General features: G+C 40.5%; 1 protein-coding gene across 3 annotated transcripts; it reads right to left on the bottom strand.

The window, feature by feature from the left end:
- Nucleotides 1-26,596: 26,596 nt before the first annotated feature.
- Nucleotides 26,597-112,008, bottom strand: SLC6A1 (solute carrier family 6 member 1). 3 transcript variants are annotated; one of them, XM_077924828.1, is made up of 16 exons: nt 111,547-112,008; nt 107,143-107,247; nt 50,048-50,475; nt 49,023-49,154; nt 48,067-48,167; nt 44,946-45,055; nt 44,699-44,831; nt 43,293-43,427; nt 42,847-42,950; nt 41,611-41,735; nt 40,832-40,944; nt 37,386-37,517; nt 36,119-36,221; nt 33,076-33,176; nt 30,260-30,427; nt 26,597-29,057 (listed from the first exon to the last, which is right to left on the bottom strand). In XM_077924828.1, the coding sequence occupies exons 3-16, from the start codon at nt 50,283-50,285 to the stop codon at nt 28,953-28,955; spliced, it is 1,800 nt and encodes a 599-aa protein (XP_077780954.1). In that variant the 5' UTR covers nt 50,286-50,475; nt 107,143-107,247; nt 111,547-112,008; the 3' UTR covers nt 26,597-28,952. The 3 variants fall into 3 exon arrangements, with proteins under 3 accessions (XP_077780954.1, XP_028574714.2, XP_077780955.1); XM_028718881.2 differs by lacking the exon at nt 107,143-107,247; XM_077924829.1 differs by lacking the exons at nt 107,143-107,247; nt 111,547-112,008 and adding an exon at nt 105,973-106,028.
- Nucleotides 112,009-144,179: the final 32,171 nt, after the last annotated feature.

The following is a 144,179-nucleotide window of genomic DNA, read 5'->3' as shown; positions in this document are numbered from 1 at the left end:
AGAGAAAGGGAAGTTGACCCAGTTTGTCTGACTATTCAGTGTAACGGCAATTTGGGGGTCTTGGTTTCTTCCACCAATGAGCAAAATCCTCCCTGTTACCTTCTTATGGGCTAAAGCCAAGCTTATAAGAGAGTTTTCTTAGTGGGGCATGCAGGGACTTAAAAAACCCAGCTGGATGTGCACATGGAAGCAAACGGAGGAGTTGATTCCTTGACAAAGGCCAACACAATGGGCCATCATCTTCAGCAGATCAATCTACCTGCTTGAAGCTGCAAAACTAGCGCTTAACATTTGAACAAATATGAATGACAGCTGGCGATCTGGCTGAAGAGTTCTGAAAGCTTTGAAAAGAAGTGGATGGCATCAGGGCTATTAGCCTGCTAAAGGCTGAACACAAGGGGATGGAAATTAGTCCAAAGATTAGAACAGCTATTCTTTTCACACAAAAGTCAGCGGAGTCCTACTGGAAATTATTATAGTAAATTCTTTTTCTGGAAACCTGCTTCCATTAGACATTTTTAACCTACACGAGTCTGTTCTCAGCATTTCCCACCAGCTTTGACTATGTATAATAACTGAGAACTGCTGTGCAAAATATCAGTGATTATTCTGTGAACGCTTTAAAGGCCTCAGCTCAAAAGAGGCTTAAGAACCTCAAGCTAGTCAATAAATATAATTGCCTTTGATCTGCAAATGCTCTCAGTTGTATCTGTGCCATTATTTAAGAAAAAGGTGGGAGAGCAATGAACATGCCACCCCAACCTTTTCTTCTTGGTGACAAAATGGAGGCAAAGGGCAAGAGTCACAAGTAGTCAGACATATTGCCAGTTCTTAGGGATTAAGCAGGAAGTTCCGCTGGCAGGGCTGACAACTACTTACCCTTTAGAGTTTTGCACTTATGCAGAAATATAAAAGCATGTTAACTGGGGTGGGGGGTGGGGGTGGCAGACGGAAGCTTTATAGTCCCAAAGTGAAATGCCTGCAGAATACTATCACACACACAAACAAGCAGATAGAAACAGGTAGAAAATTAACAAGAGGTGAACGATTAAAAAACAGGGTTTGGATGTGCAATGATGCTCACTCATTCCCCTTCAAAATCCGTGTATAAATGTACTGCAAGTTATTATCAACACACAGTTGCTTCATATTAATTTAATTATTAGTGTGGGAATTGCTTGCATTTTAAAACTATACCAGGCCACTTGTTGAAGTTGATTTCAGAATTTTGGCCACAAATGCCCAAGGCATGATCCACCCAAAATTAAGCATTTCACTTACAATTGATTTCAGTGGGAGAGATTGAGGGAGAATTTGAAAGTGCTTCAATTTGGTTAGATTCCGCCCCCAGAATTCAGTGCACATCAGGATGCTTAAATCTGCAAATGCACAGTCCAGATCTAACTTGCTGCAGTGGCCTAATTAAAGGCTAGAAGATGGGGGAATAATTTTTGCCCAATCCCATCATATATGGGAGGCTTGCTAACCACCCAACAACACTTCAGCCAGGTTTCCTCTTCCAAACTGACTTTCCCATTCATTTTTTCCTGGGAAACCCTTGATCTAAGTATATTCAGAAAATGTGAGATAGGTTTTTAAAATCCTGCTTCAATAAATTTAATATGTATATTAGTACATGGCAATTATATTGCATTACTTGCAGGACCTTATGAATCAAAATTCACAGTATATTTCAATTTTAAAAATACTGGAAATGAATCTGCTATTGGCAGTAGTACAACCCAGTTTTAGGCAGAGAGCTTGTGATGGCAATGGTGACTTCAAAGGCTCCAGTAAAACCTGGATACTAAAATCTGATACTAAATGGGAAGCGATAAGAAACAAGAAAAAAGTTGCCCCAGTAAAGTACAGTTGCAATTCCTACTGCATATGCCATCAGATTAAGGACCTAAGTACACATGGAACATAGACCAAATACCTGGTTATCCAACAGGGCCGGCCCTTCCATGAGGCAAAGAGAGGCAGAAGCCTGAGGTGGGAGAAGCTGTGAGGGATGGGTGGGAACTGCTGTGTGCACCACTTGGCGAACCCTGAACCCCCTAAGCTAGCTAGTGCAATGGAGGACATTATCCCATTCCCAGCACTGAGTAAAATTCAACTGCCAAGCTGGTCAACTTCTGTACCGGGGAGGGGGAACATTGTCTTTCTCCTCAGGCAGCAAAACATCTTGCACTGGGCCTGTTTTCCTAGGAAAAGCCACTTTAGAAGGAGTCAACTTGGAACAGAAAATCTTGATAAAAGTGCTTCGTCTTTTGTCTACCTGCTGCTTTTCTGCTTAAAATCACACATACCACATGGCAGGACTGTGCTGAGTGGAGGGCAGCCAGCTACACTTGCTCCAGGCTTTGGATGGCTAAGGTCTGGAGCAAGGGAGCGGCTGCTCTTTTGTTTGAGTTTATAACTTTATTCTAAGAAGACTCCTGCCCTGGGCCTGCTTCATGTTTTGAACCTTTCAGTGGAAAAAATGGAGAGCTGTGGGGGTTTAGTGAGAAGCAGCAGGTGGGAGAAAGTGAAAATCACATATGTCCCATGGAGTGCCTTGGCTGGAAATCTCCCCCTTTTGAAGCTTCCCCGATACTACTTACTACTACTATTAATGTGTAGCTTAAGGTAAAGGTAAAGGTACCCCTGCCCGTACGGGCCAGTCTTGACAGACTCTAGGGTTGTGCACTCATCTCACTCTAGAGGCTGGGAGCCAGCGCTGTCCGCAGACACTTCCGGGTCATGTGGCCAGCGTGACAAAGCTGCTCCGGCGAACAGGCACCAGAGCAGCACACAGAAACGCCGTTTACCTTCCCGCTATAAAGTGGTACCTATTTATCTACTTGCACTTAAGGGTGCTTTTGAACTGCTAGGTGGGCAGGAGCTGGGACCGAACGACAGGAGCTCACCCCGCCGCGGGGATTCGAACCGCTGACCATGCGATCGGCAAGTCCTAGGCGCTGAGGTTTTACCCACAGCGCCACCTGCATCCCTTATGTAGCTTAGTCCCTTCATTATTCAGATTCTTATCCCACCCGTGTCCCTTGTGTAGCTTAGCCCTTCATTATTCAGATTCTAACGCTGACTGAACCTTCTCTACCTCCATTTTATGATGATGGCAAAGAAGTAAGGAAAAGCAAATGAATGCATTGCTGCATTAATCTGTTTTGACGTTTCTTCAGCGGATTTTGTTGGATGCAGACACCTTTGACTGGGTCAGCATTCTGTCAGCTACAGCTAATCATTGCTGTAGTATTAGCATTTCTGCAGAGCTAACCTACCCTCTCTCAAGCTGCTCCAATTTTCATACAGAAAAATTACCGGCAAAATTAAGCAGGAGGGAGAAAATGGACTACTGGGCAGATTAGTTTTGAGTCAAAATGGAGTCTGTAGGCTGAACTGGAGAACAGGTGTGTTGGGAATTTGTAGTCCCTGCACTACATTATTCTGCTTTTGTTCTCCTTTATTATCCCCCATGGCCAAAACAGCTTCCCTCTCTCCATTTTCTCTTTCCTCAGATGTTCTTTTATACTTTGCCCTCTTACTTTCCTTTATGTCTCCTATTCTTTCTGTTTGGCTTCCTGCCCCTTTCCCCCATATTTCCTGCCTGTATGTTTTATTTATTTTTTTATTTAACAAAATTGTAATAAAACCTCAAAGAACAAGACCATGAAATTATCAGTTAAAAACAACTATTTAAAACACTCAGTATTAATTTCCTACCCACTTCCTCCAGTGATATTATCCATTGTTTGCATACCCTCCAGATGTTACTGGACTACAAATCCCATCATCCATGACCATTGGCCACACTGACTGGGACTGATGGGAATCCAACATCACCTGAATGTCCACATGTTTTTAATCCCTATCCTGTTCTCTCATTTCCTGCTTCCTTTGTGTTCATTTTCACCTGCTTCACAGTTATGGTGTCGAAGGTATTGTCGTTGTTTCAGGTTTCCTTGTAGATGATTGATAGAAAATGCCTAAGTAGAGAGTCCTTACCTCTGGAAAGTCAACTAGCAGAGCTTCTGCTTATGAGCTTTTGGGGTCTCATTATACTAAGAAGGTGGGTGGCACCGGGTAGTATTTAAATATAAGCATTTGGTTAGTTTTTCTCTTGCTTGAGGAACAGTGCTGCCAGGAAAACCGAGCATTAAAGCTAAAAGCTAATGCTGAAATTTAAAAACACAATTTTCAGTTCCTGTTCATGTAATGCTGTGAGAGAAGAAACAGCCTAACTAGCTGCTGAAAACTCATTTTGCATCTTGTTCAATTCCTTTAAACTCTGTGAGGTCAGTTACACAGGTTTGAGCTGAAGCAAAGTGATTTGCCCAAGACCACTGAGTAACTGACAAAGGTGAGTTTTGACCTCCAGAATCTCAATAGGAGGCAGCAGGGTAGGACAGTGGAGCTTATCCGACCTCCCAGTAGCAGAGTTGCTGCTGCTGCTGCTGCTTATGGGGAACAAGGTTGCAGGGAGCTTGTGCTGTGCAAATGCACTTGCAAAGCAAAGTGTTCCTGCTGGTGCACTTGCACAGCACCGACTCCCTGCTCCCTTGCCCCTTCCCCCGATTGCTGCCAGGAGGTCAGATAAGCTCCACCACCCCACCCTGTCATCCTTGACTGTGTTCAGGACACCTTTTTTGCTAATTGGAGAGGGGGAAATGTGATATTTCAACTTTGGTTCAGCTTTAGTGTGCAAAAATAACTGGATCTAGTATTTGATAACTCTGCATGTAAAACTCATTGCTGGTGCTTATCCTCTGAAGAGGGTGAGAGAGTTTGCTGCTTGAGTGCCTGTCTCCTCCCACTCTCCCTCACAGTGTCCTGGGTGTGGGGCATGAGCCCATTAGTACTACAGAGATGTGTACAGTCTGCTGCTCTTGTATGCTTGGCAGTGATCCATAGGAAGGATATGGATATGCAGAGAGTGTGTGGAGCATTTAATATCGGTGAGTGTGATTGCTCCTCTCTTGCAATTGCTATCTATTTAGTATCTGTTTCTCTGCATGACAGTTACAGTAACTGCATTCTAATATGCTTGGGTTTTCCGGACTCTGAAAAAAGATCTATTATAATTAATTAAAACACATATAAACTAAATATCCAGGTTATTCACACCCTCTATGTGTGACTCCTGATAAGTGCAAGACCATGGTTCCACTCCCTGCCTCCAAAATATGTGATTATTTACTTCAGATGGTTTTTTTTGTGTGTGGTGGGGTTGGAGAAGGATTAGAGAAAGATGAAGGGTGGGTTATTTTATTTCCAGCAATTAGAGTTGGCAGTATTTCATGTGGCAGTTCCTTCGTCACCTGCAAAACAAGTGGAAGACAGGGCAGAAACGTCAGAGAATATATTGTCCTTCCACAGAAAAGGTTAATTTTTGCAACTGTTATTCAGTAACGCTGGACTAATGCTGGTGCAACCATCTATGGGAGTTTTGCCGCTGACTCTGAGCACGCTTTAGGCAGTGAAGCAACCACTTTTCCAGCAAACACATCTCTGGTGTTTTGTTTTTCAATATGCAGCTGGTGCCTAAGCTCTCAAATTTGTTCCAGCTGCAGTGCTCATGTGACATGGCTATTAGCTTGATTGGTAGGCAAAGTGAGATGTTTTAAGGACAGTTTAATGCGATAAATTATTGTGTTACCGGCTGAGTTTAAAAATACTTTTGAGCGAAACAAATGTTTATGGAGCTCTGAAAAGGGCCACTATGATAAATAACCTCCTTTCCAGATTGGTTTCCAGAATGTACTTAGCCATGGTTCCTGTTAGTTTCTGGTTGCTGAGATGGTTACACTCAAGAATCTGTTTTTTTATTTATTCAAAAAGATGCGTAAAAGGAACTGGAAACTTCCATTGTCTCTGTAAGTGGGAAGAACTCAGCATATAGAAGGTGTAGCCTCATCTCCCCCATCTTGGTGCCCTCGAGATGTTGTTGAACTCCAGTGTCGCCAATTACCCGAGATGATGGATGTTGTAGTCCGACAACATATGGAGGGCATCAAGTCTGAAAAAGCTGGTGCAATCAAAAGCTGAAGCATTATTTCATGAGCAGGACATGAAGAACTAAATAGATTTGATGGGAGATGCATTGAAGATTGTCATAGACTAGACGAAAGCTTCAACAGCAATATCTCAGGTGCAAGATGACTTGGGAAACATGTTTCACCAGGACCACCCCCTCTAATATACCACCCTTCATCAAAATAGCACCCCAATGGAGGGAGAGATGAAGGTGATATCCTGCGTGTGTGTACGTCTATAAATTAGCACTCCTACAGGGCTAACTCAGATCAAGGACTGCAGGAGCAGGTGTTTAATCCATTTTCTCCTGTGGCCTTTCCTCAATGTAAATTCTCCTTCCCCTAAATGCAGATCGGAGGCTAGGCAATTGTGCTGTCCTTTGCATGTTCATCATACTCTCCATATATGAAAGTGATGACATAAACACAACTGGTGAGCATCTACTGAAAAAACTGAGCAGACAGATGGGAGAAGGAAGATGAGTGACATGACATGGAAGTTTGAATGGAGAACTCCTGCATCCTGCTGCTCAGTTGAGTGGTAGGATCCCTGCAGACTCTGATTCACCTTTTCAGAAACCCGTATTTCACTGATCCTGTTCAGACCCAGTCTGATGACTGATCTTGAGCTGCCAATGCATTTTAGGTATACAACCTGATAGCATAACTGGAAAGGAGTTTGTGTGTAGAAGATCTCAGGTCCAATCCTGATGTATCTTGGCAGCATATACTGGGCCAGTTGGGCACATAGACCTGGTTCAAACATGACACTAAGCAACCACGGTTTAATTTGATTCATCCAAACATAGCCAGCTTAAAGGTACCCCTGCCTTTTGACAGACTCTAGGGTTGTGCGCCCATCTCACTCAAGATGGGGCCAGCGCTGTCCGGAGACACTTCCGGGTCACGTGGCCAGCATGACATCGCTGCTCTGGCGAGCCAGAGCCGCACATGGAAACGCCGTTTACTTTCCCGCTAGTAAGCGGTCCCTATTTATCTACTTGCACCCAGAGGTGCTTTTGAACTGCTAGGTTGGCAGGCGCTGGGACCGAGCAACAGGAGCGCACCCCACCGCGGGGATTCGAACCGCCGACCTTTCGATCGGCAAGCCCTAGGCGCTGAGGCTTTTACCCACAGTGCCACCCACGTTCCTAAGCCAGCTTAGCAATGGTTTATTAAACACAAACCACAGTCATAAGCTATGGTTTGTTTTTATTTAAAAACCTTGGCTTAGTGTTATGTGTGACCAGGTATGCTATGCAGCTATAGTTTATTCTAAGGGTACCAGACGGTTGCCAAGTTACATTTACAATGGGACTTCTGTAATAGGCAGTTCAATCCTAAGATTTTCATTTAATTAAAAGGAAAAGCAGTTAACTGTTAGCACCCATTCTAGCAGCAAAGCAGGAAAATTGATGGCAAAGCAATGTCACAGGCCACTAGACATTATAATAAGTTCAACAATGAAAGAGGTTTGTTTGTAAGCGAAGTTGCTTTTAACTTCCCAACTTAATTTATGTGGATTAAAACATTATTTAATCCATTTCTTCAAGAAAAGCATGTACGGTTTAAGTCATTAACACATTAAAAGGAATGCCTGTCATCCAGTATAATTTATTCAAAACACATTTTTCCTAATTAACTGCTCTCAGTCATCAGATTTACAAGCAATATGTGTGTCACAAGGCCTTTGTTGTTCTCTCCTTCCTTTCTCAGACCAACCAGGTTTTGCATGGCCAATCACTTATTACCTGCCTTGATACCCAGCAGTCTCCCTGCCCAAACTGGCTGACCTGGTCTCGGTGATGGTGTTGAGGGCTCCCAGACTGCAAGTTCTTATTTTTTTTAAAAAATATCATTTTCATTTTCCAACTTGAAACAATAACAATACTTCATGCTCTGGCACAGGGGGATGAAGAGCAGGCGGGGGCGGGTCTGGCGCACATCCTGGGGGCATGGCACCCAGCGCGGGCAGGGGGCAGCCGCGATGGCACCCCACTGGAATCATGCTGCCAGGGGCGGTGCGCTCCCCCCGCACTCCTCTTCCTCCGCCAGTTTTTATTATTATGCTCTGTATGCTGTGAATTATGTTCTTATTATTACACTGCATAAATTATTATTCTTAATTTTGTACGTCACCCTGGGATCATTGACTAAAGGATGGTATATAAATTGAATAAATAAAATCAATAAAATAAATGATCCAAGAATGCAATCTGACTGAAAGGTCATACCTTTGTAACAGGACTTTTCATTTGAATCCCATACCCTGTCATTCATTTTGTTACAATGGCTATATTTTACACGACGCTTTCTAATATAGGCATGCAGCGAAACCCAAACAGGTCACCCAAACGGTGGCCATAGAATTAAAAGAGTGACATTTGTGGTGCTTCTATATGGAAAAACGGACACTATATGATATTTGCCTTCACTCCACTCATATGTTGACAAAGGGTTGATAATCATCCAGTGTGAGGTTAAGATAATTATCCATGATTTAATTATGCTTTCACAATGTTTCCCTTGCTGCTTCATATCTTGATAATGTCATGCATTGGCGGATGCTATTTGTACAGAAGAAGACTGAGATGTTCAACAATACACAGGTCTGTATTTTCTCATGGCCCTTTCTCCTAGGCTGCTTCTGCATTATTGACACACACCAGGTTTGAAACTCTTGAAGGCAGAGCAATATAGCATTTCCCCTGCCCATGATTTAAATTACATTTAATGAAAGCAATAAGCCTTCTATTTTCAGGCTCCTATCATAGTTGTGAAACACCAAAGGCCAAATTCAATTTGCTTCCAGGATATAGACCAATTATAATAAACATGTGAATCACACATTGCAAGATTATTATAGTTGCAAGCACTGCAAACACTGTGCAATTTGTAATGCATTCACAGCTATCTTTGAGATTTAACTTTATCTATAGCAGGTAAAAAAAAGGGATGAAAGGGGGAAGATACATATACATGATCTAGTAATTCTATCAATGCTTCACATTACAATACCATAAATGTAAAATCAACAAAGCAAGATCCATTTATCTAAATATCCTTACTTTTCGGCAATAAAAGACAGTTCTGTTAATGTATTCATCTTTTGATGACCTTTCCTGGTAATTTACAAAAAGGCTTCTTGAAGAAGAAAAATATTTACAGATTGGTTTAAGAGATGGCAATACAGTGGTACCTCAGGTTAAGAACTTAATTCGTTCTGGAGGTCTGTTCTTAACCTGAAACTGTTCTTAACCTGAAGCACCACTTTAGCTAATGGGGCCTCCTGCTGCCGCTGCACGATTTCTGTTCTCATCCTGAAGCAAAGTTCTTAACCTGAGGTAATATTTCTGGGTTAGCAGAGTCTGTAACCTGAAGCGTATGTAACCTGAGGTACCACTGTATATTTTAAAGCTAGAAGGAAGTGAGCCCAGAAGAGTAGTCTCTAATAATACATTCATTGGGGGAAGTTCCTCTGGATCTGATTTAAGGTAGTTAAGATGTTTTCTAAATATTTCAGTGTTTCTTAAGTGCCTTACAAAAATAAAATAGAAGAACAGCCTTGCTGGATCAGACCAAAGGCCCATCTAGTTCCATGTCCTGTTTTCATAGTGGCTATCCAGATGCCTCTGGGAAGCCTGCAAGCAAAACCTTGTGATTCATGGCAACTGGTATTCAGAGGATTACTGCCTCTGCCAGTGGAGATAGTACAAAGAGTAGAAAATGGACAAAGAATATAAACTCAACCAACAGACCAGAGCATAAAGCACCATGGCATTGCATCAGAGCAGAGGTTTCACTTTAACTTTTCAAGTTGTTCCTGAATAAAGTGAAAAGGATGTGAATGATAGCCCATGTCAGTCAGTTCCATAGATTTATCACCTGTTTCTTGCACAGTCAACATCTTCAGCTACAGTACGTTAGCTTACACATGGCTATAAGGTAGCAAAGCACACAGAAAGAGACAATGATGGTGATTTATTAGATTTCCATGTGCAGGTTCTACTCTAAACTTGACATCTTTCTGCAGGGCCTGCAAGACAGAGCTGTTCCACCAGGCCTTTGGCCAGGGCACAGCCTGACTCCCTCCCTCGGCAATCTTTGCGGAGCTCTGGCCCAATGGTTGCCAGTGGCTTGAATTAATTAATTTTATAATGAATGATTTTAGAGTGTTGTTTATGCTGTACTTTTGTACTGTTTTATTGTTGTTAGCCGCCCTGAGCCCGGCTTTGGCTGGAGAGGGTGGGATATATAAATAAAATTTATTATTATTATTATTATTATTATTATTATTATTATTAAAATGTATTGCTTCCTTTTTCTATTGATAATATTTTGTGGTTTGAGGGGGACTTCTCTGCTTTGCTAGGTATGGCAGTGCCTCGTGCACATTGTGGCAATATTGCTATTGACACAGGACTGAGTTTCCTCAAAGGAGATCAACTCACTAGTGAACTCTAATGTGGGGGAATGGCATCAGCAGTAATATTCGTCTTCAGAGCCATCTAATTTTCCTGGGATGTGCATGTAATATGTCAGACTGAATAATCATCATCCTGACCTTGACATTTACAATGCTGTCTTGTCATTGGCAAATATGCAAGAGCAGACTTGGCAAATTGAGGACCATAGCCTACTTTTTCATTGACCAAATATCCCAGAATGTCTACGTTTCTCCATACCCAAATAACATGGTTTGGGTTGCTGGCTTAAATGTCTAGATCCTGGAAATCCAAATAATTAAAAAAAAAATTTACTGCAAATATTTCCACTCTCATGAAAATGAGGAACAGATTTCAGCTGAAGTGGGTACCTTGAAGGGGTTTTGTGCTTGTCAGAGGTGAAACAGGATATTTATGTTTCAGAGCAGGGATCCCAAAGTGCCTTGGCAATCCAGAAATTTAAAAAAATGCTGCAAACAAATGTCCACTAAAAGTAATGTCTCTAAGTTTACCATATTATAAGGAATGACACCAGGGTGGAGTGATGGAGAGCAAACATTAGAGAAAGGAGAGGGTGAACTCCATTGTGATTGACAGGTCAAGCTTGTAATCAAAGGTGAGTATTTTACCTGGAAAGTGAATCTCTTTCAGCTTTCCCACGACACACAGACACACAAAAATCAAATGTAAAGGTGCTTAGGAGAAAACTCCCTGCTTGCAACTTTACAGGGTTCTTATCCAGTAGCACCTCTCTCATATGTGCAAGTTTCAGATCAGTTGCTCCCAAGCACTAGAGGAGATTATGCAAACTTTACCCATCTTTCTGGGTAAAACAACTGAATCTTTACTTTTGTAATCTGGTGGATTTCTTGGCTTCAGAAGGGGTGGCCTTGCCTGTAAATGTGATTCAATTCTGCCCCCAAACATATAGATGTTTCCTTCAAAAAGAAAACAAACTTTAAAGATACCCAGAACAAAAGTTTCTGGACCTATTTGCCTGTGATTTTGCAGGTTTAGCCATTCTGGAGAATTTACTTTGTCAAAAGGTTGGGGTTTTTTGTTTTTTTTAATTTCCCAATAGTTAAGGTCAGGGAGAATGAAGAAGACCCAGATGGACCCTGTGCCAAGTTTTTCAGCCTATGAAGCACCTTGTACTAAGACAGGATGTTTTATGAAGCTGGGTCCAAACTGAAGTTTGTGGCTGGTTCACACTTAATTTCTATGTTGCTTCCCTTCCATTTCCTTCACTTCTGACAAGCCCAAGCTTTTACTGCTGATTTTAACTTTTATTCCGCTGAGGTTATTCTGTTATTTGATTATTCTGCTTTTGCTATTAATATGTTTGTAGTTGGTCATTTATGGCTTTATTGATTTTGTTGTTAACTACTTTCAGTTACAGATAGTGTGGAATACAAAATTTAAAAATCAATAGTACCTATTCCCAAATACATCTGTATAGGATTTCACCATTAGTTTTAGATAGAAAACACCTGTTTGAAATAAGAAAGAACATTGCTAAATGTGTACTGCTCCCCTACTCTGTTGAAAACATTTTTTTTCTTTATAATTTCCCCTTTCCAGTTCACTGTCAGGTATCATTAAAGCACATCCAAACATATATTGTGTTTTAGACAGACAACAGATCCAGATTGTTTAAAGGTAAAATGATCGTTGTCAGAATAATTTACTTTTTTCAGTACAAAATCCCTGCTTAGAAGCTGTGATTACATAAAATCAAATAAGCTGCCTGAGGGGAAAGCAATTACATTGAACTGTTTTTAGAAAATCAAGTCCTGAAGAGCACCTTGGGGCGAACTATGCATTGCATGTAAATATATGTAACATGTGAGTACATGGAACAGAGTCCTGGTTGTGTTTTTCTTTTTTAAAATGAGAAGTTGTCTTCAGAAGCTGCAGTTTTGAGTGGTCTCACGGAGAGGCACTTGAGCATTTTCCTGCCCTCCACATTCCCAATGAAAATGGCTCCTTAATGTTTTTTTCTGGGTTCTGGTATGTGCTCCTGGGCTGTCCGAACCACTGAACAGTCAGAGCCTCTGTAGTTAGAGATAGGTACATCATATCTTAAATATTCACTTTACAATCTCAGTAGAGAAGGGGGGACAAAAAGACCTCTCTCTTCAAAGTCTGAATTCAAACAGTTTGGATTCAGTACTTGAAGACAGAGAAGGTCTTTAGATGTATTTGCAGAGGGAGAGATGTGCATCTAATTGTAGTGGCTGAGTATTTCATTTATGTCAGGGAAATTAACTCAGTATAGAACTTTGGAGTGGAGTTTAACCCAACTGTGTTTTATTTAGCAAAATGGGCCGAAGAACCAGCCCACGATAGAATACTTCATAATTTATTTTGCTGTTATAGAGTCATCTTGCTCTTTAGACTTGTTATTGACATAGCTCACTTCATTTGGCAGTGGAAGTGGAACACTTTATAAATCACCTTGCAATTACATAATTATCCTGCTTTGGGGCTCTTTTAGAGTGATTTCATATGGTGGTTATGTTAATTCCTTACCAGTTGCAACCAGTAAAATAAGTTCTTTTATATATAATTTGGTATATTTATCTCAATCCAGGCATGTCCAAAGTCTGTTTTGAGGCCCTAATTGGGCCCGCTGGTCGATTTAATCCAATCCCCATGGCAGTATATGTCCTGGGGTAAAATCCTAAAAAAAGCTCAGCAACTTTGGAGTAAAATTGTAAAAAAAAAAAAGCTCTCAACAACTTCAATCCTAAATTTGGGCACCCCTGATCTCAATCCTTTTAGAGGGATATTTTTTCCTTTTTCCTCTGTGCAGTCAGAATTGCACCAGCTTGGCCCATATGGTTTGTGCTCCTGTACTTTCTGGGGCCTTCCTTGTATTGCTTATTATTTTAAAGCATGCAGTGCCTGAAGAGTATTCCATTCATAGATGGAAAGGATTGAATAAATAATGATATTTGTAGATGATTTAAAAAGCAACAACACTTAGCCATGCAGTAGTGCTTCATGCAATGAGAATGCTGTTAAAAAATGTTAGTATCCAAAATTTCCATACCCAAATGTATGCATTATCTGGGATAAATGATTTTGTGAACACATTGGCTGGCACAGTGCCTTTTAGACATCCCCACCACTGTGGAGTGTCAACATGGACAAGTGGTTTTCTTTTGCCTCTGAGTGGAAGCTGTCATGTTTATATCTGCCCTAAGTTCAGCAGAATAGTATAGCTGTATTAAACATAATCAGATGTCTTTGAGGACTGTTATACTGGGGGAATTCTGTTACTTACCCCATGGCACGATGCAGCTGTAGCATCCACTTATGCGGTGAAAGTATGCCACATGTCACTTGAAAAAGCTTTTTGCTTTCCCAGAAGGCATTTTGTCATCGTGGGGGGCTAGCTCATCAGAACATAATATAAACATGTATAAGTGCCAAACATAATGAAAACACATTTACATTGTTTTAAAAAGAATTATTGTCCAGTCTTTGCCTATTAAAAAATATATCCTTGATTTGAGAAAGAAACATGCCAAGTATTTCACTTTGAGTTACATCATTTCCTCATTTTATAATATGATTGTCATACCAGTAATGGAAAGTTCCAATGCGTGGTGGTATGTCCTGTTCGCCTCTGTATACATTCTGGTAGATTGCAATGTTTAGCAATATTGTGATACTGTGAGCTTTAGCTTGTGATAACATTGCAATGTTTAGTTGGTGATGTTGTGAGCTTTAGTTGGTGATAACATTTAGTTGGTGAGCTACCACGATGTTGAAAAACCAGATATTGCCTAGCCCTTACACACATTGTGATTCACAATATATTGCCAGCTCAAATATTATGAAACAATTATCACGATGTGAACTTCAGACTGGTTTTGGACGATATATTGATATCTCTCCCAGCCCTAGTTGCAACCTGTTGCGCAGGTATGGAGAAAACTCATTTTGTGGCATTACTGGTGAAGAAGCCCTGTCCTTTGCATCTGGCATGGGGAACAACTCTTATCCCTGGCCATTGACCATGCTTGCTTGTGCTGATGGCAGTTGTTCTTCAGCAGCATCTGGAGGGACAAAGGCTACAGAACTAAAGGTTCCTTTTGCAGGCATTTTCAGGTGAGCAGGTGCACCATCATTTCTGAAACTCAATATAAAATATGTCTTTGAGGGGTTAGAAATTAGTGGTTTCATGTTCAGCATTCTTCACACGGGATTATTTAAACTCTTGGTCAGCCATTTCATCTTATTCTGAAATCATTTTCAGTAATGGGGCAGGAGTAGAAAGGTTAAGATGCCACTTTTAACGTGCTAAACTAAATTATGCCAATTTCCCCGATGAAGCCTGAGTTATGTGGTTGGCTTGGTACAAACAAGAGATGATGAAACAGCAGAAAATATCACAGGGTCATTTGGAGAAGCTAAAGGACTAAATAAAGGTTACATATGGCTAGAAGGCACATAATTTCATATTTGCATTTGTTTCTACTGTCTTATTTTGTTGAATCTCCTTTTGTGGAAAGAGCGTCTTATGACAAGTTATCCATTTGACATTTAGTGTAATACAGAATGAAGGAAACCAAAATATTTTAGCTGAACAATTCAGCTCACAGAGTGACTTCCTTGTCGATTCTAGAGGATTATAAACATATATTTATCAGGCAACACTGGGGGGACATCTTTTGTTGGATCTATTTCAATATCGTTTGAGAGAACATGGAAGATTTTTTAATTTAATGTACTGCACTCCCCTCAGTACAGTAAGAAACAAAGCGAAGCAAAAAGTGTATGTAGACACAACCAAACCTGCTTCCAAATGCAAGTGGAAGCCCCGCCCCCATTATAGCCCAATGAAGACCAACATGGAATGCAAACTGGCTGTTCTGAGGAGCAGGAGAAATGGAATATTGGGAGAGGGGGATGGAATGGATTGTTTAGGTGGAGGAGATGGCTAGCTGTCTGGAACATTGAACATGGACACCCCACCTGGCAACACTGCCCCACTTATTGAATTGCTTTCTGGTGGAACTGCTGTTCTGTTTAGAAGTTCACCAGCCCACAAACAGCGGACCGTTTTGCCAAGCTGTGTTGAAAAGCCTCTGAAAGTAAACAAGGCGTTAAAGCTAAACTGAGCATCGTCTAAGTCAAATCCAGTTCTCAAGACATACACCTTTTGTTTTTCTTAGAAATGTAGGCAAACTGAACATCCGCTGCATACATGGTTTATCTGAAGTCTCAACCATTTCTGGCATCTGCACAAAACACAGTATGGAGAGGGTGTTGTGACACGTCACAGAGTCTTAGTTCTTCAAACTCTTCTGGTTAATGTGCCATGGAGGGTGTTGCTGTTTCTCTCTCTGCCTCCTTTTGGTGATGACGCTGCTCTCTAAGACGTGCCCCTCCCCTCCTGGAGCAATCCTCTCCACAGGAACCATCGAGTGCTCTTGTTCCACATTCATTTAGCCCCTCCAAAGGAAGAAACCCCTTCACCACATATTCCCTGCTCAGAGATAAGCACATCCTTCTATTCAATTCACATATAATAAAGATTCTAATAAAAAAAATAGATAAAAGTACCAAGGAAAAAATGCAGATTAATTTGGGAATTTATATCCTTGATTTGAATGACTTACTTTCAGGGGTAACATGCTAAGAAAATAAGAGGATTCTGTTTGCTTTGTGTTAATTTGCATGTTTATGTTAATTCTGATGCTAATTGGGGGTGTCTTTGAATGTCTCTAATGTACTAATCTAACAAGGGACATTTTCAATTAAATGTATCCTAAGTGGGAGCTCTGAAACTAAGATCTAGGCACAAACGAGCAGTATAACTCCCCTCCACGCACACACCATGCTGCTGTGCTCCGGTTTGGCAATTGTGCTCAGGTATTTAAGTCAAATGTCATTAACGTTACAAAAGGAAGACTTTGTGGAGGGAGTGCTTTAAGAAGTCAAGAGCAAATCATGCACACTGGATTAAAATGATGCATAGTGACTAATCAAAGGAAGAGCATAGCAGAGGATCAGGACGTGTGTATGGGTTTCTCCCTAGAGTCAAATCTTGTGGCAAAAAAGCTAACAAAGTAAACCACACTAGAATGGCTGCCATGAATCTGGATTTTCCCAGACATTACTGGGATTTCAAAGGGGGGAATGACATCTGGGGCGGGAGGATTTCCGAAAGGTAGTGCTTTGTCCTGGATCTTAGACAAGTCAATCAAACGCTTGACAAGTCAGCTGTTTTGGGGTCCTCCTAAAAAAAACCCTCAACAACTTTTGGGGTGTCCTGGTTTTTACTTTTTGAAATGTGGCAACCCTACTGTAGGTCATGAGAATCTGCCCTCCCAGTTCTTGGATGATGGACAATATCCTACATGCATAAAAATGTAAAGTGTTTCTGCTCACCAAACCATCTTCTTTCCCCACAACTGACCAGATGGTCCTTCTTCAGAGATGTATCTAGGGTTAGCAAAATTGGCCCCCCACTGCTGCTGCAGATCAAACACGGGAGAAGCTTCCCATCCATCTCACAGGCATGTGAATGTTTTTGCCTGCCCTCCTTGCCCTCACTCTGGATGGGTGATATAAATGTAGTAATTTCAAATGTGGCTATTGCGGTAAAGTGGTCCCCCCCCCCCCGCTCAGCTCAGTGCTCTAGGGACGTCAGGAACAGCTCAAGAATTTATGCCAGCTTGTTATTTCCACACGGTTTTCTGTCAGTTTGAGTCCCATAAATGTTTCCAGGAAGTAAAATAAATGGGTCCATTGGAATAGTTTCCAGCTCCCCAGTAAAGTAGCCTTCATTTAAATGAATGCTACCAAACCTTCCTGACTGTCTTTAGTTCAGGAAAACTTATGAGCAAAGTAACCCTTAGTTCAGCAATGTCTATGAGGATTTGCATGAGTGTGTGGCGCTACATCAGGACTGGATTGCACTTTTGCTATTTCAAATTCCAGAGGACAAAAGTTTGAAGACCAGTCCATGTATTTTCAGGAGGGTTTAGGATTGCCTCAACTCATGCTACCATCTGGAATAGAGATTTAATCATCATGTGGGACATGGAAAAGCATTAGCCTGTGGTCTTTCCACTGCACAATAATTTTATGAACAGAGGTGGAAACATGCAGGAAATGCCAGGCATAATTCTAAATATATGCATCTGCATAGGAAGATTAAACTGCTCCCGCTTGTTAATATATGACTATTTGCCGAAACATTTCAGTCTGGAGCCTTCATATTAATTCCTTTGAATATAATAGGACTACTCTGTAGGTTAATGAATTATGGATTGTGTCCACTAAGAACTATGCTGAAGATTTCCAGAGCCAAAAATGGTATATTACCTCTCCTGTGAGCTGCTATTCTTTCTTGGTATTTTGACTAATTATATTGGTCATTAATTCATGCAAACATATTTGACAGAGTACAGGGAATGGTAATGTCCTAAAAATAATTCCCTAGCAGAACCTGACACTTCTGTTTAACTCCAGATAGATATTTATTATTTTACTTATAGCAGATTTTTATATCGAAACACCTGAGTCACCTTTGAGTATGATTACATACCGTGCCTGATAGATGCAGTAACATTCAATCACCTTTTCAACAAGAGCCTCCAGGGGCTGGGCATGAATTCTTGCTTACAAAAATCAATAACCCAGTGTTGCCTAGCAACAGAGAGTGGTATAAGCAAAGACGTAAAGCTTTTCAGGAATTGTCACAGACCAAACACACACTCTCCTTCCTAGTAATAGAAAACCAATTCTGGGCTCTGTTTTGCTTGCAAAAAATAATCATAGCCTCTTCAGTATTTCTTGGTTTCTAAAATTTTAATGGCATTCCTTCTAACTCTAAATAATATTATTTTACCCATCCTGAAACGGAACAAGTTTATGATTATTCACAGAATAATTTACTGATTTTAACTGTTTTCAATAGCTTGTTTGCCACTTTGTGCTAGATTCCTAAGGGCATGAGTGAAAATGTTGAAGTCTCTCTACCATCAGATCAGCTATAATCTCCTTTTGTTTCTCCTTCTTCTGCTACTGTATAAGGTCCCGGTACTAATCAAAGGTGCAGTGCTAAACCTGTGACTCAATGCAACAATATCAGACTGCAAAGGGAGATTGACTTGATGGAATGATGCACACAAAAGCATACATACATGTCAGGGAGAAGGCTGAGCTGGAGAAATGTCATTTCAGATGCCAGGTGAGGACTTGCATGACTGAATGATTCTCTATAGTTGTTGTAAATCCCTGAATATGCAAAACTAGATGTTTTGTCCCTGACATTTACAATTATTTTGTATTATTTTCCTTATCCAAGCCGGGCCCTTAGGCCGAAGTGATAATGCCCATACAAAGCTTTTCTCCTCACCTGTCTGTGAGAACTAGGTCTTCTGCTCATTTATCTCCTTCCATTCCTGTTCTTCTGGCAGAGTGACCATTGCGTATATTGGTTCATTTCAGTTTCTTCCTCAGATCCATTCTTGACCAACAGCACCATTCTTTACTGCTCCTCTATTCATTAAAGGTGTTTCCTTCCTCTTTTACCATAGAGGTTCTTGAGGCATTTCTTCCTCCATTTGATCAATATCTTATTGAGGAGGAAGTAGGGGCATTCCCCTCCATCACCATAGCCCTCTGTAAATTAGAGGTTGATTTTCTACAGTAGTGGGAAGCCTGCTCTTCCTGTGTGCTTTAGGGCCTGGGTTTTCAGGGAGTGGGTCTACCTGAGCAGAGCAGACTTTCTGCTGCAGACAATCATTTTCCAACTCACGGAGAGGAATGGAGTGGGCAGAGTAAGTACATTCATTCCTACTTCCTCCATATAATGTTACTATGATGCGGAGAAAGGAACCACAACATGAGTGGTACCGTAGCATGTGCGCTACCATTCCAGACACTTAATTCTAACCTGGAACAGGGCTTTTATTAACTCCCTTTCCCTTCCCAATCAGGATTCTAGGTCAAGGTTGCCATTCTTAGCATTAATTCTGAGATTTGAATGGACTACTGACTGGCTTCTGAGTACATTTCAGGTTGCTGATTTTCACTTTTAAATCCAGTCTACAGGAAGAAACATTTTCCCCTTTATGAGTCTTCCTGTCATTTGAAATAATCAGCAATCAAGATGTTGAGTGGATTGGGGGAAGTGCACAAATGCCTTAAATAAATTCATAAAAATAGATAAGAGGTTGTTCAGAATCCCATGTAAGAAACCTATCTTCTAAAAAGGATAGAAGCAGGCTTTTCAGATGGTGCTTTGACCTTATGGAATTCTCTCTCCACTGACAACCATGGATATTAAAAGCGCCACAATCCCACCCATAGCTACTTACTTGGGAGTAAACCCTAATGAGAATTGGGCTACAGAATTGGGAGTAAACCCTAATGAGAATTGGGCTCCATGATCACTGCAGATGGTGACAGCAGCCACGAAATTAAAAGACGCCTGCTTCTTGGGAGAAAAGCAATGACAAACCTAGACAGCATCTTAAAAAGTAGACACATCACCTTGCCAACAAAGGTCCGTATAGTAAAAGCTATGGTTTTCCCAGTAGTGATGTATGGAACTGGACCATAAAGAAGGCTGATCGCCGAAGAATTAATGCTTTTGAATTATGGTGCTGGAGGAGACTTTTGAGAGTCCCATGGACTGCAAGAAGAACAAACGTATCCATTCTTAAGGAAATCAGCCCTGAGTGCTCACTAGAAGGACAGATCGTGAAGCTGAGGCTCCAATACTTTGGCCACCTCATGAGAAGAGAAGACTCCCTGGAAAAGACCCTGATGTTGGAAAGATGGAGGGCACAAGGAGAAGGGGACGACAGAGGATGAGATGGTTGGATGGTGTTCTCGAAGCTACCAGCATGAATTTGACTAAACTGCAGGAGGCAGTAGAAGACAGAAATGCCTGGCGTGCTCTGATCCATGGGGTCACGAAGAGTCGGACACGACTAAACGACTAAACAACAACAAAACCCTAATGAACAGTGGTTGGACTTAATTCTGAGTAAACAGGCATCGGGTCAGGCCACTGAGATGTTAAGTAGAAAAGTAAAATGTTCAGAAAAGTAAAATATTCAGCTGCGTGTTATATATTTTTGTGGGGGGGGGGGAATATGTTTTCTGTAGATTCTCAGACTACAATGTGTGTGCCATGTTTATCAAAATCTGTTGGGTTAATCACAAATTCATGTTCTTATTATTGTGAGGTAATTTGGAAAGTTATTTGTGAGTCATAAGATGATGGTGGTGCTAAATGTGTCTAAAACAGCCTTAGAGGAAGAGGACGGAATAGAGGAGGTCCTGGCAGAGAAACTAGAAGTTAATCTGTTTTGTCAGTAGGGGTTGTTTGGTCATACTCCAAGATCTTAATCATTTGTCTTTAAAGATAATATATGCGTGAACATTTCTAGGCTTGGTAAGTGACTAAACACACAAAAATTTCCATTGCTCAAGATGTACGCAACAGGATTCAATTTTCCAGAATGGCCTTTGCCTTTGGGTCTCAAACTTTGCATGCCCCATTAGATAACACCTCAGAGAGTGTGATGTTATACTACACAGTGTGGCTGTAACAGTTGCAGTCACCAGTTTCAGGGCATGAATAAGAACTTTATACACACCACAAGCCATTGGGGAAGGAAAATACTGTATTAATGAAATACATTTTTGTAAATAAGTGCTTATTACTTTGTTGATTTTTAAATATTACCTTAAAAAGCCAAGCAAACAAGCAAACCTAAAGCAGTCAACAGTGCAGTTTTGAAGAATGGAAGGGCAAAGGAGGCTGGGAGTCTAGGGGTTTTCAGGATGTTAGAAATGTGGGCGGGGGGACATAATCTTTTTGCTTTTTTGCAAAAAAAAGTTGTAAGACACACCTGGAATTCTCATAATGGGAGATTTCACAAAGTGAGGGTAAACTTGGTAAAAGCTATAGCAAGTTGGCACACACTATTTTTCACTGCTATTTTTCTAGAAATAAAGGTGCTGGAACTCACCTTGAACACCTTCCTTGTTCTTTTAGAATGGCAACAGCACTCACCTGAGAGGTGTCAGAACCCACCTGAGATGTGCCGGAACTGAGTTCCTGTGAATTCCCTCTGAAAAAGCCCTATTTTCCAAATATGCAATGCAATCTGAAGCCTGTTTACTCAGAAGTGAGTCCCATTTTTAGCAGAAATTCTGCTATCTGGGAGTGATATCTGGGAGTGATATGTGTTTATAGAATTGCAGTCTAAGACAGCAACCCTGTATGCACTTACATGTGAATAAATCCTCTTGAGAACAGTGGGGTACATTTTAGTAATGGCTAACATGTGAAGGGAGCCTTACTGGTCACACAAATGAAGACCTTTCATGGACTACAACAGAGAGGAGCATGCTTAAATCTCTGCGGCCTAACTATGTGGTGGGTCATAGCCAAAACTTTAGTACTTTAATTTCTCCTAGTTATTTGATATCTCCCCTTTCTAAGGAACCGCAGAGAGATGAACAGGAGAAATATCTCATCATTCATTAGACTAATTTGATTTACTTTTCCTTGATTGTTAATTGCTCCTCCTTAGCTAAAAGAAGCAGCCTTCTTAATGTTTCTAGGAGGAAATAAGTTATCAAAATTACATGATCAAAAGAATATTAAGCATTGGACAGCTCCATGCATGAGGCAAATCTTGATAGATCCAAACTGAGCTTAATAACTGTGTTTCTTGACCTATAGTAATTAAGACAGTCACTACAAGCCCTCTGGAGAAATTTATGCTTAGAGGACACTTGGCTTCAAATCAAAATGCTAGTTTGTCATTTTGTCACTGACTCACAAGGACCCGTCTTGCTTGGGCAGAATGGTAATTTCTTCCTCTAGGAACAAGTGAACTGGACAGTACAAAATTAATTATGTGTTTAGTTACATCAGTGGCCACTATCTTCTCAAACATCATGATTTATGCAGTACTATAAACGTGTTTGATCATGAAGGAATGCATGCCAAACTCTCTTTTGTGAAATTCTTCCGGATGATTTCTGATTCAGCATAATCGCCCTTAATTGATTGACATTGTTAGGAACTTTGTGTGCACTCTCTGCTCAGATTCACAGACCTCTTCATTAGAGACCAAGGGAGCGTATCTGAATCATTCCATGACTAAAGACCTGTAGGCAAATATCCTTCCACCCAGCCCAAAATCATAGCTATAAAAAGATGCAAATAAAGAGGAAGAGGAGAGGGGACTTACAACATTCTATGAGAGAGCACGGGAAGGTTTGCCACAACAAAGTCAGCTTATAATGGCAGGCTGTTCCCACTAATTATAGGGAGAGTCTGACATTGCATGCAGCGTGGGTCAAATGAGAAATACCAAATTGACCTCAAGAATGTGTATAGAAAGCAGTATGTAGCACCTGAAGGCCAAATCTCACGGGCGAGTGTAGCCAATGGGTCTCAAACCCTCAGTGAATTTTGGACTTCCCCTGCATTTGAAAACAAACTCCAGTGGATTGAGAGGATGAGACCAAGAGTGAGTCCAATGGTCAAGAAGGTGGTTTCTGCACATGCTGTAGAGGGAGGTGAGGGGGAAATGGGGCTCATCAACCTGGAAGGTAGACCACCTAGGAGAAGGAATACTCTGATCCTAAACCTGTGGCGCCTTCCAGGATAGCTTTAAGAGAACAAAACCCTACATAAATCTGGAGTGGAGTCCCTAAGATGGTTGGGCGGCACCTTGTATGTCTTCTTTCAGCAACTCCTGCAGCTAAGTTGGTGCCAAACGTGTTGCTCTGCTTTCGCTTGGACCACATCAGTGAGGCCAAAAGGGGAGTCTTGTCTTGGCAGCCCAGGACCTCCATACATCCTTCCCAGGCTTGCACTCTGAAGAGATCACTGCTTCGGTGCTGCTGACACAGCAGTTTGGCTTCACCCCCGGAGGCACACTCTAGACAGACAGGTGTCAACAGCAACCAGTTGCATGGACATTGGTTGCAAAGTTCTACTTCAAATGTGGATCCAATGGGTTGGTTCACCATAGGATCTTTCCAAAAACCCGTACAGCACTGGGTGCCAAACTCAGAGAAAGTTGTTGAAGGCTGTAAAGTATTGGCTGTAGAGAGAAAGTACCCTGGGCACCAGAAGCACAATGCATAGAGGCTTTCTATAGTGGACACTAGGACACCACCAAGTGGGTATATTGTTATACTCCCATTCAACTGAAGGCAGAAATAATTTCATCACTCCTAGAGGTTTCTGTGTTGTCCCTCCTCTTGAGTCATTGAGTCATCATTATATTGGAATTAAGGCTCAAGTAGCTCCACTAACGTTCCACATAAGTGAGAACATACATTCCTTCAGGGATATCTCCCACTTCCACAGGGAAGAGGTGACCCTCTTTGTGTTTTCTCATCCATTTGCTATCGGGATATCTCCAAGACAGGGAGGACAGTTCTCCAGAAAAATATGAAATATCATAGTGTTAACTAGCTCTAATTCATCTACACTTTCTTTTCTTGGTCATGCTTCACTGAAGCATAATAGCATTCAACCATCATTAAATAATACTGGTAGGAGAATCCAAGGGACCACTGACTTCTCTAACCACTACTCCAGGCATAGGCAAACTCGGCCCTCCAGATGTTTTGGGACTACAACTCCCATCATCCCTAGCTAACAGGACCAGTGGTCAGGGATGATGAAAATTATAGTCTCAAAACACCTGAAGGGCCGAGTTTGCCTATGCCTGCACTATTTTATCTACTCACCAGCCAGGGAATGGATATGACAATGTGAAGACTGAATTTGCATTGGCCACCACCGTCCCGCTGTCTGCGCTGAAAAAAGCTTGCCACCAACTTATCTTGGCTTACTTTTGTTGCTGAGTTGCTGTTGCCAAACGGAAAGAAAATTAAATGTAGTGACATGGCCACCTACTGTTTTGCAGAGCGTGAGTACACAGACAGATGATGATCTCAGCAGAAAGACTGGAAGAGTAAGATTAAAGCAACCCATCTCTTGTCTGAGGCAGTGTGCTGAGTGGGCAAGAGTATTGTCTAAGGAAGCAGAAAATGTATACAAACCACAATCCTAACACAGTCATTCTCTCTCTTAGCTCCAACCTAGTCAATGTTGATGTGTTCCAGACACATAAAAACTGTTAGTAGGTAGGGTGGGTTTAGAAAGTTTTGAATGGGAAACTTTGGAAGCAGTAGGATAAATGAAGCAACACAAGGTGAGAGACCAGATCTGGCCTGGCTCACCCTGCTGATTTTGCTCCTTCCACAGACACCAAGCACAACATTGTTTTCAGCTTCTTTGATACATGTGGCATTTTCACATTTATTTACAAATGGTGTTGGCATTAGCCAGCCTTTCTCGACCTTGGGTCCCCAGATGTTGTTGGACTACAACTCCCATCATCCCTAGCTAGCAAGACAAGTGGTCAGGGGTTATGGGAGTTGTAGTCCAATAACGTCTGGGGACCCAAGGTTGAGAAAGGCTGATTAGGCAGTATCCAGCTCTGCTCCTGACATCAGGCAGTCATCTTTACTGTGCTCTTTTTGGTGGCTGCTACAAATATTTTTTGTTAGAGAAGCCTACCCAGACATGTAGAATGCTGATGGGTTTTTAGCTGCTTGTAGGTTTTAAATTTTGGAATGTTTTAATTGTTTTTAATTAACAATCCTGTGTTTAGCTTTGGACAGCCCCAACCATCAGCTGCTGGAAGGACAAGGAAGAGGGGAAGTAGAGTCTGAATACACTCCTGCTTCCCTGAAAGGTGACCGGTGCCAAGGATGATTGTGTCAACATTATTTTCTGACAGCATGCATGTATACTTAGATTCTGGATGCAGAGATCTAACATGCAGAACCCTTTTGCATCCAGGGAACATGATTTAGCAAGAGGATCTTTGTGCAGAAGGAAATCACATTCTAAAAAGAGAAAATTTCAAAATAAATGAACCTAACTTTGCTCTTCTCAGGAAGAAAAAAACTCTTAAAATGTCAAGCCAAGGTTAGATTCTGCTCACCACCGTCATTGAGATAAGGCTTGCTGGCAGAAATCATTATTCCTCCTTTAGTGGAATATCAACGTTCTATTTCACAATAATTTATGTAGGTTTTGAACTGATTAATACATATTATAAAATATATTACAAGCATGTATGAGATATATTTATAGTTGGCTGCAAGCACAATGTGAAAAAATTAACAAGCAGTTTTCAGATTACACTGAATTATATTTGCATCTGTAATGTAAAATCAGTGCTTCAAAGCATTAATGATTAATAGTTCTGAACTAGTGACAAATGATGTATCTATATAAAGTGGGAAAAGTAAGTGTGTGTGTGTGTGTGTGTGTGTGTGTGTGTGTGTATCTCTATATCTCCTGTGCTGATTAGAGTATGCATACTGGGCTGCATTTGTAAATTCATGCTTGCAGATAGAGATGCATTGATTGGCACTGAATCCAGAACTGAAGACTTGGGACTCTGTTTCTTCTCTCTTGAGAAAGAGCAGCAGCTTAGAGATAACTCACTAATTTAAGGTTGCAAGCCCCTGAAAGCAAAGATTTGGCTCAAATATGCTAATTCCCTTTTTTTAAAAAATAAAAATAAAAATGTATCAATGTCTAGAATATAGCCCAGTCCCATTCTAGTTCCTATAAATCACTTCCTTACTTCTTTCCTCCTGGCTGCCAATGAGTCTTGTTGCTGGTGTCCTATGTATTTACTAAGGAGGCAGTGCATGAGGCCAATTAGGGGCAGTGTGACCAAGGAGGTGACAATGCTGCTGATCATGGAGGGATAAGAATAGTGGGGTAAGGATTGTGAATGGCAGGGGTGGAGGTGGGATTTGACCCAGCCTTGGGTTTTAGATGCAATGGAGAAACTGTGATTTGACAAATCAGGAAGTTTCCTCTAAAGGAAACTTGATAAGAGAAGGGATAAGGGGTAGGGGATGTGCAACTGGTCATACATTTCCAAGTCCAAAAAACCATGGATTGTGGGAATGGGATTACGATGCCTAAACTGGGTGATAGAGATCTCTCAAATACTGAAAATTGTTTCGTAAGAGTCATTCAAAATCTTCTGCTTAAAGAATTAAATTAAAGCCACTTCATAGAATGTATAATATAACTTTTATTCTTTTTTCTAAGCTCTTGGAAAGTTACATAACAACCGTGCTTTAGTTAGGACACCATTTATAGACATTTAAAATGCATCTTTATAAATATTTTACATTTGGTCCATAGAACATTGCAGTTTTCTAAATTATACTGTACTCTCTCTTTTTAAAACAGGCTCTATATATATTTTAGAATATGTATATATTACATATATATTTTTATATAGAGATAAATTTGCTTGGTGTTTAGAGAATAATTAATTATTGCAAAAAGCATATATGATCATATATTCTTTCTTTTTTAAGGGCAAATACTACAAAAAGATACAGCTATTCACAGCTTACACACAGTAGTTCTACGACACTATTTTTGTGCTATATATGATACGTTTGTACAGGATTCTGCTAAAGAGCAAATCTGTCAAACATCTGTCATAATTGTTTTACAATCAAACATTGAATACTGCATTTTTCTTAGAACAACATGGGACTTGGTTACATAAACAATAAAGAGAAAGTCTGAATTTTGTATCTTAAGTCTAATGAAATTCACAGTTATAATGTATATGAAGCAAGTGAAGTATGACATGTTTTCTTTTCTTCCCCCCCCTAAACCCTGAAAATCTACAAGACATTTGGATTTATTTGTGAGTTCATCTATAGATATTCAGCATGTATCATAGATATCTGAATATTTTACAGTTGATCTACTGTATGAAACAGTTTAGAACCTACTAAACAATACTCTTTTTATGAGTTTTTTTATTTGTTAAGTTGAAATATATGTATATATATATTTTCTACAATAATGTGCTTGACATTCTGAGAATAATACCTTATTGCAAGAACATATGTTTGTCACCTTCAGACAAAAACAACAAAAAAACCAACATTCACAGTTAACATGTTGTTCACATAGTAGTTCTACATAAAGTGTGTGCTATCTAACATTGTACGTTGCACAAGGTTTCGCTGAAAAGCATGTTTCATTGCACAGTTCTGTCACAGTCATTTAGAATCAAACATCACATACCACTTTTCTTACGATTCTCACTTTCTGTCTCATAGCTGCCAAACAAGAGTTGCCTTTATGGACTCTTGAGTCTTGCCATTTTCCACCCAGGAAGAAATTCATTAGCTTTAGGTGCCTGTGTGGAAAATGCAAGCGATAGCCTAGAATGGAGCTGTTTATGGCAAGACCGTTCCCTCACTTCTCCATCTTTCCCATGAAAAATACATACCTAAATAAAACCATAAAAATAAAATTCTTTCTTCAAAGTGCTTTATAATATGCTTGCTAGTCAAAAACCTCTATTGTTGATAAGACCTTCAACAGACTGACTAGAGCAGTGCTAATTTTAAAGCCCTAAATTATATTCTGCGGGGAGCATCTCGATGTAGAAGCTATTTGTTTGGTTCTCTATTTGTGGGAAAGTGCTATACCTGCCAATGACACAACTTAAAAGTGAAGCACAACCTGGATTAAATGAAAGATAACGTGTACAGCTTTAAATATGGCAGCCTTTGGGAGGGACTCTTCACAGTTTGAAGTATGTAGTCATATTATCACTTGTGCGGCTGGCTTTTTGTTTTTTGTTTAAAAAACCACCCCAGTACTTTGAAAGATGCCGACATGGAAAATATTCTAAAAGATATATTGCTATAAAATAATACATTAAATGTTGGCATCTCAATAGGTTGGGTTAGGGAGTGGTGCAATTTAGTCTGTACTGTATATCCCAAAATAGCTTGTTAATGGCATTTGTATATGAATGATTCAGTATATTGTAGTATATCAGAAGATTTCCATGAAAATTAGAAAAACCAACTCCAGAATAAAGTTGGTCAACATTTTTAAGGGCAGTATTTTCACTGGTAAATTTTCTTGGTAAAAAATACTTTGCTGGTGAATACAAAACAGCTTTCTGTTTTAACTGTTCTCAGAAATAACAGTCTTGGGATTCAAACAGTATGAAATATATTAATAAAAATCAGCTGCACAAAACTTCAAATTGTTGTGTTAAAAGGTAGATTAAAAATGGCCTACATGTCTTTATAAATTCCCAAAGATATCCAGCTCTTACTGAAAGAGAATAAAAATGTTAACAGTCTATGGATTGCCAGGAAACACAAAACATTGTCAACAACTAAGCCCACAAAATGGTTTGATCATATCCACATTGCTTCCCTTATAGTGGTGATGGTCTTTTGTGCCACTAGAGGTAGGTAATTTTATTCTCAGACATAAATTTGTGGTCATATTCAACCATGTTTCATTTGTGTATGGTTTTTCTTTTCTTTCTTTTTTTGCCCCCCTAAAGGAAGCTTTGTATCATTTCAATGACCCAGACTATATATATGCTTCTTTGTTTGCAGAGTTGCTCTGCTGGGCTTGTTCAGGTCCGTTTTCAGGATGACTAATGTCTTCACTTGGCTGAATCATTACCTGGATTCTCTACAGTAGAGAGAGAGAGAGAGAGAGAGAGAGAAGAGAGAGAGAGAGAGGGAGAGAGAGAATCATTTCATTGTTCTTAATCTGAATGGCTTCCCTTACATTAAATTTATATTCCAGTTCTGTAGTTGTCATTCATGAAAGGTGCAATAGGAAGGAAGAAGGGAAGGAGGCCACAGTTCCTGAACGACTTTCCAATGTATGGTATCAATAATTTTTGGGACAATAACACCATTTTTAGATCAGTAAATAGTAAACTAGCAGTGAATCCTGCCTAATCAAAATGTTTGTCCTATTATCAGTCTATGCACTGTGTAACAACTGAGATAAAGCAGACAGCCTACTTTATTACTTCATTCTGGTCCATCACCCAAGCACTGCCCCCTTGGGCCAATGATTGGCCAATTTGAATTCCAGTGCATGGTGAGCTATCCCACCCTCCTTTGCGGCCAGCTGGGGAAATTCCCCAACAGGCCAGGCTATGATGGAGAGGCCCTTTTCTCCATGGAGCCGAGATCCTTCCACAATGGGCCACCACCACCACCCAGAGACTAAGTGGCCGTTCTCAGTTGATGCACTGTGTAACAGCTGAGATTCTCTACAAAGATTTGAGCTGAGATGTTGGTGAAGCCTGCTGGGCTGGGGTCTTCGCTGACATTAGTTCTAAGCAGCATAACCAGTGACCAGAGATTGTGGAAGTTGGGAGGAAACAGGACAAAGGGAAATGAAATTGGGGCAGAGGAAACTGAGAAGCCCACTTATACAGCTAGAACTCATCTTTACAGTCACAAAGTGGGAAAATCATTTAGCCATGTTTTTACTTGGAAAGGAGAAAAGAAGGTGAGAACCTGAGTAATCCTGTCACATTTTTTAATGGCAACTGGTGCAGAGAGGCCTTCCTATGCTGCAATATTCTGGAACCTTAGCTGCCTGTCTTTATTTCATTTAAATGTTTTATAGTCCACCCTTCAGCTAGGAAGTTCTCTAGGGGCTCACTATCATATTGATATATAATAGATATAGAGATATATGCCATTGCTACTGATTTACATTTGGACAAATCGTAAGAAAAGACTGACCCAGGGATAATTTACTGTAGCAAAGAGGTATACTTTGATATTGTAAATAAGAACGCAACAGCAGATTGTGCTTGCTGAAACTGGCATCTTGCCAAGTGTAGGCACAGTTCTAAAGACATAATTTACCTGTTTCAAGGAGCCTTTTAATGTAAGGAACATGTATGCCATGTAGCCTGGAATCAGCACCATGGATGATAGAGCCATAAACCAGCCAACACCTTGGCCCCATGCCGGGAATACGTAATCGCCCAAAGTGAGAGGAGTCATTTGCACAGCACTGAAGATAAACACACCCTGGGGAAGTAAAAGCATTAAAAAAGTCAGCTATGGTTTGTTGTAGTTGCTGCTGCTGCTTTTGCAGGTAGTTCTTTGCTTGGATAGGAAAATTAAAGTGAAAAGTTATTTTCCTTTTTAAAATTCCAGACATCTTCCGTTTTACCTATGCAATTTTTGATGGTACTGTTAAGAGTTTGGGGTAAGGGTGGGGAAGTAGATTGTATACAAAGACCCCTCTAAGCCCTGGATCCAGCAAGTGTTAAAATATAATCCACTGAGGTGATAGCCTGGCCAATGAGCCATTAAGGAATACAAAGGAAAGGGGCAAATGGGTCGGACCCCTCACCCAGCTTGCGGCTAGTTTGAAAGACAAAAGGCCACAGTAGAGAGTTGAGTTATGTAAGCCAGAAGCTGGGAGAAAAAGAAGTGAGCTGGAGAGACAGTCAGAACATGTTTGATGTCTATTTGAGCCCAAGGCTGCGGCTATGGGAGAAACAAGACCCTTTTGGGGTGTTAATGCTGTGAACCCCTCCATTGCAGGCTCAGGTTGTATATCTGTGTAAATAAACCATATCTCATAAAGATACCACAGTCTCCGCTGTGCCTCATTTCCAAAAGAACCCTGGAATCTCACAATGCTCTGAGATAGGGATGGCGTGCACCTGGACAGAGCCACTATGGGTATTACTATGTAACACTATGGTTATTAGGTATTTTCAGGCATTTAGTTAGTTCCCCCTCATTGGATATAAGATTTATAGGAATTATACTGAATTTGCCCCTCATAGACAAAGGAGTAATTTCTGCCTACTCAGGAGATTCTCTGGAATGCACAACTTTTGTACAAAACAATGCAATGCAATGCAAAGATTCAGTATCCATCCTGCCCACCAGGAGCCACAACATGTTGGCGACAGTTCAAAGGGTTGTGGAGGAAATTGGAGCAGGGGGTAGGGAGGAGACAGGCTTGCTTAAGCTCCTAGAGGTTTAGAAAAAGAAGAAGAGTTTGGATTTGATATCCTGCCTTTCACTCCCTTTCAGGAGTTTCAAAGCGGCTAACATTCTCCTTTCCCTTCCTCCCCCACAACAAACACTCTGTGAGGTGAGTGGGGCTGAGAGACTTCAAAGAAGTGTGACTGGCCCAAGGTCACCCAGCAGCTGCATGTGGAGGAGCAGAGACGCGAACCAGGTTCCCCAGATTATGAGACTACCGCTCCTAACCACTACACCACACTGGCTCTCTCCAGAATCTTAAAGAATCTTAAAGGTGGGGTTCTTAGCAGTGGTGATTAAGGTGAGGGAGATGTCCAACACGAAGTTGAAAATCTCCTTTCTCTCCACTGTGTATGGAGAGGCGGAAGGAAAGAACAACCTTCCTTTCCCCTTTTTCTAAAAGACATTCCCCCATCTGCTGGATGCATAGCCCTTTAGTGTTATATAGCAACAGAGGAAGGCTTCAGAAGAATGACTGAAGATGGTGTCGTTTTTCCTTTCTTTCCTCCAAAGTCCTGCGAGCTAATTTGTATTTGTGTTTTTTATTATTCCTTGCTTAATTCTGTGGCAATGTGAGTGTTATGTGCTGATGCAATAGTTCCAAAATGCTGGTTCAGGACTGGATGTTTATGGAAGCCAGCCTAGAGCTCATTGGTATCCTAGTATTGTGAGATGGGGATGTGAGCATTTCTCATTAATTTATTCCTATAACACTATGACTCCTCATAGGCCCCCAACTTCTTGCGTCTGTTTCCAAGAGCCCTGCAAGATTTGGCTCGTAAACTCTAACTGCATGTTAAATCATCTGACCTGTCTTGTAATTGAATTGGCAAAAGCCCTAAACAGTGTGACATGCATTTTGATATACAAAAGGATATTTTGAACCATATATATTTATAAATTTTGAAATCATACAGTTTCATAGATTTTTAATTTTCTTATGTTGCTTCTCCTTTCAAACATTTTGTTTTTCATGTACAGAATAAAACAAATATTTATACTGAGGTTTGAACCTGCTTTACGTGGTTTTCTTTTTGCTTCTCAGTATCATAAAATGATATGTGCATTCACCACTATGACCATTGCTCTAGCCCTTTGCTAGAAATAGCCCAAAGCTATTTTTGCTAGTGGAATCAGCTAAGAAAGACAAAAGTAGAAAGTTTTTGGAAAGAAGAAAATAGAAGATGGCAGCTTTTATATTAGATTATCATCACCTGTGCACTAAAAATAAACACTGGATTCTCTAAAATAATGTGTCTCGAGGCGAGTCAGCAGTTGTTATGGTCCTTCCATTAACTATTGGAAGATTAGAATTTCATTAAGTATACTTTAATTAAAATTATTTTAGTTACTATTTCTCCAGAAGGCATGGAAGTAGACCAAAGTATTTAGAGAACAGAAAAAAACACAGCTTGCATTGTAGTCTTTTAAAAAGTTTGTGAATATTTTGCTTGAATTGTAAGTTCTATAAATTATTGTACATTATTATATCAAAATAAAGCACAAATGTGTGTGTGCATGATCAAACGGCCAAGTGTAGTTGCAGCATTTTAGAGCCTTACTGGACATCCTTATCACTGTGCATTCTTGATTATTTGTGCTCATTTCAACTTTAAAAAAAATGTAGACTTGCATTAATTGCATTTAACATCTTTAACATTTTTGTTTCTTACTGCCACAATGATTGGAGTAAAGAAAGACCAGCAGAGCTTCCACCAGATGCAGGGCCTATAGCCAACCATCTCCTGGATATTGTCGTAAAATCTGTTTACACCTAAACAAACAAACAAACAAACAAATTGTTAGTTGGTTGAAACTAATAATGAATGGCTAGGAGAGAGAAAAGCTTTTAAATATATCAGAGAGTCTTGCCAGATAACCTACCAAACCCATTAACAATCCAGTGTTGGGGGTTCTACAGAACTGGTGGCTCCAAAAAGGCCTTGAAGCCAGGGACTAGCCTAGCTGCAGGGAAATAATCAGACCCGAGTGGGGGAGGTTTTAGTGCTGGAAAAATGGAGCCCACAGCCTACGGGGAAGGGAGGAAATGAACAACAATCCAAACAACAGCCAATACATCATTAGTTCTGGTTACAAGAAGAAGAAGAAGAAGAGTTTGGATTTGATATCCCGCCTTTCACTCACCTTCAGGAGTCTCAAAGCGGCTCACATTCTCCTTTCCCTTCCTCCCCCACAACAAACACTCTGTGAGGTGAGTGAGGCTGAGAGACTGGCCCAAGGTCAAGAAGTGTGACTGGCCCAAGGTCACCCAGCAGCTGCATGTGGAGGAGCGGGGAAGCGAACCCGGTTCACCAGATTACAAGTCCACCGCTCTTAACCACTACACCACACATCATGAGAAAGCTCTTTCATCATTATGGGTTGAGTGCAGGGAAATGTAACTTCCCAGGAACAGGACCCTTAGCAGTAGGCACTGTTATCAGATTTGCATTCCTTGTGCAGAAACAATGCACAGAGGAAGGAAAATGCCAATCCCCTAAGGGAAAAGCCTAGATTCTAGCATGTGAAGTTGAAGTAATTTATGCTTAGATTTATATAATCGATAATCTACAGTAAGATGCTTCAACAAAGAAGAGAATAAATCAGAGAAGTCAACAAAAGAGTCATTAAAATGTAAGAGATTTATTAAGGTCTTATAGGGTTGGTGTGAAAAAGCTCATGTGAAAGCATTAAGTTAGGGAGCTGCAATACATGTGTATAGGAACTCCGGATCTGAGGGGCATCCCATAGAATCTCAACTAATATATTGCCTCTTTGTAGCATACTATGCAATCCATTATTATTATTTGGGTTGCAATTTGTGTGCACAGCTAAGCTGCATCAATAGGATTTAAGTGTTTTGTGTACAGGACTGCAACCATGGTTCTAGTTCATCCTAAATATATAGGTATTATGTTGTTATTCATTTATAATCTGGAAAATGTATTTTTCTTTGGTAGTTTGATTGCCTCTTCAAATTCTGTTAACTTCCTGGATAGAAACTTATCCCCCCCCACTTTGCATAGGTGAAACATTTCTGATCCGCAAAATAATGGTAAAATGGGAATCTAACCTTCACTAAATGTTTTGTGCCTATGATTTCACTCTATTGGTCTTTTTCTAGGCCTTATACCCTGTAGGGATCAGATGGGATTACCATGAGGAATTATAAAATATACATCAAGTCATCGTGTCCACAATGAAGACATTGTGTTGACTGGGTTTGATATATTGACGATAATTTCTGATTAAATCCCATAAGATTCTACATTCATGCCCTTTCCATGCCCTTTTGCCTCTACTGTCCATTTCTCCTTGCCTGAAGTCACGTACACAGCAGTTGCTTCGCCCGGCAGGCATCCTGGGCCATAAAGATAGTGAGCAAGCTTATTTGAAGTAGCTCTCTAATGTATATTAATCTTAGGATGTTAATCTTGGAGCCAGGAAACAGATCTCACATGAAGGTGGTAGTGATCTGGTCTTTCTGGCAGTGGCGTAGCGTGGGTTGTCAGCACCCGGGGCAAGGCAAGTAATTTGCGCCCCCTAACCCATGGATTTGCGCCCCCTAACCCTAACCCCCAGATGTTGCGCCCGGTGCGGCCGGGCCCCCCCTGCACCCCCCACGCTACACCACTGCTTTCTGGCCATCCTTCTTATCATGTTTATTTCTCAGCTCTAGGGTTGCCAGATGCACCCCTTTGTAGTTCTCAATTTATTTACCACCCATTTGTAGTTCTCAAGTTATTTACTACCTCTTTGTAGTTCTCAACATATTTACCCCAAAATATGTGCATGCTAATTAGTGTTGTAGTGTAACTTTTCCCCCACGTGGGGTTTGATGAAATGCTCAGAGGAAATATGATTGGTTCTTACGAGCCCTGTGTAAAAGATTCTTTTGCTAATAAAATGGCCTGGCGAGGGGTGTGGTTTGCGCACTTTTCTCCGAGAGCCTTGCTGGTCAAAGCCTCGTGTCTTGGTTTTTAATCAGGGTCCAATCCTTCCTTTACTTTGCAAACGCAACATACCCTTTCTAGGCATGGAAATTTCCTGACTGCATTATGTGATGGAAACTTTTCTAAAGCCTTCTGCCAGCTAGCACATCTATGGAGATTGGAAATACCATGAGGAATGTGCTTACACTGATATTTTAAGCACCTATTGGATAGTGCCAGAAACATCACAAATGACAAGCCATCATTTTGTTGATACTTTAAAAGTTTTCAAGGATTTGTACATTTATTTGTACATTTATAAAGTGATGCTGCTTTTCATAAGCAATGCAGTGCTCATAAAACGTTTAAAACAAAACAAATCAAGGAAAAGTTCTTCCATAGCACTGTATATGAATGGTAGTACTTTGACGAGTGTTAGAGTTCTTACAGTTCTTACTTACTTTTTCCAAAAATGCTTAAATTCCAGTTGAAAATGTTAACATGCTATCAAACAACCCCAATTCTCTCCTCCCTCCTAAGTGCAATATACATATGGTGAGCTAGCATATCTCCCTCACTTAAACAGTTCGGATGGCCTCAAATTACCTCTAGGTATGGCATTACTTTGTTAAGATAAATGTGGCAATTATAGAAAACAATTTCAGTTTTAAGTACACATAACATTTCAGATTATTACTTTGTTTCCTCTGGGGACTGCTTTACAAAAATTTTACATTCTTTTGGCTTGTTTTCATAAATTTCAAAATACTGTAGCATCACATACCGTAGCACCAGGATATGGAGATACACTCAAAGAACACAAGAAACAAGAGACTCATTCCACTTGCAGAATAATAGTCGAAAAGCTTGAACACATATAGTCCACCCTGCAATATATAAAATGTGTTAAGTTCATCACACTTCTGAGATTTCCTTTCCTGTTTTGTTTAACCTTTATATCAGCTTTACTTTCCTATTTCAGTTCTGTTTTTATTACTTGGAAAGATTCTCTAGGTTTATAAGTATTCAATGATCACTTCCCCTGGCTAACTGTGACCTTTGGACCATACAACTGAAAATAATCAGTGAATTGCCCAACTATGTATCAGTATCAATAAATTTGGTGTGTAATATTTTTATTTTGTAAACTGCCCTGTGATCCACAGATGAAGGATGGCATAGGGATAATTCCATATTTATTGATAAGAGTAAATAGTTGAGCTAGAGGTTCTGTCACATGGAAGATGTTCTCCAGTTCCAGAGGGAAGAACCTGAACCAGTGGAGTCAAGTTACAAGAAAGGAGATTCCAACTCAGCATCAGGAAGAATATTCTGATGGTAAGAGCTGTTGGACAGTGGAATGAACTCCCTTGTAAGGTGGTGGACTCTCCTTCCTTGGAGGTTTTTAAGCAGAGCTTGGGTGACCATCTCTCAGGGATGCTTTAATTGAGATTCCTGCATTGCAGGGGGTTGGGTTAGTTGCAATTCTACAATTCTGTAATTCAAAGCAGACTCACAATAGGATAGGGAAGGAATAATAAATACGTCGATGTCTTGCTCTTGTACAAAGATAGATTCCTTAAATATACCATTTGTGTATTGGTTTTAAATGTTGCCATGGCTTTTGGCATTACTTACATTCCATACTACATCAAATATTGTTCCTGAATGCAGCAATGTCATTGGCTGATGATAACCAAGCCTTTATGTGTTTTTTTCTATCCAAGGGTTTCTAAGAGTTGCCAAAACAGATGGAATCCTCAGTGGTTGTAAATCAATTTAATAGAACAAGCTGAAGATTTTAAGAGTAGCATTAAGCCTGACAACATGCCAGTAAATATAGGTATTATATATTATATATGCATTATACTAATCTCAAATCCTTAGAGGATATTGACATTTGAAGGTTTAGGAAAAGCTGAATCTCTCCTGTCTCCCCACCTTCTTAAATCAATAGGCAATCCACAGAGGACTCTTACTTCATAATTCTGTTTAGTAGAAAATGCGACCACAGCAAATTAGAGATAAGAAGTTCCCAATATAGTATTTACCTGAGTAATATTCGACAGTCCTATCAGATAGGAAACGACACACACACAAGCAATAAAGATTTCTCTCCGACTGCGTAACAGTCTTGGAAATTCATCCACTAGTGCTGTTATGAATCCTTCAACAGTACAGAACTGAAAGTGGAATGAGAGGTTACACACAAACCAAACTAGCAACATTAGATTTGAGCTAAAGCAACATCCAGCTTTATCCTATCTCTTCTCCAATTTCTCTTCTCCCAAACTATTCTGTTGTGATGCAGATCAATAGTCAAGATACATCTGGAACAGGGCAAACTGATATGCCCAGTTCTGATATACTTTGATCAGACTAATGTTGACTCATTTCATGAGTTGTGGTGCAGCTTCTGCAATCATGTTAAAGCACAGGTGGGTTATTTATAGGGCAACATTTCGGAACCTATTAAAATATACTGGAAATTAAAAATAGGAAACTCGTGCTTTTTAAAATCTGGCATAATGTGGGACAGGTTGTCTGGACTAATCATAATTAAGCTAACTTGTTCCTGCTGAGACTCTAGACCTCAGTTTAGAAACATAATAGATAGTCAAACTGACTTAGATCCCTTTGTGCATTTTGATGCACATGCAGAGCTCCTGTACATGCTTAAAGTGATATATAAGTTTCTTCTTAAGGCCATAGTAAACATTTTTTTTTTCAGTAAGCAAATATTACTTTTGCTGCCCTGCCAAAAGAACTACTAAGCACATGACATTCTCTCCTCAAGCTATGAGTGTGTACATTTCTGACAGCCACTGGGAAGTGTGTTAAGACACAATGGTAAATGTTTTAACATACTATACATTGACTAAGGATAATATGAGACAAGGAGCCATTTTTGGTGGTATCTGTGTTGTGACAGTAGAGTGGAACTATTTCATATTATACTACAGATTAAGAAGCTGAAGAAGTTAAAGAAAAATAAAATAAGAAAGCCCGAAAGCTCTTACACACAGGCCTAGTTTTTTTTTGGTGTGGGGGGAATATTAGGCTACTTTTTATATTTCAGTAGCCTAAAGCTAAACTTAGTTAAGGATATGTTTGACTCAATTAAATTAACAGCAGTTTCTTCAAAATGAATTATTAATTTTGCTGATTTTCTTTTATAAAAGAACTTTAGGCTTCATGAATAAGGACTCTTCATTATTTCCATCCCATTATGAAATAGCTATTGCTGTTGCTAATGTACTGTGTATGTACTTTCACCAAAAGTTAAAGTAAGGTGTACTATGAAAAATAAGGTTTGTTTACATGTATGTACATACATTCCACTGTGTTTGTTTACACAGGTGGCACTGTGGGTTAAACCACAGAGCCTAGGGCTTGCCGATCAGAAGGTCAGTGGTTCGAATCCCTGTGACGGGGTGAATTCCCGTTGCTCAGTCCCTGCTCCTGCCAACCTAGCAGTTCGAAAGCACGTCAAAGTGCAAGTAGATAAATAGGTACCGCTCCAGCGGGAAGGTAAACAGCGTTTCCGTGCGCTGCTCTGGTTCGCCAGAAGCGGCTTAGTCATGCTGGCCACATGACCCGGAAGCCGTACGCCGGCTCCCTCGGCCAGTAAAGCGAGATGAGCTCCACAACCCCAGAGTCGGTCATGACTGGACCTAATGGTCAGGGGTCCCTTTACCTTTACCTTGTTTGGTGAATTAGTGAGTAAAGGGGATTTACAGTTCTATATTTTATATTCTGCCTCAGTGATGCAGGTTAGCTCTAAGGCCACCCATTGAATTTCATGGCTGAACTGTCCGTTAAATGAAATCGGGCCTCCCCCATTCAAAATGCAACAGCTCCGGCTTCATTGGTTCAATGCTAATAAAGGTCTTCATGTCAGCCTTGTGTAAACAAAATGGCACTCTAAATTATTTTAATACTCTATAAAAGCATGGAAATCTTGTTTGTTGGGAGCTGTAGCAATAGGGTACAGGGGCTCCATTTTGTGAATTGCCCAGGCAGAAGTAAAGTGGTCTGTCACTGGCACTGGCACATGGACATCCTGACAACACGCTGGCATCCCCTCCAAAAGCTTATTCCAGAGTGAACTGGAGAAGTGGAAACACTTGGTCGTGGACCCGAAGATGGTAGCCGAGCTTCCACTAGTATAGAAGCTGTCTTGTCAATAATAGCCTGGCTTGAGGGAACATCCATGTAATGGGCCCAGTACCTGAACTACTAATAGGGAGGAGTGAGGACTCTGTAGACCAATGCTGATGATGTGGTGAGTACCTTCCCTTCTTGCATAGGACATTGGGGGAGAGAACCCAGGGCACTCAAGGGATGTAGCCAAACCAGGAATGTGTCCTCTGAGGAAACAGTAAATGGGGGACATGGGGGTCAAACCTTCACAATGTTGGGCAAGATCAATATCCTGAAAGTAGTCAGAGTGAGGAAATTTATGCTACTATAAAGGCATCATCTCATGAGACAGGAATAACTGGCTGCTTAGTTTAAGAAAATAGGCGCAATTGTTTGGGGGGCTAAATTGTACTGAAAGTGAGTTGTACACACACACAAACAAACTCACAAATTCACAAAAGTTAGAATTAAACATTATAGGAAAATGTTTTACGAGGTATTTTTAATGCATAGTTTAGCATGCTTCTGCCAATTCTCCTTTGACACAAGGAGTGGAGAACCTTCAGTCCTGCTCTCAGTGACTGAGAAAAAGATCAGCAAAGGCTGCTTCTTTCATGAACCAAGGGCACTTATAGGGACCAAGACAATGGGGAGGCTCACTTTATGAGATTCCATATTCTAAGCCACAGTGCACAGATATTTTAAAGAAAAAATTAATTGGCTGCGGTGTCCCATCTCTGCTAAGCTTTCTCCAAAGAAACTTCTTTGATGTAATGCTTTTGAAACCAGGCAAACTTTTTAAAAATTCTAGGTATATTATTTAACATTTTGCTTATTTAAATACTTGTTCTGCAATTAAAGTTCTGCAAACTACTGTTTTATTAGGTGGGTTCTTTTGTATTGTTTTATTGTCTGTAAACTACCCTAGAATCACCGGACCAAAGGTGGCATACAAATTTAAATAGCCACGCATGATAGAAACTGTTCACTAGTGTTAATGGCCCAGTTCAGCCATAGACCTCATTCTGACATAATGAGCCTTGGACCTGTGTGCTCTCCTCCCTTTTCTCCTCTGCATCTACAACCTGGAGATCAGAAGTCTTTACTTCCTTTTTAAACTAACTTGTTCAGTATTATGACTGAAACTCAAGAAATGGGCTGGTCTTAATTATTATTATTATTATTATTTTTAAGATAAACAAGCCAGCTTTGAACTGTGGTTCATGAAGTTGGCTAGTATCAGTGAAGACTGATACAGAGATACAGCTAGCATTGATAGAAACATATAAAGAACTGCTGGACATTTGTCTTCAGTAATAGCGTTTTAAAAAACAACAATAACACTTCGTTTTACCTGACTGTCAATTCCAAGCATAAGCAACATGGAGAAGAACAGTATTGCCCATAAAGGTGAGACAGGAAGTTGTGTTACTGCTTCTGGATAGGCTAAAAATGCAAGCCCAGGACCTGGTAATGGGAGAAATGTATTTATTGTCACTTACCATTAATGCAATATCTAGCAGCTCAATTTATTAATTATAAACTAATTTAGTCATTTTACTACTAATATCTCATTTCATACTACTGCATAATAACAAAGCTGGAAAAATTGAGACAGATACGAAATGGAGCTTAGAAAGTGTAGGTTTAAATATGCACATGAATATATATATCTATGGATATAGAAACAACTATGTTTTTGTGAAAAACAATTACAATATATTTTTCTATATACACAATATATAAAGCTTCTGCACTCTTAAAGCATTATGAAGTTATCTCGTATAAACATATGAAGCTGCTATGTTGTATTTCCAACAAGTAACTGTGCTGATAGTTACTTGTTTATGCATGTCTACATTGATTCTTGAACCCTTGGCGTGAGGTGTATTGGTCACTAGGCTTGCAGATACTTCTCAGATTACTTTGAGGTAATGGCTACCGATCTCACAAGCGTATTAGTGCCTCATTTATGAAAGTGAATGCCGCTCTATTTTCCTAGATAACCATTAGGACTAATGAACTTTTGGGGGGTGTTCTCTCAAGTGCAGATTCCCCAATTATAGTGTAACTTGTCTTCCCTGCTATCTTCTGAAACAATAAGACACTGCAAACTGTTAAGATGTTGCACACCTGATTTTGCAACTTCTTCAATAGGACGTTTGGTGACATGAGCCATGAATCCAACAATGGAGAAGATAACAAAACCAGCAAACATGCTTGTGCAAGAATTTATGCAGCACACTATGATGGAATCCCTGAAAAGAGAGACAGAGAGAGAAGAGGGTAGGAATACTGTCCAAAGTCAGGATTTCAAGCAACATTCCTGTTGACAGGGCAAATTGTTTAAGGCTTATGATACTGGATTATAACTCTGTATATGTAGGACTAACTTTTTAAATACAAAAATTATCAGTGAATTATCTAGCTAGTTTCTTCATTTGACAAAGAAGCCTTTCATTGGTCTGTCTCTTATTAAGCACTGTGTCTGTTTTGCAGGGGAAAGTACTAATTCACATTACACTGATATGAGCTGGCTGAATGATTTTTGCTCGGGAATATTGGGACATGCAAAGGTAGCCTTACTGCCCTAGCCATCCCAGTCCCCAAGAGCCTGCAAAGAGGGGAAGTTTGATACTCTGACATTAAAAGTGGGGCTCTGCACCAATATGTTGCAGCGCCTAACAAAAGTGCTCCTGTTCAGAGTTTGAGCAATTCTTACAGGGCTGTTCAGGATTGACAGAAAGAAGGGAAGATGTCAGGATGGGGGGGGGGGGGAGGAAAAGAGATACTTTAAATCTATCTTATTCACCTGAAATCTCTCCCTGCTATTCTATATAAGCAGGGCAACTAAAAGTTGCCAGATCCATCTGCATTGCTTTATTGTTACATAGTTTAGTCATCCTCTCATATAAATGCTGAGAGTTGGAAGCAGATCAATTTAGGGTCTCCATAAGATATTTCTTCATATTCCTCTCTAACCCCAAATGAAGCATAGGTCTTGGTGGAAGCCACACTGAATGTAGGTCCTTGCTGGGAACCTTTTTTAAAAAGGTGGAAACCACTACTAGTACTTTTGTGTGGCTCCATTTTGCTGCCAAAACAGGTAGGGACCAAAACATCCAAATGAAGTATTAGAAGGAATGATGTTGCCCACTTTGCATCTCATGAGGATCTCTCCTTGAACAATACAGCTGCCCCTCCAGTATGGGAGGAATCTGGAAACACCATGTGCTCTGTGTGCAGTAGGAGAGAATCGTTCCCTTTCAGCTTCTGAGGGATTATGTTTGTGCCCTGTGAATTGCATCAAATATTCCCTATCTGAGGCATCTAGGAATCTAGGCTACTAAAGAATGGTAACTGCTTTACCTGTAAACATTGTTGTTGAAAGGGTTGTAACTTCCAAGAGCAATCAATGAGCCAAGACCCAGACCATAGGAGAAAAAGATCTGTGTGGCAGCATCCAGCCATACCTAGTCATAAAGGACAAAGACAGGTGCACATGGCTATGATTGGTAGTTTATATATAGTTACAAACAGGTGATAATAAATAATGAGCGTGCAATGACAATATGAGCAATACTACTACAAATGGCCCAGAAATCAGTACAAGGGCTCCTGCTAGTGCAACATGCCTGGTGGGACAGGCTCTGGTGGGACAGGAGAAATCCCAGAACACCACATGGAGGGGAAAGCAGAGGGGGTTTGATTTAATCTGGAATGCAAAAACACTTGCTCCAACAGAATGATCAGAAGAGTGCATCACTTGAACTCCTCCCCATAGGATTATTAGGTTACCAGGCCTGAATGCTTACCTCAGAGTCGGAGAGCTTCTCAAACTTAGGAGTGACATAGAATAAAATGCCTTCTCTTGCTCCAGGTAATGTTACTCCACGGAAGAACAAGATAATCAACATGATGTATGGATATGTGGCAGAGAAGTACACTACCTGAAACAAAGAATGGGGTGTGTAGTGTTAGAAGCAATGAGTTTAACACTGAGGTTTAAGAAATACAGGGGAAATAAATGTGGTGATGCTGTACACATCTGAATCACATCTGAGTTCAGGCCTAGGGACCAAGTGCCGTCCTTCAGACTTTCATACTAGGCCCTCATGACTCTTCCTAGGCCACACACCCCATGCCAGCCACTCCTCTTGTAAGCCCTGCTTTGCACCCTCCTTGAGTGTTTTTGCCTGGCTGCAATACTTACTGCTTGCCTGGATGGAGGACAGAGGAGGTGTGCCACAGTGTGTGTAGAAACTAGCTTACTGAGAGAAGGTAAAATTCATATTAGTTGCTCTGCCTACTTTTGCCTCCGGCCTCACCCATGTTAGCATGTGGCCACCCCCCAAAAAGGTTACTAAGAAAGAAATGTGGCCCTCAAACTGAAAAAGTTTCCACTGCCCCCTGTCTGAGACAGATGCAACAGTACTCTGCTCTTTCTTCTTGCATGTTAAGCACAGGGCTACAGAATCCCCTCCTTGCTAGACATGCCCATGCTTGGTTTTCTTGTACGGACTGCCGCCCTCCACCTTTCATAGTTAAGTCTGCTCTTACTTACTTTTCCCGCTACAGCAGTACCTATTTATCTACTTGCACCAGCGTGCTTTCGAACTGCTAGGTTGGCGGGAAGGTAAACAGTGTTTCCGTGTGCTCTGGCTTACGTCATGGTGTTCCGTTGCACCAGAAGTGTTTTAGTCATGCTGGCCACATGACCCAGAAAGCTGTCTGTGGACAAAATCTGGCTCCCTCGGCCTGAAAGCGACATGAGCGCTGCAACCCTATAGTCACCTTTGACTGGGCTTAACCGTCCAGGGGTCCTTTACCTTTAACGACTACTCACTTTTAAAAACTTAAAAGTTCAATTTGTACAGTAATGGAATATATATATGCATGCTTGAAATACAATTTACAGCAGAAAACAATAATCTTATGGCGCCTTTAAAGCTTGCATGTTTTATCCAAGTTTATGAAAGTTTGTGCCATAATAAAATTTGTTAATATTTATGGTGTTGGAAGAGTCTTTATGTTTTTTGCTGCAACAGACTAGCACCACCATCCCTCTAGTAATTTACAGGGGTATCCAAAGAGTTTTAAAAAGAGCATTAACATTCATATCTCATGGAAGGATGTATCAGCAAGACTAGTCTATTTAGAAGCTTTAGAATTCCATGCCGACTCTGATTACAATGTATAGGCTTTTAGAACATATTCTTACCTTTCCTGTCCAGCCTACCCCCTTCCAGATGCAGAAATACACTAAAATCCAGGCAATTGCTAGAGTAATTGCTAATGGCCAACGGATGTGGCCTGGTTTTTCCAATCCATCTGTCATTTGGTGCATGTTACGTCTAAAATCAAAGAGGAAATGTATAAATTTCTTGAACTTAGTTGACCTTATACATCTAGTAAGAAATTAACTGAACATATTCATTGGAATGAGGAAAAGATTTTTCTCAACTTACTCCCAGAATTCCAAAACAGCACTTGTCATGTTGGTGGTATTTGCTATACTATAATTTGAGAAACAGTGGTCTGTGTTCCAGGGGTTGTTACAGTGTCTCCATGGAAGATTCTAATTAAAAAGGCAAGGATAAAGAATAGGGAGAGAAGAATAAAAACATCAGTGTTTTTAAAGTCATCTTAAGAGCTAACAGCTAGTATACCATGCTTGCTTAGAAATGATAGCCAATGTTAAAACTAAGCTGGTTCCAATTTTTCAGGGCATTAAGCTTCCACAGGGTTCATGCCTGTCAAGAATTATATTCTGTTGCAACTTTTGTCTCTTAAATGTTCTTGACTTACATTATTATATATGCATACTTCTGAAGACACACAGTACATTATTGGACATGAAGAGTGGCACTGATCTAATCTTTTTCCAGCATTTCTGATTTACTCTTCACAATTAGGAAGAACTAAACATGCTTTCTTTTTCTTTTTTAAAACTGAAACAAAAATTTAACTTGAGGTGAGTGTTTCTTTTCCTACTAGCCTTTTCTCTCAGACCCATTTTGTACGTTATTCTGGTGGAGGCTGCCAAAAAGAGCTCTGCCACTTTATGGGTCCATTAGGAATGTGTTGGTTGTGAATTCCTAGGCAAGCACATCCTGAAGCAATCAGATTGCATGTCTCTGTAGGAATTCTGCACCACAACCAATTTGTGTGAGGTTGATTGAGGCCTGACTTTAACACACTTTATAACAGCAGGTGCTAGCCTGCTAGCCACCTGGAGCCTCTAGAAAGCACAACTCACACCACTTGCATTGAAGATGGGGGTCAGAAAAGCCCCTTGGGCTGACAGGATGTGATTATGTGTCATCCATTCCAGGGACTTCATATGAAAAATGTATGGCTGCCCCTATGAACCCATGGAGGAAGCCATCAATCATGTGCTGTCAATCCCAGGGACAGCTCTGGCCAAATTTTCAATGGGTATGGCAGCAGCTATGCTTTCTAGCTGCTGCAGACAGCTAGTACCTGTTTAAAAAAGAAAGAGGGAGAAAATGTGTTAAAGCCAGCACTTGAGGCATTTTATTGTAAAAATATTAAATCTGTGCAGGGGGAAATGCACACAGATACTGGATAGAATACATGTATTGGTGAACACATGCAAAAGATAAATTAAGAAGACCGACACATCCATTCCTGCTGCCCATGCAGCTGGGCTATGGCTGTACTGGACTTATGCAGCTGTTTTAAAACATGGGTTGTGTGAAATCTAAATGGAACCCCAGCCAGCCATCTGGCTGCTGCATTTTTGGACCAATTGAAGTTTCCAAGCCATCTTCAAAGGCAGTCGCATATAGAGTTCCTTGTCATAATCCAGTTTGAAAATTACCAGAACCTGGAATATCATAGACAAATCATCTCTGTCCAAAAGGAGCTGCAGCTTGTGGTCCAGCCAGAGCTGGAAAAAGGGACGCCTAGCCTCTTAGGCCAGTTGAGCCTCCATTGACAAGCAGAATCCAGAAGAACCCTTAAACTGTGGACCTGCTCCTTCCATGGAAGTGCAACCCATCCAGAACAGGCTGTCCTTCCCAGCTCCTGGATGTGAGAACTCAGGATGCATAACAGCTCTGTATTTTCTGAATTCAGCTTCAGTTTATTGGCTCACATCCAGTCCGTCACTGTCTCCAAGCACAGGTTTAACATCTCAACTGTCTCTCCTGATTCAGTTGGAACAAATAGATAGTGCTGGGTGTCATCTACACATTAAGGACACTTCACTCCAAATCTCCTGATGACAACTCCCAGAGACTTCATGTAGACATTAAATAACATGGGAGACAAGATGGGACTCTGTGGGAAACCGCAGAAAACTTCCATGACACCAAATAGTAGCCTCTCATAATGACTTTCTGGAAACGGTCCTGGAGGTAGAAGTGGAACCACTGAAGTACAGTGCCCCCAACCTCCCTGAGATGCTCCAGAGTGATACTGTGGCCAACAGTATCAAAAGCTGCTAAAAGATTGAGAATTAGCAGGGTCACACACCCTCTATCTTTCTCTCCAAAAATGTGATCAACTAAGGCAACCGAGGCAGTTATAGTGCCATGGTCAGGCCTGAGGCCAGATTGGAATGGATCCAAGGAATCGGTTTCCTCCTAGCATCCCTGAAGTTGGACCACCACTACCTTCTTAAGCATATCAAGGGTATGGTCCCTGGGTGCAGGGAGGTCTTCTTAAGGAGGGAACCAACCAATGCCTCTTTCAGTAAAGCATTAATCACTCCCTAGGCCCACCTAATTAACCTTCTATGGCTCACTCTAAGAAGATAAGATGTGCAAGAGTCAAGGGGGCAGTTCTTCAAGAAGCTTGTCCAGATTAAGCAAAAACACACACACAAACACACAACACCATTCACCACTTGAAAAAACTCTTTTGGGTGACTACTTGCAGATGTGATGGTAGTGGAGAAGTAAGCTTTCTTTGCCACCATCATTCGGTAGGCAGGGTGGTGTGGTTGGTTATACGTGAACATGCCCTAAAGTTTTGAATTAGCTGTATTCCACCTCAAGGTTGATGTGAGAGACAGTAAAGAAATAGTTAAAAATAAATATATGGACCTGTGGAATAGAGGAAGGCCATTGCTATATGAACTTCTGGCTGCCTCTGGAAATTAAAGCTATATATTACGCCAGAATGTTGCCATGGTGTATTTTATGGAACCAAAACCTGCTGGAATAATAGAATCTCAAAATGCTATGGGTGGAACTTTTAGTGGTCAAGGAATCAGCATGACTTCCTAGCAACGCTATTAGGTCCTAATCTATGTCCATACACAACTGTTGTTCTCCAGTTTTCAGGTTCACCCAATTTAAATCATTTCCCTATGCAACAGAAAGGAGAAGCTGAAATGATTTATCCATTAGGTAAGTAAAGTAACTTGTGAAGAAGTTGGTGAGGGATTGATGAGAGGAGTGAGCAGGGCGGCAAAACTCCCCTATGTAAATAAATAAAATGATTTATTATTATTATTATTATTATTATTATTATTATTATTATTATTATTATTTTAAAGTAGGTCAGCTAATCAAACTGAGCTGTAATGAGGGTTTTTTAAACATGAGAAAGATCACTTACTGTGGTGAAAGAGTTGTATAAGTAATATATGGCCCAGGAAATAATCACAATGTAGTAAATATTAAGCCAGAAGGACAGGACAGCAGCAGCTAATCCCACACCTATAGGGAGAAAAGTATATCAGAGCATTTTAGGACTCATATTCTTAGCAGTAGAGTTTCAGAACATAACAATAAGAAGTACATTTGGAGAGATGTAAACCTAAATAAGACAAAATTGCTATGTGATTTTGCGCACTTATACTAAGAAGAAAGCAGTTACGAGAAAGTAGTGGTTACGTGAACTGCAGTTTGAGGTACCAGTCTTTTTAATGAGGGTTGAAGAGTAGCACAAAAAAACCCCTACACTTTCAGTTTATGTTTCTACAAAGTCAGATAGCCCTTTTGCTATGGGCAGGGAGCAACCATGTGAAGGGGGAAAGAGATATCACAAGAAGTATGGCTATGTGCACTACAAGTAAGCAAATTAGGGTTGTTGGGCAAAGGAAAGAGAGTGCATCTTTAGAAAGCAGTGTTCTGTTGCCAAATGAAACAAGGGTTCTGAATGTCTAGCCAGCCTACAGCTGGAAAACAATATACTGAGAAATTGAGACTGAGGATAATACATTGCAACAGTGGCCATAGTCAAGAGATGTGTATGGAAAGAAAAATAGGATAAAGGGTGGAGATGCCTGGGATTAAATTGCAGAACTACCTGGTTATTCGGTCTCTTTTTCTCATATAGACAGAGTTTACACTGGCTTGTTGTAAAAGTGCAATTTCAGAGTTATGTAAACATCATTTTATTATTTCTTTTGCAATAAATATTTATTGGTTTGGTGCATCTTTTAATATACTTAAATAACTTTGAATTCTTAGTCCAGAAAAAGTGGGCCAGTATTAAATTGATCAAAGAATGACCTGAATGTTAACACCTACTATGGTATTAATAGCATTGTATTTAACTCAACACTGTACCTTTGAACATTGGAGCAAGCTTCCAAACTCCAAGACCTCCTATGGATGTGTATTGCCCAAGCGAACATTCCAAAAGAAACAGGGGAACTCCAGCAAAAATTAAAGTAAGGAAATATGGAATCAGGAATGCTCCTGAAAGGATACAGAAAATGAGCAATTATACTGGAAACCAACATATGTATCATTAAGCAAGAATTCAACATTCATTTTTCCTTTAATTGCAGCAGAAAGCAAATGAACACTATATGTGACCTAGTTGCTCTAGGTCTCCTCTGATACTATTGCTCTAATCGTATGCATGGTTAGGGATATGCTTTGCTCTTTTGCAGCGTGAGCTGAGTCACATGTTACAAAGAATGTTTGCAGATGAGTTTCTGCCTCTTTTATATATATATATATATAGGAGCAGACAGTCTTTACCAGCAGTTAATACCACCAGGAGGGTCTTGCTTTGTGTCACAGCAAGAATGAGCTACTCTTGCTACTTGCTAACCTCGACCTGGCTGCAGAACCTGGCTTTTTGGTGCCATACTTAGTCTGGAAGAGACTGCTTTCCTGTTAAAGGCAAAAGCAGATGTTCTCATGGTACACAAGGCATATCCTTTTTCTAAAACCTAGCTGCTGTGGCTGCCACCAAATATAATAGTATATCATGGTGGCACTCTGAATGGGACGAGGCAAAGAATCAGCAGAGCAGTCCCTGTGAGCCTCTTTGCTCTCCTCCAAATGGATAATAGGGAAAGTGTTCTGCTGCCTTCCAAACCAACCAGATGGGAACTCAAAATACATAGATTGTCATCCTTCACTGAAGTGATCGCCTATCATGGCCAAGGAATCCAGTGTGCAAGTAGTAAAATCTGTTTAGCGTGCCTTTCCAAAAAGCATTATCATGCAGTTTGAAAGACCTGTGTTAAGATCTTCAGCCTGCTCTCCCTTCTCTGCTGCTGGTCTTGTAAGATTAACAGGAAGTAGTGGATTCTGATCAAAAATATTTAGCACTTAATTACATAAACTGAAATAAGTACCTCCTCCATTTTTTCCACAAAGGTATGGAAACCGCCAAACATTTCCTAAGCCAATCGCATAGCCAACACAGGACATAAGAAAGTCAAATTTCCCCTTCCAGGTGTCTCTGTCTGGAATATCTCCTTTTTTCTTCTGCACCTTGACCACGAGTGTCTTAGGCTTGTCATTGGTGATTGAGGCATCACTGAGTTCTGTGGAGATTTGTCCATCAGCTACTTTTGTTCCATTTGTTGCCATGTCTCTAGGTTTAGATGGAGAGGCTCTCGCAGCTGGACGAGAAATGTCAGCACCAGTCCACGTGGACAGCAGCTTTGCGGCTGTTGACTACCCAACCAAAGCTTGATGGGATTGTTAAAATAGCAGTGGAGGTGATGCTTGAGAGTGTTAAAATCCAAACAGGTATCTTGTAATAGGTGTCCGTATTGATCTGCAAAACAAGACCAGGAGATTTTTTAAATTGGGCCTTACACAGAAATGATCACAGTTAAATTCAAATCTTTTCAGTAACTTGAATGTATTTTCAGATTGTGCCCTTGATCACAACCAGCCATGAAAGTATACTTTTTATCTAAATATAGGAGTCCTTCTTGGAATGAGTGGCAGTTTAACTCATGACATTTGTCAACACCCAACAATTCACAAAACAAATGATGCACAGATAAATGCACAACACTATGTTTTTCAAAATTACACTCAGGTTTTTTTTAAAAGTTATTAAGAAAAAACACATGAGGAAGTAGCAATCATAAAACGAAGATGAAAGGCAGAAGCCTTGTGGGTGAGGGGCTCCCAGGTTCAGGAAATAGACCAGTTGCCTGTTCTTAATGGGGTTGCTCCCTTCCTGAAGGAGCATGTACATAGCTTGGGAGGTAGACGTATCCTCAGTGGTCAGGAATGCTTCCTTCCAGCATTGGCTGTTTCTGGGCAGGGAGAGTTTGGCCATAGTGTTGCAGGCCTTAGTAACCCCTAGATGGGACTACTGTTGTGTGCTCGACATGGACCTACTCTTGAGGCTGGTTCAGAAATTACAGATGCTGCTGAATGCTGCACCCTGGAACAGCTCTGTATCAGCATAATAATAATAATAATAATAATAATAATAATAATAATAATAAATTTTATTTATATCCCGCCCTCCCCAGCCGAAGCTGGGCTTAGGGCGGCTAACAACAATCAAAATAGTCCGACATTCTAAAAACATTCATTATAAAATTAATTAAATCAAATTAAAATCCAATTAATGGCAACCATCAAGCAAAATTCTGTGCAGAATGCCGATTGCCAGACCAGACCAAAGGCTCAAGGTATTATTATTTGTGTTTAAAGGAACAGGTTACCTGAAAGACTGCCTTATACACCAGCCAGATCACTGTGATCATCTAGAGAAGCCACATATTCCTTTATCTTCTACTTGATTCAAGGGTTTCAGCGTAGTGGCACTGATCTTATTGAAATTAGATGGACACCTACAATTCTGATGTTTTGTCATCTGTTGAAAACATTTTAATTTCTCAAATGTTTTAGATAATTAATTCTGTTTATTGTTAGTCATTTGGTTCTAGTTATTATTTTATCAATAGTGGTCGTACTTTTTTGGTGCCCACCACCACCATCACAATAGCTTTCTTATGAATTAGGTGGTTTAACCATATAAACAAAAAATCAATCAAATACTTGATAAATCAAATAAATAAACAATAAAACCTTTAATCCTTTATCAAAGGTTGGATTTTAAAGGGTTAGCAAATCATTACACTTTATGGACTGTTTAAGGCATTTGAACATAGGAAGCTGTCTTATACTGAGTCAGAACTTTGACCGATTTAGATCAGTATTATCTACTATGAATGACAGTGGCTTAATGGGATTTAAATTGAGTCTTTCTTGGGCCTACCTGAAGATGCCAAGGACTGAGCCTGGGATCCTTTGCATGCAGAGCTTGTGCTCTGCCACTGAACTATGACTGCTCTCCTTGTGGGGTTGTGGGAACCGCTCCCTGGAAAGCTGCTCCCATACCGCTAGGACACCATTCAGGTGTGTCTCAAGTATCTGAATGCAGGGTGCAATTATTTTGCTCTGCGAATTGCTCATAATGCTATTCTTACTTGAACAACATAAGAAACAAAGGGAAACCTTCTTAGGATTCAGGTCTAATTTTGCACCTTAACTTACATGTTCCCTCGATCGCTGCTGGATTTCTTTGAAGAAAAACAAACAGGCAATATGCATGCCAACAAGTATACTTTATGGTTATGATAATACAATATTGTTTAATGGCATTAATAATTGCTTTTGTAGTACACATTTCAGGTAAATGAACCAAGACAAGGCAGAGAGAACCATCATAATCAGAAGCTGAAATGATCACAAATGTTGTAATCATTTCAGCTAGCGGTTTATAATGATCACATTATTTTTTATGATACCTTTGTCACACTGTGTACTAATGGAATCACAGAATCGTTGAGTTGGAAGGGAGCCCAAGGGTCATCTAGTCCAACCTCATACAATGCAGGAATCTCAACTAAAGCATCCCTGGCAGATAACCATCTAAGGTCTGCTTAGAAACCTCCATCAAAGGAGAGTCCTCCCAAGGTATTTTACTTTGTTGCCCTTTCAGATAACTCCCATGCAAAAAACAGACAAACCACCAAATATTTATATTTTACAATGGACTGCACAGTAGCTGCCTATGCTTATAGCAATGAAACTAAAACTTTTTTAAATAGAACACGGATCCATAGGATAGTATCCAACTAAGCTCTACTCAAAGTAGACCTGTTGGACTTAATAGACTTAAGTTAGTTCTGTCCATTAATTTCAATGGGTCTACTCTGAGTGGACCAGCATTGGATGTAACCCATGCATTTCAACTTTCATTGTTTGAAAGAGCTAGAAGATAAAATGAATATTTAGTATTAAGCATATAATGAATGCAAGCTTTGGTTTAAAAAAATAGCTCAGTGAATGCCTAATGGACAATTGTTGCACTGTCAGTATGACTGATGAAGAACCCATCAGTGATAAATTATAATCCAAATATATTAGCTTTTCAATTACAGCCTTCTGGCCATTATTTCCAATCAAAATGTCAGTAATCAGAACTCTTTTCTATAAATTCTTAGCTAAACTGTTCTCCCCTTCATTCTACAGTTGCATCTCGGAGAAGCAGCATTGTATTTAGACCAATCTTTTTGAATCTGCTGGGTAAAGAACAATTTAGCGTGCCTGCACTTTGTCCACCACTGCATTCAGTCACTGGCATCCAGCATTTTTAGAAATGTGTGTACCTCCATTTGAAGTACAAGCCCCTCTGCTTGTTGTGATTATATTACACAATCAAATCCATTTTATACACAGAATCTGGTAGAGTAAGACTTTGTAAAGACAAGTCATGCATTTTACTGGGACCAGCTCAAATTTTTACGAGATTTTCATGGGTCTCTGTAGTCCTCAATGTGTTGGGCTTCCTTTGCTCATCATAATCCACACTAGATTAAATTTTCACTTTACTGTGGCGAACTTCCATTTTATTTTATTGTCTTGTAAAAATTGATATTTCTTGCCTTTATTCCAGGCAAGCAAGAAAAATGGAAGGATGAGCCAATTAAGATGAAAAGGAAAAGATGAGCTGATGAAATGGAAGAATTTCTTTCTTTTTTCCTTCCAAAGAGCATCACTTGTCTTGCAGTCATCTGGGTTCGTAAACATTGCTGATTCACAAGTTCAAGTTGGAATCGGTTCTTCGGGAACTGTTATATTTCCCTATGTATGCTGATGAAGTAAAGGACATGGGAAAATAACCTTCCTTAACTTTTTTGATTGTTATTGTAAATGTGAAAAAAGAGGGGTTGTTGGAAAGGGGTTATAGTACTCAGATTCCACATGAGCACCAACATTTGCTAATAGCATTACCCTATTCTCAGGGGCAATGACACATTATTTGCATTCCCAAATTCAGCCTAAGGGCCTTTCTTTCAAATTTGAGTTCAGAATATTCTGTCCTGCCCCCAATTCATTTTTTTTAACCTAACAATCTAATTCAAAAAGGAGTGTAGATTTGTGTGTGCAGAATATTGAGACACCTGTAAAAAATACCCACAATGAATGTGAGTTTCTTTATGGCATCACCGAATAATAGAAATGTGCCTGAAATAGCCAGTGCACAAATTTCTAGCACCACCTACTGATGAAAATTAGAAGCACAAATGAGGTGTTTCTTCTTTTTATCAGTACATTGTTATCAAGATTTCCAGTTTTGTTTTCCAGTTTAAAATAAGTGCAATATAAGTGCAATATTTGCTCAGATCTCCCAAATCACAATTTTTAGTATGCAAAATCATATTTTTAATTGATTAGGTATGAGAATTATGCAAAAACCTTTGCATAACTTTGTCCAACTCCTTTGCATAGGTATCTGAAGAAGTGTGCATGCACACGAAAGCTCATACCAAGAACTAACTTAGTTGGTCTTTAAGGTGCTACTGGAAGGAATTTTTTTGTTTTGTCCTTTGCATAAAGCTCTAGTTCCAGAATGGCACTATTACCAAAATCTTTAACCAAACCAAGATGTTATTTATTGGGGCTTCCACCACAGTTCCTGTGAGTAGCACTTTGTATTCAGGATTTAGACAAAAACAGTGAAATTTTGGTTAGAGTTGTTGACATACACAACACAAGCTTTTTCAACAACTAGAAAGAACTAAAACAGGACATTTAGTATTGACTCAGCCCTATATGCAATGTTAAAATAACGCTGGGCTTGAGAAATAAGCACCAGAAAGCTCTAAAAAGGAAGAATGAATGGCATACAATCCTGTCAAGGTTAGGGGAAACTTTAATAAATAAATTATGTCATCACATTCATGTATTTAAGAGGCAGGCACAGCCAAATAATAGATTAGCATTTATGAACTTAGCTCCATTAAAAAAAACAAAAAACATCTAATATGCCCTTCTACTGCTTTATGCTGCTCTTCTAAACTGTACTATTTTCATGTTTGTTTATTTATTTATTTTATTATTTGAGGCACCATGGAAACACATTTGGTAATATATGTGTTAATGTTGTTGTTGTTTAGTCGTTTAGTTGTGTCTGACTCTTTGTGATCCCATGGACCTGAGCACGCCAGGCACTCCTGTCTTCCACTGCCTCCCGCAGTTTGGTCAAACTCGTGCTTATAGCTTCGGGAACACTGTCCAACCATCTCGTCTTCTGTCAGCCCCTTCTCCTTGTGCCCTCCATCTTTCCCAACATCAGGGTCTTTTCTAGGGAGTTTTCTCTTCTCATGAGGTGGCCAAAGTATTGGAACCTCAGCTTCAGGATCTGTCCTTCCAGTGAGCACTCAGGGCTGATTTCCTTCAGAATGGATAGGTTTGATCTTCTTGCAGTCCATGGGACTCTCAAGAGTCTCCCCCAGCACCATAATTCAAAAGCATCAATTCTTCGGCGATCAGCCTTCTTTATGGTCCATCCCTCACTTCCATACATCACTACTGGGAAAACTATAGCTTTAACTATACGGACCTTTGTCGGCAAGGTGATGTCTCTGCTTTTTAAGATGCTGTCTCCTATATGGGCCTTTGTTGGCACGATATGTGTTAATAATCATTTATAAATAATAACCAGCAACCCAGTGTGCAGGAAGTGAAATAACTTGAAACTACATTGGCGACAAAATTGAGAAATTCACTGCTGCCAAACCTTAAAACAACCCTGTCTATAATATGATGAAAAGTCAAGGTAAGATGGAAAATGTAACTAAAATAGTAGTTTACTGTTGACCAGTATAAGCAAAGATGTTACTATACAACAGAGTCAGCTTTCATACACTTCCTCAGCTGCATGGAAATTGCTTCCCTGTTGTGTTGATTACAGAAGACCAGTTGTTTCATCTTCTGCGGTCTCCCCTCATATCCAACAGCCTTCAAACACATAATTTTGGACACAGAACAGTGTAATACAGAGATGGTGTTGAATATACTCATTAGGTTGCTAGGACTTTCTATGGAAACATTAGATGCAGTGAGAGACAGACTTAGGTCATACATTAGATGAAAATGCTTGGGAAAAGACTTGCACCACTGAAACAAACATGTCCACACGTCAGGGTCCATGCTCTTAAAACAATGCAGTGGTAGTTCAGAAACCTAGTACAGCTTAGTTATATGGAAGCAGGCATTTCTCAAGAAATTGAAGAAATTGCAGGAGTAGGAGAACTCATGTATATATTTGGTGGGAGTGCTTGACTGTTAACACAAGAAATGCTGGGCCAGAAATGCTGAGAATCTTAAGTGATTTAATTTACCCCTCAGTTGCTTCTTAGAAATGTGTTTGAAGGTAACAATTCAGAAGTGAAATTTAAGGAATTACTAAAATTTCTAATAACTGCAGCACATCTACCCATTGCACAGAAGTGGAAGATACTCAAAACACTGGCTTCTTAAATGGTATTATTTGGTTTTGGAATTCCATTGAAAGCTGAACTCTTTTATTAGTCAAGTCAAACATAAAAGCTTGAGGCCACCTGAAGCACTCAAGGTGCTAGGAACTGATTAAAAAGAACTACAAATGATTCTATTTCAGACTTTAGTGACAGCCATGAGATATATTTTTTTTAATGTCTTAGGTTGGAAATGAGGAAGATCCTGAATTAGATAAATGTACATGGTCTTTACCTTTGCATGTCTTGAGAACCATGAAAAACTAGGCCTTTAGTTCCCGAGGCTACATGAACGCTTTGTCTCAGACTGCCCTGATTCTCTCCAGCTCCTAGCAGAAATAAACCCCAGGCTTCACTGTCATGTCTCTCTACAGCAATTCAATTACTGCTTCCACTCCCGTTGGCTGCTTTACTGCTACACGAGTGACTCTTTATATTAGCTGCAGCTGGGCTAGCTGGTGCCTAAAGGCACGGTCAGGAAGTAGCAATGGCAAAGACTTTGCATAAAGACGGAGAGTCAAAGCCTGTATGTTTTCTTCATATTAAGGTCATCTTTGCATCTGCAGAGGAATACTATTGTCAGTATTAGATTATTATTGCACTGTCCTTTTAAATGGGAACTGCTAGTCCAGTCTCTCACAAATACGGAGGAAACACTTCGTAAGTTAGAGATACAAAGGCATTCATTGCCTTTAAAATTACCGTAAGTGACTCTTTCTACCCTCAGTCTGTTTAGGATTGCCAGCTTGCAGCCCAAAGAACCTTCCTTTAGTTTAATGTCCTGCCCCCACCCCAAAGGATGGCGGTTACAGTTTCTTCCACCCTCCCCATCATTCAATCCAGTTACACATCCTCCCTGTGTTAGGAAAACAGGAGATTACAGAGGAACAACTTTATCTGTCAACATTGAGTCAGGTGCCTTTTAATTATACTTCGATTTAATGCCCCCCCCAACACTAAGTTCTTTTGGATCACTTTGGGGGGGGGATGACTAACAAATTTTAATAATATTTTAGTATGTTTTTAGATGCTTTCTTAATGAGGTTACCCAGCTTTTACAAGGCTAGCTCAACAGAGACATTTCTTAGCTTGTATTTCATGACTAGTGACTGCTGGAAGATGGGGATTAAGAACTGTTTTCCCCAGGGTGGTTCCCTGAAGGACACTAGCTCACCCATATGGGCACCCAAGATGCAGAGCTCCATGGCCAATAATTATGTACAGTGCCTGGAATCACAGATGGACTGTTCTACTGAAATAAGAGGAAACCAGAACTTATAATTTCTGTCCCTCCAATACATAGGAGAGATAAGAGAGAATTAATGAGTCATAAAACAGCTGCTCATTCTTGGCTGGCCACCTATAAGAGGAAGACAAAACCTTAGGCTTCTCCCCCCCCCCCCCAAAAGAAGTTGTATCAAGACATGGCACCCTGTAGCCTAACAGCATGTTAGAAAGTCAGTACTTCCAGAGGCAACATTGCCGTAATAAAATTAGACCATAGTACAGAGCATCCCCTCTGGTGAGTACAAAGCACTAAAAAGATAACTTCCTCTCTTTTATGGCTGCAGGGATGCAGCAGCCTGCAGAGTCTGGCAGATGTAAAATGGGGACAGGCTTGCAGCATGTGGATGGAGCCTGCCTAACGGTTGCCCTTTGGCCCAGTCTGGTTTGTAGGAGGGCAAAGAGAATTTGCAGTGCTAAGAAGAGTTTTGTGTCCTTAATACTGTACAGGGCTCCTGCTGCACACCAGCTTGAACTGCAACTGCAACAGGCGTGTTTTTGAGGGGGAAAGATCTTACAAGCTTGAACAGCTGCCCACCCTTTAGCTCCCTGTGTTTCAGATGGGATGTTTCCCCTCTCCCAGCTGCCACCACAGAGCTCCCTAATATTGCCCTGACGAATGAGAGAGAGAAGACAGAACAGGCAGCCCATTATTTAGCTCCTAAATAGTGGCCTGGCCTAGCCATCCCTCCTCATTCTTTGGCCAACTTTTTATTGGCACCCTAAATTGCCATCACAGGTTTACTCACAAACCATCTTTGCCTGAGGGGAACAGTTTTCAAAAGGCCTTTCCCCCCCTGTAGCTTGTCTCCTGCCTTTTTATTATAGTTTTAATATATGAAGTTCTGTGTAAACTGCTTTAGAATGTTCACCTGAAAAACAGGATATAAACAACTTGAATGAATATAACGATCCTCACCCAACTTTGTTGTGTGATGTTACCACCAGAAGCAAGCAAGCAGAACATGATTTCTTCTTCTGACTCTGTTTCCTTCTCTCCTTCTTCTACATGTGGCAGTATTCAACTAAGTTTTATTCAGAGAAGACACACTGAAATTAATGAACCTATATCAGTAGACCTACTCTGAGTAAAACTTAGTTGAATGCTACCCATGCTTCTTAGAGACTGAAGAAAGGTTCAAAGCTTCCTGTGTACATCCCTATACAGTGGTACCTCGGGTTAAGAACTTAATTCATTCTGGAGCTCCGTTCTTAACCTGAAACTGTTCTTAACCTGAAGCACCAATTTAGCTAATGGGGCCTTCTGGTGCCACCGTGCCGCCGCTGCACGATTTCTGTTCTCATCCTGAAGCAAAGTTCTTAAGCCGAGGTACTATTTCTGGGTTAGCGGAGTCTGTAACCTGAAGCGTCTGTAACCCGAGGTACCACTGTATAATATATATTGATTTGGGGCATCTTCCGTATATTTTCCATGTTGATAATACGTATCCTATTAATAATGATATGGTAAGTGGAGAGTGAAATCTAGCTATCAGCTTGAGCATAAATATATTTAATGTGAATTATTTTCCTGATAATTACTAATCAGCTTCATTTAATTGCATCAGAGAAGGAACTTTGAATTTGAAATGTGTGTGAACCTTTGATTGCCATTTGTCCCTGCCTGTATCCTAAGGAAGTTTCTAACACTCCACTTTAAATTCTCAGTTTAATTTATATGCAGATGACAGTATAACTTGCAAGGCACTCTGCAGATGTTGCTTGCTGGATGCTATGAACAGTGCTTTAAACACAAGCTGAGCTATCAGGCTGGCAAGTGCTTGCTAAGTGGTCCCAAAGTGCACATACAATCTACCCAGCATTCAGATGTGAATGCATTCATTTTGTGTCAGCAATCCTTTGCAGAATACAACAGAAGAAGAAGAAGAAGAAGAAGAAGAAGAAGAAGAAGAAGAAGAAGAAGAAGACGACGACGACTTCCAGAATTACAATCTGGTGTTGTACAGAGATTTAAATGGATACATGAGAATTCAGGAGATTTAACTGAAGTTGCCTTGTAAAAAGGGGTAATGAAAGCTAATTATACAAAATAATTCAATTTTTTTGACCTGCCAAATGATCCACATGCTGTTAAAGTACATGCTCAGATTGTAAACTGCAGGTTCTTCTGAGAATTAATGGGCCAAATATTCTTCTATAGCACAGAAATGATAGTTTGTTTCATATACAGTTATTTAGCAAACCACATTAATATTTAATGCTTAGGGATCCTGAAAATACACATTTCCTCCTTTTAATTTCCATCTCTCAAATAGTTTTCCAGCTGTAGTGCTCCTATCTACCACTGAACATACTGCCCTTGGCCAACTAACTCTTCAGCTACCTTATACCCAAGAAAGGAATGAATATTTAACATTGACTTCCAAGTGTGGGTGGTTGGGTGAAGTTTAAGGGGTTCTCTCTGTCCATTACGCCATGGTTCTGAAAACCGAGGGAGATAGTGGGATGAGGATCAAGATGCCTATTGAAGATGACGCTTTTCATAGATGCCTTGGTGTCAGCAAGATTCTGGGTAATGAGATTGTGTTGCTAGTCAACTGATTACCCATGTCTCAACTTAAGTTGAATTTTCCAGATAAAAGAAATAATGTTTTATCTGGAAAATTTGGCTTAAGTTGAGTATGAGGAGAAAATGTACTGAAAAATCTGTTGTGGTGGGTTGTATATTCAAGATTAAGGGATGTGCATGAGTGTAAATTTATACATTTTACAATGCTCTTTAATCACTGAATTCTCTGATTTCTAGCTTATAACTGATTGTCTTCAAGTCTACCGAAATCAATTAACACTTTGAACTGAGTGAGTATCCAATAAGTCATAATTACTGAAGAGATATGAAGGAGAGAGACCAAAATGTTTTGCTTCTGACAGTGAGGAGACTGTAGCATATCTAGCATTGCTGCTAGCAGTTGCTATTTGGGGAAGTCATGCTATCCTGTCTGCACTGTGATGCTGTGCTCCATTTCTAGCCACTAGAAGAGTGACACCTTAGTTATGTGAACTGCTTTTGGAGCAGCACTGCCAATGCTGAAATCTAAGTTCAGACTCTGAGGCCTGAAAAAAACTAAACCTTGGAAGAATGTAGTTCACTTCTCACACTGGCAAAATATGTTCCAGTCTGATCAGGAAGGTTGAGAGTAGAAACTTTCTGTTCATACTTTAAGGGAAAGCTTGTACTAGGAGCCAAACTACATGCTAAATTAACCATCCTTTTCAAAAAAGACATGATTAAGTTGGCCAGTTTTATTTTGTACAGCACCCTTCAGGGTAAAATAAGAGCCATAGTTTTGGGATGGAAAATGGGTGTGAGCCCCCCAGTCTTGCCTGGGAGTGTGATCCAGATGCATAGCTGACTTCTTTTCCAAATAAAAGTGACCAACGTAAACATGGTTTTTAATAGTTGTGTCTAACATAACATGCAATTGGGCCCTTGTTAACCAGATATAGGAGTGTTTATGATTAGTCAGAGGAGACTAATGACATTTCAGCAAATATATCTCTGCTCCAGGACAGAGAGTAGAAGTCTTGCCCTTTAAGCTCTTTGCTGAATTACAGAATGAGACTGGTTTGCTCAGCATGGCAGTGTGGCAATATATGCAGTGGTGCAAAAGCAGCATGACTTAATTTGGCACAGATGCTTGGAAATAGTGGCTGCCTTTGGTTTGGGGTCATCCCCCCCCCCCCGTTTCTTTGAACCATTGAAAACCATATATGTTCAACAATATATTTGCTAGTGCTTGTGTGATGCAGACATTATATCGGGCTTCCTCAGCCTCGGCCCTCCAGATGTTTTGAGACCACAATTCCCATCATCCCTGACCACTGGTCCTGCCACCTAGGGATCATGGGAGTTGTAGGCCAAAAACATCTGGAGGGCTGAGGTTGAGAAAGCCTGCATTAGATCATCCTAGGTAGCAAGAGAATGGAGAGCTCCCTTTGCTTATGCAGCCACTCAAATGGAAGGCTGCATTGTTTGCAGGGAAGGTTTCCTCTGGGTCCCAGACTTAAGTTAAAAAGGACAGACACAGACACACACACTCATGATCTCATGACCTCTTGACCCTCATAACTAATAAGAGCTATCTAAAAATGGTGACTCCAGATAAATTTGCAAATATTTGGCAGAAGTTTCTTTTGGCTATTTCATATAGTCCAATGCCCTGCAATGCAGCAATTCTGCCCACAGCGATCCCTGGGCAGGTTTCAACCACCAACCTACTGGTTAACAGCCAGACACACTGACTCATTGTGCCACATACTCAAATATTGTTCTCTGACACTTTCTCCAGTTTGCTGCTTCCCCCACTTCTAGGTCACTACACACACTTTCAACTATAAGCTCGGGTTGTGGTCCTTCTCACTAGCTGCAAGTAGAGAGAGGGAGGAGGGAACCCCCCATCTGCATCTCCCACAGAGCCCCTTCCTTTGTTCTCCTTACTCCTTACACTTTGCCAGGAGGCTAACCTGACTTGGTTAGCTTTTAACACTTGCTGGCTCCAGAGATTAGATGTATCTAGCACTCAGCTGAACACCCCAAGTCTTGATTAAATCCTAACGCTTATTGGATTCGGGAGTTGAGAGGGGTTTGACATCCCTGAACTCATAACAATATACTTACTATATGTTATATCCCTTTTCTAGCTGCTAAGGTAAGACCAACAATTTCATAATGATTGTGATTGTTATTTGATACATTGGACTAATGCAATCCAATTTGCGGGAGGGGAGTGTTCTGTTCATATGTTTTGTATAATCTTTTATGATGGCTCAAGGCTATGACAATAAATTAAAAACATATGACAGTCCTATTATAAACACAGGGGAGGGAGGACAATTTTGTTTGGCCTGAGTGCAAGAAATTGGAGCTGAAAAGCAACTGAATGTGACTGTTACCTTTTCAGCTACCAATTCAAGTTAAACCCAAATTTCTTTTTTTCTCCCCTTTTCTTTTGATCCTCAGGCTTCAATCCAAACCTTTGGGTTTAAATGGGATTTCATTTTGAAATGAAAGCAGTTTAAATGGAAACAAGAAATCTCCACCTCCTGCCAAATTGGGAATTTAAAACTGTGTGCTGCTGAAGTGTCTAGCAATCTTGGTAAGTTTCTGGCTTGAAGTGATAAGGACAAACAATCAGTAAGCTTGCTCTGAAGGTAAGAGATAAACCGAAGCAGTGCCTTTCATCTCACTTCAAAAAGTAGGAGCTCAAGATAAGTTTTTATATATTTTGCAAGAGGTCAATAGGTGAAAACTGGCCTTCTTTTGCTTTGCATGCTGATTGAATTTCATTAATATATTGACAAAGCAACACACGTTCCTTTTTTCTCCATTTATTTCAACACTACGTCCATTTTTCACAGAGCTTTCAGCTGCCACAATTTCTCCATGAAGCTGCTGTAATAAAAGGGTATTTTAAATAAAACATATATTACTGAATATGGCAGTTCTGAAACGCCTTTCTCCAAAATAACCTTGTTGAAATGAATAAGAAAATACTAGAGGTAAGGCTGTATTCTACCATTTGATAGCAGAGCAGTCGCTACAAGAAAACACAAGCTCCATAGGCCACTAACTAGAAGGGAAGCCATTACCAGTATGTTTAGAACAATTCTGATTATTTCAGTAAAACTTAAAAATAAAAGCTTTGATGGTACTGTATAGCTAATGCTAGATACTTTCTGCAATTAACTATTCACATTTCCCTTCCAAAAAGGAACAGCTGAGGTTGGCGCACTTTACAGATAATTTCAGTGCATTCTCCTTGGGATCATGTCTTGCACTGAATTTTATTTGGAGATTCACAGGTGAGCCCTAAGGTGTTATCATTATTTTCCTTCGTATGCAGTAGATTCTGCATTCCTATGGTTGGAATGCTGCACAGCCTTTATGTTGGTTCAAAACCAGTCTATATGATGTTTTCCTACTCTCAATTTTAGTGAAAACAAACAACAGGCAGACGGCAGAGTTTATTTGTTGTTGGTTCTCTGTACATAATGGAAATACTTGAACGCCAGTCCAGATTTAAAATACTGTAAGTCCCACTGATTTCTACAGAAGCATTAAGCATATACCTGTATTTGAACGTCTTACATTGGAATCAATGGATTCAAAAGCAGAGTGGTCCAGCACGTGGTCCAATGGCGACATGTGACTCTCAAGGCCTATTTTGGTGGTTCTCGGCAAGATTTGATGCTCCCTGCAGCCCTTGTGCTGGTAAGCAAGGTACTGGGCTTTGGGGAGGAGGTATGAGGGCTCTGATAAGGTCCTAAAGGCCTCCTGTCTCCTGTCTTCTTCCACAAATCTAGTTAGCACTTTCCCAGCTTTGGAAAGGAAATAGGAAGGCTCTAGGGCTCTGCCAGATGATTGCAGCTCCTACTCAAAGCTTAGCCAGCTTTGGGAAGGCAGCATGAAGGGTGTGTGTGTGTGTGTGTGTGTGTGTGTGTGTGTGTGTGTGTCAAATTTTGCTCTCACTCTGCCTCCCATGCAACAAAGTTGTGTGCAGCCCTTGGGTTCTGTGTGCTCTTGCAGCCCATTTGGTATGAAATGTTGGACTGCCCTGGTTTAAAAGCATTTAACTTCATCTGGATTGTGTTCTCCCAACACTCTTTCTTTCTTTAATATACATGCATTTAGGGTTATCTTGGAATAAACCCCATTCTGAACAGATATGTCTAAGACGGTGCTGTTAGTAGACATGGAGAAGAATCTCATTTTAAGTGGTTTAACCTAATTTACACCTCCTGAACTAATTCACTGCCCTAATTCACATGTAATTTTCCTTAGGATTTTGCACTTCTTCGAATTTTGCAATAAAGTTCTTGGCTCAAAAACAGTACAAGAACATGCAAAAGCTTTCACAATTTTAGGGTAAAATATGTTTAGAGATGTGTATGTTGATATAAAATACACACTGAATATGTATTTTGGAGGTAAAATATGAATTTAAAGATACATTTAAAACAACAACAACAACAGCCTGCAATACAGAGACAGGCGAGAAATACGCAGCAATCCTATACCCACTTCAATGGGAGTATGCTCCACTGAATTAATTAACACTGGGCTAGAGAATGGATACTTCTTTGAAGATGACAAGATCTTAAATTTTTACTAGACTCTCCAACTCTGACTATTTTCGGAGTCTTCCACAGTATTTCTGAACATTACTTGGCCAGCTTTGGTAGAATGGACTTGCATAATATTTTTTTCTAATCCCTTTTACCCTTTTTCATCGGTGCCCTTTCCCTACACTCTAGAAATTCACACGGAAAATTACTGAATGCATTTTTCAAAAAGGGATTATTTTGCGCTTTCTCTGGAGGAGGGCAATTGCCTTTGGTTGTTATGGTGCAGTAATTATGAATGAACTAATTAGCATAATAAATTAGCCTGTGAATAAATGCATCTAATTCCAACTTGGAAATCAGAACTGCAATGGGAAACATATACCCCAGCATATAACTAAATGACCAGTTGCTTTGATTATTCCAGTCCTAATTAAACTTTGCTCTTTATCTTAAAAGTATTACTGCTTTGGTTTGCACCTCCCAATTTTTGGTCTATGCAATGCTTCTCCTCATGTTCTCTCTTTGTGGTGCAATACAAATATATAATCTATTAGAAGTGGGGAAGATTGGATGATGGTCATTCCAGGCTTGTGGATTGGGATTAATTAATTAATTAATTAATAATATTTATACACCACCCATCTGACTGGGTTTCACCAGCCACTCTGGGCAGCTTGCAGCATATATAGAACATAGTAAAATATGTTTCAGTATACTTCCCACCCTGGAATTCTGTGATTCTAGATAGGGATTTTTTGAATATCTTAGCACTGAGCTTACTTGGACAGATCCACCCCCCCCCGCCCAATTTGGTCATTTTTTACCTGTTCCTCAAAAAATACAAACTCTTCTTGTATATTACATGTATTATACAGATATTATACCCCAGGTTTCTCAAAGTAATCAGCACATAAACAGATACCTGCACCAATGCATAGAACTGCATAAAATACTCATCTTGATTCTTTTATACATTTTAAATGTATAATAAATGTACACATATGTTTTGTATATAATCTTGTGTATAATTAGTTCAACATTTTAAAAAAGAGGACTCAGCAATGCCTGAGTGGCTTGGTCATACTTGAGACAATTGGGTTAGAACTGCCAAATTCAGGGTATAAATCTGTTTAAAATTTCCGAGCACAATTCAAAGTGTTGGTGCTGATGTTTAAACAGCCTAAACGGCCTCGGTCCTGTATACCTGAAGGAGCGTCTCCACCCCCATCATTCAGCCCAGACACTGAGATCCAGCGCTGAGGGCCTTCTGGCGGTTCCCTCATTGCGAGAAGTGAGGTTATAGGGAACCAGATAGAGGGCCTTCTTGGTAGTGGCACCCGCCCTGTGGAACGTCCTCCCATCAGAAGTCAAGGAAATAAGCAGCTATCCTATTTTCAAAAGACATCTGAAGGCAGCCCTGTTTAGGGAAGTTTTTAATATTTAATGCTGTACTGTTTTTAACACTCGATTGGGAGCCGCCCAGAGTGTCTGGGGAAACTCAGCCAGATGGGTGGGGTATAAATAATAAATTATTATAATATTATTATTATTCCTCCTCCATTCCTAAACCTAGGATATATATATATATTTTGCACATTAGCATGGGGAAAAGTCCTTTGTGGTTTGTGCCTTATCATGCAATATTTATCCAAATTTTCGGTATAGTATAATAATATGCCTTCAATAGTTACACACTGATCCTACTGAAAGACAAGCAGTATTTGGCAACTGATCACACCGTATATCAATCTAACTTATTAAAATATCAAAAACAAAATCTAGTGAAAAACCAGGTTTTTAAAAAATAATTTCATAAACTATTTACAATTAATCATCAGCCAGGAAAGTCACATAGCAATGTTATGTTCATACTAAGGATAATTTTCCAGAAATTTCTGAGCTTTGAGAAAACTAAGCTCTCTTTTTCAGCATTCCTAATTTTTATGAACTATTCGTGTTTGTGCAGTGAGGGGCAACATGACTGCCTATAATTGCTATTCCAGCTGCAATTAACCATATGTAGATGCTTTCCCATGGAAATGTTTTGTGCTAAGACTTAATTAGGCTCCCTGATTAAATGGCAATTAAGGATACCATTCCTTGCATTCCACCTTAAAGGAACTGTCCTAAATAAAGCAAATGGGATGTCATGAAGAAATTAAAGGACAGTCTAGAGTTAGCAACATATAAACCAAATGGCACAGTGTTTGCTTCTATGTTTATTCCATAAATCAGTATAGGATCATAAGAGAACTTAAAATCTTAAAAACATTTAGTGTCTAATTAATTATTATTTTTTAAATATAGACCTTCTAAAACAAAGAACATCTGAACAGCAAAGTAACTGAACACACTTTCTTTAAAAACGAGACAGAAATCTGAAATATGGAAGATTCTCAAATTATATGGAACCTTTGAGTGGACCAACCTGCTAAACATTTTGACAAGAGCCTAACATTTAAATCAATATGCTGGCAAAAGAGAATTGCAAGGCCATGATGCAAGAGCTGGCTGGGCTTTATTCTGGGTCAGAAGAGAGTGATAGCATCCTTGGCATCCATTGCCAAGACGAGGGTGGAGTTCATGGTAATCATCTCTAGAGCTAAGATCTTGCCCTGAGTTATTTAGCTCCTAATTTCTAAGCTATATGGGAAAATATCCAGATTTATGGTAAAAGCATGCATTGGACTGTAAAATGGCAAGTATGTAGCCCCTGAAAAACACATTTTCATATATATATATATTTGTAGAAACTTTTTGATGTTTACTTTTAGTGGTTTTTTGTTTCTTTGTCATGTGTTTGGGTGGGAAATATTGCATTGGGAGTCTATGAGAGGAAGTAGAATTAAGTAGCTCAGAGCTGCCTTACATTTCTCCCATCTCAGGGTACCTTGTTTGCCATGTTGGCAATAGATGGCTTTTGAGCATCTCATTTTCCAAGTATCCTGTCCCAGTCAGTTTCAAGTATATGTACCTGGTGTTGGCCTCCCAAGACCATTGTGCTTGGAGGTGTTATAAGCACAGGTTACTTCTTGACTATTGGTAGAACCTTGGCTTTTTAGACTGACCTTTGGTAGTAGTGGGCTTATGGAGTCAGTTGGGCACCATGTCCCTGGAATGAACATCACAATGCAACATTCTGAGGGATATTCTGGTTTTTGTTTTTTTAAAAATGCTTTCACTTCCCCAATTCCCAATAATGCTCCTTGAAACTGTCCCTTTGCTGTGATGCAGTGCTATTCCAGGGGTATTATGGAAAAGTAAACATGGAATATAGCCAGGAAAAGGTATTACCTTCAACAGTGCCACAAATGCAGTATCACTCCACCCTGTTTAAGTAACCATGGAGGAAGTACATTGCTGCACACTTGGTAAATCATCCCTACAAACTTTCATCACTGCAATTTTAGGTCCCATTTTGCTAAGGGTTCTCAGGTGAAAACCTGTTGGTTCAGACCTAATATATTTTTTCCTACACACAAGTACTTTATTGCTCTGTTGTTGTTTCATTGTGTTGGTACCATTTTCCAATCTGAGCTCCGACTGGGCTTCCGTATAGTATAATTCAAAGAAATTTCACAAAGCTTGAACCTTGTGACTAGTCCTTTGACCCAACATTCTTTTGCCCAAAGGTATGTGATGCTTGCAGCATCTCAACTTCACAATCCATTGTGTTCTGCCAGCTATGGGGGACTGATGCTGGCCTATATGTCAGGGCATCAGCCAATGTTGAGAACCAAACCAGAAAGGTCGCAATTTGCCCCATGTCTGCCCAAACCTGGAACTACAAATAAATAAATAAATGCTCTCCATTCTGATCCTACAAAACTACCATGCATTAAAAGTTTGGGGCTTTAAAAGGGGGGGGGGGGGAGGAAATGCTGCCTTGGCTGGTCATGGATTTTGTGATTTTTTCCACTTACAAAAACATTCACTGGAGCTCAATAGCCTGAGGTGGACTAATTTTAGATGTACTTTCTCCCACCAAAGGTAAGCTTCTTTAGCAAGCAGCTTAATCTTCTAAATGTAAAGCCAGAGAAAATTTTGGAACCTCAATCACTGAAGATTTTTAAGAAAGCTGGGTGAGTGTCTTTCATGGTTATGTTGGGAGATGAAAATGTTAGTTGATAGAGAGGGCAGAGGATTATCTAAGGACATAAGCATTAATAGGTTATTAACCTATCGGAGTTTAAATCTTTTGAATTATGAAAGTGGTTTACTGTTGCTGTTGTTGATATTTTTGTTTTATAAATGCTTTCAGTATTTTTTTTAAAAAAATATGAACCTCTTTGTCATCCAGCTTTGGATTTTTGCCCATAACACTTTGGTCCATGAAATGCTAATGTTTATATGATTTTTTTCTCTCTCTATAGCACAATGAATTTGTGTCTATGTTTTTAAACGTAAGACACCTTTTAGATAAAAAGTGACTAACACATTTAATAAATAAAATGTTTCATGTTTTTAGGTGAATTGTAGCATGTATGATGTCTATCAAATACCTTTAGCTTTGCTTTCCCTGTTATGACAGCTAAATAATTTTTCATGGTAGATGTTTACAATATATATTATCATTTATTATTTACTAAATTTGTTAGTTGTTTTATCTTGCCCAGGGCAAACCAAAGCAGCTTACAAACAACCAAACAAATAAACAGACAAAAAACACACAAAAAACACAAACCACACACACCCCACACCACATAGATATATTAAAACCAAAAGGAAAGAGAAAATGCATTAAAAACATCCCACCCACTTCTAAAAGGCCCCAGATAGTTAAAAGGCCAAAAGCCTAGCTACAGATGAAAGCTTTTGCCTGGAGTCTAAACAAATATAATGATGGTGCCAGGCAAGTCTCCCTGGGTAGAGCATTCCACAAGTGGGGAGCCACTGCAGAAAAGGCCTTTTCTTGTGTTGCCACCCCCCAGACCTCTACAAATGACATTTAAGGGTTATGTGAAAGGCCTTCTACAGATCGAACTCAAGGATTTACACATTTCCTTCTATTTTCAGTCTTTAGGCATCTTTGCTCATACACAAAATGGCACAAGAGGCAGGTATCAGAGGGTTTGGAGAAATCCCCACATTTGCAGAAATCCAAAAATAAATGGAGGGGAGTCTTCAAAATAGAGGAATACAAATGTAACTTGCTACGGGTGCTGGGAATTGTAGCTCTGTAGAGGGGAAAACTAGCTGTTGGGATTCTTGGGGGGAGAGTCATGTGCTCTAAGTGTACATTGAATGTGCTTTAAATGTATAGTGAGGAACTGCCCATAGTTGTTCTCTATCCTAGACTTGCTTTCCCGTTCTCTTCTAGTCTTCTCTGACTTTGCATGGCTTTCTTCTCTTTAATGCATAGGTGAAGAACTCTCTTTCTCTGTAGAGAGCTACATCCTACAGAGGCGCAATCCAGCAGGAGGTGTGTAGCTGCAGTAGCTGGGGCTGGACTAAAGCTTGTGGTAGGTGGGGTCAGAGCTAAATGTTGGGTCCTTTCTTTCTGGTTCTGTCTGTCTTTCCTCTCTGTTGTGGGAGGGACATATCACTCTTGCCAAAGGTCTGAACTGATGACTTGCAGAGGGCTTCCCACCTCCTCCCTCCTATGTTCTATCTGTTTTGGTTCTTCTTCATTTGTCTTCTTCCGCCCTTCTTTCCCTCCAGGTACTCTGCCAACAGCATGAAATTAGGCCAAAGCCACAGTTGCCCACTGCTGCCTTGGAGCAAATTACCATCTTTTGGGAGCATATTTCTTGTACAGCATAAAAAAATATATCTCTTGCTTGGCTAAGTATCATAGATCACACCCATAGCATACATTTTCCCTACAATCAAGGCGCCCCCCCCAAAAAATCTTGGGAACATTAGTTTGTTAAGGATACTTAACATCACAGATGTACAATTTCCTTTCCACACTAATGATGGTTTATGCCCAAATTAAGAAAAGTTATGTGGTGTAAGTCACACCCCTTACAGACACTTGTGCTCCTCCATCAAGTAATTGTCAGAAATATTAGCATGTGCACAGGGATAGCCCTTTTGCAGCTTTTCTTCTATTTAAAGCCTAATATTCTGAAATTTTGATGTTGTGGGTGTGTAGCAAATTAGAAGAGGAACTACGTGTCTGCCTGAGCTATGGAAAACCTGGTTATTGCGATGAAATTTTGTCTGCAGCTAATGATTGCTGTCAGAGGGAAGTGGCATAAAAGAGACTTCTCCTAAACCTCACCCACCAACCTCCAACCCTTCCACTCAGAAACTTGGATGGTGCACATATCACACAAATTAAGATGCTAAGGATCCATTCCAGATCTTTTACGAAAGTTAATTTTTTGCAGTAGATGAAAATGTGGTTTTTCAAGTGTATTATTCTGGAATAGTAGCTGAATAATGATGATGCAGGGACGCGGGTGGCGCTGTGGGTAAAAGCCTCAGCGCCTAGGGCTTGCCGATCGAAAGGTCGGCGGTTCGAATCCCCGTGGCGGGGTGTGCTCCCGTTGTTCGGTCCCAGCGCCTGCCAACCTAGCAGTTCGAAAGCACCCTCGGGTGCAAGTAGATAAATAGGGACCGCTTACTAGTGGGAAGGTAAACGGCGTTTCCGTGTGCGGCTCTGGCTCGCCAGAGCAGCGATGTCACGCTGGCCACGTGACCCGGAAGTGTCTTCGGACAGCGCTGGCCCCCGGCCTCTTGAGTGAGATGGGCGCACAACCCTAGAGTCTGTCAAGACTGGCCCGTACGGGCAGGGGTACCTTTACCTTTACCTTAATGATGATGCTGCGTGGCACCATGCCAAACCTTCTCTCCACCATAAATGGATCAGTTTAAGCCACCAGCTGAGTTGTGCTGAACAGGCAATCTTGGTGAGAAAGGGAGAAGCCCAGTGTTTGAGAGGTACTAGCGTGTGGCGCTGTGGGTAAAAGGCTCAGCGCCTAGGGCTTGCTGATCGTCAGGTCGGCGGTTCGAATCCCTGCAGCGGGGTGCGCTCCCGTTGCTCGGTCCCAGCGCCTGCCAACCTAGCAGTTCGAAAGCACCCCCGGGTGCAAGTAGATAAATAGGGACCGCTTACTAGCGGGAAGGTAAATGGCGTTTCCGTGTGCGGCTCTGGCTCGCCAGAGCAGCGATGTCACGCTGGCCACGTGACCCGGAAGTGTCTCCGGACAGCGCTGGCCCCAGGCCTCTTGAGTGAGATGGGCGCACAACCCTAGAGTCTGTCAAGACTGGCCCGTACGGGCAGGGGTACCTTTACCTTTACCTTAGCTGTGCCAGCACAAGTTTGATGAGGCAACAGGAATAGATAGAGAACTCTCGGGATGATCCAGTGGCTGTTGCACCAGTGTAAGTGTCACTGACATGGGATTTACATTGATTATCTTGTTAGTAGATAAAAAACCCCCGACTGAGTTATGGAGAAACTGCTGCTTATACTGGGCGCAAGCAAGAAGCAATGCATGCTTTGTGTTCATTTGGCTTAATTTTTCAGTGTGGGATATCTGATGGGGAGTTCGTGCAATTAGAAAATTTAGATTAATGCACCCCCGTGCTCCCAGGTGTGATATCTTTGCTGTATCCATGTACCCTTTTAAACATCAGATGCCATGGGGCTGGGATGATGTGTCTTAACCCTAGGGCTCTGGATCCTGGCAAGGGGTCTGTAAGAATAGCACGCTCTTCTTGTATACCAGACTATCAGGATGTGGGACTAGGTCCCCATATCACATCCTCATGGCCTTCCTCAATACCGCAAGGGGCCAATATTTTAACCACTTTTTAACTTAATGGCTTTGTGGTGTACAGAGATGCTCAGCCATGTTAAGCTTCTGTGGGCATGTCTGAAATGGGCAGTAAAAGCCATTCTGGGTCCACCCACTCTCTTTTTTTTTTGGTTGGAGTAGAATGACCTCCTCCAGGACTTAGTGAAGCGGAATTGGTGTGTTATATCCATCCATTGCCTACAACCATATAATTACCTTTCAGATTTCTGTATGAATTGCATTCTTCTTTTGGCTTTCAAACCTGTGATTACCCTAGAGTTACAGCTCACTTTTTAAAGACAAACTGCTATTGCTTTGCTTTTAAAAGAAAAAATGCTTTATTGTAGCTTGAAGACAGTTCCTCTTTGGCTAATAAGAGGTTATTTCCTTTAAATTGCCTGGCCCTGCATACATGTCACTAAGAATAAGCAGACGTAGCTTCCTTTAGCAGTAGGTGCACTGCAGCCAGATAAGTAGTCAAATCCATTTTCACTACAGCAGTAAAGACCCAACGCGTTATGGCACCTGTATATTAACACATTAGCAGCCAATAATATTAAGGGAACATCAGCATGCACAAATTTATTTCGGATGGTAACAAACGTTTTAGCAAAGCTAAATTGTTCTAAGAATTTGAGGAGAGCCTGCTGGATAAGGCCAGTGGCCCATCTAGTCCAACAACATCCTGTTCTAACAGTGGCCAAGCTGATGCCTGTGGAAAACCCGCAAGCAGGGCCTGGGCGCAACAGCACGGCAGTGTCTGGCAACTGCCTGTGATTGTGAAGGCAGAGTATAGCCATCATGTATAGCAGAGATAGATAGCATCATCCTCCATGAATTTGTCCAATCCTCTTTTAAAGCCATCTAACTTGGTGGCCATCAGTGCATCCTGTGGCAGTGAGTTCCATAGTTCAACTATGTGGTGCATGAAGAATTGCTTCCTTTTGTCTGTCTTGAATATTTCCACATTCAGCTTCGCTAAATGTCCATGAATTCTAGTGTTATGGGGGGGGGGAGGTTTTCTATACTTCCTCTATGCTATGAACTTCTGCCAGGCCTCCTCTCACTTTTTCTCTAACTAAAAAGTCCCAAATGCTGTAACCTTTCCTCATAGAGGAGTTTTCCCATCCCCTTATCCTTTTGGCTGCCTTTTCTGAACCCTTTCCAACTCTACAATAACCTTTTTTTTTGAGGTGAGGCAACCAAAACTGTACACAGTATTCCAAATGTGGCTGCATTGTAGATTTGCGTAACAACGTTATTGTCAGAGCTGCCTCAGGTCCCAGCTCACAAAGGACCAACGCCAGTCCGTTGTTATATAAAATAGTCTTTATTAAAGTTCAGTTTCTCTTTTACAGCCACGGCGTGCAGCTCTACGTCTTAAACCCTAGACCGCCGAAGCTCCGTCTGAGTCTCCTCCCCCCAGACACCAGTTTAAGACTCTAGCCTTGCTCCACCTCTTCCTCTGCTCCCTCCTCCTCTGGGTCCGCTTGTCCGCCGAGGTCCTGCCCTTCCTAGACTCTTCTGACACTGAATCCCCTGAGTCTTCCCCCTCCCTCCGGCGAGCTTTAGGACCTGGTTCCCAATCCGTACTTTCTGCTGTCCCACGCGCCTGTACATTTGAACTTGGCGCGCGCGCCCAGCCTGCCACCTTCCTCCTGACCGTTATACTGTTCCTGTCGCTGCTTCCCTCTTCGGGGATGCCAGCTGGGCTTGACTCTGCCTCCCTGCTTGCCGGAGGAGCCGCTGACTCTGACCTATGGGGCTCTACCCCCCCACTACGCTCTGGTGGGGAAGCTGGCCCTGATTTCCAGCTACTGCTTTGGGAGTCTCCGCTGGCCCCCTGCTTCTGGTGTGTCCCCTCTGGGACCCCCCTTGCCCTGGCCATCGGCGCCCCCTTCTGGGAATCTTCTGATTCACTGGAGAGGCTTATGGAATCTCTCGGGTCACTGTCATTCTGCCCTCCGCTGCCTTCAGATTCTTCCCCTTTGCTCTCCATTTCCTCTCTCCCCTGCGCCTCTGCTCCTGAGCCCCTGACAGTTATGATATCAGCAGTTTTATTTTCAACTCCTTTGCTAATGATTTCTAGCATGGAATTTGTCTTTTTCACAGCTGCTGCACACAGGGACAACATTTCATCAAGCTACCCACTATGACCCCAATATTTCACCCGTGGTCAGTCGCAGCTAGTTTAGACCCCATGATTGTAAATGTGTGATTCAGATTATTTTTCCATGACATGCATCACTTTATGTTTCAACTGAATTTAGAATTTTATTGCTCATTCAACTGAATCTGGAGAGGTCCTTTTCAAGCCCTTCAAAATATCTGTGTATTTTAATGAGCAAACCTGGCCACTTCACTGTTCATCCCTAACTCTGGAGTGTTTATAAGTTAAAAGTTAAAAAAAAACAAAAACAGGCCCCTTAGGGGGCTCCACATTCTATACCTCTCCGTTCAGAGAACTGTCCATGGCCATATGAGAATGACTACATAAGTCCCTTGCTTTCCTCCTTGTAAATAGCTTGGCAGTCAATAGCTCAGGCATAGGCAAACTCGGCTCTCCAGATGTTTTGGGACTACAACTCCCATGATCCCTAGCTAACAGGACCAGTGGTCAGGGATGATTGGAATTGTAGTCTCAAAACATCTAGAGGGCCAAGTTTGCCTATGCCTGCAATAGCTTGGCAACCAATGGTTTTAGGACCGAACTACTGAAACTACTCGCCTTGTTTTATTTCCTGCTTTCAGCCATTTATAGTTTACTGCAAAATTTATTTATTCATTTATGTCCGCCTAAGAACAAGTTCCCTAGAGCAAAAATTACAGCAACAATATAAGTCAACAAATTAAAGAAGAACACACAAGTGATCAAAATGCATCCCTAAAAAGCAAGAAGTATGTGCGCAGGACAAAACTAATGTGCGAGAGAGCAGAACAGTAAAACCCACTGTGTTAAAGCAAATTTTAGAATCACTCCATAATTTGGGGAAATTAAAAAGGTGCTTGTCTGATGCTGAACTGACATTGATACAGGAGCCAAGCAAGTGTGAGGCCACTACTGAGAAGCCCCTTTCACTTGTTCCACATCACACAGCTGGGGCATCCATAGAAAGGACTGAGACCTGACAGCCTTAGGTGCTGTTCCAGTATTGTTTTAATCACAGTAAATTTTCTGGTCCTTGTTCATTCCCCCCAATAGGCAAGACAACACGGGCAATTTAAAGCAATCTGGTCAACTGCAACAACCTCTGTGATGTATACTTGAGCCTAGTCAAGATCCCCATAACAACAGGTCCATGAGCACATGTGTAAGAAGATTCAGGTTTGCAAGTATGTATGTACAGGCACACATATTTGGTAACAATTGGAAAAAGATGCGCATTCTTTCACTTTCACTTTTTCAATAATAATAATAATAATAATAATAATAATAATAATAATAATAAAGCTCTGCTGCCGGAGGGAGTAGCAGAACTCCTCTTGCCAACATCTGTTTGGCTTCTGACATTTTCTTTCCCATGAATGCCCTGGATGTAGCAATATTGGAGGCGTTTTGGGAGAAAATGGCACCTACCACAAAAAAATTGTGGTGACTGCCCTTCCCCCTTCCAAAAATGCCTTAGGAAAAAAAGCTATGTATCTGGCATTGTGAAAAGAGGAAAATGTAGCTGTCAGCCAGTGGCTGCCAAGAGGAGCTCTAAATCTCAACACAACTGTGTTTTAAGATAAAGGACTGAAACTGTCCTGGCCACCACTAAGCCTCCACCCCAACAAATCTTTCCGTTTATCCTTCCCATGATAAATTACCAAAATCCCAGCTCTTCTCTTATTCTCCGGTACTTCCCCTTTATAGAGGTCTGTTATTGGTGGACAGACAGGTGAAAAGGAGCCCCCTCACATGCAAAAAGGAGAGGAAAGGTATAGTGCTGTGGTATCATGGCAGGAGGGGAAGATGAGCAGGAGCAGCAAGGAGGTAGTGTTGGGGGTCCTCCTGCCAGTGGGCCTAGTGGCTGGACATGAAACAAGCCCTTTCAACAATGGCAGAAGGTAATGATCCTTAAGAGACCCTGGGCATAAACTGAAATTAAGTCATGAAGTGCAGGAGATGGAAAAACCAACCACCACAGGATGAGGATATAGGGTTTAAATCAGGCATAGTCAAACTCAGCCCTCCAGATGTTTTGGGTCCACAACTCCCATCAATCCTAGCTAACAGGACCAGTGGTCAGGGATGATGGGAATGTAGTCTCAAAACATCTGGAGGGCCGAGTTTGCCTATGCCTGGTTTAAATTCAGGGATACCAGCTTACAAAGAGAGGTGAAAATACAGAACCAGTCAATGTCAACAGCCCAAAAGAGGTAGCCACAAACTGCTTTATCCTCCCTAACTATTTATTTACTTAATTCTTTAGTAGCTTATTTGTGAAGCAGTATTTGCTTGCTTGACTGGATCTGATCATCATCAGGGGATATATATATAATGGAGCGTGATCCAAGGAATGATATAAAACTTAAAGGATGAAATAAACAGTGGACTCCATTATAGAATTATGAAAAATGTTTACACCTGGTGCCAAACTGTAGAAATGTTTCAAAAGAAAATCCTCTGGTGAGGAGCAGTCATCTCAACAGTAGACTGGATCAAATTTGCTTATCTGTTATAGAAAGAGATGTAATTTTATTGAATAGTCAGTTAAGTATTATTAAAGGAAACAATTCAATAAGATACATTGCTAGCTGAATATGAAATTGATTGGAATAAAAAAAGAGATTGCTTTAAGAAATGAAGCAAGAAGTAAACATTCAGTGTTTTGCTAGATAGAGATAAAATTGCTGTCCTGAACTCAGAGACCTTGTCTGAGATGGGACACCTGGTTTAACCTTTGTACAGCAAATCCCGGTACCAGATATTCAAAGTGGACTATTCAGTGATTTATTTTCTAAGAAATTTCCAATACTTAGTTTGGAAGCAAAAAGGGCTACATCATCAGATTTTCCCCACATGTGAGTAACATTGTTGGATCTGTGGCACTTTCTGATTTAAAATTTTAATGCTTCCCAACATGTTCCTAGATAGATCAGATCCCTTCCCCAGCAACCTCTTGTATTTCCTAAATTATCGCAAGTATATCATTGTTACATTGACAGTAGATGTTAAACTGACTTAGGTGGCTTTGTGAAAGCACTATCTCTCAGTTCTTACATGTGGCTGTCTTAAAGCTAAAAACACTGCTCAGAGGCTCCTTCTGGAAAAAGCAGGATATAAATGTAACAAATAACTAAAGTAGTAAAAAGCTTATGATTTGATGTAAATGAGGCACTGTGCAGCCAAAAAAGCAAAGAGGACTCAGTGCAAACCACATCATACATTTAAAGTGCATGACTTCCCCCAAAGAACCTTGGGAACTGTAGTTCACCCACCACAGAGCTTTAATTCCCAGCACCCCTAACAAATGACAGTTCTCAGGAATTTGGGGGAGAGAAGTCATGTGCTTTAAAATAGTTTTAAACGTGTGGAGTGGATGTGACACAGCAAATCCAACCCAGCAGGAGGATAGCAGCATGTGTTAATGTTACTCTACCAGCAACATCCTGCCTGTTCAAAACTTTTACGTGGTACAGAAATGGGCATGGAGAAGCTAAATGGGCATGGGATATCCAAAAAGCCAGCTGCCCCATTTACTCCATCCTCTTTACACATTTATATCCCACCTTTCATCCAAAGAGCTCAAAGTGGCATAGATGGCCACTTGGCTTGCACTCTTTATAAAGACTTGAAGAATGAGATTATCACCCCTCTTTTACTGTCCATTCTGCGTCACCCCACCACTGCCACAGTGTCCTTTCTCTTGGCAGATCAAGATGAGCAGGGGACAGTAAAGGTTGCAAGGTTTTTAGCTGGGGCAGTTCAGAATAAGATCCACCATTTGACTATTGATTCAAAACCCTAAAATGTACTTTATATAACTGACTTTTTATTTCTGTTCTTTGTATATTGTACAGTGGTACCTCGGGTTACATACACTTCAGGTTACAGACTCTGCTAACCCAGAAATAATACATCGGATTAAGAATTTTGCTTCAGGATGAGAACAGAAATTGCACGGCGGCGGAGCGGCAGCAGAGGGAAGGTCCCATTAGCTAAAGTGCTTCAGGTTAAGAACAGTTTCAGGTTAAGAGCGGACCTCCGGAACACATTAAGTACATCACCAGAGGTACCACTGTATTGTTTCATTGCTATGGCTGACGCAAATAAAGATTCATTCATTCATTGGCATAGATAGTTCTCCTCCTCCCCATTTCATCCTCACACCAGGACTGTGAGGTAGGTTAGGCTGAGAGTGAGTGACTGGCCACCCAGTGAGCTTCATGGATGAGTGGGGCTTTGAACCATGGTCTCCCAGGCCCTAGCCCACCACTCAAGTCACCCCACCACACAGGCTCTATGTTATAGCTACTGTAATTTGAGTGCCCTTTTGTCATGTTTAAGCCCCACTTATTTATTCGTCTTTTTGGTTTAAATTTGATGTATTTCTGTTTTAATTTTTTCAATTGCATTGTTGTTGTGACCCGCCTTGGGCATCATTCACAGAAGGGTGGGATATAATTATTAAATGCATTATAATAATCAATACAGTGGTACCTCAGGTTACAGACGCTTCAGGTTACAGACGCTTCAGGTTACAGACTCCACTAACCCGGAAGTAGTACCTCAGGTTAAGAACTTTGCTTCAGGCTGAGAACAGAAATTGCACGACAGCGGCGTGGCGGCAGCGGGAGGCCCCATTAGCTAAAGTGGTACCTCAGGTTAAGAACAGTTTCAGGTTAAGAACGGACCTCCAGAACGAATTAAGTTCTTAACCCGAGGTACCACTGCATTATAGAATTACAACTATACACACTTAAAGGCCTTAGGCACAGTTAGCGAATTTACTTCTCTTGCTGAACACTTAGTTGCTGTATCTTGCCTTTTAAGCCCGGAAGATTATTTTATCAGCTTGATTATATTTCATCGATAAGCAACCATGTGCAAAAAACCCAAATTGCGGAATAACGAGGAAACATAGGATATTGTCTGTAAAACAGTGTTTGCATAAATAAGCACCTAAGGACTAATAGAAGAAAAGACTGATTACCTACTACATACAGACTCCCATAGGGGACTCAGCTGGTTATATAATTATCAGCAAAGTTTTAAGCTGCAGAGAACAATATGGGTTGTGTGAATACATATAGTAACCAATTCTGTTACAATGTGTATTATTTCCGGAAATGACAATCTGTATACAAAGAAACATTACGTACAGTAACAATCACTTTGTTTCTCTTAACCAACCGATTTTTTATTTTATTTTTTAAATGCAAAGATAACAGAGTAGAGTGTAGAAACTGGTGGGATCCATTTTCTGGATCCATGTCAGGGGGGAGAGACTACTGTTGCTACAAAAAAAGGTAGCAGGTTGGCATAAACCTTTAAACCTCCAACAGCTTTATAGGTGCTTAGCACAAACTGCTCTGTGCCTATCTGACATTCAGCCAGCTTCATCTCTTCAGGATATTTTGCAAATTTCATGCACTTCTGTTGGGCAAGAAAAGTAACCATTATGGGTACATTGTGACTTCCTCATTTAAATCAATGAGAAATGCAAATAAAGCTTTTCCTTTAAAAATAAAAATAAAAGTGGCCCTAGGCCCTAGGAATTGGGAAGAAAATAAAGCAAGATATGCCACCGAAGTACCAAGATAAAGAACCTACCTAAATGAAGCAACAAATATGAATATGAAGAGTTTGTTTTGGGGGGTTTTTTGGCACTGCTCTACTGCACTCAGGGCTCGGTTTCTTGGTCTGGTTCTAGAATGGGGTGGAATCCTGGGAATGTCAGAGTGCAATGGCAACAGGTATTTTAGGGCATGACACAGAGATAATGAATTATTAGGAACTGGTTATTATTTAAAGACTTTAGCTGGTAGAACTTTGAGATGTTTTTAAAAACATGTCTGTCTTGTTCATTCTGAAGTCAAAACATTATATGCATAAAATAAACTTCCAAATGATTGACACACACACACACACAGTAGTACATCGGTTTAAGAACCGTCTGGTTTAAGAATGATTCGGTTTACAAACTCTGCAAAACCAGAAATAGTGTCCCGGTTTGAGAACTTTACCTTGGTCTAAGAACGGAGTCCAATTGGTAGAAGGGCACTGATGGCGGGAGGCCTCATTAGGGAAAGCGCACCTCGGTTTAAGAATGGTTTGGGTTTAAGAATGGACTTAAGTCCTAAATTGTTCAGAGCAACCTTTGGCTGCAGTCTATTGGTGCTATTAGACAAATAGGAGAAAATGAACTGTCCATATAAGATAGGAGTGGTGATGGTGAGTCGTTTGATGATCTTGCATGTTCTTCACAGGATCACACTCTCCCAGAAGGCACAGGTTTGCACAGGCTGCCAAGACCATATAACACTGGTCCTGAAAGACCTACATTGGCTCCCAGTACATTTCACAGCATAAATGAAAGTGTTTGTGCTGACCTTTAAAACCCTAAATTGCCTTGGCCCAGTATACCTGAAGGAGCGTCTCTGCCCCCATCATTCAGCCCGGACACTGAGATCCAGCACCGAGGGCCTTCTGGCAGTTCCCTTACTGCAAGGAGCCAAGTTACAGGGAACCAGGCAGAGGGCCTTCTTGGTGGTGGTGCCCACCCTGTGGAATGCCCTCCCATCAGATGTCAAGGAAATAAACAACTATCTGACTTTTAGAAGACATCTGAAGGCAGCCCTGCTTTGGGAAGTTTTTAATGTTTGATATTTTATCGCTTTTTAAATATTCTGTTGGGAGCCGCCCAGAGTGGTTGGGGAAACCCAGACAGATGGGCGGGGTATAAATAATAAATTATTATTAGAATATTATTATTAACCTGAGGGTGCTCCTGGCTTCAGCCTAGCTTAACTGTTGTATCCTAAGAACTGTAATGTCTTTAATGGGACGTGGGTGGTGCTGTGGGTTAAACCACAGAGCCTAGGACTTGCCGATCAGAAGGTCAGCGGTTTGAATCCCCGCGACGGGGTGAGCTCCCATTGCTCGGTCCCTGCTCCTGCCCACCTAGCAGTTCAAAAGCACATCAAAGTGCATGTAGATAAATAGGTACCGCTCCGGCAGGAAGGTAAACGGCATTTCCGTCCGCTGCTCTGGTTCGCCAGAAGCGGCTTAGTCATGCTGGCCACATGACCCAGAAGCTGTATGCCGGCTCCCTCGGCCAATAAAGCGAGATGAGCACCGCAACCACAGAGTCAGCCACGACTGGACCTAATGGTCAGGGGTCCCTTTACCTTTAATGTCTTTAATTAGCATCGCCTGGCTCACCAGGACACGGAGTGTATTGTAGGCTGCCCTTGACAAGTCTCCAAAAGTTACAGCTAGGGCAAAATACTAATAAGAGCACACAGCCCATAAATATGTGACATTAATTATCACATGTGTTTGTTTTAGCCTGATTGTTACCTACAAAGCCTTACACCAGCCTGGAGAAGAGTGCATCCTTTAGATACACACCTCAGATCCCATTTTAGATCATAAAGGAGGTGCGGCTTTGAATTTCGTGTTTCCATGATGTAAGCTTGATGGAGCACAGGGAAAAGCCTTTTCCATCAGGGCTTCTACCCTCTGGAATTTTCTTGCAGTTGAGGCTTGACTCTTTGTCCTTAGAAGGCATGTGAACATTTTCCTCTTTAAGCTGAAATTTGGGTTGTGAACTAGCATTTATTTATTTATTTATTTATTTAATGAAATTTGTATGCGCCTCAACTGCAAATAAAACATCTAAGTGGATTAGGAAGAATATAAAAGGTTTAAAAAGCAAAATGAATAAAACCAACTATTAAATGCATGCATTGTATGCTAAAATTACAGATTAAAATACATACCAAACATAGATGCCTGGGTAGGCTTGCCTAAACAACAACAACAAAAAGGTGTTAGCAGATGTGAAAAAGGATACAGTGAAACCTCCTACCTAATGTCAATGGGCAGGGAGTTCCAGAGTGTAGGAGCTGCCTCACTAAAATACTGGATCCTTACAAATGCAGAATGTGCATTGCATGGCACCTGCAAAAGTGTAAGTTCCATAAAACAAAGTGGTTGAGTGGGCATATATTGGCTAAGGCAATCCTGCAAGTAAACTGGTCCCAAGATGCGAAAGGCTTTATGTACTAATCCTAACACCTTGAACTTGGCCAGTGATGAATTGGTAGCCAGTGCAGACCTTTAAACAGTGGTGTTATATGCTGGCAGGATCTTATCCCTGTCAACAACCATGCTGAAAATTTCTGCACTAACTGCAGTTTCCAGACAATCTTGGAAGTCACTAATACCCGCACTGCTGTGCTTATGCTCTCCTATCAGTGACAAATTTGGATCCTGAAGAACCCCCAAACCACATCCTGTCCAGAACTTCATCCTGTCTAATTTCTCAGAAATGGGAACTACTCACCCACAACCCCTCTGACTTCCTTGGATTCAAGCTCAGCCTATTTTCCCTCATCCCTCCCACTCTTCATCCTGACAACAGTCCAGGGCTTGGAGGCCCTCACCGGATGCAGATGCTATGCAGTAATAGAGCTGAGTGCTGTAATACCCTTGGTGCTTTGCCTCAAATCACCTAATGACTGCTCCCAGCAGCTTCTTATAGATATAACATTATTCTTATATTATTCTTATAGAATAACAGAACTGAGGATACAACAAGTGCACTGAGGCACCCCATAGTATAACTCTCCAAATGCTACTCTCTGAATTTGGCCATGTAGATAGGACTGAAACTGCATTAGCACAGGGCCCCCAATTCCCATCCCATAGAGGAGGAGGATACCATGGTCAAAAGCAGCTGAGAGATAAGAAGCTGGGGCAAGGTCACACTTGTCCCGCTCTCAGTAAAGGCTACCCATCAGGGCAACCAAGGCCAATAACTGACTTTGGCAGTCATGCCTAAACTCAGATTAGAACGGGTTCAGATAGTCTACATCATCCAAGAATATCTTCAGCTGGCCCACTATATATTAACATGCTTTTCTACTGAATAGTTTTCTTTTCCTGAAATTGTGGTTTACATACTGTGTTAGGTTTTAATCATTTTGTGACAATTAATTTTGCAAGTACAAATTGAAACCTGCAAAATATTATGGTCCTAGGTTGTGATGACTCCCTCGTTCTCTTAGAATGGAAATGATGCCTACCTGAGAGGTGCCAGAACTGAGTACTGGTGAGTTCTGGGTTTTTTGTTTTTTAAAAAAGCCCTGGTCATGGCCAATATGTCAACGTCATCACAACCTTTGGAAAATGGATTTTTGATCTTAGAATGATAGCTCAAGAAATTATATGCCCTACTCCCATGGGATACAGATTGTTTTAGAAATGCATCTTATATTTATGTTTTGTATTCCAAGGTACCCCATTTTCTAATTATAAACCTTGTTTTTGCTGATTTCCTTAATTTGTCCCTTGCATTTGAACCCTTTGTAGTTTAGCCACATATAAAAATGTTCTGTATGATACTGGTAAACACTTTGTAAAATAAATAAACAAGGGAGCTCAAAATACCTAGAAAACAAAAAGTAACAAAATTAAAATTATTAAGTGCCTATTTTAGATAAGTGGCAGCCTTTTTGGGGTCTCCCCCATCATCAGCCTAGTTTTTTAATTTATTTTGAGGATGAAAGTCTACAAATTTGAAAAAGAAAATTCCTAAATTTCCTCCCCAGCTCATTTCAGGGAAGAATAAAAGTGAGCTAAGAAGTGTTTATTTTTTCTTCCTCCATTCACAAGATGATGCCTCACTCGTGGGGAGTGGTAGATGAAGAGAAAAGGAAGAGACCGCTCTCCGCAACACACACAGCATGGAGGTTTTCAAAAATAAAATGCCTTCTCTTCTTGAAAAAATGGCACAGAAGGTCAGAAAGTTCTCTCCTTCTCTTTCATATTTTCTCTTTCATGGGAGGTGTATCTCCTTATGGCGGAAGGAGAAAAAGAGTTTCTCCCTGTAAGGTAAAGATCCAAGGAGGCTTGTTGGTGCTGAAGTTAAGTGGGGGGTTAAGTGGGATGCCAATCCCCCCCAAGCAACAGCATGCAAGCCCCTTCAAATTTCACAGACTCCCCCCAGCCCATACTGGGCAATGTGTGAAAACTTGAACTAGGATCTCAATGAGGCAGAGCTAGGCAGCACCATTTCAGAGCTTTCACTGGGAGCTGATAAAGCTCTATGAAATTTTAAAGATGACCCAAATCCCTTCAGGAGGATTTGTGTTTGATAGGGTGCAGGTTGCTACCCCTTCGGGATTTTTTCCTCCCCGTTTATTGCTCTGAACCAGCCAGTTGGGCTTCCCATTTGACACACATCAGATATGGACGATCCCTTCAGGACAAGTTTGGGAGTTCTAAGGCCCTTTAGCCTCCATCTGGCCATGTGGACATAATCCTTTTTTTTTTTTTAATAAATTTTTATTAGTTTTCCATAAGTAAAGAAAAAACAAAGCAAAAACATAAACATAAACAAACACAAAATCGACTTCCCCATACCACCCCTTTTCTGCATTCTTGTTTCAAGATTTTTCAGCAACCCTCTGATAATAAACTTGATTATATTTCATAAATTTAACTTCTGTTAGTTATTAATACAACTGTAGTTCCTTATCTCTTATAACTCTGAGCCCCTAATTTTCCAAATTACAACAGTTTTTGAGATAAACTTTAAATTTGTTCCAATCTTCATCCACCGCCTCTTTCCCCCGGTCTCGAATTCTGCCAGTCATCTCTGCCAGTCCCATATAATCAATCACCTTCGTCTGCCATTCTTCCAACGTGGGTAAATCTTGCGTCTTCCAATACTTTGCTAGAAGAATTCTTGCTGCTGTGGTGGCATACATAAAAAATGTCCTATCCTTCTTTAGCACCATTTGGCCCACCATGCCCAAGAGAAAGGCTTCTGGTTTTTTAACAAAGGTTCTCTTCAGAACTTTTTTTATTTCATTATAGATCATTTCCCAGAAAGCCTTAATCTTCGGGCAGGTCCACCAAAGGTGATAGAAAGTTCCCTCCGTTTCATTACACTTCCAACACTTGTTGTTGGGCAAATGATAAATCTTTGCTAACTTAGCAGGAGTCATGTACCACCTGTAGATCATTTTCATAATGTTTTCTCTTAAGGCATTACATGCCGTAAATTTAACACCAGTGGTCCATAACTGCTCCCAGTCAGCAAGCTCAATGTCATGCCCAATATCCTGTGCCCATTTGATCATACTGGATTTCACCATTTCATCTTGGGTATTCCATTTCAACAGCAAGTTGTACATTCTTGACAAGTTTTTAGTATTGGGTTCTAACAGTTCTGTTTCTAGTTTTGACTTCTCCACTTGGAAGCCTTTCTTTCTGTCCTGTTTGAATACTTCATTTATCTGTCGATAATGTAACCAATCTCTCACCTTAAACTTCAGTTTCTCAAAACTCTGCAATTTTACATTTTCACCATCTTGTTCTATAATTTCAAAATATTTAGGCCAATTAGAACCCATATTCAATTTTTTCACCTCTTTTGCTTCCATTGGTGACAGCCACCTGGGGGTTCTACTTTCAAACAGATCTTTATACCTTATCCAAACATTATACAAAGCTTTCCTCACCATATGGTTCTTAAAACCTTTATGCAATTTTACCTTGTCATACCATATATATGCATGCCAACCAAATCTGTTATCAAATCCTTCAAGATCCAAAATGTCTGTATTCTCGAGGAGCAGCCAATCTTTCAACCAGCAAAACGCTGCTGATTCATAGTAAAGTCTTAAGTCCGGCAGGGCAAAACCCCCTCTATCTTTTGCATCTGTTAATGTCTTAAATTTTATTCTTGGCTTTTTGCCCTGCCAAACAAATTTCGATATGTCTTTCTGCCACCTCTTGAAACAGTCTATCTTGTCTATTATTTGTAATGTCTGAAACAAAAATAACATTCTAGGCAATACATTCATTTTGATAACAGCAATTCTGCCTAACAAGGAAAGTTTCAACCTTGACCATATGTCTAAATCTTTCTTAACTTCTGTCCAACATTTATCATAATTATCTTTAAAAAGATTCACATTTTTCGCTGTCAAATTCACCCCCAAGTACTTCACTTTTTTTGCTATCTCCAAACCTGTTTCATTCTGGAATGTCTCTTTTTCTTCATTTGTTAGATTTTTCTCCAAGACTTTAGTTTTTTGTTTGTTCAATTTAAATCCTGCAACTTGACCAAATATCTCGATCAGTTCTAAAACTCTTTTTGTACTAGTGTTTGGCTGCTGCAAAGTCAAAACTAGGTCATCTGCAAATGCCCTTAGTTTATACTCTCTCACTCCGACCTGAATTCCTTTAACCAACTGGTCCTTTCTAATCATATTTAACAGAACCTCCAGGACCAGTATGAAAAGTAGAGGGGAAATAGGGCATCCCTGTCATGTTCCTTTCTCTATAGCTATCTCTTCCGTTACCACATTATTCACAATTAGCTTTGCCTTCTGCTCAGAGTAAATTGCACCTATACCATTTTCAAAACCTTGGCCTACCCCCATCCCTTGGAGATTCTTTTTCATGAAACTCCAGCAAATATTGTCAAAGGCTTTCTCCGCATCCACAAAAATCAAGACCGCTTTTCTGTTAATGTTCATTTCCAGCAGTTCCACAATGTCTATTATGTTCCTCACATTGTCAGACATGTGTCTTCCCGGGAGAAAGCCAGTTTGATCCTTATGAATCTCACCTGTCAATACTTTCTTCAGTCTTTTTGCTAAAATGTCTGCAAAAATTTTGTAATCCACATTTAGTAATGATATCGGGCGGTAGTTCTTAACCTGATTCTTTTCAGTCTCAGTCTTTGGTATAAGTGAGATGAAAGCCTCTTTCCACGTTTCAGGTGCCTTTTTCCCCTCCAGTATTTCGTTGCAGACTTCTTTCAATGGTTGCACTAAACATTCTCTCAAAGCTTTATAATATCTGGCCGTCAATCCATCTGGTCCTGGAGACTTTCCCAGTTGTGCCTTTTGAATGGCCTCCTCTATTTCTTGTTCTGTTATTTTCTCATTCAGAATCAACTTGCCTTGTTCTGAAATTTTCGGTAGTCCATGATTTTTAAGAAATTCTTCTATTTCTTGTTCGTTCACTGGCCCTTGTGTGTATAATTTCCTAAAAAAACTTTGAAAACAATTACTTATCTCATTTGGCTTATGAATATTCTTTCCCTCTATCTCCAAACAGGTAACTGTATTCAATTTTTGCCTCTTTTTCAATTGCCATGCAAGGAGCTTCCCACATTTGTCTGCAGACTCAAAAGTCCTTTGTCTCATTTGTTTAATTTTCCATTCTATCTCTTGATTTGTCAATTCCATATATTGCGTCTGGTAATGTTTTATCTCTCTCAAAATTTCTTGAGACTTTGGTTTTGACCTCAGTTTCTTTTCTCCTTCCTTCATTTTTTCTAAAATTCTTTCTTTCCTTTCATTTTGCTTTTTCCTCTTGATTGAATTCTGTTGTATCAGGAAGCCTCTCATCACGGCTTTACTCGCGTCCCAAATTGTTCTTTTTTCAACATCTGTTCTCAAATTTATCTCAAAGTAATCTTTCAATGTCTTTAGGGCCTTTTTACAGAATTGTTCATCTCTAAATAAGGAGTCATTCATTCTCCATCTAAAGGATCCAGTTGTTGTCATTTTCATTTCCATCTTTACAGCATTATGGTCGGAGCATGTTTTTGGGCAGATTTCTACTTTTTTAATCTTTGTAGCCATCACACTAGATACCCAGATTTGATCAATTCTTGTCCATGTCATTTTAGATTCCGAGAAAAAAGTTCCCTCTCTCTCGAGAGGATTCTTTGTTCTCCAAATGTCAATCAAGTCCATATTTTCCGTCATCTCGAAGAAAGTCTTTGGTAGTCTTCCTTCTTTAGATATTGTCTGTCTTTGTGCCTTATCCATATTTGTAGAAACCACTCCGTTCATGTCCCCCATCATTATTATTTTGCAGTCGAGATAGTCTAGTAAAGTCTCATGCAACTTCTTAAAAAATTCTGCCTTCCCATCATTTGGTGCATATATTCCAATTATCAAATATTTTTCCCCCTGAATCTGTACTTCAATTGCCAGATATCTTCCTTCTTCATCCTTAAATTTTAATTTTGGGTCCAATTTTTCTTTTGCATAAATCACTACTCCTCTCTTTTTTACTTTATCGGAAGATATAAATTCTTGTCCTAATCTTTTGTTCACCAACAGTTTCCTGTGTGCTCTGGTTATATGAGTTTCCTGTAGACATATCAGATCCAGTTGTTCCCTTTTCAAAATGTGAAAAACTTGTCGTTTTTTTCTGGGATGGTTCAAACCATTGCAATTCCAGCTTAGAAGTTGCAGAGACATTTTGTTTGTTAGATGTTTGATCCTCCGACTGCTCCAAGCTTTTCTTCCTCTTCAGTTGGCGGTTGTGGTAGTCCAAATGATAGATTTGCAATGTCCGTTAGCCCTCCTCCTTCTGGTGTTAATCCTTGTCCTTCTTTTGCCGGGTCCACCGTACCTTTCTGTAGGTCCTCTAGGTTTCTCTCCAAAAAGTACTCTTTCTCCTGTACTGTTCTTATTCTTACTTTCTTCCCTTTGTAGTTAAAGGACAACCCCTGTGGAAATTCCCACCTGAAGGGTATAAAGTTCTTCCTCAACAAATTGGCAAGGTCTCTGTAAAAAGTCCTCACTTCCAAGATGTATTTAGGGATGTCCTTAAAGATTTGGACTTGAATGTTTCCAATCACCAAAGCTTTTTGATAGTGAAGGTTCAGTATCTTGTCTCTTTCCTCTTTGGTTCTAAAGGTGATCAGACAATCCCTTGACTTCTTGCTTTGCTTTCTACCAAGTCTGAAAGCAGTTGTTATCTCCACTTCATCTTCCTCCAGATCTCCTTGCCAATTTTCCAGAATTGCCTCTGTGAGAAACTCCGCCAGATTGTCCTCTTCTTTCTCTGGAACCTGTCTAAATTTCAGATTCCGTTCTTTCCTTTGTAATTCCAGTAAGGAGAGGGCCGCTTCATGCTCATTCACCTTTTTCTCAATCGGCACAAGTCTTTCCTGTGTCTCACCTGCAACAGATTTCGCACTCTCTGCAATTTTCCTCGTTTCTGAAGATTCTTGAATCAGTCTATTTATAGATTCTGTATTTGTTGCCACTGATGTAGTGTTCAAATCCAATCTTGCTGTAAGTTCTGTCAATTTCTTTGAGTTTTCTGTGGATTGCTTTGTTAAGGCCTCTAGGGATTGATTTATTTTAAGCAGTGCCTGTGTCATAGATTCCATTGATGCTGCTGTCGCACTATCCGGTGCAGGCACTGTGTTGCCAGAGATTGAACCTCTTTTCTTTTGTGTTAGTTTAGCTTTAGATCTGGTTCTTATCTCCTCTGCCGTGCCACTCATATCCCAAGGCCGTTCTCACAGGAAAAACTTGCAATGGAAAATCCCACTATTAGTCAGTTACTTTGCAGTTTTTTCCCTCTTAGCCCTCAAGAGGGAGCAGTTAAAAGTTTCCAAGTTAGAGACAACAAAGAGACAGAAAGCCGGATGTAAGAAATCTCAAGTCCGCCATTAAAGTTGTAAAACTTCTTCTCCAGTTTAAATTTAGATAGTCCAATATCAGTAACAAAGTCCCATTCAAATCTTAAGAGTCTTAAAACTTTTTCACCATTTAAGGTATAGTCTATATCCACTTCAAAGTTATTTTAAAGAACAGTTTTCCCGGTGTTAAGTCCTGGCAGATCGTCCCCGGGGATCAGAGCAGTGAAAAACTTTGTTTCCCTTTAAATTAAAAGTATCTTCGCAAGACTGTCTTTTTTCCCCCTTCTCCTGCCGATCTGGAGGGAAGAGATACTTTTGACAGCTCAGGGTTGACAGTTCGCAACTAAGTTTCTTATAACTGCAGCGAGGTCTTTCGTTGCTTTAAATTCCTGCAGTCCGGGGGGGGCAGACTTCCTTATTTTTTGCCCTCCCGTTTTCAGCCAAATTTTCTAATTTTAAAGGTTCCTAATTTTTTTCCCTTCTTACTCACGGGAATCCAGTCCAGATTTTCTTTTCAGGAAGGAATCGGCGCTCTCCGCTAATGGCGACGCGGCTTCACTCCACAGGCTGGGTAGCGACTCTCAGCACCGCGCTCACTCCCGATGCCGCTCCGGAGCCTTTAAAAAGGCTCTTTCGCAGTACCGGGGGGCGCAAAGGTGCCCACCGAGTCTCCTTGCTCTCAGGCTTCCGCGCCTGGGATTTTAGGGGTCCCCCACTCGCCGTAGCGGGTAAGACCCGAACTTGCGGAGCAGTCCTTCTCCGGAGCCCGGAGGTAGGACCGCCATTAAGCGCTGGCACCGACCAGAAGTCCATGTGGACATAATCCTTCCCATTGGGACCCCCTTACCAGGGTATCCTGATACTTTCATCCATAGGATAGGGGAAATAAGGTTCCTTCCTGCCCCCCACCCTGATTATAAAAAGGATCCAGCCCAATGCCTTTTTGTGACAAAAAGATGTGACAATTGCTGCAAGGTAGGCAAAAAACCCAGACCGGCCCGACTGGTCTGCAAAGAAAATTCTTCCCTGGCCCCAAATACAGCGACGGATTCACTCCACAGCAAGGACATATGGATGCACTGCTTGCTTACCTTCAGGCAGGGCCAAATATCTACCAGGGTGGTGGATGGAATGCAGGAAGGTGGCACAGCCTGCTTTTGAATTTTGGAGGTGGACCTGAGAAGACAGGTTTACCCAGATCTGTCTCCAAATTCCCATCCTGCTGTCTGGTCTCTAATTGGCCTGTTTAAGGTATGGAAGCCCCATACTCCCCATGGATGGCTGGGCTGATAACGCCAGCCAGCCAACTGCACGAGAGGCTTTCTCTCCTCCCAGCTCACCCAAGGCCATGCCAGGCTGAAACCGCTGCTGTCATTTATCTAAGCAGTCTTTATCTACTGGTTCTGTCCTTGTAGTTCTCTAAGTTACTGATGGAGTCAGACAGTACTGTGGAATAGTTAAGAGGGCATGCTAAAATAAATGGCCGCCTGTGTCCTTTCATTCTACAAACCCCATCTCTGGTGTGTATTCTGCAGCCTCCCAGGGTGTCCAGTGCTTCAGCTAAAGCCTAGGAGATGACATCATGCCATTACTCCTCCCATGGGGCCTCCAGATGAGGAAGCATGGGTAGCTAGGAAGGCAACTCAGTACTGGATCAATTTTTAATGGAAGGCAAAACATACACACCACCCTCAGCCACCTCATCATGATGAAAGTAAGTTCCAAATCCACTGAAATTATAAAGAAATTCTAAAATGCCCTAAGAATGAGGGAGAAAAACAGAAGCTTCTTTCACAGTGGAAGAAAAATTTCAGAAAATGGAAGGCCAGGTTATGGTAAGGCACTAGTGGCACATTCAGTCCTAAGCACTTATATTCTGGCACAATTTTTCTGTAATGTGCTTTATACCATGATCCACAGTAAGCACCTGAATTGGTGTGGTAGCACTGTCTGTTAAAATAATGGGACATATTCAGATAATATGCTTAGTTGTCAGGCTGTTAAAACTGGACCCTGTGTAAGGGCATCAAAGGGATGAGCATGCCTAGCAGGGGGCTTAACACTCCTAATTTTAGGGTTGTAAATTCCACAATAAAAAAGATATAGAAATTCACTAGTCCCATTCACCATAGAAGCTTGAAGAAAACTAAAATTATCATAAAAGTAATACAGCACCACACAGGCTCAAATAACAGCTCCTTTAGTAAGATTTTTTTTTAATGGAAAATGAGTTTGTTTCTGAATGAAAGGAGACCTTACAACTATTTCCCCCAATTAGCTTTAATCAGCCAGAATGAAACACACCCTCCTCTCCAAGGATGCAAAAAATAAAATAAAAAAATAATGATATCAAGAGACAGGGCAGCCAAAAGGAAGTTATAATATAAGGGAGTTATGGATTGCCATTAAATTAACCAGATGCTTTTCTGAATTGCAACAAGATGATTTAAGAAAGATAATAAGCTGAAGAAAAACAGAACTCACTGGGAATATGAAAATGGCATTCCAAATTACCCACAGCTGATGACTAGAGTAAAAGGAACCTGCAGGTAATCACTGAAGATAACAATGTTAGGAACAAGCATTTCTAAATCTTTCCTTTCATAAGCGTTCATCTTCAGCAGGAAACATCTCACAAACAAGACATACACAAGCCAATGCTAGATTGATACTTTACAGGATAATACGAATTCCATTCCAGATTTTGACATGGAAGCACAGGTTCTGAAATGCCAGAAGTATGTTAGAGACCTTCAAAATAGTAAGCAGTTGTCTCCTCTGGAGAACTGGCAGCAGCTAGTGTTTCTTTTATCCCCCTCGTCATGGTTTGCAATGCATTGTCAAGCATGCTGTGAACTGGACAGTGGCCTACTTCCTACTTCCTGCTCAACTAGTGGCTGCCCTGGGAAACCAGGGACCCCAGAACAGAATGGGGATAAACAAGCGCATTGTAAGACTGTGACACTCCCCCAGTGAAGTTTTATTCTCAGCCCATTTTTCCGTGTTGCTGTTTCCAATTCTTCTTAATCTGAGAGTTAAAAAGTGGCATAAAGTATATCTGAAAACTGAACTTGAAAAGCATGCGAGGCATTGCTATTTATCAACATTTTGAAGCTAAGCAGATACACCTGCTGATTCACAGATTGCCTTTTTTTGCTCATCCTTCACCAAATGTTTGAGAATCAAGTAACATGTGCAGTGGCTAAACCCAAAAAATTGGTATCTGCAGCCAGCAACCATATATAAATCCACTGGGTTGAATATAAATTAAGTTAGTTGAACTCTGTCCCCACTGCAATCATGAGACAACTTAGCAATTACTTGATTTTAATGGGAATTAAGTTTAACTAACTTGGTCAGAATCCAAACCAATGCTCAGTTGCTTTTAATATGTTACCAAGCATATTATGAAACTTTGCTATTCATCTGGAAATGATAGGAAGAGTCATATTCTCTACTGAAGTCCAAACCACTACAATTCCCCTACATTTCTCCTTCTAGAGCAGTGTTTCCCAACCTTTTTTTGGGCAAATGCACACTTGTTTCATGAAAAAAATCTCGAGGCACACCACCATTAGAAAATGTTTAAAAAATTAACTCTGTGCCTATATTGACTATATATAAAGTAACTCTCTTTAATAGGAATCAAATAAACACAAAGAAAGTATTTTATAATTACTTTATTATGAAATAGTAAGTAAACAGAAATATGAAAAATTATAAAATACTTTATTCAGTGCGCAACCTGGGCCTGTTTGGCTGAACACAAAGCTGATATTCTGGCTGGAATCGAAGAAAGACACACACGTAGCTCTTCGTCAACAGCTCTCAGTCTCTCTCTGTATTTAGTTTTTATAGCAAATGAAGGAAGAGTAAGCAGGCTGGGGTGGGTTAAGTAAGGGCTGAAAGTGCCTAGATGAAGTGGGGGAAGCTAGAGAGGAGGTACATTCTGACGTTTGAGGATAGACTAGGTTCTTTATGTGAATGATAGGTGAGTTATTTGACAGATCGAACTGAGAGCAAGGTGTGGCTTGTGTAGCTGGGGTGGACATGAATGTTTGGGGTGCAAACCCCAGGCCGGCCAGGTCCGAGGGGGGGCAGGGAGAGACGGGCCTGCCTGCCTCTGCCTGCGCTGTGGTGTGTTTTGCCCCGACCGACGGACGGACCGACCTGCCAGCTGTCTCCGCAGTAGCAGCGCGGACTGGAGCTCCGTCATTCTCCCCGCCGGTGCCCGGGGAGGGGAGTGTGGGGCGGCCGCTGTGGAAGCGACGGAGTGCTCCTCCTCCTCCTCTTGCCGGGCTAGAGCCAGCCGGCTAGCGCTCGCCCCTCCTTGCTCGAGCCGACCCCGCCGCTGGGGGCCTTCCCGTCCTCTCAGCGGCGCCGCCTCGCGTCCCTCGTCCGGGGGTTGGGAGGGGGCTGGGGGGGAGGAAGGGGGCGAGGGGGAGCAGCCGCCGCCGCTCCTGAGGAGATTCTGAGGCGGTGGCGGGCAACGCGTGGCGGAAGAGGAGGGGTCCCGCCAGCCCCGCGTTTCTCTCTCTCTCTCCCTCACGGAAACCTTCCCCTCAGCTTCTGCCGCTTTTCCTCTTCTTTCCCTCTTCCTTTTTTTTTTTTTAAAAAAATGAAAAATCTTTCCTTTCTCTCTTTTCCAGCTCCCCCTCCCCTCTTCACGGAATTTCACTGCACTCGGGCGCCGCGGCGCGCAGGCGCACTGCTCGCTCCTCTTTCCGCGCAGGCGCCTTCTCTCGCTCTTTCGCCTCCTTTTCTTTCTCTCTCGATGGTCCGCCTACAAAGGAGCGAGGGAGGCGCCCGCCATGTTTGGATTTGCATCCAGCAGGAGATGCCGCCGCCGCCCCGCCTCTCGCCGCCCGACTCGCCCGCCTCCCTCCCACGGCACACCAGGCAACGTCTCGCGGAACACTAGTGTGCCGCGGAACACCGGTTGGGAAACACTGTTCTAGAGAAGGGATGGAAGGTGTGGGCAGCACCAAGGAAGCATGGAAAATGTGCCACTAACTAAGGAGTGTGGCTGCTTTTAAATAATATATACATATACAAATCAGTTTGCATCAAAAATCATGAGGCCTTAGCTGGTGCACGCACATCATCCTTTCTGTAGTGCCAAATAAGTCATATATGTTACATGGGGTGATAGATAAAGATATTCCATGCAGAGTTTAGTCTGAGTGCCATTGCCACCGTCATAGAATTGTAGAGTTGGGATGGATCCTTAGGGTCATCTAGTCCAACCCCATGCAATGCAGGAATCTCAACACACAGAAAAAGAGTGCATGCATATAATGAGGAGGAGGAGGAGAATGGTGATGATGATATAGTCTTGAGGGGAAAAGGGACAATATAATCAGCAAATCAAGCACATGGAAATAAGAACAGCAGAAGGGAACTACTGGTGCGTACAGAAAGGCAGCTGTGTTGGTCCTTTGGAATGGGAGTAATTCAGCTCCCATACACCGTAGTGAGGATGGCCGAAGAGTGATTACAGAGGTGGGACTGTAATGTTGCTCTAAAAAAGAAAGGTGCTCCATCAGAGTGTACCATCAGAATGAAAGCATTGTGGCTGTAAGTGTGTGAACTAAGAACTAGGTAATCACCAATTCTGCTCTTACATTATCACCAACTCTTAAGGTGTGCAGCCTCAGAGACTCTGTTGACTTGTTTAAAACATATGACTATTATTTTTCCTTGAGATACCTCAGCTATGGGTATGATCCAGGCATCTGAATGGGGTATAGAGTATGCACATGCCAACTTCAGTCTATCACATCACCTACCCGGCACTTGTAGCTATACAGTCTCATAATTCTGTTATCTTGGTACCAATAGAAATGTCCAACAAGCAAATTATACAGTTGCTGAAATGCTGGATTTGGATGTCAGCAATGAGATCCAGATTCGAATTCTGTCAGCCCCCCCCCAGGGGGAGCTGCCACGGATTGGTCTATTTGAATGGATGGGTTTGGCGGGAACCTGTGAGTCTCTGTGGTGGCCAAGAGGAACGGGTAAGATGGGGTGGCGCGTCCGGGCAAAAGAGGAGGTGCCGCGTCAGGCCGCAACCGCCGCTGACCAGGAGGACGGAAGAGCCATAACCAGCCTTTCAAGTCTTTCAATGTCTTTAAGCTCACAGTCTTTAAACTGTCTTATAGAGTTGTTGTGAAGTAGCATCTAAGATCATTTTTAAAGCTGTGAACAGAGTTGTTGTAATGTGGTTAAGAGAGTGAGCTGTGAAGTAACTACTTCAAAACTCACCTCAGCAACAAACTCACAATTTTGCCTTTGGCAAGCCACTATCTCTTTACCTTAATTCTCCCATCATCTTCAAATAAATACTACCTTACAGAGCACACGGCACCAATGTATTACTGCACACAGAGGCCGTTCCTTGAGTGTCCTGTTCCCACCACTGACATTAGTCTTGAGAGAAGCCAATAAAATACTTTCTCCTAAGCCAAATCAAAGTGTATGGAGTTACAGCTGGAGACAGGAGATTTGCAGAACACGTCAGGGGAACATGATGATTTCTCTGGAATGCAAACGTACCCACAGGCAGAAAAGAGTTGGCACCCCTTTTTATAGAATCATATTTCAAAGATTATTGTAATATGCAATTTGAGCATTCAAAAGGCACTGAGTGTTTATTATTGCTATTATTTAAACAGGAATTTTAATCCTTTTTTTAACCATTTCTAGTGTATGAAGAATTTTACCATTTTTATTTGTCTCTGTGACTTTGTGCCAAAGCTGTGATCTATACAGAATATGATTTTAACAGGAATCTATGAGATCTAGAGGCCACAATTCAGCAAATTCATTTGCATGCACAAACAGATTGCATGTCACACGTGTGTGTGTGTGCACACGCGCGCTTGACACAACACCATTTCTCTTAGTCCCGTGTCTAATATTTAGGGAGCTTTAAAAACACCTTGTTTAATGGATTGAGGTGTGGACGCTATGGTGAAAAATAAGAAACTTCTCCTGACACATAAGCAGACACAGATGTGAGCTTTTGGATTGTGCGCCACACTGGCAAACATTATGGACTCACGAAAACAACACAAGGCTTCTTGTTTATGTAAAAAGGAATCTGTTAACTTAGCTAACTACATTATTTGTCTGCTCAGAAATTTAGGATGCTGTGTAAAACACAACATGGCAGAAAACTCCTGGAATAGAAATGCAGTGCAGATTTCGCTACCAGCGCAGTTATATTATCTTGTATGGCACGTGCACAGTTGCCTAGGCAACCAGTATCCTTCAACCAACTCTATTATTATGGCTATTAGAGGCTTTTAGACTCTCTGGTGTCCAAGCCATCACTCTGAGCTGGTTTGTGTTAATAACCCTCAAATACAGATGCAAGTAGAAAAGCAGAGAGGAGAGGGGAGAAACACTTTTGCAGATCGACACTCAGCATTATAAGCCAGTGGCGGCTTGGGAAATTAAATTCAATCAGCTAGAGGGAAGCAAGTGTTATATAACTATCTTTATTAAGCCAGATAAGTGTAGTGACAGTTCACTGCAGACCTTGAGTTCCTGTGATGAATAACTGTCTGAGTGAATCTAATAGCAGAGCAGGGCTACAGTACTTACTAATTATCTGGAAGAAAAAATCTCATTGCACACCTATTGCAGTGAAAAATTAATTAGCCACCGCTGCAGCTATCAGATTGTATTTTCAGAGAGGTAAATGATGAATATATTCATAAAAGATACAACTAGGAAATGATAGATTTCTACCTTTTTAATGTTATCTCTCAAATTGTGAAAGTGGATGTTGCCATTATTAAATTAAAAATCATTACAAGTCAATCTGTATTTGTCTGGCACAAGCCATCCTTTTAACATTTGCGGAAAGCTTTCCCAGTCAGTAAGTGCCCTTATCCTTCTGTTATATCTAAGCATCCACACATCAAAGCACTACAACAAACTCATTATGCACCATATGGATCAACAGAGAATTTCCTTTAGCCACCAACTAGGGAATTTCAAGCAGAAAATAAATAGTGCAATTTATTTTTTTAAAAGCACCCGTTGACAAATCATCCAGTGGTTTCTGAACTAGATTTATCCTCGTACTTGCAAGTGCACTCAGTGTTATGGGGAAGGCAGAATGATGGATGTTTTATAAGGAAAACAATTTTTGTACACTAAACAGGATTTAGGAACTAACAGCCCACTCCTGGTGCTTTGTGGTACAATAAAAGCTTGCACAGCAGCAGCAGCAGCTGCCATTCTGAGCACCACCTTGTGCAGTTCAGCCTACTCAGTAAGCCTTAAGGATGGGGCTCAGAACTAACAGCATCCCCCCCGTCCTCTCTAATTTTCCCCAACCTTGAAGAAAGCCCCCCTGCACAGTGCTTCTTTGCTGTGCAAGGGTTTGTGTGGCACTCCTATGCTGTGTAAGGTGCTAGACAAGCTTGGAGTAGATTAATGGCTCACAGTAAGTGTTGGTGGCCATGGCTGAACCCAATGTTGTAGTGACATTGGGTCCAAACACCCCTTTTAACCTTTTTTGAAAACATGATTTTGGAATACTTTTCAAGGCCACCACCCTCAATCCATTATGGAATTCAATAAGGCTGACAACAACATGCCGTTGCATGTTGCAAAATCTCTGCCTCTTCTCTCGGAGAGGTGGGGGAAGGTGGATAATGTCTTGGAGGAGCTAATTGCATTGTGAAATAACCGTCTAGGATGTGGATGACTGAGACGGGAAGAGGTATGTTAGAATTTCCCCATACTGTGTTTTGGCAACAGCAAATCCAGCAGCAGTGCCCGATATTAAAAATGCCTGAGCCATTTCTTTGTGATAGCACTCTTGCTGGTATGCAGCTACTGGTAGGCTCCATGGCATTCTCACAGTTATCCAGTGAAATGCTGCCACAGTATGGACAGGAAAGAATCAAGTGAGAGGTGGGGTGGAACCAAAAAGTATTATATTATCCCTTGAACATTTAACATTTAAAAATTGTCAGTAAATGTATAAAATTCAAAATGTCACATTTCAAATGTCTATTTCCAGAACATACCTAAGCTGCTATAGTATGGGTACTCTGGTACTTCAACTCTACTTTAACTGCATATCCATTTCCCTAGACGTAAGCCTCACTGAACTCAGCAGGTAGGACAAGGAGCTAAGCTGACCCAAGCTAGCTCTTGCTTTCACATGACGGCACTGGGTCCAACTGTTATCCCAATTCCATTACAGCATGACCAGCAAGACAACTGATGTGTCCCCACTGCTGTTAAGAATCCCACTGCCTAGTCGGGTTGTGGATTGCATACTTAGCATAGAGCCATTGAAATAGACGGTTCGGGTTAGTTATTATAACTTAAGTCATTTCACTAGGTCTTCTTTAACTGTTACTAAGTCTGGATCCAACCCACTCGAATTTATGTGTATTGGATTATCCTATGAAGCATACACAGTTCCAAAGCACCAGTGTTTTGCCCTTGAATCCAGTAGGCCCTGCGTAGCCTCAGAAACAATGGAGATAAAATTCAGAGTGGCCATACAAAGGTAGATTCATCAAAGAGTATCAGCTGTTGTAACTGCTATGAATGGGTTACAAACTCATCCTCAGGGCTGCTTCATCTGATACAGCTGCTATATAAAGGCAGCAGTTCAAACAACATGCCGTGAACTTGCTCAACTTGTTCTAATTCTTATACATCCACAACCCCAAAGAACTTCTGTCCCTATGCTGTGAAAAAAATGTGTTGCTGATAAGGTTTGGCAGTCACAGCCATATTGTGTAAAGAAGCCCTCAAGTTTCACATTTTATATGCTTATGCCATGTTCGCAGTAATTGCATATGTGATATTTATTTCAAATCAACAACCATGTGCAAACGTAATTTGTACTATTTCTCAAATTATTAAAATGTTAGTGTAACATGCTCTGCAACCATCCTCAATTTCTGGTACCTCTCTCTAGTCCCCTTAACCATTTTGTCTCAATTTTGCCTTTTGGGGGAGATGTTGGGGATACCTTTTAAAAATGTCGTTGATGTGCATATACACAGCGGCGTAGCGTGGGTTGTCAGCACCCGGGGCAAGGCAAGTAATTTGCGCCCCCTAACCCATGGATTTGTGCCCCCTAACCTGTGGATTTGCGCCCCCTAACCTGTGGATTTGCCCTAACCCCAGATGTTGCACCCTCTGCACCCCCCACGCTACGCCACTGCATATACATGCATTAAGAGTTTCTCAGGTTTCAGCCCTGCTTTGCCACATATCTGGGGAAATTACATCTGGGGAGAGGGTGAAATGAATATACGATGCCCCATGCAACAGAATGAAGTGGGAAGATGGCCAGTACCGCTTCAGAGGGTGGGAGGGGGATTACCTTTTTTTTATATAAAAAAAATTGACAATAAAGAAACAAAGGGTGGGATTCACCTAATGATTCCTGTCAGCACAAGCACTCTGTGACGGCTTCCACTTGCACAACAAATTGGCTCTGTGGGGGGTTGAAAGAACCCTAGTACAGTACATGGGAGGAGAAGGGGAATTGTTTTCTCTGGCAAACTGCAATGTGTGATGCTGAATTCGACCCAAAAGCTTCTTGTAAGCAGAAACAAGAATAGCAGGCAGAGAGTTGGGCTCTGTAGACTTTCTTCTGGTATGCTAGTTCTTTTCTCGCAGCAAATGTTTATGTAGGGGAGGACATTTGAAAATTCTACATTCCAACTACTTCCTGGAGTAACATGGTGATTTAGAATTCTGTCACCTCATTCTTACGTGTGTAGAGCAGTCTAAAAGTACGTGAACTGCCATTCTGTTGTTCTCCTTCTAATGGCTACTCTGATAGTAAAGGGAAAGTGTTATGACCAGGTTAGTAAAATACCTCCTTCGGGAGCTTGTGGGGGATAGATAAATACAGTATATAGTTGATGGGGGAAAGCCTTCAGTATGGAGGAGAGGGCTGCCATAGGCAGTGATCCTTGGTGTGAGAATGGGACAGTGGGTCATATCAGTGTCCATGTTTTCATCCGTGAAATGCTGAATGTCATGGCACTCTTGAGCACAACTGACTAAATGGAATGCATTTTAAGCACCAAGTGGATCAAGTGGAGGTTGTTTTCTGAAAATGTGGATCTTACTTCTTATCTCGCATGAACTTAAGTGTACTGAGTTATTTAAAAATAGAAGCAGTAAGTCACTTCAGATTTTGACCCTGTTTTTCAACATTGTATCTTGCCAAGCTTGTCTCTCTGTTTAAATCAATGTATCAAGAACTAGGCCTCATGAACATTCGGATACACATGTCCTTGATCTTTATGTGAAAGAACAGAGAAGAAGAGAGAATGTGAAAGGGAAAATCCAGTTGCTCTACACAAGGGAAGGCTTTGAGCCTCTCTCTTTTTGTCCCTGTTCCCAGTTGAGGCTGAGAATCCCGCTAAGGATCTTGAAGAAATGGCAACACCTCCACTTCCTTTGTCTGCCAAACCAATCAGATTAAGTGGGCACCTGAACAAAGGAGAATTAATTTGTATTCCTAGAAAGAACACAGAGGAAAGAACATCATAGATTGTGAAGCACCTTTTAGGGGGGGGGGGGGATAGCATCTGGTTCAAATCCAGTTCCTTCTCAGTAGTGTGTTCTTTGTAACGCTGAACCATTTGAAAAGAACCCATTAAATGTATCAGCCTTGAAGACAAAGAGGGAATGTTTTTACTATTTACATTTCTTTTTGAATATATAACTCTTTGTCGTTCATTTTGATGATGATTTTAATTTACCACAGTGTCAGGGTGTACAATGGGAGCCCTCCACTGTGCATTATGAACAGAACACAGGAAAATGCAGATACTTATTTATAACAACGGGAAAACAACAATTATTCACTTGTGAGCAACTGGAAAGGAGGAATGCACAATATTATAAAAAATGCATACTTGCCCATTGTTCTTCCAGTATCTCAAACCATTTATATAATTTAAAGTTCATTTGGTACTAGTCTCTTCAGCAAAGCAAACCTCATGACCATTTCAACATATTGAAGCAACATCTATCTTTTGATGATATTTACATAATACATGGATAAATGGTTGTTGTGTTTTATCCACTTCTTCCCCACACAACACTGTAACAATATTATTGTTATCTATTTAATAGTTACTTGTTACCTAAAAGTCTCCAAGCAATTTACATGTAAAAAAATAGACATAAATATAATATACCATATACAACATAAAAAAGCACACATCGTCCCCATAACAGCAATAGGAAACTTTCACAACACACTAACAATGATACAAACTCCACTCTTTTGTCTTTCAAAAGCCTGGGAAGGTAGTAGGCAGCCCAAGCTCTGAAGAGCATTTCACAGAGAGGACCACAATGGAAAAGACCCTCTCCCTTGTCATCACCCTCCAAGCCTCATTCAGAGGAGCAGCAGAGTCTCAAATGCCAATCTAAGGATCTGGATAGATTCCTATTGGAAGAGGCATCCCATAAGATACTGGGGTCCTGAGCTATCCAGGACTTTGAACTGGGCTCAGAAGAACAGGGGCAGCCTGTGTAACGGGAACAGAATTGGTGATCTATTTGTCTCAAACCTGTCAACAGCTGGGCAGCTGCTTTCCGCATTAATTAAAGTTCCCAACCTGTTTTCAAAGGCAGCTGGGTAAAGTGCATTGCCATAGTTCAGTCCTGAGGTTTCCAGAGCATAGGTTAGAGTAGCCAAGTTATCCCAGTCCAGATAGGGTTGTAGTTGGGCCACCAACTGCTGGAAAGCACTCTGTACTACTGATGTCGTCTCTGCCTCACGTGACAGTAGTGGATCCAGAAGAATATGGTGTCACCCAAAAATATCTCAAAATGACTTAAAGAACTCAGGAGAAGCAGAAATGTTAGAGAGTGTCCCTTTGCTATATAAACCCATCAAAATACCAATTCAAGGATGTTCTGAGTAAAAACATTTTATTCTCAGCCTCACTTGATGGGCAAGGAAAGACGATAAAGTAAACTGGTGGCAAAATAGCATTCAATCAAATGGAGACTATTCTGGTAATAAAAACAACAATATCTACTCATTACATGCTTGTTTGCAAGTTGTGTCGAAAGAAAATTGAGTTGGTGTATTATAATTGAAAAAATGATGGACTAGCAAGGAAGTCACTGCATACTTGTGACTGCTTTAAAATATGCTCCTCAATCAGTTCTTATATTTCAGCATTAAAATTGCAATAGACTTCTGTGATTTCACAAACTAGCAACTTCGCATTATTATCAACTGAAAAAACATGGAACAGATACACCAATCCTGCTACATTTTCATTTGAAAAGACTACGAAGAAGACATTAGCATTGCCAGAGCAAAAACATACTGGCCACTTTAAAGGGAAAACTCATGTTTTTTCTCCTCTTTAAAATATTCTATTACATATAAATACACATATTATAAAACACTTTTATACATTTATCCTTTTTATTATAAAAATTAAATATAAAGAGAATAGAGTTATAAATGGCATGTTTGAATTTCTATAAGAATGAATTTCAAGTCCTTTTGAGTTTTATTTTCTCTATTTTTTAGTTTTTCTATTTTTACAGCTGTAGAGATAATGAAAATACATTAAGAAAACTTAGTTTGGACTAAAATTATGAAACTGTTAGTGAAAGTAAAATTCAGCTGCAAAGCTGAAAAATGCATTTGTCAATAAAAGCGACAAAGGTATATAGTGTTTCATGTTCATTCTACATATGAATGGAGGCCTTCTCAGCATCTTAAATTGCTAAGGAAAACAAAAATATTTCTCTCAACAGATACTGCCAGTAGAGTTGTCCGAGGAAATAATGCACCATATCTGTTCTCAACAGTGTTGGTGCATATTGAACACCAGCACTTCCCTTCATATCAAAAGCTGGTAATTAAAATCAAAAAGTATCAAGAGGAAAGACCATACCTTAATAAAGAAAAATGTTATTTTACAATATCCAACTGATTTCAGTGGGAAGGACATTAAAGTATGCGTACTTCAGTTTTTTACTCCAAAGTAATACAATTAAGTTCAACAGAACATGCTCCCCATTAAGAGATTATAAGTTTGTAGTATAATCAAGCATGTAGCATAAAAATGAATGTCTATAGTTTATCCTTAAATTTAGTATTTCCAAAATACCCTCAACCTGATGCCATTACTCTGCAGAGTAGCTTCTGACAGCTCTTGGTCCCCATGGTTTGTTGCAGTATATAGACCCCCCCCCCGTCTACTTATAAATATATTTGCATTCATGTTAAATTAGTGGCCCATAAAAGTAAGTATTAAAACTCCATTAACTTTAATTAACCTTATGTTTGACGTACATATATTTAAAAAGGAAATTAACATGACATTAGTTAATAGTATGGAGCTGAAATTTACTATACTAACTCAAGGCATTCCTGGCTCTGGATACAACTTTACTTGTAGCCATTATATACTTTTGCTTCTGATTTCCAATGAAATAAATGCTTATTTGATTTATCAAGACTTTAAAAACACCTAACACTTTGAAACTGCAAGTTTTCATTTAAATTCAATCAACAGAAAAGCAATAGATCATAAATAGCTTGGAATTATTTACCCAATGCAATGAATTCTGATATAATAAGCATTTCCCTAGATGTCAGGTGACCTATTAACTTATTTTAGTTGTATTTTGACATTCAGCCTACTCAACTAGCCTGAAATTAGATTCGTTTTATCTCTTGCTTTCGTAATTGTATGGCAGAAGCATACATTTAAGACGGTTTGGACATCCCCCCCCCCCGTATCTACTGATACAGGTTGTATTCTTTTGGCTAAAAAAGTTGTAGCAAGTTTTGCATGTATGCCTTCCTTAGAATATTGAAAGGTTTATATAATATAATAGCAGTGTGTCTTGTCTCCCATCATTAGATCACTACAGTGCCACAAGATATTATTACCTCATCTTTTGGCTTCTTAAATCATGGCTACAACTGACCTTGTCTTTCCAAAATGAATTCTGTCACAATAATGACTTTTTCATTGTCATTCTTCAAGCAGTCATTGCCAGGTCAAGAAGCCACAACTGAATTAATGCTTATTAATCAGGCTCAGAATTACTCTCACCATACTAGGGATTCTAAAATTCAACCAGATATGCCTATGTGACTGAGGAATAACTAACTATAGCAATATCATTGGTGCTTGCCTAAAATTCACCAGAAGGCCCAGAACTCAAATTCACATTTTGCCTTCAACTTGCATTTTCATAATGCATTATGCAGACAAGAGCCAGAAAATTATACCACTTATTAAATTCAATAACTGAACAAAAAAATAACTCCAAGGAAAAAATATTAAATGAGCATTTGAATTAAATATTTAATTCAATATTTAAGAGATTTTTTCCATGAAGAATTATGTTTTAGAGTATATATGATGGCATACAAATTTTAGCTCCAGAGGGGCTTTAATATTACTATACTAAGAATTTACTATGTGGAACTTGTCAGTGTTTACATGTATAGGGTCAAGCATGTATCACTATTACCCATTGCTTGTTAAGCGTGCCTGTTAAATTCTCCTAGATTATAACAATTACAGATTGAGGAACCTACTAACATTTACAAGAGACAACGCTCTCAGTTCAGCTGACTATCTCTTCTGTAAATCTCCACAGGGTTCAAATTATTGGCTTCAATTAAAATGTTGCGTCAACAAACCATGCCATTTATCAGATTTAAAGAATGCAAAATATTGACCCTAACCTTGATCTTATTGGATGTGAACACCAATCCTCCTTTCTGCAAATGGTGCTTGTACCAATTTTATGCCATCTGAGTTTTCTGTCTCTAAATGAATGAATCAAATAAAATTTAAAAAGTCTTATCTATTTACCATACGAAAATATTCACAAGCTTTAATGATCACACCTTCAAACCATTTTAATTCTCTAATATTATTAATGTTCATAGCTGAATAATTATCATTACTAAAATAGCCTGGGGGGGAAAAGTATTTTGCTTTTCTATGATTTTGAGGGATTCCTCTAAACAAACAAGGTCTGCTAAGACATAAAATGATTTAAATGCTGATCTGTGTTAAAATAGTCATCTATCTGGAAGACGTATCTCAAAAAATACTGTGAAGCTATTGGCTTATCATTCCGTTCTGAAATACAATGACCTTTTGCTACCAATTCGACTCAAAGGAAAATGTCGTACAAAAATAGGTTCATATTTCAGAATTGCTTTGTGCAATGCGTAGTGCTTTGAATCTGGGTGCTAGGTTGTCATCCTGTTTCAGTGTAAATGCATAGCCCTCTTCAACACAAGTTCCAGTGAAGTGAACTGAGGTGATGTTGCAGAGAGCATCGAGAGCAGAGCCTAAGAACATGTCTGTACTAGTTGTTTATAGTGTGTCAGTTCCAATTTAAGATGTCTTTAACTTGCATCTAATCTGCTATCTTTGTGCATACAACATCAAATGATCATTGGAGACGTCATGTGTTTCAATGATCTCTGCTAAAAATGACTGAACTGAAAAGAGGCCTATGTGTATTACTTTAGTAAAAACCTATTTATTGGTCACTGTGACCATTGCCTGTGGGAGGAGTCTATAGTACACCCTCCTCATTATTCTCTCTCTCATAGACCCCTCCTTCTCATATACCCTCCTTGGGTTCAAAAGGTAATATTTACATTACAATCATTGTCTACACATTATGCTTATTTTGGTAAATGAACTCCTGATAATCTTCTGTTTTGCTGTACAACAGAATCCTCATAAAGTATGAAAATTTAAATTAAAACAGGAAAGTTCAAATGGAGAATTGCAAAAACCAAATCAGTCCCAGGCATGTCATAGACAGGCCAGAATAGAGTCTACCGCCACAATATAATTTTCTAATGAGCCTTTAAAATTTCTCTCTTACGTACTTTGAGTCTCCTTCCTTTCTCTTTCCATTCCAGAATAATCCCACATTTGCTGATACTGTTTCAATATGGAAGGATCAGATCAACAGCTACCATGCATTGTAAGCTCTGCAAATTAATATTGCATCCGTAAAATAAGGCTCATTTTAATTCTCCCATAATATAACACTTAAAATGTTATCATCACCCAGCACTAGTTTTTACTAAAATCTACACCCAAGAAAGCAAAATGGGTTAAGGCCACAGCCTAAAATATTATTAACATTATTTTTGAAATTATAGATGTCATAATAGACAACTGATGTAACATCTCTTGTAATTTTATATTATTTATAATTGTAATTGGATGTTAATTCAGCTCACCATTCAACCTTTCTGAAGACTATATATCATTTTTGTAAACTAATTTAGCTTTGTCAATAAGAAAATGAGTCATCTCCTGTTAGCCTAGGTGCGCTAACAAGATCAAGAATGAATTGCTTACCATTTGTGAAAACTACCAGTTTAAAATAATTTATTGAAAAATAGGTTCAAAATGTAACGAGAATGCCCAATGCATTCATACCTCTTTCAATTAGAGCTTAAAATTCATTCTCCGAAAGCCATATCTACAGCACGCACACAGGCACACACACATAGGGGGACGATCATGCAGTTTTCTGTCCGTTTAAATCCCATTGTGTCTTTTATTCTTAAATGTAGGAATGTACACATTTATTTACATATTAGGTTGATTTTTTTTACTTGAAATTTAGCACTACAGGACAGGCAGTCCCTGCAAGGAATGAGTAATTTTAAGGGGATGGGGCATATACTTCAGAACCCATTATTGTCCTATTTTGATGATCAATCAAGTGGAAGAATGTGATGACATCATATGCTTTAAGATTAGTAATTCATTGCCTCTAGCTATCAGAAGCCACCCAATAAGAATAAAAGAAAGCCAGGGGAAAAGGTTCTGTTCTTATTAACTTTATGGTAAAGATTTCTTTCAGATCTTTTGTCTTTTCCCGGTCTTTGAAGACATACCATGGTCTTATTCAAAATTTTCAATGAATATCTCATTGAAGTTTATTATGCAGTTGCAGATATTTGTTTTGTATGTCATTTCAATCCAAAGGCATGTTACTTTGCTGTCTATGATAAAATCAGCAATAGATTTATTTGCCCTAAACTAATCTTCTAAACTGTTTTGGTTGTGATTCCCATCAACAGTATGCTTGAATCCAGAAGTCAGTATTATTTAAGCACCAATCTGTGCTCAGGATCATATTTTCATTCACATATGAGCTCTGTACTGGAAATTAGCCTTATAAAATTAATGAGCTATTAGCACGATCAATCTACAGTTAAGCAGTTTTAAGATCCATTCATTAAAAGTATGCCTTCCTAAATCTCTGCCACTGAAATAAGTGGAATTCAAAAGTGCTCAACTCTGGCTAGATCAATATTGGTCTCTAGACAGCTATATACTCTCATATAAAATACTCCCAAACCATATTGCAATTGACTCTTGCAACAGCAAAATTTAAAGATATATTTCCCTAAAGAAAACTGATCTGTGCATGGAAAAGAAGTTTGTCATATTGTATCTGGTAGCTATTTCTGGACATAAATTGCATAGATTGTATGCCCGCAATCTATTCCTGACCTGGTTTCCTTTAAAGTTTGCTTGCATCTTATGAGGATGTTTAAATAAATTTCACTGCAGCAGAGCAAATATGTAAAGTGAACAGAAATTATACCTTCTTAACTACAATATGAACTGGTTTATAAATGCTTTATATATTTATTTTATCATTCAGAATTCTAATTCTGCATCAAACTTCAACCATGTTGGTTTGAAACATCTCAATTATTTGAAAAAGTTATTTTTAAATTTCACATCATCCCATTTAAGCCTTCATTGGTGAAGATGACATGGACTGCTGTAATGAAAAATTATCAGAAAAGATTGGAATAAAGGTCTCTGTACCCCCTATAACATTTGTTACGTTGGTAATATATGTGATGCTTCACCTATTGGCAATACAATCCTGTACATGTCTACTGAGAGGCAAGTTCCACTGTCCTTTCACTGTTGAAATTGAAATTAGTTGCTTATTTCAATTAGACATTACATAAAAGCAAAGGTTGTTAATGTAAGTTCTAAATTTGACTGTTTTTATTCAATTCTATTTGAAATTTCCATTTATTTTGGAAGACTGGCAACATCAATGGGAAAAAATAATGAATATATTCCACTGAACGAAAGAAGCATATACCACTCCATTTACAAATGCAATGCAACATCCATTATTGTTTCACTGGTAATTTCTGAATCAACGCATAAAACGTTTTAACATTCCTGACATTCCATTTAAGAAAAACATTTATGCCACTGGTAATTACATTTTCATTGACTTCTTATCTCATTCTTCTGTCCCAAATTCAAACAGAAATAATGTGGAGCTGTCTGAATCATTGCCAGATGTTTATAATGATTTATTGACTAGGTTCATTAAAATGCATTTATCAACTCATTTGAATATAAATTTAATGGTTCCAGTTGACGCTGCCATTTTATTAATGTTGCTTTTATCTGCCCAGACTGGCTACTTCAACAGAACAGAAAGGTTTCAATCTAAATGTTTTTAAAAATGCTTTATTTAGTTGCAATGCACTGCAATTCTTTGCATGTTTACTCACTGAACTCTCACTGAATTTAATTAGATAGGTAGCCCCAACTAAGCATGGGACTATTGAATAAATGCAGCCTATACGAAAAGGGGGAAATGCAGTACATCAGTTCCGCTGAGGGGCTTGTATGTTTATGTCCAGAGAGTTCTGCAATTCAGTAATCTACAGGTAAATTTAGGTTAGGCTGGAGTTCAGTACCTTAAAGAACTCTGCCTCTAGGGATAAGTTGGGAACAAGAATGACTCTGCTGACATTAGGTAAATGCCTGCTCAGTGACCTTCATTACCAAAGCTCTTGGCTTTCAGGAGCATCTCAAGCATTCTGTGTCACTGCTGATATCACTGTGCAGAAGGCAACATGACAGGGTGCAAATGAGAAGCAAACACAAAGTGGCCAACAATCAGCACAGAGAAAAGGCAAATCTTTGGGCACAGCTGGCAACACAATATTGTCTCAGTGTGTGTCTGATAATTTTTATACTAGGGCAAGCACAAGAATATAAGAGTTTTGCATGCTAAGAAAACCTAATTTTGTTTAAACTTAAGACATAGTCATCAAAATGGTATTTGATGAAGGGTTATGCCAGATCCAATTATATTTTGAAAAGGCTGGCTCCATCTATAGTACAATTCCTTAGATTCTACTCCAGAGTGTGCTCCATTCAGTTCCATAGGGCTTACTATCTGGACAATGTGTATAGGATTGCAGACATGGTTTACAACAGTCTTACTACGCTTTAACAGCCTACACTTGGGTACCTGTGCATATTATCCACCTTCTTCACATTATATAGCCTCTTGTATTAATCAGGCTTTTCCATCTGCTCAAACTATACAAATGTGAATGTTTCATGCAAGACTTTTTAAAAAAAACACACACACAACCTCAAACATCGTTTTGTTGCTGTTTCAGAAAGCTCTATGTACACAGTATCAAACTGTGCCAGTAGACACCAATGGTTATTTCACCACACACATTTCCACAACGTGGAATTGTGGCATCTAGTTCAGTTTACATCATTAAGTTCAGAACTGTGAGCTGCTGAGATAGTCTTTGCACACTAAAGCACAGCACAGTGTATCTGTCCTGGACAGGTAGATTCCACAGGTAGAAAGACGGCGACCTAGATAAAACAAAAATATGGGTGGGCAGCAAAACGCTTGCTTCCGTTTGGACGAAAGTGTCCACAGCAGCGCGCCTGGGTTTACCTGCCCATCCTTTCGAGGCGCCAAAGACGCGCACCATCAACGCAAACCAAATCATTAGTATTCTCCACCCCCTCTGTGGAAAATTAGAAACGGTGTGGATGGGGAGGGGGCAATGCAAAATAGTGACCACGGCAGAACCACCCTTTCCAAAACATGGTCCAGAGCACACTAAACAGAGGATTCCAGATCAGAATCACCATTTGGCGCCCAATCCAGCCCCTCTGCTTCCTCTCATTCCACCCTGACCACTGACATCCCAGGCTGGACTCTCATCTCCCCAAGCCTCCGAGCAACTCCCATAGCGGTCCCTTCGGCTCCGTGTCCTCCTTTCCTTGTCGCCTTGTCCCGCTAGCAGCGTTTCCCTTTGGCTCTTCGGAGCCTCCCCCCTCCTCCCTTGCCCGCCAAAGAGCCTTTCTTCTTCGCTGTCTTGCTTCAGACAACCTCCCGCTTTGCCCCTTCTTCTGCTGCTGCTGCTTCTTCTTCTCCCCCAGCCTCGCGTTCCTCCTGGCGCCCGACCTACCTGCTGGAGCCGAGGGGACGCGCTCGCTGCCTCCACACGCGCTCCGTCCGAGCCAGCCCGCGCTGCTCTCCCCGCGCGGTGTGAATGCTCATTTAAAGCTCGGCGCCCGCTGCTCAGTGGCTGCTGCTCCGCTGTAGTCTCCCGGCTCTGGCTTCTTCCTTTCTCCCCTCACAACACAAAGGCGCTCGCGAGCCCGCTCCGAGGAGCCCGGCGAAGCGGCCCCGCCCCCGCCAGAAGAGACCCGCACCTGCCGCCGGGCGGCTCCGTACCCCCCACTCCGCCTCTCCCGCCAAAGTAGCCAAAGCCCGCCCCGCGCCGGGGTAAAGTTAAGGCGCAGCCGAGCCCGCCGCGTCCAGCCGCCGAGAGAGAGCTGGGCGGCGCTAGCGGGGCTGGTGGTGCTGCTGACCCTGGTCGGGGAGGCGGCGTGGGAAGTCTGGCACGCGGCGCTTGGCTGAGGACCTGCCCCGGCCGCCCCTCCTCTTTCTGAGGCAGCTTCCTGTGCAGCCAGGCGACGCCAATGACAAGGAGTCTTTTAGGCGGGAGAGAAGGTTGGCCATGAGTCAACCTGAGAGAAGGGACTCCTAGGCCTATTAGGTTCGCCAATTGCGCCCTAAAAATATGCTTTGGCTAGAATGCTTCTCCAGCTAGGGCAGCTCACCTCACAGTGCTACCAAGAAAGAGGTGAGGCAGTGGGTAGACATCAACTGATTTCCTGCTGTTTCTCTGGGTAGCTTGGAGAGAAAGTTGGGCCTGGCTAACATGGACTCCAGCTTCTGTTGGCAGCAGCCAGCATGGCCAATGGTCATGGATTATGGAGTTGGAAGGGATTGTGAGGACCATCTAGTCCAAATCCCTGCAATGCAGGAATCTTTTGGTCCAATGTGGGGCTCAAACCCGCAACCCTCAGACTAAGAGTCTTGTGCTCTACCAACTGAGCCATCCCATGGGAGCTGAAATTCAGCAACCTCTGGAGGACATAAGAACATCAGAAGAGCCCTGCTGGATCAAAAGCCCATGTATCCTGTTCCCACAGTGGCCAAGCAATGCGAAGCCCCCAAGAAGGATGCTGAGGGCATCACATTAGCCACCTCTGGCCTTGAAAAAGAGAGAGATGCCACCTCTGTCCACAGGGAGAAAACAGGTGTACAAGTAAGTAAAGGCAGCTGCTTGCGCAAGGAGCAACTATTACATTTAGTCGCCTCCTGCACTCTTCCTCTGTGCACAGCAAATCCTTCTCAGTCGTTCCCACCCATGCCGTGGAAAGAGAAAGGGTAAGTGAGCAGAGAGAGCTTCTGCGAACAAGGTGGCAAGTGAGCAATTAGAAGCAGCAGTGGCCTCTCCTTGCAACCATTTCTTGCCCAGTCCTTTTGATTGTGCCTGGTCAAATATAGCAGGGAAGAAGAGGTAGTGGCTGGTACTCCCATCTCTTCCCTGGGCACAGTTTCTTTTTTTTTTTTTTAAATAATTTTTATTAATTTTCCAAACATATATTATACACAAACAACAAAACAAAACAAAACAAAACATACACACAAATAAACATGTATAATTTCATAAACTCATTTTCCTTCACCTTGTTTCCCGGACTTCCCCATACCTCCCTTTTTCTGCATCCTTATTTTTCCCTTGTATCAGCAACCCTCCATTTAATTAATTAATTCATCTTCATTGTAATTCCCTTAAATTTATGATATACAGCTGCAATTCTCTGTTTCTTAACACCATAGCATCTCAGCACTCCTCAATATTACAACAGTTTTTAAGATATATTTTAAATTTCTTCCAGTCTTCTTCCACTGTCTCACTCCCCTGGTCTCGGATTCTGCCGGTCATCTCTGCCATTCCCATGTAGTCCCTGGGCACAGTTTCTAGGCAGTGAAGTGCTGAGGATGATATTTTTTTTGAAATAACTGCTTGTTTACTAGAAGCTACTTCCTACTGTGTTTGATAGGGCTGCATAGATTGCAACCCAATCATTCAAACACATACATACATAAATCCTGCGTAGAAGAACTGTGGGACTTACTCTTAGTCTAAAGCTGCAACCCTTAGCTGAGGAAGTTCCATTGAATTCACTGTGACCTATTTCCAAGTAAATGACTGCATATATACCATGCTTTTAAGCGCATGGCTTTCCCCAAATTGGCAATAATCTCCTCCCCTCCTTTTCCATTATAGCAACAGTGTAAAGATACCACCCATGGCTTTTATTTATTTGTTCTTGTTCTCAGTTGATACAGAAACTAGGTTGGGGAGAAATGCATCAAAATGCGGCATTTCATATGAAATGACAGGATAGACACATAATAGAATATATGTGGATTTTGTTTAACGTCATGTGTACACCGCTTCCTAAACCAGCAGGGGAGCACATTAGATGCAGAGTTAACAGGCACATGAACCACAGCCTAAGTTTCAACACAGTTAAGATGCCTTGCCTTATGACATCCACCCAGACCTGCATCTTCCTGGATGCAGAAATTGCTGTACCCCAAACCCAACATTGACTGCCTGTGCTTTTCCCATTGCTGAAAATATGGACTGAATACCTATCTGCTTGAACACCAGACCTCTAAATTGTGAACGCTGCTCATGGTAAATTGGCATTCAAACTGGAAAATGAATGAGCATGTGTTGTATAATCATATGTTCATTTTAAAGCTTTACTCCTTTTTATGCCAAAGAGGTAAGAGGAAGGAAATATGTTTTTGGCTGACACTTTTGTTACATTCAAGATATGTGATATCCAAGTGAACAATCTAAAAACAGGCTGCTTTTTGGAGGCCTGAAGGCAAAAAGTCAGCTGTTGCATTAAGTGTAAAGCAAATATTAATACTTGCTTTGATATGTGTTGGCACAATTGATGTCATTACGTTCACACCAGCTTTTCATAGCATTCAGTACTGCTGGCTACAAAATCAGTTTTCTAACACAGTTCTCAACAATACAGACACAGATTATCCATGAAGCTGGCCTGCATTATCACTCCAAACCATTACAGTCCATCAGAAGATAGCACTATGGACAGAATTGGTGTTACAGCTTTTGATAATTAGTCATAAGATTAGTAACCAAGTTAACCCTGAGAAGGTTGCTTTTGTAAATACTAAATGGTCCTTATAAGCATGATCATAATTTGTGCTGGTCATCATTTGAGATTTCAGAGGAATATGTTCTGTTCCACTAGCCAAAATAGTACCTTGGGTTATAGACATCATATTTGCATATCCAATTTCATTGATTTCAGAAGGTAAGGGCATGTGATGCAATACATGATCCCCCCAAAAATTCTGTTGTCCCCCCAGACTGATAAATAGTAATGGACCATGTTCTGTCCATTTTGAGGAGCTATCATTTAGTGAATGGCAACCCTTTTTTTGAGATTGTACTGTGAGGTCATTGCCATTTACAAAGCACAAAGTGTTTTGGGTGCTAAAAATTAATGCAATGGCTCACAAAATTGTTAATGCCTTCCTAATGAGACATAACTAGTTGCTAGAGGAGGTGTATGCATTGTCCTTGACCCTTCATAGGCAGGTGCATGTGTTCATATAAGAGAGATAATACCAGCCTAGCTGTTCTAAGTTGATAAGGAAAAAAGAACATGTGTTATATACTTCCAGCTTGTTTGAACATCTGATGGTGTAGGTAAGTCATTGTGCTTTCATCTCAGAGTCCTAGGTGTGTAACCTGTTATCTGTAGCACCTGCAAGGATCTTAACCTGAAATCTCCATCCTGGAACTGAGTTTACAAACTGAACTCATGGCTACTGTTTCAGTCTAATTCAGGCACAGGCAAACTCGGCCCTCCAGATGTTTTGGGACTTCAACTCCCATCATCCCTAGGTAACAGGACCAGTGCTCTAGTTGTTGTTGTTTTTTAATTCTTCGTCTTACCACTCACCCCATTTTTTAAAATAACATCTTGTCAGCCTAGTGACAAATTCTGGAGATCTTAAAAGCTTGCCACACTTTTATGACGTTCAAGAGCAATTTCATGTTTGCAGTGTACCGGGAGAAGTTCAACACTATATTTATGCTCCTATATGTCACCTTGAGTTCCATGATGGATGCAAGGTAGGGTATATAAATGTATTAAACAAATAAAACATGTTTCCCACATGGAATAGGTATATGTGTAGGAAATTGTCTTGTGTGCAGCATACCTGACGCTTGTTTATTCTCATTATCTGGCCAAAAATATAGGTTTTGTGGCAGCTAACAACATTTAAAAATATCCCCTATGAATTGGTCATATGGGCCAATTACTAAATAGGAATGCAACCATGAGGATGTATACCATTGTATAGAAGGCACACTACTCATTATCTTTGCTGGCAGTAGTGCCCAGAGAGCATCACTTCATCTGAAAATCTCACAATTTGGAGAAAGGGCACATTTGGGATGAGGCACTTATTGAGGTCCTACAGGCCTTTAAAGATCAAATCAACATCTTTCCTGATATCATTGGACCAGATCTTATTAATAATATGTCTGCCACATTCTAGAGTTGCTAGAGTTTCCACAGGCAGCCCCAAACAGAGCACAATATGCATCATTTAATAATCCAATCATATATTGGTCTACTCAGAACATTAAGCTTTATTCATGTAGAATATATATGGTTCACAACAGAACTAGGAAACCCTCCAGATGTTGTTGTACTACAGCTTCCATCATCCATGACCATTAGCCATGCTGCTGTGGTAGATGCGAGTCCAACAACCTCTGAAGTGCCAAAGATGTCTCACCTCTGGTATATAGGATTGCAGGCTTACCCTCAAGGCACCAGGGCATTGTTGAAGAATGCAACTTTCAGTGTGATCAGATAGTTCTTGACACATAAATAAAGTTGCACAGTAAGAGTATTTTCAGTCATTTCCTAAGCAGCATCCATTTTTATTCAGGGTGGGACATACTGTAACCCAGAATTATCTCATATACTACTGCCTAAACGCTGATGCATCACAGTAACATGAAGCAAAAACTTAGTTTGTGTGATTTTGGGTAACTTTTAATTTGGCATTTGGTAGAATATAATGAAAGGCAGCATTTGGCCTGAATTGTTATTTTTTAAAAAAAGGTTTGGGGATCCCTAGAGATAAGACACTATTTATTTTGTGATTAATTTCCTTATGATTAAGAAATGATGAATATAGGTCACCATTGAAGTTTGTCTTGCCACTTCAGAAGTAATAATATACATAAATTATAATACTTAAAGAAAAGGCTTTATAGCAAATCAGTTTTGTTTTTGAACTGGGATGTTTAGTTTTTCTATTAATGTTAGAGTGCAAATTCCTTGTTGCTGTATAACCCCTCCTCCGCCAAGTTTTGAACCATGGCTCTCTGGTAAGAAGAGTTAAATTTATTTTGCCTTTAGTATTAAACATCAAGGTATTCGAGATCTGGCATCAGCTTCATTTTTAGAAAATAGTATAAGATATAGATGATATAAGACATATATTTACGACAGCTAGATTTAAAAATGAAGTATAAATTGGATGAATAAGTACCTTTCAAACCCTCAGGTGCACAATGCAATGTTTTCCTTCATAAGGGTTAGGCAGGAATCCCATGTAGGTATGATGACATTATCCACTGTCTCTCACACTCCAGGATAACTTGATAATCTGTCTCCTCTTGCCAAGTGCTAAGGATGTATTACTATGCTTGTATGTGCAGACATGGGGCCAAATGTTGTATAGCACATGTGGTAAAATGATCCTCTGTATCCACTCCATGTTTCCTGGTAATAAATTTATAAAGGTAACATCAAGCAAAGGGTGAAACTTCAGGGTGATTCTGAGGATACTGGGCTGATGCTGCTATGACCGTCTTTTTACCAGAAGTTGCAGAAACTTTTGCAAAAGTAAAGCCTGGCTGGAGCAGAATTTTGGCTTTACTAGGCACTGAGTAATATTTTTAGATAGAAAAGAAGACCTAATTGAGGACTCTGATGGACGTTTGGATTAGTGTCCAAATGAATATGGCACTGGAGTCTAGCCATAATGGGCTGAATGCAAGTCAGGATTTAGCCTTAATAAGAGATTAACAAACAAATTAATGAGATCATTACAGCAGTTTCTATAGCATAAATGTACATTCATAACATTCCATCATATTTTACATCCTAGAATTTCTTAGAAACAATACTGGCTGAACAATTAAAACAATTAATACTGAAATACACTTTAAAAAAAAACCACTCTACTGGGATTCTTGACTTTATTTCAAAAAGTCAAAAAATAATGTTATTTAATTGGACTCACATCTGAGAAGGAAGACTGGAATTGCGGTTGTTCAGGGGTGGCTAAACTGTGGTTCACAGTCCATAACCATAGGTCATTTTGGTTGCCTCAAAGACACACCTCTCCAAAATAGAAAAATGTCTTTCATTTAAAACCAAACAAACCCCTTTTCCATTTGCTCCTTGTCCATGCAATTTTTTTCTAGCTTTTTAAGGCATTTTGGGGTGTCTAAAATGCATTCAGCGTCCAAACTGGCCATCTCTTCTTAGTGTTTTAAAAGAGCTATCACTACTACAGGATTTTAAAACTCAGGAAACAGGAATGAGGGCCCCTTCCTGATTCCTAAGACCTTCTTGCAATGCCAGTGTCCAGAGTGAGAAGAGGGCTTCTCTGTCCGTCCTTTGTTTCCACCCCATCAAAGTGCTGTGATGGGGAATAACGCTACTCCTTCTGCTGATTGGTAGTCTAGTGGAAGGGCTGTCTGAATATGCAGCTGTCTGTCTGCATGTGTGTGTAGGTGTGGTGAATGTGTGTGCGCGCGCATGCTATCATTTGTGAGAAAGCTTCAGCAGTAAACCCCGAGGAATAATCCATACCCCCTGCCTAAGGAGGTTAAGGAGTAAACATATCTGGAGTGGGGTCCCTAAGACAGTTGGATGACATATTATGGGTCTTCTGCTGGCAACCCCTGCAGCCAAGTTGTTGCCAAATGCATAGCTCTGCTTTCTTTTGGACCACATGCCAACAACAACAACAACAGAAATGAGGGGGAATGCAATCATAAGAATGGATGTCATCAGGAAGTAGACAATTTTGCTCTAAGTAATTTAAGAGAATTCGTCCAGCATAATAAAACAAATAAAACAGATTATACATTTTCATGAACTTATTGTAGTACTAAAATACCAAAACTATTAAGAATTAGTTCATAAATCTATAGCAGGCCTTATTCTACTAATTCTGCTTATTCTTCTAGGAATAGAGCTACAATTTATTCCCCTAGGCAGCTGTTCAGAGCTCTTTTTAAATTCTGATATTTATTTTTAAATGTGCATTTTACCAGAATCTTGCTAAATGTGCAAAGTGGTGAGGATGATCTTTCCGTCTGTCTTGTACTAGCATGAGAAAATTCGTAATAAACTTCACAGAGCTCAGCTGAAATGCCTAGATAAGAAAATTAGTACAATGAAACATAGTTCCTTTCATTTAATTTATTTGAGTGTCAAAGTCAATTTATTTTATGCTGACTCCATAGTCTCAGTATGGCACCATGCTTTGAAGGGAACCTACACAACTCCTTCATAGCAAGTGATGCAAGATGAGAAGGGTATTTTCATCTGAAAAAGAAAGAGCTCTGGATCTGAGCACAATTCATGTGCCTTGCAAATCTAGGCAAGTGTAATGGCAAAAAACAGGGCTCAATTGACAAGAGCTTAGCTTGGATACTTATTGCCCTGGTCAGCAACAAAATAGTTAATAAGGTTATACTGTAATATTTATGAGACACATAATCTACAACCCTAACTTTACATACTTGGAAGAATGCATTAGGGCTTACTTCTGAGTATTACTATTACTGTTATTTTAATTTATTACCCATGCTTCACTCTAAGGTCCCAGGGTGGGTTGCAATTTAAAATACAGTGTTAAAAATAGGTTTCTTAAAAAGAGTAAACCTTATCATTACAAAAATGTAATCACAAAAAATGGGGGGGGGGGGGATTTGTCCTGAAAATATGCATCTCAGTTGTCAAAGGCCCAGGTAAAGATGTGTGTCTCCAACATATGCCAAAAAAGTGTATTGTTACCAGCTGCCACACATAATGCCCTCTCCCTGGCCAGCGCCACCACCCAAGCTTTTGAGGGCAACAAAAGTACCAAGAAAGCCCCCTCTGCTGATCTTAACACATATGGGGGTCTGTAGGTATGGAAGTGGTCTTTCAAACATTTGGGCCTGGATCATTGATGACTTTAAGCACCTTAAATTAAGCCTGAAAACAAATTTGCAACCAGTGCAGCTGTTTTAAAACATGGGTTATATGAGATCTAAATTATCTATGTCAGAACAATACTACGGTCAACTGTATTGAAAGCTGCTGAGCAATCAAGGAGAAATAAGCAGGGTCACATTTTGCCAAAATGTTTTCTACCAGGGCGACCAAGGTGGTTACAGTGCCATGGACAAGTCTGAAGCAGGACTAGAATGGATCCAGGTAATTAGTTTCCAAGCATCCCTGAAGCTTCACTGCTACCACCTTCTCAAGTATCTTGCCCCTAAAGGCGATATTTGCCATTGGACAATAGTTTCATAACGTGTCTTGGGCCAGGAGGGAACACCTTGCCACCTCCTTCAAGGCAGGTGGTATTCCCCCTCCTACAATGAAGCACTGGTCATTTCCAGGACACACCCCATCAACTCTTTATGGCTAACTCTAAGAAGCCAAGATGGGCAATGGTCAAGGGGGCAGGTGGTTGGCTGTACTTCTTCAATCAGCTTGTTCACATCCTCAGGCTACAATAATCTAAACTGATCCAGTATAGATGGAACAGACAGTGCTCTAGACACCTCTATTGGGTTTTCTCTAATTGCTGCATCCAGCTCTGTCTGCATCTGAGTGGTTTTGTCCCTAAAGTGCCGTTGCAAAGTTGTTACAGCAGTTCGCCAAGGGTGTCAGAGCATCTTGGCAAGATGACAAAAGTCCAATCACCACTCAGAATTTGTGCCTGTTTGGAGGGCAGTTTTGAGCATCTCTAGTTTTTTGCCCGTGAATTGGTTGCAGGCCCTTTCCCCCCAAATCCCCTAAACCTAATAACCATACAATTGTCTGTCGGTGTCTGATAAATTAGATAGAAACCATTTCAGGTGGAAAGGACCTCTGAAATATTTTATGACTAGTAGAATAGAAGGAGTTAGTTTGAACAAACCAAAGATCTACTTTATTTCCACTGCAAGGAGAACCAAATATGATTTACTTCAGTGATTAGTTTGGAAGCTCTGTTCTTGTTAGCATGTCTGTCATTTAAATAAAGTAGTAATAAAGGTAAAGGTAAAGGTACCCCTGCCCGTACGGGCCAGTCTTGCCAGACTCTAGGGTTGTGCGCTCATCTCACTCTATAGGCCGGGAGCCAGCGCTGTCCGCAGACACTTCCGGGTCACGTGGCCAGCGTGACAAGCTGCATCTGGTGAGCCAGCGCAGCACACGGAACGCCGTTTACCTTTCTGCTGGTAAGCGGTCCCTATTTATCTACTTGCACCCGAGGGTGCTTTCGAACTGCTAGGTTGGCAGGCGCTGGGACCGAGCAACGGGAGCGCACCCCACCACAGGGATTCGAACCGCCGACCATGTGATCGGCAAGTCCTAGGCACTGAGGTTTTACCCACAGTGCCACCCGCGTCCCAAAAGTAGTAATAAAAATACCACCAAATCCAGCTTTTACAAAAACATACCCCCACTTCTTTAGATTTGCATCGGCATTGCCAAGGTTTAGCTAAATTTATAACCAAATGCACAAAATAAGACATAGGGTTTAATGTGTTCAATGAACCCAAACATGTAGTTATATTAGGACCAGAGGCTCACACCAGGTTTTGTCAGAAAACCCTAAAATGTGAACTTTTTCTCAGCTTAGGCTGAAGATGAAGGCAAAAAGACTATATTAAGAGGACCATTCTAAGTATATCCATTGAACATTGGGTTCAATGGGGATTACTCCCTGGTAAGCGTGTCTAGGATTGCACCCCAAATGCTTTAAAACTGTATGTGCCCATATTTTGTTAAAGTAGTTTTATCATGCCATAATTTAAAACTAGAAATTGCTTCTCTTTTCTTCCTGCATACAAGTATCTTGCTAATATCTGTCTGACTTCTTCTAACAATTATATTCTTTGCTCACCAAATTCTGTGGAATTTTGAAGGACTTTTGGTGTGATCCAATAGCTCGTTTTACCTCTCTTCACTGACACTGACACTCCCATGAGGAGACAGCACTGTGTACAACAGGAGCAAATGATGGAGTTGATACAAGCGTAGCAGTGATGTGCTTCAAAAGGAGCAGGAAGTTCAATTGGCAGCCTACCTCCCAATGTGGCATAGGTGGCAGAAGAAAGAGAGTTTGCTGCTGCGTACTTCAAATTGTATTTTTCAGAAACTGTCCCCCAAAGCGCAAAACCAAGGAAGGAAAAGTTGCAGTCTATTTTAAATTTCACTGGCTTCCAGTGGTGTTCCTCCTTGTGAAAGCTAGCGAAGGAAGAGGGGGGAAATCAGCTGGGACTTCTTACCCTATAATTTCCTTTAGACTGCATATTGTAGCACTTTGGAAGAGAAAGGTCTCCAGCTGTGATATCCTAATTCAGCTAGGCTGCACACAGAGGGAGAGAGTAAAAAGTGAAGTACTCAAAGTTTTAGACTGCGGGAGGGGGGGTTGATGGGGGGGGCAATTGCGGAACAGACTGCAATGAAAGTGTAACAAAAACCTTCCTGGCCTATAGTAGAATTTTAAGAATATGCCCTCTACTACAGTAGTGATTTAATTATTTTTCTCTATTTATTACATGTCTATCCTACCCTCCTTTATTTATGTGGCATACAAAGAGAACCAGGCACCAATTCAGCATTATTAATTATCTTGGGTCTTCTGCTTAGATTGCTTCCCCACTGTCACTATTTCATGGATGGAATTCTAACATACAGCAGTAGATTTAGCTCGTACAATTAAAAGGCATTTGCTCCCCACTTCCCAAACCCCTGAAAAAACAGCCTCCCCCCCCAAACCCTGGTCTTTTTGCAGTAATAAAAGTGATGGGAAAATATACTACAAGATTTAGGATAACAAAACGCTTGATGTAAACAAACATATAAATTAATGTTCAATAAACAGCAGATATTGTGTGAAAAGAAATCAGGACGAATGGCCATTAAACAGCTCATATGGAAGATTTCTTACTGTTTGGAGCATTTCAGCAAGAATTATGGGAGTTAAATCAGCCTAGTTGCACATCAACAGCAGCTAAAGTTTCAAAATGCCTGCTCTCAGTTTTTCATATCCAAATTAACAATAGTGGCCATTTACATGAAAGAATTATGTGTATTCAAAGAATCACTGGCCCTTTTTAGTTGAGGCAGGGGCTTCTATTCGTCCTCATACCCTTAAGATATCTAAGGTGACATCTTAAAATGCACAAATACTTTTCTTGGTGCACAATTTGCTTAATCTCTCTTTTAGAGAAAGTTTTTGGCAATTTTGCTTGAAAGTTTAAGTGTGCAGGAGAGTTCAAATGGATGTTTTAGGGATGTGTTTGCCCCTAAACATGGAACACAGAAGTATTAGATCATTATTTGCTCTTTGGCTAGTAGATTTCATTAACTAAAGCATATGTGTTCCATCTGTTGCTGTTTATCAGGAACACTCCATATTTTCTAGTCATCTGTGGTAAATTATTTCCTGCTTTTTTGCTTTAGGTGACTCCTTCTTCTCACTGGTTGCATCCAGACACAAAGTAGAATTTAGCAAAATAAGTATTATTTAGCATTACAAGAGTGAGATGAGTTTTCCCCTAGCTGTCCCCCCCACAACTCTTCCAAAATATGCATATATGGGGGAATATGTAGAAAATTACATATATTTGTGAAAATTCATTATATTAGAGGAAATTGCATACAGAAAGGTTATATTAGGACAAATGCATAGTGCATGCTGGTAGATTTTCATGAAGACCTTTACTTTTTTTAAAAAAAGTCACAAAGTGATGTAAAAATGTGTCATACTAAACTTAAGGTGGGAGAAATGAGATTCTGACTACACACCAGGAAGAAGTTTCTGACGGTAAGAGCTGTTCGACAGTGGAATGAACTCTCTCATGAGGTTGTGGACTCTCCTTCCTTGGAGGTTTTTAAGCAGAGGTTGGATGACCACCTGTCACAGATGCTTTAGTTGCGATTCCTGCATTGCAGGGAGTTGGACTGAATGGCCCTGTGCGTCCCTTCCAACTCTACAGTTCTATTATTCTATGATTTTGTTTCAAAGTGATGTAATATAATAAGGAAAAGAGATTGTGCTGTATTTGTGGCCAGTATTATGAAACAAGAATAGTCACCTGCTGTTATATCCCTCAAGATATTCTAATAACACAAAGGTCATATCTGAAAGTTATGTCTCAGGCAGCTATAATTTATCTTAGAAAATTGCCTCACAGTGGTTTTGTGAAATATTGTTATTGTAAATACATGCACTTCTCAGCTCCTGCTATATCAAAATAATGTTTTCCTCATTCAGATGCTTCCCTAAGAATGTTTCCTGCCTTCATTACAGCAAGCTTCTCTGAATGAGCTATAATATGACCTAAGCAATGAGCAAAATAAGCCATAATTTTAGTCCTGGATTATTGCTCACCGAACAGGGTATTTCTTACTATCCCACTTATGGAAGCCTCCAAGGATCAAACTGCAGCAAAGGGACTCAACCCCAAATCCAGACTATCGCAGAAATTACCAAAAGAACATTATATAGACACTTGTGAAAAATATCAATAGAATCCTGAGTGCTCACTGGAAGGACAGATTCTGAAGCTGAGGCTCCAATACTTTGGCCACCTCATGAGAAGAGAAGACTCCCTGGAAAAGACCCTGATGTTGGGAAAGATTGAGGGCACAAGGAGAAGGGGATGACAGAGGATGAGATGGTTGGACAGTGTTCTCGAAGCTACCAACATGAGTTTGACCAAACTGCGGGAGGCAGTGAAAGACAGGAGTGCCTGGCGTGCTCTGGTTCATGGGGTCACAAAGAGTCAGACACGATTAAATGACTAAACTACAACAACATAGGGAAAAGAGAAATGCAGGGTTTTTTTTGGGGGGGGGTTGGTAAATCTTCACTGAATTATTTTTAAAATGAAAATAAGCAGACAACATTTATGTCTCGCCAAAATTCTTGACCGTGAATGGTGAAAAGGTTTTATGTTAGCCATCTATTTTGAAAACACATATTTTCATGTTTTACAAATCAGTGTCATTGCTCAGGTGAGGCAGAGGTCAGCAATAAAACAACAGATCTCTGGAAGTCCATTCAAAGGTGACTATGGGGTTGCAGCGCTCATCTCGCTTTCAGGCCGAGGGAGCTGGCGTTTGTCCACAGACAACTTTCCAGGTCATGTGGCCAGCGCGACTAAACCACTTCTAGTGCAACAGAACACTGTGATGGAAACCAGAGCACATGGAAATGCTGTTTACCTTCCACCCACAGCGGTATCTATTTATCTACTTGCACTGGTATTCTTTCAAACTGTTAGGTTGGCAGGAGCTGGGACAGAGCAATGGGAGCTCACCCCATTGTGGGGATTCAAACCGCTGACCTTCTGATCAGCAAGCCCAAGAGGCTCAGTGGTTTAGACCACAGTGTCACCTGCGCTACACCTGTACACCTATTCCTTGGGCAGCAGATCAATAGCCCAAAAGTGGTTCCTGGGACAGAATGCACAGGAATGAGGTCACTTCATGAAAAACTGGCCAATGGGACCAGCCATCTTTTCTCCAGAATTGCACCTGCGAATGCACCATTGGCCATACTTCTCTCTCAAGAATACCTCTGTGAATTTTGCCACATCCTGATGTAGTGTTGCTCTCATTGGAGCATTCCACCTCAAGAGTGTTGCAGAAAGCAGCCAAGCCACTGCATGAAACAGTGGGAAGGTTATGTTTGTTTGTAAAGAAAAGAGAAAAGAAAAGAAAAGAAAAGAAAGACAGACAGACCTTTGGCATGTCATCTGTAAAGGTAAGGACACTTCTTGATTGTTGCAGGTTTTCCTCCAGAAGTTTAATCCAATATCTGGGGTGCATTTTCACACACATCCTGAAACTTACAGAAATAAAAACCACTAAGACTGAATAGTTTGATCCAGCACTTCTGGGTTCTCATTGCCAGATACTTGAGTTCACTATTTAAGAAAAGAACTGAGATACATTCCATTTGTAATGAAAAGCTGCTTGTTGTTTTCTGCAGATTAGTGCTGTGCTTGAAGCAATAAAGTAATGAAGAGATGATTTCACAGTGATGTCAACCTGTTTGTTCCCAATGTCCTTAGTGAGCTTTGGATTGGTTCCTGAAGGAGAGATGATTGGGATGTTGTTGTTTTTATTGGTGGGATGCTATTTCCCTAGTGTTGGAACACTTCTAGCAAATGTGAGGTTGCTGAGAGTTGGCACTTTTTGAAAAACTCCTGCTGCCAAATGGCCTTGCATGCTCTTTGAAGTTAGGCATGGTTAGTGGGAGGAAAGAAACACAACCTTTTGTTCTGGTAACATTTCTCCTATGCTCTGTTTTGCACTTGACGAAGTGGGTCCCTACCATCCTTGGCTCTATAGTTCTGCTTGCAATGGTGCTTCACTGATTTGTGTTCTTAATTGCACAAAGTTACAATTCAAATACCATATCACTGAATGCTCGTCCTTGTACTTAGATTCCTAAACTTATTTCTTAGCATGCATCCAGTTATATTTATTTCACCACGTGAGTTATAAATTTTTATCCCTAGGGATTTCCTTTAAATGTGTATGGTGTGCTGTGCAGAGCCCATTGAACCCTTGACCACCATGAATTTTACTCATAACTTCCACCCTTGCTAGCACAGGCTGAGTCAGTCATGTACAATCTCATCACAACATGGTGCGGAGTTCACTACACATCAGGTTTGGGCTCCTGTTTGCAAACAACTGCTCAAAAATCCATTGTTACAAACGGGTGTCGATCCATGCTCATGCTTGGTATAAGTGAACAAAAAAAGGTGGAAATCGGAATAGGATATCTAAAAACAGAGATTACTGTTAGTTTTAAAAAGCCATATGAGAAAATTAATGGCAACAGAAGAAAAGCATGTCTTGTTGGCATTAATTTACTGAGTGCAGTCTTTGCCGTTCCTCATCCCATTTCTCTTATTTGTATCTTATTTATGTTCTCTTCAAATGCAAGGTCAGAAATAGTCAGAGTTCTTTTTCATCGAACTCACAAATATTCTCATTCCTGGCCATCTCCTCTTCTCTCATTTTCTCTAGTTCCTACCTGTTACCCTAGGAACCGGCTGTTGTGTTAGCTGTACAAATTCCACAGCCACTATAGGTGGGAACTATGCAAGGTGTTATATTGGAGTGAAAAGAAGAAACATTAGTTTCACTTTGATCTTAGCATGGTGTCCAGATACGATTAGGTTTATTAAATTTATATATCACTCTGATTTATTTTTTTTAAAGGCCTGGACCAAAATTAGTGATAAGATCATATAAACCAATTTAAAAAGATTTAACAATGCAATACCATATCACAGTTACTGCCCAAATGGCCAGGAAAACAAAAACGTCCTTGTCTATTGCTGTGCCAGGGACAAGGTTGGTACCTGGTGTGTCCCCCTGGGGAGAGCATTCAATAAATTCGGGTGGCAGGGAGCTGCTGCAGGGAAAACCAGCTTCTTATAAAGAAACAGTTGTCTTTTCCATTTGATCATTCCATTTTTCCTAATGTTCATTGTTCATTATATGAACAGCCGTGTGAGGTCTGACTGTGAGGTATAAATTCCTTAAATAAATCTATAGGGGACTTGCAGAAACCCTGATAAAACAGTCAGAGTGTAGGTGGATAAGCCCTTACCTGGCCACAAAATAACTTTTGAAAAAGCCCAGACACTTCACAGAGTGAACGAAACAATGTTGTGAATTCAGAACTGTTGGTTATTCCAGTGCATTTATCCATGCTATATTAAATGCTATATTAAATGTGTGGTTATGCACAGATTTCAAATGTCATAAATAGAGGGAAATGTAATCTCTTCATCCAATGAAGAGGTGGTGGTGGTGGAGCCCCAAATCATTAAATCTAGAAACCATAAGAACCCAAACCCATCTGTAGGCTCCCTGTGCAGAAACCTACTAATTCATGTAGATTAAGACTGTTCACTGATACCTATGTATCATAGTTAATGATGCACCTTTAAAACTAATGTGTACATTTAATTAAAATGCATGCTATCAAATTCTCTGTATAGGTAGCATTTGTAATATTTATTGAAGGTTGCATGAAACAATGTGCAAATTAACAAATACTGTACAAGCTATCTCTCATTGTTAGAATAAGGATATATCATCTGTAACATTCTTTCCATTCTGTATAACAGTAGCACTCTCAGTTCCCCAATTACAAATTGCTTTCACTGATTAAAATTGGCCTTTAAAAATTAATTGATTAATCTACTGATTAAAGCTTGCAGTTCTCATATAAACATGCTATATTTTATTCCTCATCTTCGGTACAACTAGGGATAAGGGAAGAATCTGCCAAACTCAGATTCCTAAATTCCAAGCTCACCTGATTTGATCCAAGCAAATAAGATCACTGGTCCACTTCAGATTTCACAGTTAAGCAAATTCCTCTGTCAGGAAGTATGAAGGTTATGCACTGCCTCCATACCTCTAAATATGTTTTATTCCTTTAAACTTTTCAGAATAGGGCACCTGGAGTGGTTAGTACATGGAACTCCTTGCCAGCACAGAGCAACAAAAGCAAGTGGCCCCAGGAATGAAAGAACTTGATGTCATTCCAATGCTCTCAGGGGAATTGTGCAATGGCTGCCCCTGTAAATACTGGGTTTTAATAGGTCTGTCTATCCCTTGGTATAATGGAAAGCATGATTTAACACTTCATATTCAATATTAGTTTCAATATTATGAATTTCTTCAGAATTTTTGTGATTTGAATTTTAAATCGGGCTCTCACATAAATTAACAGATGTAAATATTATGGCAAAAAAATGATACCCGGTCTCAAAGATATTGAAAAGCAATGCACTTTTTATTAATACGTAATGCATTTGGGGCATAATGGACCTTCCACAGAGGTGTTTTTTAAAAAAACAAAAAACAAAAAATGACTAGGATGACAATAAATAAAAATTGCAGTGCCACTCTGTCAACCTGCATTACGCTCCCAGATCCCTATTTTCTTCCCACAAAATATGTATTTTATCATGTGCAAAAGGATTTCATTCTCATTTGTGGGTGGAATGGGATTATCTTTATCATTAAGCAATAATCAGTAATATTAATCCTGTGGAGGGTTCTGTGAGCAGAATAGTAAAGAGGTAATTTTTGCTGTTCCTCTTCTCCTGCATCAGCTCCCACAATATTCCAGGAGAAATCCCAAACCCCTAAAGTGAATTTGGGTTTGGGTGTGTGCAAAGTCTTCACAGGTTCACAGGGAATTGGCAAATCATCATCATCATCATCTAATAATAATAATGTTCCCCTTCCTCTTCTAACAGAAGGCTCCACTGGTCAAAGAGTAAAAAGATGCTACAGGAAACAACCAAAGTGCAAACCTGACTGATAACTTGTCCTTAGATTTTAAATACAATATATGAGAACATGTTACCAGAAACTATAATTTAAGGCTTCCCAGCATTAAAGCAAATGATATCCTGATTAAAATGTTCAGTAGTTACGACATGTGTATAATTTCAATTTTTATTTTTAAATACAGCATTTTATGAGCAAGGATGATATTAGTATTAATTTCCTTCTGCTTTCAAAAGCTTGTGCATGACCCAGGCAGACTTGCTGGGAAACTGAAGTAATGACAGATGGCAAGTAAATGAGGGATAAAAACTAACCTGTTAAATAATATGACATGAAATTTAGCGTTTAAATTCCCATCTGGAATGCCTTTACACTCAACTGGTCTTCTGGGGTTTCAGTGAGAGTGTACACAACATGCGGCAAATTTATGAGTCTATAATCCAATTCCAAGAGCTTGCAAATGGACTGTAGCACACATGGCTGCTTTGCTGAAACTAGGACCTCAGGGACCACATAAGGTAGCAATTACAGATCCACACAGGGTGCTCATTGCTTTTGGATTTTAGTTATGATGGCCACAGAAAGCAATACCTCTCAGCACTGGAAATCTCTATTGGTACCTTGGTACAGTATTAGAAAGCTTCTGATGGAGAGTGCCAATTTTAAACCTGAGATTGAGGGGTGGTGGTGGCGGCGAGGGGGAGTGGGTGGAGTCAGCCAGCTCTGATATTTTTTTGAATCTGAACATTATGCTACATTGCTGGTTAGGTATGGCGGATGACAAGAACAGAACCAAAACACAAGGGAAAGAAATGTAAGTTGTGGATATTTCAGTGCCTTGCCTGCAAGGGATGCCTTCCATCTCCCTTAGCGCTATGAGTGAGTGAGCTTACCAGCCCAATCCTGATGGAGAGTAAAAATAAATATATTTTACAGAACCATTTTGATAGCATGCATCTTCTATCATGAACCTGGTGTCAGATCCCTTTTCTGCAGAGGATGAAGCTGAGGACTCTGAATCAGAAGGGGAGTGACAAGCTGGGTCAGCTCCAGAATCACTTCCACAAAACAAATCTGTGGTGCCGGTGCCTCTCGGGCCTCTCTGCCACCGTCACACTTGGAGGACTAGCACAGAAGTCCCAGTGTGGCCGTAGTTTCCTCCACGGCTCTGTTGGAGTAAAAGATTGTTGGAGTGGATATGACCCCATTATATGAAGAAGCACCTTTCAATGAAGGCACAGCTTTCTGTTAGAATGCAGCTCGTCCTCCTATATACAGGGCTCAGCCTCAATTTGACTGGTGCTGAGGCAACATCAGAGCTCTGCCCTCTGTTAATATTCAGGCAGAGTCCTGTGCAAGGTATGTCAAACCTGTGCCTCCCTGCTTTCCTTTAAATGCTCTCATTGCCCCTGAGTTTGGGTCTAAAGGAAAGACTGTGCTACTTACTAGAGATTCCTGGAAGAGCCAAAAACTGCTCTTTGCCTCCAGGACCTTCAAGCAGACAGTAGTTCAGATCCGGATCAAAGCAGGACCTGCCGTCAGTAACTGCGCCAGCATGTCAGAATAGATATAGTTGATTTAAAGAATTCAGTGAACAGCTGCAAAGGACCCTGTTGTCCAATAATATAGACAGATTACATACAAGAAGAGTGTTTCCCTGTATTGATGAGTAATGTGAGAATGGTAATTGAAATCTGCAGGAAAGTGTGTGAAATCAAAATAAGATGTTTTACTACGTATTAACTACCAATACATATTAACCTATTACAGTGGTACCTTGGGTTACCGGTAAGTACTTAATTCGTTCCGGAGGTCCATTCTTAACCTGAAACTGTTCTTAACCTGAAGCACCACTTTAGCTAATGGGGCCTCCTGCTGCTGCCGTGCCGCCAGAGCACGATTTCTGTTCTCATCCTGAAGCAAAGTTCTTAACCCGAGGTAATATTTTTGGGTTAGCAGAGTCTGTAACCTGAAGCGTATGTAACCTGAAGTGTATGTAACCCGAGGTACCACTGTACTGTGTCAAGCCATCTTTACTTTTGCATAATATGGGCAAAGAACTTCAGATCAGAGCTGAGCTTGCAACAGGTCTCTTTTTTCTCTTTGTTCTTCCAAGCTTGCAAAGTAAGCTTAGTGGCACCTTACCCCTCTCCAGGGGAGGAGGTGAAGATTTGTTAGTAAATGCTTATAAACTACTTTGAGATACCAACAATTGGTATAAACGATAATCCTTGTTGCTATTAATGGAAACAGATACAATAATTAATGGCCTATTTGGTTTCCGTTGTCAGGCTCACTAACCAGTGCAGCAGAAGATTAATATGCTCTTGCAAAGCAACCCTACCGAAGTGACCCATCCAACTAGCAGTGTTTTACACCTGCTTCTATAACAGTTTCAGATGATGAGTCTCAGTAAATGGTGAAATAGGACCTTGCAATCACTGTAGCAATGCTCATATCATCAACCTCGGCAGTGCATCAGGGAAATTCTACTGATACTCAGAACACCCTGTTAATCCCTTCTAGATATTCTTCCTATACAGAATAATGCACTGCCCAGTAATGTCTTCATGATGTTCCTACAATGAACACTGTAAAGCAAACTTGCTGGCTACTGAGAGTTGGTATATGATCAGTTACTTGCATATATTTTGTGGGTTTTAATAAAGAGGATGCCATTCTCACCTCTGTCATTCTGCCTTCTCCAGGCACCTTCTCATTGTTTACTCCTTTCTACCTCATTGGGGGAGGGACTGTATATTGCAATACAAATGCAGGGTTTCCAACTCCATGTTTGCCTTATAATATTAATCTGGGGGTGGCTTTTACAGAGGAGAATTGGCAAGGGGAGGCAGTGTCTCCCCTGCATATTCTGTCCTGACTGCTTTTAAGGAATTTATCACCAACTGGGTCCTGAGGTTGAAGATAAATCTGAGGACTAGAAAAATAACCACCCACCTGCCCACTGATTCTCATTCTACAAATGTCTAGACTCTCTGTGGTACCTCAGCAAAGCCAGGTTTGGAAACTCATGTTTGCCGAAGTAGCATACAATATCAACATTAGGTAGTCCCCCATCTCAGCATGCGAAGTCTGAGTGTAGACACAATCTACAAAAAACAACCTAAGCCTATGCTCTGTTGTACAGTGCTATCTCGGGTTAAGAACTTAATTCGTTCCGGAGGTCCGTTCTTAACCTGAAACTGTTCTTAACTTGGAGCACCACTTTAGCTAATGGGGCCTCCTGCTGCTGCCGCGCCGCCAGAGCACAATTTCTGTTCTCATCCTGAAGCAAAGTTCTTAAACTGAAGCACTATTTCTGGGTTAGTGGAGTCTGTAACCTGAAGTGTATGTAACCTGAAGCGTATGTAACCTGAGGTACCACTGTACTCAGGTAAAGCAGTACATAATCTGAGAAGGTGTGGAGTCCATCCTTTCATTCCTGTGTCTATTCCTGCCTTCTCACATGCCAGACTTGGAGATACTGATACCCATCCAACAGTCTGAATCTCCATATATAATTGAACAATTTATTGTACATGTACATTTGGGAAGGTTTTATTTTTAAAGAAAAAAGAAAAACGAGTTGCTGGATGCACAAAAATGTACACTGATGCCTATTGATTTCAGGATTTAGTTCCCTGTTATTCCTAACCCAAATTACTGATAAACCAAAGCAAGGAATGCCTTTTGCTTTTTACCCTGTTATAAATTATCTTGTTTATGTTTCATTTCATATGCCCTGAAAGAAAACTAAGTAGGTGAGTTAAAATATCCTGTCCTTCACAGTGGAAAACAAAACAATTTAAAAGTGGAGGTTCATAATTTGCTACTTACATCTATTTCCTCTGCAAATTTGAATTTATTGAGAGGGAGAAGCAGTAGCACCGAGGGCCTTCTGGCGGTCCCCTCATTGCGAGAAGCAAAGCTACAGGGAACCAGGCAGAGGGCCTTCTCGGTAGTGGTGCCCACCCTGTGGAACGCCCTCCCATCAGATGTCAAAGCGATAAATAACTACCTGACATTCAGAAGACATCTTAAGGCAGCCCTATTCAGGGAAGTTTTTAATGTGTGATATTTTAATGTATTTTTGGTTTCTATGGAAGCTGCCCAGAGTGGCTGGGGAAACCCAGCCAGATGGGCGGAGTACAAATAATAAATGATGATGATGATGATGATTATTATTATTATTATAGGCATTCTAATTCCAAAATAAAATGCTACTGCTGACACAGCCACTGTGGGGTGGAAGTGCAGAGGGGACAGTGGTACAGGATCCACAGCTCTCATGGGGCTCATTCTCTGAGCTTTCTTATAAAAGAAGAAAGCTCGTAGTTTTAATGAGATGTTGTTTTTAAAAACATCACAACAAATGCTTTTAGAACACAGTGTTTGCTTTCTAACAAATTTATCTTAAATTTATCCATACACTGGTTGCTGTAATTCTCCCCCATGATAACCATTTTGTGTTAGGCAGCACTCAAAGTTGCCAGTTGTGGTAAGACAAAACTTGCAGCAACTATTGTGTCTGTGGTGCCCATGGCACTCCCTGCCTCCCCAAATAAGTGTCCTTGGGCCCTCAAAGGAGAGCGGCCACCGGTATATCTGCTTTCAGGCACACAAAATAGGTCCTCAATATGTATTCAAGTTTATTATTCTCAATAGGTTTGGTCAAGCTTGATGTACAAGCCACAGAAAATTGCAGCAAATAGGTCCAGCTGGTTTTCCTGACATAGTATATTTTTAGAGCAGAATACTCGTGCTTTTCAGTAGGAAATATGATTCAGTTCAAAGCTGGTTTCACATTTTAGCATGTATACATTTTTCACAGTGGAGTTACTGCTTAGGAATCATTGAGAACACGGTGCGTTGGTAAAACAATTTTCACATCACAAAATGTATCCCAGTGTCCCATACACTTAGTGCTTTGCTCAGTGTGAAACACGATGCACCTTACGCTACATTTATATCCTACATGCCACCTGGTGGGTTTACACTTTTTAGAGATGTGCTTCAAACTAGGAACAATTCTTTAATAAGATTATAAATCCTAATTTGCCAGCCCACCCTGCCTGCCCCAAACAGGCCCATCCATCATAAGAAACAATATGAATACAAAGACTTCTTGTGGATTTGTTGTCATGGAAACCACATTTCGACTCTGCTATCTCCTGCATTGTTTTTTCTAGCTCTTTTCTTTCCCTAAATTACCATTCTGTCCTATATTCTACATTTTAATTTGAGTGGTGAACCTTGCTCCATTTGGAACAAAACATCCCTGAGAAAGATTTAAAAAACAAAACAAAAAAACCCTCCTGCCAAGAAGTGTTCACTTATTTTCCTGTAGGTAATACAGAAATCGTCTAGGCATCTTACTAATTCTTGCATGATCCTGAAGGTGTCATCTTCCAGGTCAGATACTAAACTGACATCCTGACTGCTTGATACAAGCTTATTTGAAAGTGATTTGGATGATATTTCTTGCAGCGTCTGTGACATCTTTGATTTGTGAAGCTGTGTATGTTGTCAACTGCATAGATAAAAGGATGTTTGAAGAGCCCAGAACTTGAATGCCACAAAGTGAAGGTTGTAGTATTTGGTCCATATTATGAATCAAATTTCTCTTGCTGTATTGAGACAATTACCTAACTTTCCAAGTAAGGATTGCTTTTTTCTTATTTTATTTCAATATTTACAACCCATTCTATATCAAACTGATCTCGTGGTGGGCAGCAAGAATACATTACTGTACATTAATAAAATGGGAGCAGACAAGACAATAAACAGAGGCATGCTTATAACATTCGAACTGGCAGTGGCTATCCAGGAAAGATGTCTGGTGCTTGTACTGGATAGCTCTCAGAAAATGCTGCAGCAGCTGTGAATAAAGTAGATTCAATTTTGGGGGTAATTAGAAAAGTGACTAAATATAAAAATTGCCAATATAATGCATAATATGTATAATATATATTATATATGTAACATAATACAGAGGAGGGCAACCAAAATGGTCAAAGGCCTGGAAACGATGCCTTATGAGGAACGGCTAAGGGAGCTGGGCATGTTTAGCCTGGAGAAGAGGAGGTTAAGGGGTGATATGATAGCCATGTTCAAATATATAAAAGGATGTCACATAGAGGAGGGAGAAAGGTTGTTTTCTGCTGCTCCAGAGAAGCAGACACGGAGCAATGGATCCAAACTACAAGAAAGAAGATTCCACCTAAACATTAGGAAGAACTTCCTGACAGTAAGAGCTGTTCGACAGTGGAATTTGCTGCCAAGGAGTGTGGTGGAGTCTCCTTCTTTGGAGGTCTTTAAGCAGAGGCTTGACAACCATATGTCAGGAGTGCTCTGATGGTGTTTCCTGCTTGGCAGGGGGTTGGACTCGATGGCCCTTGTGGTCTCTTCCAACTCTATGATTCTATGATTCTATGATTCTATAATACAACTTATGGGATGAGCACATTTGGAATACTGTGCATAGTTCTCAAAATTCTATTTGATGTATTACTATTGTTATTTTACCTGCCTTTCTCTGGGACAAGTTACAACTATTTTATAGGAGTTGTTAGGTGCTGTTACACACTAATATTAATGGAAGTCTTAGGCCCTCCACAAACTTTTGAATTAACACATTACACATGTGGAAAGATACCCACACCATCTTTGCCACAATCAGGACTAGAAAATTTTTGAAAAAATATGGGGTCCTTGAACTCTTTGTCAGAATCACAGAATATGCACAACTCATCCCTGTTTCACCCTGGATCATATTTGACAACTTGGTAATTTTTCATCCATTTGAAAGCAGGATCTGGAAAACGCAAATACAGGATATAACAAAATGCATAATATATAATATGTATGTGAGTCCATATAATCAGGAATGGAAATGCTCTCTGCATTGGAAGGAAGGAAGGTGTTGTAAATTCTTATATAGGAACATTGGAAGAGCCTTGCTGGATCAGGCCAAAGGGCCATCACAGTCCCGCATCCTGGTCCCACAGTAGCCAACCAGATGCCCATGGTATCTGAGTGAAGCGGCACTCTTCTCACTTGTGATTCCCTGAAACTGATATTCAGAGCCATGAATCCCAGATATGACCCTTCTGAAGGAGCAAACACATTCAAATGCCTGATATGCTATGTCATAGCCGCAATGTGAAAAACATTCCCAAATAATAGCTCTTTGCTGGAAGAAAGACATTAGTGATTCTCAACTATAGTCCCCACTGAACAATGCTAGTCCACAGCCATTCTCTTAACAAAGCAATCCATATTATGCTAGGTGTTGTTCTCCAGAAATGTTGCTTGTCTAGCAGACAGCCCCTTTTAAGCACAAAGCCCGAATCTGTACATTCATTACGATAGTAAAGCACTGATAAATAGAATTTCGCTTTCAGTTAAATTACACCTTTCATCTCGAAAGGTCACAAAGTGCTTTAGCAAATTCAGTAATAATGCAAACTGCTCTCATGGGTACATCAATAAATGGAAAATATGAAGCAGAAGGCAGCACCTTCTTTCCTCCCTCCAGCCCACCTGGCATCATTGTATAACCTCTTATTCCCTCTTGTTCATTACTCCTTTCCTATAAAAACCTAATTTTTGCTAACCTTTGCTCAACCTAGTTTCTCCCAAATGTTGTTTGACTACAACTCCCATCATCCCTGACCATCAGGGCTAGGGCTAGCTGGGGCTAATGGGAGCTGTAGTCCAATAACATCTGGAGGGTGTCCGATTGGGTAAATCCGGTTAATCCTAATCCATTCTCAATATTAAAAATTACATTAATGGTTTTTGGGATGTCTGTAGTACCCCAGTGATATTTGCAGTGTATGCTGGGGGTGATTTTGGACCCCATAAATTTTTGTTTGTTTGTTTCTGTGGCATCACATGAAGTGTGATTGACAAAACAATTCAGAAACCTTGGTCCCCAAACAACATATGGTTTGTGCCAACCTATTTACGCCTGCCCCCCCCCCACAATACAGTTTATTGTTCCAGGTGGCCTTTCATGTCCAGGAGGAAAATGGGAAGTGATAACTGGCTAAAATTTGGGGACATTGTACAGCTTGCAATTTGTGACAGTGTCCTAGAAACAAGTAGCATTCCGTAGCACTATTGGTCCAGCATTTTTCAACTGCTCGCATTTCTTCATTTTATATTCCTAGGATTTTTAGATGACACAAAGCAGAGACAATTGTACAGAGGATTCTATAGAGGATTAAAGTTGACAATGGCTTGATAATCGACACACTAAGCAAAATCTCATTCAAACAAAGGCAAATGCAAAGTATTTCAGTTATGAAGTCAGAATCAGGTTTGTTAGGAGTGGGTTTTTTAAAAAACCAAGAACCTAGTATTTTATCTGTATGGATGCTAAAAGTTTGTAAACATGGGAAGAGATGAAATGCTAATCACAGGATCAGCCTATGTAAATAACGACTTGCATTAGAAAGTAAAAAAAAATTGTAGGAGTTATGTAAAATGTGCTACCTCCCAAAGGAAAAAGGCGATCATGTGGCAAAGGCTTATCGCATTCTTTGCACAGAACTGGGATTCATATTCCCTGTTGTTTTCAAGGAGAAGATGATTGCATTTTGCATCTGTTCTCAGCACTGCTCAATAGCCCTAACACTGACTTAGCATTTTGCTTCTGAATGCAGTCTGATGGCATTTCCTTCTTTGGCTCTTGTTCTGTATCATCCTCTTCTCCTGTTCCTCCAGTCCAAGCAGCTGATCACCAGCTTTTGATTCAATATGTCACACAGCTAATCGGAAGGTCATTCCACAACCTTCCAAAAGTACATTAGTATTCTAGTCTCTTCATCAGTGCAACATTGTCCATTTGGGGAAAGACTGTCGCTTGCTTGGTAGAGCACCTCCTTGCATGCAAAAGGCCTCAGGTCCAATCCCTAGCATCTTCAAGTGGGGCTGCAAAAGAGTGACTCCTCCAGGAGTCCTGCCAGTGTAAGACAATGTTGAGATAGATCTAGGACAGTTTCCTATGCTACTGCTATGTCCCAAAGGCATACTTCCACTATTCTTTTGTGAATCTGTAGGCCAAGCTAGATGTTATGCCATTCACACAATTAGCAACTGCACGAATGGCTTTTAAAAAGGAAGCTGAAGACCTCTACCACTGCCCCCACCTACCAATCCAGACTGAGACCCAGGTGTTTATGTGGACGTAAGACAGTGGATTTTAAAAAATAAGAAAGTTTGCTCTCTGCTGTCAGAACTGCCCTCTACCTTGCATTGTAAAACAAACAAACAAAAAAACAAAAAACATTTGCAGCAAATAGAACCCCCCCCCCTTTGTCATGCAAATAGGATCCAGATTGGAAACACAGGAGCAGCGAACAGTTAAGACCCCCTCCCATTGCAGCTGCCTGATCCAGACTGGGGCCCTAATTTACTTTTAAAAAGCCAATTACACAGTTGCTAATTGAGCCAATGATACAACATTCAATTTGATCCCGAGTCCTCTGAGGGGAGAGGCAGTCAGACATCTTACGAAGGAAAAAGAAGGAAAAGTGAAATCCTAAGTTGTGTAGCCTGGCATGTGCCCCCCCCCCCCCGCCTTGGCTCTATATTTTCCTGCTGCCATGTTTGGCTCCCCCAGTCCGTTCTTTGAGTAATGGTGTGTCTATCTGCAACCACTGGGTTAGCAGCCTAGCAGGATACGAAATCTGCTTCAGTTTTCTATATTGGTCCAGACTAAATGGGTGGACTAGATATGAGATATAAAGCAGGAAAACATGGGAAACACAGCTCTGAGACTTTGAGTGTCTTCATTTTGAAGTGCCAATGGAGAGAATTGTCATGCCTCCTGTGTGACTAGAGGCTGCAAAGATGTGCTGAGCCTGTCTAAAAAAAGCAAGTGGGAATCCCTTTGTGACAGCTGGCATTTTGTCCCTGTAATATGCATGGGAAATAAATTTAAGTAAAGTTAAGTCTTGATCTTGCTTAGTGTCTTTTGATGATCTTCCATCCACCAGCCTTATTTCCCCTTAGTATATACAAGCTACACTGCACTTGATTTCCTTAAGTGTTCTATGAGATGTATGACAAACTTTCTGACTGGCTTTCACACGTCTAATCATTACTTAATATTTAGGTTAGCAGCCTAACATGTTGCTCTTTCAGAAAGGCAGAGGGTGGTATGCAGACCCAAATTAACTACACAGCCTGATTGATTCGCCAAGATTAAGGAACGTTATCAATGGACATAAACTATTGCCCAAATATACAGTTGTTTCTTGGATTTGTGTGAATGGGCTAGAGAGCAGTACTTGCTGGAACAAGAGTAGATTCATAGCTTGATGCCAGAGCACCTGCTTCTCATTCAAAATATCAAGGTTCAATCCTGACATCTCCAGGAAGGATTGGGAAAGGCTCCCATCTGAAAACCTGGACCACTGACCAGGCCCATGCAGAGCTTGTCTGAGGCCAGGGACATGAGTTTTATTGGAATAAAGTTACAAACTCAAAAAAACAAAAACAAAAAAACAAAGCAACCAGTCCCTGGCAGGGACCCCTAGCCGGCTTTGCCCTTCCAGGGCAAGTGTACCCAGCTGCTGCTCCTCCCTCTGCATGGGCCTGCCACTGACAATCAGTGTAGACCGAGCTGAGCTAGATGGACCAATGGCCTGACTGAGTATAAAGCCGCTTCCTGTGCTTGTGAGTGGTGACAATGAAATAAATGCTAGCTTTGTGCATGGCCATACAACTGCTAAGTTCCTTAGAATGCTGCACGCTCCTGTTGAGCCTTAAACAAAACCATTCAATCCAAGCCTTTCACATCCGGCTCCTAACAGAGACTTCTCTGCCTTGTGTGATGACTGTAAGGATAAATAAAAGCACAGAGGCTTGGGGGATGCATATATTGTGTTTATTGAGTTTATATCCTGTCCTACTTCCAAAGGAGCCCAGGGCAGAAAACACATCAACATTTCTCTCTCTCTCTCGCTCTCTCTCTCTCTCTCTCTCTGTGTGTGTGTGTGTGTGAGAGAGAGAGAGAGAGAGAGAACATCCTATTACAGTTAAAAATGTCTAAAAACAGGTAGGGTTAAAAACATTATTTCATCCAGCAATCTCAGTGTTTCCAGAAATACACACACACTCACAAACACACACACAGATGTAGAGAACATATGTTGCATAAATAACATGGAAGCATTTACAAGCCTAAACAACATAGGACCAGTGATGTGATATTATCTTAAACTTTTAGCCATTTAAAGTGAAGACCAGCACTGTCAAAATACTTTGCGGTTTCTTTCTTATGCTAGGAAAAACTAAAGATATTGAAAATAAATGAACCCATACTAGGTTATTGCTTCAAAAGCACCAATGTAAGGGATAGTCTTCTGCTGCTTCTTTCCCACCAGTGTCCAAAGTATGAACAAAATACATAAAATACTTATGCACATTTACTTGGGAATAAGTTCCATTGAATTCACTGGGACTTGCTTTTGAGTAAACATGCATAACATTGTGCTATTAAGCCAACTAATCATCTTGCTCTTAACTGCTTTTAGCTGATTCACCAATTAACTAATTACAAATTAGCAAATTTGAATGCAGATTATTTTGGGGGAATATTTAATGAGGATGTTTATCTTTGTTAATTAGCATAGGTTAATTGTGTATAGGTAAAAAAACCCATTCAGCCCATTCCAAGAATCAAGAGATGCACAAAGGATGCTTACAGAAATTGCAGTCAGTCACTTCGTTATATAGGAAATCTCTACAGTACTTGAAATTCATAATCTGAAATAATTAACTGATCCATTGACCAATCACATTTAGTTAGAAGGTAACCAAATGGACTGGAAACTAGGCTAAATGTGCTAGTTAATCTCCATATACAGTAGACTGCTGGTTAATATAAGGAATTTGGATATAGGACAGGCAATGCAGAGTAATTTCGAGAAGACACATAAATAGGTGGTGCACTGTCATGTAACATGAATGGACAGGGTCAAAACTGAAAGATAGCAGATTTGGACTGGATTCCATATCAGGGCACCTATTTATCTTGTAAAGCAGAGGATGGAAATGGGAAGGCTATATAACAGGATACAGGTGTGCACTGGCAATCTGCTGACAGAGAAATAACATAAAATTGAATTTTAAAAAATGCAAATTTGAGGAGGTTCCCATTTTAGAAAGGATGCTAATTGCTTGAATAAACATCACTTCATTCCCTGAAAATATAAGGAAGGCATTGTGTAATAGGAAGACAGGAAAAAATCTACACCAAACCCTGTGACATAGCTAACATATGTCAGTGCAAATTCAGTTCAACTCTGGTTGCCAGCATAGGATGCGTTAACAAAGCACTTGGAATGCTTAACACCAGAGCAAGGAATTTATGCAAAGGAAAATTCAAATGGACAGAACAAAATTGCAGCCTTCCATGGAAGAACATTGCAGAGTAAATTTTCCATTAACAGTAATAGGACTCGCCTTTCTAATTTCACACACACTGTGCTGAAATCCTCCCCTCATGCCCAGGGAAAGAAACCTCACTGGTAACTGATCTTTCCTCGGAGCATTTGGAATATACTGAAGTGAAAAATATTTTGGTGGTATGCTTCAGCTTAATTTAGAGTGCAGCAAACAAACAGTTAAGACCATGTTCAATTCATGTCAATAGGAACCTGCAGAGACATGAGAAGGCATTTTATTTTGGGCAGGGATGTGAAAACCCAAAGGGCTTCACAAACATTCCGCAGAGTGATGTACAAACAAAGGAAATGGAAACAATGATTTTTTTTTCAAAGAGACCCATTCTTGCGTGTCTTTAAATTGGATAGTTGGGCAGATGTACACAATATATTTAAGCTCTAGGTATCATTCAGATCACAAGAGACCCATGGGATTTAATGGCAGTGCTCTGAAGTAAGTGGTTTGATTGCAGTCTCTTACTGCAAATAGGTCCTTAGAGTAGTGGAATAGAGAGAACTGTCAAACAGATCTGAGCAACAACTGCACATAGCTAAAGTAATATCTCCCTAAGCTGCTATTTCTTGAATCCTGGATAAGCATGTGCTTATATCTTGCGCTAAGCACCTAAACTGAGCCCTAAATTAGCCATAGCTAGGTGTTCCTTAATATAGTTTATGAGCAAAATGGACTGTAAACAGGGAACTGCTGAACATGATAGATGTTAGCCAGTCTACAAACAAATATTAATGGAAGTGTGCTAAGATACATTAACTGTTTTTATTTCTTTCTATACCTTATGAATTTTATTCTAATCTCCCATCAGTATTTTGCAATATTTCCAGAAACCTCCTGTTCAGCCATAGAACGTGGGCATAGCTGCCTCCCCCAGTCAAGTAAATAAATATAAATACTTAACTAACTGACCAGTTGTGTTGCAGATGCATTTGGGTTAGAGCAGGTTAGAAAATTAACAAACCAAAAAGAGCTGATTTCTGAAGCTAGGTAGAAGGAAGAAGCTCAGGGGCAGATTTATAAGGTTTCTGGGCTCATTTTGAGCCATTTTTATGGAACAGAGACAGTCTTGCATTCCATTGCCCATAGCATTTTTATGGACTGCCTGATTGGTATGGGAGGTGCTATTTTATGGTGGTTCAAGTCCTTCCTGGAAGGTTTCAGAAGATGACGCTAAGGGATTCCAGTTTTACACTTTGCCCATTTACCTATGATGTACCACATCGACTCTGCTACCCATGCTCCTTTAACATCTACATGAAACTGCTGCTCAGACGACACCAAGTTCCAGTTCTCTTGTCCACTGCATTCCAGGGAGGCAAGTTTTTGACTCAGTGCCTGAGGTCCCACCTAGAGCCAAACGAAGATGAGGTTTGAGTCAGAAGTGCTCCTAGCCAGTAAGTATAGCTGTACTCCAGCTTTACTTTTGAATGCTCAGGTAGCTCGTGTGACCAGGAGTTCTTTTGCCCAGCTTAAACTGATGCACTCATTTCTAGAGAATGTGGCTCTGGCAATCATGACGCATGCCATAGTTACTGTGGACATTGCAGATCTTCACAATTTTCCCCTCAGCCTAAGGAAAAGCTGGGCAGTTTTCGAAGGCGCTGAAGATTTAATACTCCTTTCCAACTCCCAGAATCTTCAGTGTTCTTATCACAGCCCCAAAATTCTTTTCCTTCCAGCAAGAGATTTATGGCCCAATTAAACTTTATCTTAGATTACATTCTTTCAGTAGCACACACAAATCTCAGTCTCTGTTTCATATCTAGGGTGGAAACCCCACTCGGGTCTGTCTCTCTGTAACACCCTTTTTGATGAATTATTTGATCCCATTTTTTCAGTTATGTTGTTCTTGGTATTTAATTAATCTGTAAAATTAATCATGATTCATTGACCATCATATGAGACACATGTGCAGCGATTTCTTATGCATGCTTGGTTACTGTGCTCACTGTGGCTCATACTTTAGTAAGTGTGTTTGTTTATGATTGCTGCCACCTACACCAATTTTCTTTGACTTTTTTTTTAAAAAGAGAGAAATGAAGACTTATTATTAAATGGCTTTTCCACATGGGAGATTATCAACATACTGGTGACAGAAGAGACTATGATATGAGTATTAAAAAGATTATCACAATTTCCTTTAAGGAAGTTATCATTAAATAGCTTTGATTATATTCTGACCTTGCAAAACACTTGTTAAATTGGACAGATGCTGATATCAGAAGAATTATAAGCTGGTGGTATATAAGCAGCATGCTCAACTGTAATTTCTATTCTCATCTCTCTCTCTCTCTCTCCCCACTTTAATATCCTGAAACCATTATTCTCCTAAGACTTCCCACGCCCCCGCTAAGCACTTCAACAACCCCAAACGGCAATTTGTCTTCCCTGAAGCTCATTTTGCCAAAACCAAAACAAAACCATACCTCTTTTGTGCTAGGCTTTCTGCAGATGCTAGTGCCAATGCATGGGCATCAAGGGGGCATGGTCACTGCCATGCAGGGTATGGGGGCAAAGCTAGCAGCATGATTCCACTGCCCCCTTCTCCATACCTATGTTTTATGCTTGGAGAATA

The sequence above is a fragment of the Podarcis muralis genome, chromosome 2 (genome assembly GCF_964188315.1).
Source record: "Podarcis muralis chromosome 2, rPodMur119.hap1.1, whole genome shotgun sequence".
Taxonomy (NCBI): domain Eukaryota; kingdom Metazoa; phylum Chordata; class Lepidosauria; order Squamata; family Lacertidae; genus Podarcis; species Podarcis muralis.
The sequence above is the reverse complement of the archived record's forward strand: the minus strand, read 5'-3'. Positions and strand labels throughout refer to the sequence as shown.

What these genes read in the sequence shown, in the direction of transcription:
- SLC6A1 (XM_077924828.1), bottom strand. Translation starts at nt 50,285, where the DNA reads ATGGCAACAAATGGAACAAAAGTAGCTGATGGACAAATCTCCACAGAA. An exon ending in GCTTGCTCCAATGTTCAAAG is followed by an intron (nt 48,168 to 49,022) that starts GTACAGTGTTGA and finishes TTCTCCCTATAG; the next exon opens with GTGTGGGATTAGCTGCTGCT. An exon ending in CTCCATATCCTGGTGCTACG is followed by an intron (nt 33,177 to 36,118) that starts GTATGTGATGCT and finishes TTGTTTGTTTAG; the next exon opens with GTGTAAACAGATTTTACGAC.